The 143,142-nt window shown below is 38.4% G+C and overlaps 8 protein-coding genes, 2 long non-coding RNA genes and 1 pseudogene across 19 annotated transcripts in view; 9 read left to right on the top strand and 2 right to left on the bottom strand.

Annotated features, from left to right (window-relative positions):
* The window catches only part of DRT111 (D111/G-patch domain-containing protein), a 10,483-nt gene extending 8,772 nt beyond the window's left edge, over positions 1-1,711 (bottom strand). Inside the window, exons 1-2 of the mRNA XM_077397674.1 lie at positions 1,672-1,711; positions 276-1,237 (exon numbers count right to left, since the gene is read on the bottom strand). Of these exons, the coding sequence (XP_077253789.1) occupies positions 276-1,148 (873 nt within the window). The 5' untranslated portion in view covers positions 1,149-1,237; positions 1,672-1,711. The remainder of the gene's footprint in view (positions 1-275; positions 1,238-1,671) is intronic.
* Positions 1,712-4,135: 2,424 nt separating this feature from the next.
* Positions 4,136-10,445, top strand: LOC143892806 (ferredoxin--NADP reductase, embryo isozyme, chloroplastic-like; annotated as a pseudogene). Its single transcript, XR_013255626.1, has 4 exons — positions 4,136-4,827; positions 8,417-8,748; positions 9,276-9,495; positions 9,803-10,445. The product of XR_013255626.1 is annotated as a ferredoxin--NADP reductase, embryo isozyme, chloroplastic-like (transcript).
* Positions 10,446-11,625: 1,180 nt separating this feature from the next.
* LOC143892803 (cinnamyl alcohol dehydrogenase 2-like) lies at positions 11,626-19,610 on the bottom strand. Its single transcript, XM_077397673.1, has 5 exons — positions 19,404-19,610; positions 17,540-17,653; positions 15,022-15,535; positions 14,249-14,402; positions 11,626-12,031 (listed from the first exon to the last, which is right to left on the bottom strand). The coding sequence occupies exons 1-5, from the start codon at positions 19,499-19,501 to the stop codon at positions 11,829-11,831; spliced, it is 1,083 nt and encodes a 360-aa protein (XP_077253788.1). The 5' UTR covers positions 19,502-19,610; the 3' UTR covers positions 11,626-11,828.
* A 6,721-nt stretch (positions 19,611-26,331) lies between these two features.
* LOC143892802 (uncharacterized) lies at positions 26,332-32,638 on the top strand. 2 transcript variants are annotated; one of them, XR_013255625.1, is made up of 4 exons: positions 26,332-26,658; positions 26,920-26,962; positions 27,703-28,012; positions 32,005-32,638. It is a non-coding gene; the product is annotated as an uncharacterized LOC143892802 (long non-coding RNA). The 2 variants fall into 2 exon arrangements; XR_013255624.1 differs by lacking the exon at positions 26,920-26,962 and having other exon boundaries at positions 26,335-26,658.
* Positions 32,639-35,692: 3,054 nt separating this feature from the next.
* LOC143892801 (histone-binding protein MSI1-like) lies at positions 35,693-46,812 on the top strand. The gene is made up of 6 exons (XM_077397672.1): positions 35,693-36,245; positions 40,453-40,779; positions 41,528-41,680; positions 42,605-42,729; positions 42,863-42,958; positions 46,271-46,812. The coding sequence occupies exons 1-6, from the start codon at positions 35,901-35,903 to the stop codon at positions 46,497-46,499; spliced, it is 1,275 nt and encodes a 424-aa protein (XP_077253787.1). The 5' UTR covers positions 35,693-35,900; the 3' UTR covers positions 46,500-46,812.
* A 1,110-nt stretch (positions 46,813-47,922) lies between these two features.
* Positions 47,923-60,164, top strand: LOC143892800 (GDP-L-galactose phosphorylase 1-like). Of its 6 annotated transcripts, XM_077397670.1 has the most exons (10): positions 47,993-48,038; positions 48,509-48,597; positions 49,155-49,201; positions 49,342-49,715; positions 52,874-52,992; positions 53,074-53,133; positions 53,211-53,444; positions 53,539-53,721; positions 57,365-57,619; positions 59,782-60,164. In XM_077397670.1, the coding sequence occupies exons 4-10, from the start codon at positions 49,622-49,624 to the stop codon at positions 59,977-59,979; spliced, it is 1,143 nt and encodes a 380-aa protein (XP_077253785.1). In that variant the 5' UTR covers positions 47,993-48,038; positions 48,509-48,597; positions 49,155-49,201; positions 49,342-49,621; the 3' UTR covers positions 59,980-60,164. The 6 variants fall into 6 exon arrangements, with proteins under 6 accessions (XP_077253781.1, XP_077253786.1, XP_077253785.1 ...); XM_077397671.1 differs by lacking the exon at positions 48,509-48,597 and having other exon boundaries at positions 47,967-48,038; XM_077397668.1 differs by having other exon boundaries at positions 49,155-49,715.
* A 2,458-nt stretch (positions 60,165-62,622) lies between these two features.
* LOC143892799 (obg-like ATPase 1) lies at positions 62,623-80,694 on the top strand. Its single transcript, XM_077397665.1, has 12 exons — positions 62,623-62,896; positions 63,567-63,734; positions 65,036-65,159; positions 67,035-67,126; positions 67,867-67,965; positions 69,348-69,461; positions 70,530-70,594; positions 71,426-71,542; positions 74,500-74,575; positions 78,750-78,842; positions 80,125-80,175; positions 80,333-80,694. Exons 1-12 carry the CDS (start codon positions 62,810-62,812, stop codon positions 80,429-80,431), a joined length of 1,185 nt encoding a protein of 394 aa, XP_077253780.1. The 5' UTR covers positions 62,623-62,809; the 3' UTR covers positions 80,432-80,694.
* Positions 80,695-84,077: 3,383 nt separating this feature from the next.
* LOC143846368 (putative pentatricopeptide repeat-containing protein At3g05240) lies at positions 84,078-87,978 on the top strand. Its single transcript, XM_077354799.1, has 2 exons — positions 84,078-85,265; positions 85,506-87,978. Exons 1-2 carry the CDS (start codon positions 84,356-84,358, stop codon positions 86,750-86,752), a joined length of 2,157 nt encoding a protein of 718 aa, XP_077210914.1. The 5' UTR covers positions 84,078-84,355; the 3' UTR covers positions 86,753-87,978.
* A 2,513-nt stretch (positions 87,979-90,491) lies between these two features.
* On the top strand, positions 90,492-105,071 carry LOC143892798 (histidinol dehydrogenase, chloroplastic-like). Of its 3 annotated transcripts, none has more exons than XM_077397663.1 (15): positions 90,492-90,666; positions 91,581-91,707; positions 93,707-93,828; positions 93,982-94,034; positions 94,172-94,244; positions 94,813-94,914; positions 94,995-95,096; positions 95,224-95,295; positions 95,368-95,430; positions 95,532-95,573; positions 98,212-98,271; positions 98,478-98,588; positions 99,089-99,259; positions 99,484-99,574; positions 104,595-105,071. In XM_077397663.1, the coding sequence occupies exons 2-15, from the start codon at positions 91,584-91,586 to the stop codon at positions 104,867-104,869; spliced, it is 1,461 nt and encodes a 486-aa protein (XP_077253778.1). In that variant the 5' UTR covers positions 90,492-90,666; positions 91,581-91,583; the 3' UTR covers positions 104,870-105,071. The 3 variants fall into 3 exon arrangements, with proteins under 3 accessions (XP_077253778.1, XP_077253779.1, XP_077253777.1); XM_077397662.1 differs by having other exon boundaries at positions 90,493-90,666; positions 91,577-91,707; XM_077397664.1 differs by lacking the exon at positions 94,813-94,914 and having other exon boundaries at positions 91,577-91,707.
* A 1,800-nt stretch (positions 105,072-106,871) lies between these two features.
* LOC143846716 (uncharacterized) lies at positions 106,872-107,908 on the top strand. Its single transcript, XR_013234823.1, has 2 exons — positions 106,872-107,022; positions 107,230-107,908. It is a non-coding gene; the product is annotated as an uncharacterized LOC143846716 (long non-coding RNA).
* A 2,466-nt stretch (positions 107,909-110,374) lies between these two features.
* On the top strand, positions 110,375-125,210 carry LOC143892797 (DEAD-box ATP-dependent RNA helicase 53, mitochondrial-like). The gene is made up of 8 exons (XM_077397661.1): positions 110,375-110,962; positions 112,614-112,741; positions 112,929-113,340; positions 114,213-114,311; positions 114,440-114,664; positions 122,584-122,745; positions 123,538-124,054; positions 124,852-125,210. Exons 1-7 carry the CDS (start codon positions 110,543-110,545, stop codon positions 124,039-124,041), a joined length of 1,950 nt encoding a protein of 649 aa, XP_077253776.1. The 5' UTR covers positions 110,375-110,542; the 3' UTR covers positions 124,042-124,054; positions 124,852-125,210.
* The last annotated feature ends 17,932 nt before the right edge of the window (positions 125,211-143,142 follow it).

The following is a 143,142-nucleotide window of genomic DNA, read 5'->3' as shown; positions in this document are numbered from 1 at the left end:
TTTACAGCTCACAACTATTGATCATAAGGCAATGATGAACTTTAGGGCAAACTCATATTGATTAAATGAATTGTTAGAATGAACACCAACGGCTTGTGCGGAAAATATATAAAACAATGGGGCTATCAGTTACCTTAAAGTCTAAACTGTAATCACTTTTGAGTGAAAAAAATATAGTCACCATGTTTCGAAGCCAAAAACATTAAACAGTGAGACTACCAATTACCTTAAGCCTAAACCGTAATCACTTTTGGGTGAAAAAAATGTATAGTTACCATGTTCCGAAGGAGAAGAACACGTGTAGGTGGTCCATTGAGGTTCACACTCTTCGGCTTCTTCTCTGCACTTGCATTCACAATCACTCCAGCACGTCTATCTGTCTTCTTGGCCATCAGAGGAGTAGTAATCCCCTGCTCCTGCTTGCCGAGTCCCTGCCCTTCCTTCCACCCCATCTTTGCCATCATCCTCTGCGCAGCAGTCATCTGCCCACCTGCCCCAACCCCCAGTCCAACCGAACCTGACTTTCCTATAGTAAACCCATCTCCGTTAGGCGGTGGAGAAGGCGACCTCGGCACAGCTCCGCCCAAATTCCCACTCATCGCCGCCCGTCGTTTCCAAGCTTCTTCACCCGAAATATTCAACGATGATGATCTCGGCTCACTGTAATCCTTCTCCTTCTCTCTCTCCGCCGCCTCTCGTTCCCTCTGTTCACGCTCCCTCTCCCTCTCCTCCTCTTCCTGTCGCCTCCTCTCAAGCTCCCTCTTCATCTCAGCCTCGACTGCCCGTCTCTTCCTCTCCCTCCTATACTCTTCGTAATCATTTGGCCTTGCAGGGTCGTATTCCTCGATCACAGTCGATGTGACTCCTACAAGGGCAGGCTGAAATGCTGGGCTCCTAACCCCATCGTCGGGCAGAGCGGATGGAAGGGCAGATGAACTTAGGGGTTTTGTTTGGGAAGTGATTGGGATTTTGGGTTTAGTTTGTGAGCTTTGTGTTTTCAAGACGGATTGAGGGGGAGCGAAGACCGAGGATGATTTACGCAATGTGGGTGGTGCCATTTTTGCGCTGCTCGACCATACTGCAGAATTGGTGCTTCTCTCTTCATCCACAGAAGGTGGGGGAAGATCTCCATACAACCCACCTAGCATTTTCCCCTTTCTGAATAATTATGGTGCAGATAATTTCAATCTATGCAAGCTCATAGATCTGATATATGGACCTACGCAAGTTGTAATTTCTAAAAGAAAAAAGCAAAAAAAACAGAGAGAAGAATCAAAAAACAAAGAAGGGGAGAAAGGAAGGAAGAGACGCAAATAAATGAAGAGTAACCCTAAAAAGGGAATACCATAAAAACAGTTTTCTAGGGTTTAGGTTTCATATAATCTGCTACGAAGATAAAAAGTGCTCGATTTGGATAAATAAAGAAAGAAGAAGAAAAATCGACTAGAATCTCTTCCAAATTAGCATTTGAAGACTGGCAGGAGAGGTCGAATCCAAAAAACAAAGGATGAACACAGAGGAGTTAGGGTTTGAATCGAAAACAGCGAAAAGAGGATGAGGAATTCGCTCGTACTAAAAAACAGTATCGTGAATTTCGTCGAATTCAAATCGGTTTAAAAGGGTGAGAATTTATCGAATAAACGGAGAGCAGGAAGAAATAGGCAAAGGTACCGATTTTATGAGAGGGAGATAGAAACTGTCCAGTTTTTCTTCAAGGCGTGATCAATGGTATGAGCAGACGGGCGAATGTTATTATTTATAGGGTCATTAGTTTACAAAAAGGCACCTGGTATTGAAAAATTATTACAAGAAAGCCACTCTCTCAATAATTACCGGCTGGGAGTAAATTATTTACGGAGATAGCAGGTCGGGTTTATTCTAGGTAGCTAGCTTTGTTTGGATGACGGGGAGATTAGGAGAAAAATAAGTAAAAAAGAATAAGACTTTGAAGGTCTTTCTCCTCGTTCGCCTTGTTGAGTCGTTCGAGTTGCTCGGTCATGTAGATGACCTGCTCCTCGAGGGTGGTGGCATCAACCATCATCGCTTGTCGGATGGAGATTTGAGAACTGCCTTGAGACAGGGAGAACACGAATGTATATCCGGACCTCTATCTGGCGCTGGATCTCGAACTCGAAGAGGATCCAGAGATATCCGACTTGGCCCTCGGGTTGGAGGCAACTTTCTTCATTGGTTGCCCATTGACGTAGTCGACAGGTTCCACAATCTGGGAGAGTCCCGCCATCGTCATAGTGCCAGTTATGGGGCCAGTAGGAGTATTAGTGGAGGAAGATGGGCTAGATTCCTGCCCCCGGTGGTAGGGACCAGTGTTGCGGCTCCATTTCTTGCGGCCATTTGTGATTAGTGTTTGGTTGCGCAAGAAGATTAGCGGAAGATATAAGGTGTCGTTATCAAAATCTAGGGTGGAAGAGAGAGAAAGGGAAGAGAGAGAAAAAAAGACAAGAATCTTCTCTTAATTCCCCATACAAATTTCTCCATTTTATGGTGAAAAAAGAGGAGAAGATTATGGGGTAAACATCTCCGCCATGTGGGCGCCACCTAGGACAAAAAGCAATAATGACGTCTAGAAGTTGTCTAGTGGTCAAAGGTCTAAATGACAACCAAACATGCTTTGGGGAGATCTTTGGAAGATCTCAAGCATTTGAAACTCCTACAATCCCCCCAAAATGAGCAACCAAACAAAGCTAGGGCTGCAACTCAGGTCGGGTTGAGGCCAATCCGACCCAAGGGAACCCTTTTTCCAACCCAACCCAACCCGATCCGACCCAAATTCAACCCATGTTGGCAAAACTCAACCTGAACCCCACCGGGCCGACTTCTTTTTTTTCGGGTTGAACCCGAGTTGCATAATTAGTAGTAATAGTAAGTCATGCATGATACCTCTCTTGAGATAAAACAACGCTGGAAATAATTTATAGGGCTGTTTTATCTCAAGAGAGGTTTCATGCAAGATCTTCATCTTGGGTTACCTTGTATTCCAGGATACGTAGTTTGGATAAGTTATATCTGTACAATTTTTATACCCGAGTGAAAAATACCTCTTCATCTAAAACAAAAATAAGTACAATTCTACCTGTTGCCAACAGCCACATTTATACTCATTTTTTAAAGATTAAATGTTCGTAGCTAATCGGCTGTAACACAAATTAACAAACAAAAGAGATAAATAGAGAGGGGAAAGGTTGATTCGAGGCAACCAGACCTCCTAACAACTCAATTATAGAGAAGCCATGACTCTCCTAAACAAAGTAACATTTGCTATAATTTTTTCTTCCTTTTCCATTTCATTGAAATAAAACTAATTAAATACAAACACAGAGTTAGTTACACATGAGCTACTCATTTCCCTGTTTGAAAAGACACATAAGCAACAACCAGCACCACTACCCAAAAACCCATAAGCCACAACTAAACAAAAACTACAGCCATATCTAAATAAAAAGTAAAAACTACATTCTATCCCACTCCACAATCATCATAAGAAAATGCACATGAGATAAAATGCCTTTTTGGGATAGATCTCATCCCGAGTAAAGCGTGCAAAAAACAATGAGATACATTCTATCCTCGAATAGAGAATTTATATGATGGGTGGCCGTGAAAACACGTGAAGTCTAAAAAAAGGAGGTACAGCCCACTTTTTTTTATGATCCAAACCGTTTATCTGCTTGGGCACAACGTAAATAGCTTGTGCCCAAAAAATCATTTCCATAGGATGATCCTAACCCTCCGATCTATAGAAGATTTCATAAATGATTTTTGAAAATCTCCATATCCAGATCAGTTCAGATCGGAGGGTTAAGATCATCCTATGGAAATGATTTTCTGGGCACAACCTATTTAAGCTGTGCCCAAACAGATGAACGGTTTGGATCATAAAAAAAAGTGGGCCGTACCTACTTTTTTAGACTTCTCGTGTTTTCACGGCCACCCATAAGATAAATTCTCCCTCGAATATACCTTATTTGGGACAATATGTCCCTACAGTGCCAGTCCGCCTCTCCCGTTTTAAATGAAGGCGCTAGTAATTTTTCATAAAGGTGGTGACATTTTTGTAACTTCAAACAAATTAATTTATTCAGAAGTACGTGGACAAAGCCAGTACTAACTACTAGTTGGAAGGGATCACACTCTTCTCCTTCTCCTCTCCTTCTGCATGTGATCTCCAAACCCTATTAAAAAAAACCATAGATTTCTCCATGCTTTCTATCCCTAACATCTCTCTTTATCCCTGGATTCGATAACCCTAATAAATCTCTCGATTCGAATTTCTTGATCTCTTCAACCCGATCATGGCGCATTTGTCTGATTTTTTTTTCCTGAATTTGTAGTCTCTCTCTTTCTGTTTTGTACAGAATTCATCTTTCCAAAATTCGCTTGCTATATTGATTGTAATGCCGATGATGATCATCATGATGCTTTTGCTTTGGATTTCTCTGTTTCGATATTTCATTTTTCCTCTTATCATACGCTAGATTTCAGCTTCTTTTGAAGGAATTCTGTTTTTATCCGTATTTATCATTTTGTTTATTTCTTATATTAAGAGATGAATGGCTTGCAGGTTTTGATGTGTTTTTCCGCTTCAGTTTTTCATGAATAATCTGTTTTTTAGAAGTATTCTTGTTCCTGAAACCCTTTTTTTTTTTTTATAAATATGATGATTTTGGTTGGGATTTCTCCAGGTTTCTGATTTCCTCTTTTGAAGTGATTCTGTCGTGTGTTGATTCTAACGGAGAAGTGAATTGCTTGCAGTCTTCTATATCTGTGCCTACTGTCAATGATACAATTCCAAGGAGATATGGATTAAAGGTATTTGTTTACTCCTAAAGAACTTTGATTATCCTAGCTCCCTTATAGTTCGATGAGATTAGGGTTCTCATTTTTGTTTTTTACTCTTCTACTTTATGTATGCTATATTTGTGATGTGTAAAGATTAGAAAAATGCTTATTGGTGTTCTGCCATGTGTGTATATTGAACGTGCTGATTATATTATGCTTATTTATACTCAACCACTGTTAAGTGTGGTGGTTGTTTTTAGTTTATTAGCAGGCTGCCAAACACATGAAATGCAGGTTAAGAAGAAATGTGAGAATTGGGTAAAATAAAGTGGGGGCAAAAGGCATGGAAATGTGTATCTGGAAAAAAAAAAAGAATTCACCATGTTCTTATTTCTGGACGACTTAAGTTTTCTCTTTTTTATCTTTCAAAGAAAATGTAATTTTCTCTTTTTTTTCATTGTCATTGTTAAAAAAACGAAAAATAAATTAATCCTTTCTCTTTTAGCAAGTTTTTCTTTATTTGGTGATTGGATAAAGAGAGGTGTGTTGAGTTGGTGATACAAAATCACCGGTTCTATTTCATTCTTAAAGTGGGTACCACTTGGCCTTTTTCAGTGGGATGTATTTTCTCTCTCTATATAGGGTTTGTATATGAAAGAGAGGGTTTTGAAGAAGAAGGGAGAATGTAGAGACGAGAGGAGAAAAGGCTAAGGCAACACTAGAGGGTTTTCTCTTGGAGGCCTTGGAGGCTTTTGTGGTGAAGCAAAAGCAAGGTTCTTCTTCTGCTCAAGATTGGAGAGAAAGCTAGGGCAAGAAAAGAGGGGTTTTCTCTTGGGCTCTATCAGGACTTTTTTATGGGGAAGCAAAAAGGGTTTTTCCTCATCTTCTTCTTTATCAATGTGTATTCTTCTTCTTCCATTATTCTTCTTCTCTGTATAGTTTTCCTCTTTGCAAGACAAGCATTGTATTGGAGGGTTTTTCAAAGGGGTTTTCTTCATACTCGGTGTAGATATTTGAGATATTTGAGGGTTGCTTTGTCCTTGCATAGAAGATTGGAGATGAGGGTTTTATCGGTGGATTTTACCGGTGGAGGTAACATTGTACTATTTTGGTTCTAAATAGTGGATTAAGTGTTGCCTTATCCGTGGAGTAGCCCATTGTGGTGAACCACATATATTCTCGTCTTCTTGTGGTTGTTTGTTTTGCTTCCCTTTGATGGTTGTGGTTTGTTGTTATATATTTTCTCCATCTTGTTTGTGCAAGATCTTGGGTAATTCTGTGTGTTCTGTGTGTTCGCTGGTGGTAGATTGGCGGATGTTATTGGCGGTGGGTTCTAGCCACTACAAGGTGGAAGGTATAAAATAGGGAAAGTGATGTGGGATGCAATAAAACTTACATGGTTAGTAATCGTCAAAATTTAATTTTTGTAGGGGTTTGAAATTTTAGTAGGCGTCCATCTAGCCCTTCCCAGACCCCGCAATGGCGGGAGCCACGTGCACTTGTCCGCCTTTTTTTTAGGGGTTTGAGATTTGAATTATCAATTCGAAGAAAGGTGTAAATATAATCGGGAAAGAATCTTTTGGATCGTTTATCTTGCTGGTATTGATCACTGTTTCAAAACTCCTCGAGTCAATCATCGATTCACCTGAGTCGACTAGGTTTTATCTTTGGTAGAGTTCTCGTCTAGGACCAAGTTTTGCCCTACCAAGTCAATCAAAAACTCATTTGACTTACGCAAGCTAATGAGAAGTTAACCAAATCTAATTATGGACTCACTCGAGCCGACTCCTGTTTACCTTGACCAAGTTCTCGTCCGAGGCCAAGCTTTTAAACAATGGTTTCTATAGACTTCTTATGTACAGTTAACCAATACAATTTGAGGTGGCTTGTGGTTATTGTATTTAACTAGAGTATAGCCAAGCATGTGCAGTGCGCTATGAAAAGAAGTGTGAGAGTGAGCAAAAAATCTAAGTTTGAGGTAAAAAGGATACCATCTTAATTTTTTTCAGATTTTTTCTTTTGTTATTTTTATATTCCTTTCAGGTTTCTTTGCAAACTGGCTAGAGAATTTTATTTTTCAGATAAGAGAATGACAGGTAAATAAATTACATAGGTATGTTAAGCGATTGAAATTTAGAATCATTAGAAGTTAATTATGTGAAATTTTGAACCTATTCATCATAAGCAAAGTGGAAAATAAATCTTTTAAGGGATCTCTTGAAACATCAATTTTAGGGGATCTCTTGAAACATCCATTTTAATTAGTATAGATAACCTTTATATTCATCTGGCTGCTTGACTTGAGCTAACCGCAAATCGTTTTGATCTCATTTACCAGCATCACGTTGCAATGAATGAGCCCATCTTGCTTCTTTCTACATAGAAGATGGCATTTAATTAATAGAATTTTACATGGAAGAAAATGATCCATGTGGACGAACCCAACTAGTGTCAGGATTAGACTTATTCAATTTGAGCTGGGTAGATCCTTTCACCTTCTTCATGAAAATTTTCTAAAGGATTCATTAGCCAACCCCAACTAGTTTGGGACAAAGGCTTAGTTGAGTTGAGTTGGGTTGTACAGTCTCAGTCTGCACAGATTTTTACTGCAGCGTCAAACACTCCCAGGTTTTGCTGGCAAAACTTCCATTTTTTTTCTTATTGAATTTTTTATATTGATTTCCAGATTTATTGATATACCTAGAAATTGGTAAAGTGTGCACGGAAACTAATCTTGGATATCTTTGCAATAAATTGAGTGATATGAATCTGTGATCTCAGAAGGCTACTTGTTGAACTCTGGCATGGGCAAGTACACAGTTTTTTTTTTTTTTTTTTTGATGACGCAGGGTGTCCCCACCCCCTTCTAGAGTAGGACTATTCCCATATGGATGCACGCAGTGGCCCACAAACCACGTGCATCAGGGTAAGTCCGGGTGGGATTCGAACACTCGTCTCTGGGGAGCAAACCCTTGACTTTATGCCGAAGAGCCAACACCCATTTGGGCAAGGACACAATTCTTGTCCTTCAAAAACACTACATCTTAAAATGGATGCCATCACATGACCTGATCTCATGTGATGTCATCGTGCATCTTCCATCTTCGAAAAATCGGGCGTTTACATTGAAGCCTTCTGGTGTGTATTAAACTTCAGTCATTACATTGAAGTCGCATTTCATCCTCATGATTTTATGAGCAAGTAATTGCAGTTTGATTGTCATTGGAATGAATAACTGGCATGGAGGCCTTTTGCCTTAGAGCTCTCGAAAGTGTCCCTATGGATTTGATGGTCTTGATCTTATTTTCATCGGATTTTTGCGACTGAACTTTACATTCTTGATTTTTTTATCTACTAATTTAAAATGCAGCTTTCTTATATAGCTTTTATAGATGCTCCCTCTGAGTTACAAGTCACCTTATATCAGTTTCTCTCTGTGAAGTGTATGCTACATTATTAAGCATAGGCTATTGGCTCTCACATTGCAATTTGCTTATACTAATAATGGTTTCCATTTGAAAAAAATGAAACATAATGATTTCCATTTCTTGATTAAAAAAATATACTTTCAGGAGTTCCTATTGTATTCTCAAGTGCATACTTTTCTATCCTAATGCAGACACACAATCTAAGGTTTCAAGATAAATCATGGGCACCAGTCCCATTGGTGGATTGAAAACCAAGAATACACCTTCAAGACATTGTTACAAAGTCTCCATGTCAGTACAACACACCAGCAGAATTAAAGTCACAGTTTCACCTTTAGAACTAGAGAATGCCAATCAGCCTCCTCTCAATTTATACAAGCCCAAGGAACCTTACACTGCAACAATTGTTTCTGTTGAGAGGATTGTTGGCCCGAAAGCTCCCGGCGAGACATGCCATATTGTAATTGACCAAGGTGGGAATGTTCCCTATTGGGAAGGACAGAGTTATGGCGTAATTCCTCCTGTAAGCAATTTTCTTGAGTATCTGTTCTTTTTTGTGAAAATCCTGGTATACCACATAATCAGTGATTATTTAGAAGAGTATGCGTATATTTGTGTGTGTGTGTGTGTGTGTAATATATATGTGTGTTTGTGTCTGTCTGTCTGTGTTATGTGTGTTTGTGTCTGTCTGTGTCGTGTGCGTGTGTGTGTGTGTGCGCGCGCCCGCGCGTGTGTGTGCGTGTGTGGTTGTACCCAAGTTATTGCATATTGCTTATATGTAGATAGTCTCTGTGTGTCACCCAAGTTATTGCATATTGTCAATTGAACTAAGTTATTATGCCAGGATACTAAATGCGCATGTTGGCCATGTTGATACATCACGATGAAGCCTTAGTTTGTCTTTGTGCTTGTCTTTTTGGAATTATCTGTATATTTTCTTCCTGATAAAGATTTCATTCTTCCTAGCTTTTGTTAGCACTGAGTGATGATGATTTCATTAGGGACACTAAGTTTTTCATCTTTGAGCTTTTCTTATTTGACTTCATGCAGGGTGAGAATCCTAAGAAACCAGGAAGTCCTCACAATGTCCGTCTTTACTGAATTGCGTCAACAAGATATGGAGACTCATTTGATGGAAAGACGGCTAGTTTATGTGTCCGCCGTGCTGTCTATTATGACCCAGAGACTGGAAAAGAGGATCCATCCAAGAGCGGTATCTGCAGCAATTTTCTTTGCAATTCAAAGGCCGGAGACAAAGTCCAGATCACAGGTACATGGCTATTCTTTGAAAGGACAAGAAGATAAGAATGCTCATTCTTGGATTCTTAAGAATGATCAAAGGAATGCTGATTTTGTTATTGTTTTTCCCAACGTTCAAAACCCTGCTGATCAGCTGAGAGCTCTGCTGGCTCATTTGGCTTAAAATAAAATACCAATTCCAAGCTCCAAATTTGGTTCTGTCAATGATCGGTAACTTTTGGGTCCTAAATTAGCTTATTTTGCACTTCTAATTCAAATTCCTGTTCCTGAATCCATTCCTTACCACTTCTGGTAAATATGTTTCTACATTGATGCAGGCCCTTCTGGTAAGGTCATGCTATTGCCAGAGGAAAACCCAAATGCCACCCACATTATGATAGCCACCGGAACTGGCGTGGCCCATTTCAAGGCTATCTCCGCCGCATGTTCATGGAATCCGTCCCCACATTCGGGTTTGGACCGTTTGGTGGTCTCGCATGGCTCTTCCTAGTGGTGGCAAACACTGACAGCGTCCTCTATGATGATGAATTCACCAGATACCTTCAGGACTATCCAAATAATTTCCGATATGATCGGGCCCTGAGCAGGGAACAGAAGAACTGGAATGGGGGGAAGATGTACGTTCAGGACAAGATAGAGGAATATAGCGACAAAATCTTCAAGCTCTTGGATGAAGGAGCACACATTTACTTCTGTGGATTGAAGGGGATGATGCCCGGGATTCAAGAGACACTGAAGCGAGTTGCAGAGCAGAGAGGGGAGAGTTGGAAGAGAAACACTCACAGCTTAAAAAGAACAAGCATTGGCATGTTGAGGTCTATTGTAAGTTCAGTTTTTTCCTTCATTTATTATGTCATTTGCTCTATTAATCAGCCATTCATGTAGGGCAGCTTTACAAGCAATTCCTGTTCACCTGTACTCTATATGTTTCCCGGTAATATTAGTGGGGCCCTTACGCTATATTCCCTAGCAAATCCCAAAAAAATATATATACAACTTTGGTTAGCAAGATACAATTTTCTCTGAGTTATATTATATGGTGTAAGCCCGTGTAGTCCAATATTTTTAACAAACTACTGTACGGCCCACACCATAGGATGATCCAAACTGTCCATTTGATGGGCCAGTACATAAATAGCCTGTGCCCAAAAAATCATTTCCGCAAGTAATATTAGCCCTCTGATCTACAGTGGAACTGCATATTGTGGAAACCTCTATAGATCGGAGGGTTAGGATCAGTGCACAACCTATTCATGTCGTGGCCTATCAAATGGACGGCTTGGATCATCCTATGGTGTTGGCCGTACAGTAGTTTTTGAAAAATATTGGAGAATAGTGGATTACCCCCATTTAAATCTCATTTTCTATGGCTAGACAAAACGATTGAATTTTAATTCTATAGAGCCACTTTGGATACCCTCTAAAAATTATTTGAATACGATAATGGATTAAGGACCTAGGATCACCCACCCAATAGCATTTGCTCATATCAACGGAACAGATCACATAAACAAGTTAGAAGTGGGACCCAATAAGTGTCTTTAAGAAGTTACCAAAAAACTGACCTTCTTTTTAGCATTTGACAAAATCCATTCTGCAGGCTTAGAGAGTAACGGGGGTAGTTGGAAAGTCTCTTTCGCTCTGTTCAGAAATGATATTATCACCACCCACCACTTGCTTTGTTACTTTCCCTAAATCTAATCTATAGTGGCAGAAAATATCCATAGACCCGATCATTATACACGAGGCAGTGTACACGTGAGAGTTTCTTTATTTTGGCTTCTTTGTTCTACTTGTACAGTATCCGATGAGATAGGCAAAGGATTGGGCCTATAGTTCAATTGATTGAGGCTTTGCACCCAACATTGAGGTCATTAATTCAATCTCAGCTTACCTAGAAAACAACAGAAAAGGGAAAAACAGGTGAAGCTATATATTTCCAGCCTTGTTTTTTCCTCAAGACAGACCCCTCTGGTGTATTTATGAATTATGAGTTATGACTACTCTATTACACTACAGGAGGCTGCCCCAAGTAGAAAAAAGGGGTGAATATATCATTTCCCAAAATCAAAATTTATGGGAGTGACCTGGGTCTTAGTTACTAAAGCATAAATATGAACCCCTTCTGTAGCACAAGATAGATAAAAACCTGGCATGTTTATTTAGGCTGTCATGACACTCCAAGTACTAATTAGTAGTCCTAAGAAGGGACACAATACAGTAGAAAGGAACATAATAAGCAACCCTAGTCCTTGCATCACTCTACTATAGTAATGCACCCATATGGAAATCCGACGATCAAGATGACTTGCGGCCAGGTGGTGGATGCTGCAACGCCATTGGCTAAGCTGCTTTTAAGGTGTTTCCGATGTCGATGACAAATCGGTATCTAACATCATTTTTGGCAAGGCGCTCAATGGCCTTGTTCACATAGTCCATTGGAACAAGCTCAATATCAGCAGTTATATTGTGTTCCGCTGCAAAATCGATCATCTCTTGTGTCTCTTTCATTCCTCCGATGGCAGTTCCGGCCACAATCTTCCTACCTGCAGGATCAAAATTAAAATGTAGTGAATGCAGGTAAAGAGCTTAAAGAGAATGTCCTATGGCCTAGAGGGTCCTCCCACATTTTATTGAAATGAACATTCATCCACAATCTTAGATACATTCCTAAATGGGGGGCCCCCGCGTGGAGCAGCATAAATCAGTTTAGATATCTGTAGTTTTTAGATTTAGCTCTATAGTTGTTCGGTATAGGTAGGCGTCTTAGAGATAAGAGTCATATAGAATGGCTTGGGTAGGAGTTTTAGAGGAAGTGGTCGTGTGTTTTTTATTTATAAAAAACATGTAAGCAGTCTTTTCAAATTAATGAAGAATTCCAAACTCAAAATTGTGTTTTTGCACATAAAGGAGGAATGACATTTCCCTCGAAGTGGGTCAAGAGGCTGATCTCATCACCTCTAAGAAGATCAATCATGCTGCGAACCAATTCGGATTCGTAACAATCTTCTTCTATTTCTTGGCCGGTCTAGTCTTCTGGTACTGGTAGCTTGGAGATTTCAGAGGAGGGTGGTGGCTCTCCTTGGGCTTTTGAGTTTCTTTTTAGGGTTATTCCCTTGGCTTGTTATTGAGGTTAGGCAATTAATCCGCTTGTTTTTCTCACTTTATCAAGAAAATTTTGAGGTCCTCACCGGACAACTCTTTTTGGGTTGAAAAAAATCCAGTTTGTATGCCTTGCTTTGAATCATGGATGGAGATGTGTTAAAATCAGAATAGGAGGCGCCACGTCAAAGTTCAATGGCAACCGCACAAAATGGCAGTTTCACGAGCAAGAGCTCCAGTCCATGGAAGACTAGAAAAGGTCCGTCAAGTGAAAAAGATGCTCCAGCTTCACCGAAAGAGTTGTGACCATAGCAACTTGAAAATTTTGAAGAACGTGAGTTTAGTGTTTCCAAACCACGGAGATCGACGTGTATTCCAAAGGTGAATCCAAAGAAATTTTACTTGTTTTTGTAAGGTGGAGGATTCGGCATTTTTTGAAGATACAAAACGAGTCAAGGAATGGCGAGTTGATAGATCGAGAAGATTTTCTCAGAAGGAACTTAGCGTGGCTTATGAAGAGTTAACGTTGAAGGGGAGTGCTAGAGTCACTGATGATTTGTGCACGGCGTTGGAGGGGCCGAGCCGACATGGTTGAATCGTAGTTGCTTTGATGAACACGAGTCGGTGTTGAGGGGGAGAATTGTGAACATGTCTATTCACCACCGACTCTTCATAGAGTCCTTTTAGATGTTTGATTTCTAGAAGCTTAGGTATTTACAGTTTGATTTTATCTACTTTATGGTTATCAAATAAAATTAGAGTTTGTCTTTAATGTAACTACTTCAGATATAAAAGAAGAGTGAACTTGGGTATCAATCTGAGATTCCACAATTATCCAAAGTGTGTTTACATTTCACAATTTTTCTCTTGCCTCACCTTTTTGCTAAACAGTTTCTCATCTCTTTTTTTTTTTTAAAGTTTCAGGTTTTGGCCAATGCTGAAACGAAATACACATGAAATCAGATTTTTACAAGATTTTGATGAAATTCCCACCGAAATTGCCGAAATTACCACAAGTTTCTCATCTCTCTTATAATTTCAATATATTTCTTTCTTCCAAATTACCGAAGGAGGTTCACAGTTAGGGCAGCATGATTGACCTAACCTGTAGGTTATAGAAGATCTAAAAGCAAGGCCTATCAAATTGATAGTATTTGAATCAATCAAAGGTGAGATGAGACCCACTATGCAAGATGAGTCCCACTAAGCCGCTCATTGTATTACCAAGAGATGACATTCTATTAGCAATCTAGCAAGAAGCCATTTCGCGGCTCCTCTTTTGCAAGAGAAGAGCCAACTCATAGCAGAATTTGTCTTATTCATTTAATTCATATGAGTAGGCACTTCTTTCTTGAAAAATAGGTTCTAGAAAACTGTTTTCCAAAAGGGGACTGATATCTGCACGACCATGTTTTGATAATGGGACGACTTGCCTTGTGCTATACTTCTTTAATGGGTTGCTGAGAGCTTTTTCGGTGATTGCAGCAATAACTTTTGGCAGTTGGTTAAAAATGCGTAAAATGAGGTGACTCGTGCTGTTATCAAAACATGGCCGTGCAGATAGCGGTCCCCTTGCAAAATTGCTTAGATATATACTGATGCATAATTGTACTAAAAGACCGACTCTTTGTAAATATACCAATCGTTGATTGTATACATACCCATGAGGAGAGGGAAAACAGGCAGCTCAAGTGGCGTTGGGGTGGCACCAATGAGGATCAACTTCCCATGAGACTTCAATAGAGTGAGCAATGGCATCAGAGGATGAACGGCAGCCACAGTATCGATGATACCATCCATCGTGCCCATCGCAGCCTGTATACAACACCAAACCCAAAACATAATAAATATGCCTGTAAGGGAATTCACATCCATTTTGATCAGAAGGTTCTCATACATAGAAAAGACCATCCTTCACCTATGGGTGGTGGTCCCACACTTGATCAAACAGTTGTGAAATGTCTTGCACATTGTTTAAAACTCAAAAACTCGGCGAGGTGGGGTCGACCCAGGTGAGCTAATGATTAACACAATCAATTTTCATTGAGTTGAGGAAGTCAAAGGAGTTCTCCACTGACTTGGTAGAGTAAAACTCAGGCTCGGACCATAACTCAACTAAGGTAAAATAGAGCCAACTCAGACCAAGAGCGCTGTATTTCATCTACATTTTTGCCACCTAATGACTGCTACCCATAGTTTAAAATTTCGGCCAAAACATGCTGTTTGTGCCGAAATATTTCAGTTTTGGCCAATGCTGAAACGAAATACATAGGAAATCGGATTTTACCAACATTTTGATGAAATTTCCACTGAAATTGCCAAAATCACCACAAAAATTTTATACATTTCGATGGAAATTTTAAAAATACTTATAATTTTACCTGATTTCGGCCGAAATTTCCACCGAAACCGAAATTTGAAACCTTTTTGTTACCTGCATTTTCTCGGGGTCGCGGCTGACCAGGAACGCATCTGCACCAAGTCGCTCAATTGCTTCCTTCTCCTTGCTAGGTGAAGTACTTATCACAGTAACCTTAATTCCAAAAGCCTTTGCAAACCTCACCGCCACATGACCGAGCCCGCCGAGCCCGACCACCCCAACATGCGAACCAGGCTTGGTGAGTTCGAAGAATTTCAAAGGGCTATACACCGTAATCCCTGCACATAGAAGAGGCGCCCCTCCATCCATCGCTAGTTTTTCGGGGAATTTCACCACAAAGTGCTCGTCAACTACCACTATATCGGAATATCCACCCTTGGTTATCGTCCCATCGCGGTCAGGCCAGGCGTAGGTTTGTATCATTTTAGGACAGTAGTTCTCGAGGTCTTGGTTGCATTCCTCGCATTGGCGACATGAATTAACAAGACACCCAACGCCGGCCTTATCACCCACTTTGAACTTTTTCACCTTGCTCCCTACTTCAGTCACTATGCCGGTGATCTCATGCCTGCATGGATAGAACTCAAGTGAGTCACTGTAAAAATTATAGTCAGGTCAGGTTTGTGGAAATTGTTCTGTGCTTTGCTCTTATTGGAAAAAACCATATCAAATTTTGATGCTGCCCATAATAATGAATGATCTGGATCTCGTATGCTTGGCACCAAATCAACGTTCTGGATTTTTTGGCTAACGAGAATTGACTTCACAGCAACCACATCCATCATTGATGTAAGGTTGCAGAATTACTCAAATATCTAACTGTCTTCAAAAATGTGTATGAGATCCTAGCCATTCATCTGATATGCTACATCGTGGCTGGGAACACTAATAGGATTTTTAAGAGGAGATTTGAGGATTCTAACCAAAGAAATGGAACAATGTTTGACAAAAAGTTTAACATTTAACAGGAGAAGCTAATACTAAACCTCGACGAATTAACCGAATACTTGTCTGTGTTGACTCAACTCAACTCTTGAGCAAAACAAGTTGACTCGTTTGCAACTCAGTATATTATAAAAAATTAATTGCACATAACCCCTGTGCCTAGCATTAAAGTGTCTTTAGTCTGCCGACTAGAGATCACCAAAAACACATGGGTCCGACCTTATTTGGGTGATGCAAAGCATTCATTTGATGGGCCCTGACATAGAGAGGGTGTCCACAAAAAATCAGCTCCATAGGATCATCCCAGCCTTGCAATCTGGGGAGCTTAAAATGGACGGCTATAAACCGCCACAAATCTGTCCATTTTTAGCTCCACAAATCGAAGGGTTAAGATGATCCTATGAAGCTGATTTTTTGTGGACACCCCATCTATGATGAGGCCTATCAAATGAATGATTTAGATAAAAAATGTGGGACCCATGTGTTTTTGGGCAGCGGACTAGAGAATGATCTCTAGTCGGCAGACTAGAGACACTTTCCTCGTAGTATATATGAGAGAGAGAGAGAGAGAGAGAGAGAGAGAGAGTTTATATGGTATCCAGGTGCAAGTAATTAGGGCGCCACATGTTTATAAGAGCATAACAAAAACATAATAGGATGGTCGTCAGTTCCATTTTGATAGTCAAGGTTCTCTCTATGCCATAATTTTTAATTATGATTGATAAACATTCCTTGATCATAATTGTTTTTTGTTTCACGCCTTTCTGAAGTTTTTTCGTTTAAATTTCCCAATAAAAATGCTAAAAACAGAATTTGCAATACATCAGCAAAACGTGAAGTTTTCAAGTATCTGTTGTCCTTCTAAGAACCTATTAATCTTCAATAATAATATTTTTTGGGTTCCAATTTCACTCCATTAGTTTCTTAAAATAAAATTCATTTAAATGTATTGGCTTTAATGAGGATTGAGGGATTAGATTTTTGTTGCTGGGGATCTTCTTAGCACTTTAGAAGGATGACTCGTCCAGTCTAAAGGAAGAAGTTATTCCTCCACCCTCATGTAGTATGATTGCATACCCTGTGATGAAAACAGATGTACAGCCCCAACCAAAAGTGCTAGTGCTTCTGGGGTTCTGTTTTTGACGCCTAGCGCTCGGTGAGTACGGACTGCTACATATCCCTTGACCATGCAAACTCCATCAACGAACACCTTTAATCTCCCAACCGAGATGACTATAACCTTTGACTTCCTCAAGGTGCCTTTGGATGGAGAACCCAGCAGTTGGTTCTGTCGCAGTGACATATTTACTCCGATGGGCTTGTGACATTAATTGTTTCTCTGTAACATTTTGTTATATAGGAATGCTAAACTCAGGAGCGCCCTTGCAAAAATGGGCTGAGAGGGGGCCTCCATCGGCTACACGTCACCGTTGTGTATTTATAATAGTTGCAAGTCAAAGAGTAGGATTTGAAACCCATTTTTACAAGGGCGCCCTTGAGTTTAGCATACTTCTTTATCATATAATTAAAAAGAGATATATATATATTTTTATGGGCTTTTTAACGAAAGATAACTATGTTAAAATAAAAGCAACGGATAAGAAGAGGGCGTAATAGAATAGGATACCCGGGGACACAAGGGTAAGTGGTCATGCCAAGGTCGTTCTTGATGAAATGAAGATCAGTGTGGCATATCCCGCAATACAATACCTTCAACGTCACGTCACTCTCGCCAGTGGCCCTGCAAAAATCGTTACCAACGTCACTTCATCCCACTAATAATAACTCCAAATAAAGTCACTGTAAAGACAAATTGAGTAGTGCCATTATAAAAATAAGGTAATGCAGACATCAGTCCCCACAATAATTCAGAAAATGTATGGAGGATGGCTCTTTTGCAATTGAATAACTTTTTTGTTTGGGTCACCGTCGAGATAATTTAGATGAGAAGGGGCCCACTAGATTGGAAATTTAATAATTGAATGGCCCACCACTAATACCAACAGTATGGCCAGTAGATTTGGGAAAATAATTTTACCGGCGAGTTTTTAACTTTTTATATGGTGTAAGCCCGTATATAGTCCAGTATTTTTCAAAAAGTATTGTACGGACCACATCGTAGGATGATCCAAACCGTCCATTTGATAAGTCACAACTTAAATAGGTTTGTGTCCTAAAAAAAAACGAATTTCCATAGGATGTGATCCCAACCCTCCATAGGAGTTCCTCTCATCCACAGAGGGAACTCCATCATATTATGGAAACCTCTATAGATGGGAGGGTTGGGAATTGGGATCATCAAATGGATGGTTTAGATCATCTTATGGTGTGGCCCGTACAGTACTTTTTGAAAAATACAGGAGTATACGGGCTCACACCGTATAAAATCTCATTAAGGGCCCGTTTGGATACCTCATATTTTGTATTTGGATTTGGATTTGGAATTGAGTTTTGAATACAAAATGAATACATCTGCCAGCTCATGTGGAGGGGGAAGGGGGTACTTTCTAGTGGAGAGGAGAGGTTGAGCAGCAGAGAGGGTGAAGGAAACTGCCAGATCTGTGGATTTCCAATTTCTTATTTCCACAGCATATTTGGAAATTTGCTTTTTTTCACTGTCAGTTGCTAATTTGGAAATCGAAGGATTTGATCCGGATCCAAATCACAGTGCAAAAAGGGCTGCAAATGTGAGAAATCCAGAGCATCCAAGCATTGCCAACTTACCAGATCTTTGGAACACTCGTTTTTCAGGGGAAAAAAAATTGAAGAAAACTTTTTTCATAAGCTTCGAAGTGTGAAACGCGGCCCAACAAGTGTCAAGTCTCATAAAGTATTCTTTTAATGACCAAAATGCCCTCGCACCAGCACCAAGATGAACACTGAGGTGAAGAGGAACCCGGGCCGGAAGAGATGAGGGGGAGAGAGAGAGAGAGAGAGAGGCCAAACAAGCGCCTTGCCTTGTAAAGTATTTCTCTTGTCTTTGTAAAGTAGTTCGTAAATGACCAAAATACCCTCCCACCAGAACTAAGAGTGAAGGTGAGTAGAGAGAGACAGTGTGTGTGTGTGTGTTAAACGATCACAATCGCGGCCCAACAAGTTTCAAGCCTCATAAAGAATTCCTGTATTTCATTAATGACCAAAATGCCCTCGCACCCTTACCAAGATGAACACCTCAGAGAGAGAGAGAGAGACGATTCGTAACCCCAAAACAAACCGATAGATCTGTCGAAAACACCAGAGAGAGAGAGAGAGAGAGAGAGAGAGGATTCGTAACCACAAAACAAACCGATAGATCCGTCGAAAACACCTCAAAAAACAAACGATCTCAGCAAAAAAGAAACGATCAGGAAGAATTTCGAGCTAAACGTGGTTTCAGAGGGAAATCCGAGGGCTGATCTGAATTTTCACACCAATTTCAAAATCACAAAAAAAAAAAAAAAAAGTTCAATAAAACTTTCGAAAGAAAAAGAAAAGGAAAAAATCAGCAATACCTTCTGGCGAATTTTAAGGGAGACAAGATCCCAGATTCATCACGAGCAGCCCACCCAAAGGCCTTCTGTGGGTATTCATCTTCGGCTGATTTCGACATCTTCGTTCTTCCTCTTTTCCCCTCTTCTTTCTTCTTCAACGAAAGGGACCGAGTTCTGTGTAGTTTGGGTAGAGAGAGATAGGGAATGGGTGACACACGGAGAGTGGGTTTGGTGCCTCTATATAATGCCATTATTTTCATTACCTTATTTTCAATCCGATTACGACTACATTATAAATAGTATATAAAAAATTTATACCCTCTTCTCTTTACTACAAAAAGTTAAAAAACTATGGACCCACTTCTCTTTACTAAAGTTGGCCACGATTACCTATGCCTCTTTGTTTAGCAAAATGGGAACAGTTTCTCTCAAAAAATGTCTATTTTATATGGTGTGGGGCCCACTCCATGTGATGGTCCTAACTCTATGATCTATAGAGCCTCTATAGATGCGAGGGTCAGGATCATCCTAAATGGATTGTTTGGATCATCTCATGGATTGGCTCGTACAGTGTTTTTTTGAAGAATAATGGACTATACCGCCTTACATCGTATAAAAACTTGAAAATATACGGCTTCTTATGTTGTGAGACGGATATAGATAGGAGAAGTTATAGCGTGCGTGTGCACGTGAATCCAATATTTTTCACAAAAGCAGGGCCCACTTCATAGGATGATCCAGACCGTTCATTTGCTTGGCCGCAGATAAATAGGCTGTATCGGCCATAGGTCATTTATATAGGATGATCCTAGCCCTCCAATAAGTAGAAGGACTGTACATTATGGAAACCTCTATAGATTGGAGGGGTACAATCAACATATGGTGATGATTTTTGGGGTACAACCTATTTATGTTGTGGCCCAACAAATTAGGGAATTGGATCATCCTATGAAGAGGGCTTCACTTTATTTAGAAAACATACTGGACTTTATGCCCACATACCACATAAAATCTCATAAAATACACGGGTTTCTATTTTGGGACTCTGTACAAAAATACAAAGAGTGAGGGAAATTTGGGTTCTACTTTTGGAACAAACGCCCCTATTTCTAGGGTAAATAAGCTATTGTCGGTGCCGTTCACTTTTTTTTGTGAAGGTAAAGAGAATTGGAGAGCGATTCTACCTTTGCGACCAAAACACATCTATTTCTAGGCTAAATCGTGCCTTTCACTGTTTTTGTGGATTGATGAGATTAAAAAAATTAAAAAGGGGATTTGCTAGGGACCATAGAAAAAAGCATTTCGTGGAAGAGCTGTTGCACGCATTCCTAATAGCCACTTCGAGGCATGTATTTGATCGGATCCCGATTGGGACATCACATATCCTTCCATATTCTGTTGAGAACACCTTCATTGGATGATTGTATCCCCTTATCCAAGCCTTGTTTAGAGTTTCGCCACAAAAGGCTAAACCATTGACTTCGTGTGGTCCTTTACCGTATGCGTAGGATGAACATTTTGGGTCGCTAGGGTGCCACTTTGGGTCGGTTCGAGTTGAGCTTTTGCTGAATTGGAATCAACCCGAACCTGACCTGATTTTATGTTTAAAGCGTAACCTGAATTCCTAAAAATCGACCCAAGTTGCACCTGTTGATCACCTCGTGATGCACTACAAGCTCAGCAGTCTCGATTGCACACACATGTCCTCGTGTGGCACCTAAAATACCCGCACAATAGTTCTCTTTATTATATTATATTATATATTATAATTTAATGGGGACTGATATATTCCCCAACCATATTTTGATAATGGCACCACTCAAATTGTTTTAAAATATTTTGGTTAGATGTTTATTGCATTTTCAGTATTATAACAGCTGCAAAAAGCTAATTAAATAAAATGTAATGCACGGAGAGTATGCCGACATCAAAATATTGTATCTATGAATTTTTATCATCTTCGTGTGACGTGTGTGACGTATTGAGTGACGAGGGATGATAGCTGCAAGAAAATTTGAAATTTATATATCATCTTCGTCCAGTGTTTGCCTGACCATCCTTAGATCATCATAATTGGATGGTGAAAACATGGAAAGTTTTAGATTTTGGAGATCATAATTAATGTGAGCAACGAAATGAATCACAAACCAAGTCATCCGAGTTCCCATGAATATTTTCCTAACCTAAGATACTTACGATCTGTTTGGTTGCAGGTAGTTACCTCGTAGAGTAGTGGTGTAAGTAGTCAACTTAATGAAGCAAGCAAATTTGAGCATCATTAGTGTCCAAAATTTCTACGCATTTGGTCGCCTTTTGTAAAGAAAGTAATGAAGTGATAAAGGACCACTCAGCTATATACAAATATTGCATGTTTTGTTGCTATATCATCAACTTGTGTCGGCTTGGTTGCCTTTTGTAAAGAAAGTAATGAAGTGATAAGGGACCACTCAGCTATATACAAATATTGCATGTTTTGTTGCTATATCATCAACTTGTGTCTGCTAGAGAACAGCTAAAAAAGTGGTCACTCTCACAGTTCATACCTCTCGGTAGCAAAAATCCACATGCGATGGTCGGCCCAAAGTGGGACCACATGTGCCACGTATTTGTCAAGTGGGCCACACGTGAGGGGGAGTGTTAAAGTATAAAAGATAAATAACTCATTTCTCCAAAAACTTAAGCTATTGGAGAAGTTGGTAAGTTAACAATCCTATGAGACAAATGGGATAACTTTGACACTTATTTTTCAATTAAACATGTATGATTCTAGTGCTTAGGAGATTGAGCATTTCCTTCGGAGCGTGTTTGGAAAGCATGAAAAAATATTCCCTAAAATATTAGTAGACTTGGCAAACGGGTGGGCCGGGCCGGGTTTGACCCGACCCCGTTCAGGTCGTGAAATGGGCTGGGTCAGAAACAGGTCCCTCATCTTGGACCCGCACCTGGCCCGTACGGGCCGGTTCGACCCGTGGGTCACCCGGTTTATTATAATGAACGTTTGTTTTGTTTTTCAAAAACTTCTCCGCCACATGCCGTATGCTAAGACAAGCGTCAGAGATGCGCTGAATATAATCACTTCTCTCAAAAAGGTCGCGGACAATTTTTCTACAAAATGCAGTGGAAAATTTGCAATGACAAAATTGTCCTGACCCACCATGAACGAATTTAATCACTTATCTACAAAAGGAAGGGTGGTTTCGGTACTCAGGGATCACTACTGCCATAATAACGACAACTCAACTTGGGATGTGGGACTTTACTGATTTGACGAAAATACCCTCACATGTTTTTGGCATTTTCGTCACATATCCTCGATTCCTCTCCCAAAAAGTATTTGGTTTTTTTTAACGGGCACCCGCGGGTCCACCCGGCTCGGACCAGTTTTGACCGGCCGGGTTGACCTACGGGTCACAAAATGTTGACCCGGACCTGAAAATTACTAGCGGGCCAGGTCGACCCTCGGGTCCAAATCAATTCTTGCCAGGTCTAAATATTAGTGGAGATCTTGCAAAAGATGGGCGGACAGTGAGAGAATTGAGAGCGTGGGAGTAAAGGGAGCAAACAAAACCCTACGAAAATTAATAGTATTTTTTATTTTTATTTTTTTTTCCGGGTAACATGAGAATTAATAGTTGAAATTATGAAAGGGAAAGGCTACCGATTGGCACTACCATGTTCTGATAAATGTACTAAATCACATTTTCTTTTACTTTTTAACCGGTTGTCAAAAGGTTATCACAATTTCCAAAAAAGCACCCATAAGTAAATTAAGAAAGAAAAGACAAGGTAAGCTAGTGTGATCAGTGCCAATATCAGTAGCCTAAAATAAAAGTGTTAATGTTATTGGCACTACCGTGTTTTGATAATTGCACTGATTCGTCTTGTTTTTATTATTTAAACAGCTGCCAGAGGAAAGCACCCATTTAAAGAATAAAAGACAAGAAGAGTTAGTGCTTAGTGCCAACATCAATAGCCAGTAAAAGTATATATATTTAGAGAGAAATGCTAGATTCAAGGCCGCCCGTGTTGGCTGCACAACAACGTCTAAATTGACTTTTCAGCCATTATTAATGTAGGATGGTGACGCGCAGCCAATGGGACGCCCTTTCATCTCATTTTTGCAAGGGCCTCCTTATGTTTAGCACTCCTCATATTTGGATGCAAGGGAAAACTTTTCTTCGAACGCTGTGATCGGCAGGAGTGATCCGCCACCACTGTCCCCCATGGGTACTTAATATAGGTTACGTCATTTTAGAGGGCACGTGGAAGAGGCTCCACTTATAAATTGACACATATACGTCCGTAGTAAAATGAAAAGACGAAAATGCCCAGAAAATTTTGGGGTATCCACCCAAAGGCCAAAGCAGCGAGAGCCATCAATGAGGTACTGATATTTGTACGTAAGGATATTGTTTGTCGTTTTATCCACGTGGGCAATAACGCTCGATCGCCTATCTATCTTATCTAGATTATCCTACTCCTCTTCCTCTTACGGCCCCTGGCGACCCAAAAAAATAAAATAAAATAGGGCTGGCAATTTCACCCGTGAAACAGGGGGCCCCGCCCCGCCCCGCCCAAAAAAACAAAGAGTGTCGCAAAACTCTTTTTCCAATTTTGCCCCCAGAATTTATATTTTAATCGTCTCATCTCAGTTTTTTAACTTGATAATATAAAAAATTTCTAAAAACCAGTGAAGAGAAAATTCCTATCTATGAGTTTTTATATGATGAAAGGCCTTATAGTCCATTATTATTCAAAAAGTACCGTATGACCCACACCATTGGATGATCCAAACCGTCCATAAGATGGGACACAACCTAAATGACCTATTTAGGTTGTGCCCCAAAATCATTTACATTGGTTGATCCTAACCATCCGATCTAAAGAGGGTTAGATCAACCCTCTAATGTGTGCGTGGTCCCTCTATAGATAGCAGGGTTAGGATCAACCTAAGCAAATGATTTTTAGGGCACGACCTATTTAGGTTGTGGCCCATCTAATGGACTATAATGCCTTTCATCATATAAAAACTCCCTATCTAGAATTTATTTGTTGTTTTCCTTGATTTTATATCACCTTTTCATGCCCCACGTCACTCCCACCCTCTCAACAATCTCCATCTCCTCATCTCTCACTACCAGACCCACAAATATTCCATGGAATAGTTTTTCATGGTTGCCAGACGTGGCCTAAATGAGTGGGGCATGATGTGGGTTTGTTTGAGTGCCTCTGTGGGACAAAGACTACTCTAATTTAATCCGATGGGAACTAGCTGGATGCCAAAATAAAGTTTGTCGAACTGACCTAAATTCAAATATATTTTATGGGATTTGCTAGGGAATTTCGAGGACATGCATTTTAGGGCTGACTTTTGCACGAGAGAAGAGCCACCTGGTATGAATTAAATGAATAAGACAAAATCTGATGAAACGTAAGGGGCCGTTTGGATACGCGGATTTTAGAATCCATGTTTTTAGTTTGAAAACAGTGTAAAAGATGGTTCATGATCCAGCTGCTACATGCTGTCCTCGCATCGTTTCTTAGATTTTAAGCGAGAAAATTCAGGTTTTAAAAATCTCTCCTGCAACCTGAGGTTTTTAAAACCTGGAAATATGGGAGGATCTACTACTCTCCTGCTAACAGAAAGAAGGGCGAGAAGTCAAAAACGACGGTTGGTCCGCTTATTCTCTTGTATCTGGGCAACAATTTTGAAGAAATCCCGAATTCTAAAATCCACGTATCCAAACGGCCCCTAATCCTCTAGGGCTGTTCTCTCATGCAAAATTCCCAACCAAACCCATATTTCATTGTAGCGTAAAAATATCCTTCATATATTTTTACTTGCAGGTTAAACATGAGGAATATTTTTGGTATTTAACATCTAATATCGTGTTCACCGAGGCTTCTCATCTTAGGCCCTGTTTGTTTGGGATTATGACAACCGATGGTGAGCTCCCATCCTGATGATTGGACTCAAATTACATTCATTTTGAGTCCAATAATCAGTTTGAGGGCTCATCATTGGTTGTCATAATCCCAAACGAACAAGGCCTTAATGAGAATCTATGGAAATGATTATGAGTCCCTCCGCAAAATCTCATATTAAAGTCACGCATAAGGGAGAAATAGAGGGAAATGGGTCTGCATGTGGGAGATGCCTAACGAAACGGGTCTCCATGGGATCAGACATGCAAAGATGAAAGGATTTCCGGAAATTTGGGTCGAATCCGGTTCTAACCTCGCGGTTAATGTGATTTCTGATACATGGGATATGATTGCCCTTGGAAAGCTCTACCTATTTTTTCAAAAATACGGGAAGCTGTTCGTAGCTTCAGGAGTTAGCAAATTACATACATATGAAGAGAAGCTAACAATGTGGCTGATTTCCAAACTTGATTGCTGCTGTGAGGGAGAAGATATCAATTTAGAATGTGTTCCTCAAGAACTAAGTGATATCATCCTGCTGGATGCTTTAGGCACCAAATACCCTCGAGTATAATGTTTTGTTTTCTCTTGTATGTCCACTGTTGTGTCTCTGTTGCCCTGCTAGGCCCCTCTTTTGTATTTTGCTATCTTTATTGAATGATGTCTGGTCGGGGTCTGCCTAACCCCAGCTTACGCATAAAATCCTTACTATTCTAAAAGCGTAAACCAACGAAAGTTCGTCAACCAACTTTAGTCAGAATTCCCTCTGTATCCTGCCCTTTCTTTTTATTTAACTTCCAAATAGGTCCCAATTTTTCAGGGCATTCTCGTCATATCAGCCTCCTGATTTGCCCTCCATATCCGTTAAAAAAAAAACCTGCCGCATGTAAGCCACGCGTTTAGCGTTTCCACGTGTTGTCAAAGTCCCACAATGTGTATCACTTGATACCTTCGATTCTCTCACGTTTTTCGAGAAAGTAATCTCCATCGTCCGTTACATCAGCCCATTTTTGTCATTATGTTTTGTAAATGAAGTGTCCAAGAACTCATGGTCATCTCAACCAACCAGTTTTCTTCCCTGCTAATTCTCTCGACCACATCGCCATCTCTTCTCTCTCGACTCTATCGATCACTGCTTCTTCAGGCAATGACGGCACAGAACCGTCATATCACCTTCGTTTCCTATAGAAGATCTCCAGCGAGATTTTGTAGGCATTTTTTCCTCCTCTCCTTATTTTCTTTTACACTTTACCTTTTCTGTTTTCGTTAATGGCGAGTGAGTTCTCTTTCCATACTTATCAATTCGACTTTCAGCTTTACACATTTAGAATGATAAAGGGTCTTCCTCAAGGTACTCTCTCTCTCTTTTGTTTTACTTTTCCAGTTGGGGCCAAAGAGATTAGGAACCGGAAGGATCTGGAATTTCCAACCCTCTCTAATTCTCTGCAATTCCAAACTCTTACGCTTCTTAATCTCTCCGGTCCTTTATAATATGCGTTTTTTCTTCCTTTTATTTTTTCTTTGGAACTTTTCTGTTACCTGATAAGTGGGTCTGCATATGCTTTACCTCAACAGGATATTTTATTTTATTTTTTACTTTTTTATTTTATAGGTTGTGGATATAATTTACTCAGAGCTTTTTTTTTCTATTAATGGTGAGTGGGTTTCTTTATAACCATGGAAAAATAAACGTGGATTTTTTTTCCGGTTCTCTAATATTGAAATTCCATTCCAAAGATTTGTGTTTCTTCTTGTATTTCTTTGATTTTTACCTCTGAAATAGATTTCCTTTTCACAACTCTACTGTCTTGAAGAAGGTGATTGCAGATGGATATTGGTTATTTTAGAAAAGGGGAATAATCCTTTATTGTGAGCTTGCTCTATTAGGGCTCTTTGGGTGCATAATCTTATCTTTCTATGCTGCTTTCTTTGTTCAGTGATGACTTTCCAACCGATTCCTTAATCTTGATTTGCTTACTGAAATGTCTCAATTATGCTGTTTCTTTCTGTATATTTACTCGTTCTTTTTCCTTAGTTTGTTAATGAATCATCCAATTATTTGTAGATAAGCAACAAATTGATGGTACAAAGAGGTCTGCATAGCCACATGTGAAACCTTTTTTTTTTAAGAGCAATGATCAAATCCCCCATTATATGTGAATCATTTTTAACTCTTCTCTAACTTTTGCAATTTTTGCCCTGAAACTAATCTATAGCTAATAATTGGGGGCCTCCTAGGGATATTCTTATTTGTAAACAAACAAGAAACTTATGGTAAATTGAGGTCTACGATAGCCACATGTGAAACTTTTTTTTTTGTTGAAGATGATCAAATCCCCATTCTATCTGCATCATTTTAAACTCTCTAACCTTTTCAATTTTTGCTTTGAAACAGGTCTGTGGCTACTAAATGGGGGCCTCATAGGGATTTTCACTTGGCAAAGAAATGTCTAAATCTAATGTTCCATAAGAAAAATCTGGCATCTCATAGCATTTTCCGTTCTTGGATTCTTCCACTTTAACTTTACCCCTTATAACACTTACCAAATTGAGCAATGGCTTGTTTACTTCTACAGATTCCAAGGAGTTAATAAATGAAGCGTATGGCCGTCAGAAAATCCCAATTAAGGAAATCCCAATTAAGCAGATCTATGCTGCCATGAACAGTCTAAATGCTTTGAACTTCGTTGGCCACCGTGTAGCAGGTGAATATCTATTTCTAACTGCTGCAGTATTACCCTCTATTTCATTCTCAGAGATCAGAATTTCATCAAATTAAAACAAAAAACACACATCTTTCTTCTAAATATTTGGCACCAATCACAGAGGACAAAATACTAAGCACGGGAACCCTGAGAAAAACCAATATGATGAACTGCAAAAAATATGTTGTTTTACTTTTACAAAATCTGGCAATAAAATGCTTTAAAGATAAAATACAATAGAAGTATATGTGAATGTGTAGTCATATATTTAACACAGTGCTGCCGAAGAAGCAATGTAAATGGTCAATTGAATGTTTCTAAACATTTTTTATCAATCACCATGTGTACAAATATGTGTCGTGAACTCGTGATAGGCAACATTTTTTGAAAATGGAGTTGGCTTTCTTGTATCGAAGTTTGAGATACCCCTTTATGTCAATTCTCATGGTGGATATGCATTTTTTATATATCTATATAAACATTCATGCAATTAGATGTCATCCCCTCAGCAAAATAAAATAAAAAAGCTTACGTCTTTGAACATTGGGATCATAATCAGATCCTAGGGTTTAGGTAGATTTCTTAACAGCTTTCTTTCACTGTGACAAGAACAAAATATTTTAACATTTTATATTGGTTCCAGTAGAGTGGAGAAGCTCGGATATTTATGAATGCGAAGTCACGGTTATTGCGAATAATTCATTGTTTTCTTAAACTACATATGACTAAATAATCCTGTCATGACATATTGTAAAAACAATACTCTTGCTTATAATTACAACTTCCCGTAGCTTAATAATTATAATAACAAATATTATAATTGAATAATAAATTCAATTAAACTAATTAATGCTGTTTGGGATAACTCTCCCTACATCTCTCCTCCACACAATGAAGGCTTTCTATCATATAAATGATTTTGAGGTGTGAGATCTCTAGGATTCCAAACTTTCTTTATAGAGAAAACCATACCAACTGGCCATAGAATCAATTGTTTCTTCTTAACGATAGAATGAGTTAATAATACTTACTTGGCGAAAGACTAAAGTATGAAATGAGTGCATATAGTACTTAGGTTTACATTACATAGTGTTTGGACTGAAGACATGGGCTTGGATTGCTACCTTCTTCATTTGTGGTAAGCAGAAGCTATGCAGTTTTTTAAATTGATTTGAATTGATCTTTACCATTGATTTGGAATGTTTGGTTCTTGGTTGTGAGTGTAATCCTTTGTTTAGAAAAGGAGATGCAAAGAGAACGGCTTATTTCAGTCTTTCAATTATTATGGCGAACTTTATGCTTTACATTATGCACCGAACCTTCGTTCTGTCAATAATATTGTGGGCATATCACCGTTTGTCAACCTCTTCTATCTTTCCGTCACCATCGGAGCAAAAGTGGCCTTCTATATGGTGGTTTACATCATATGAAGCATGGATGGGGTTCTGTTTTTGGTTCATTGCCCATAGCTATGAGTATTTAAAATGTGGTCTTCTTTATTGGTACTCCTTTTTACAGACTCTGGCTACCGGGAGGAAACCTTCTTATGTGAGTCTCTCAAGTCCAATGCGTCTTTCTCTGGCAGTGATCTTACAATCCACACATATGATTTAATAATTCAAGATCTTTTAATTCTGGATTATGTTCCAGAACTAATATGATATAAATTAGTTCAAATTAGTTTTAGTTTCCCTTATATAAGGATTATACTCTTTCATAGCATGAAGATCAAGGATGTGGATGAAAATTTTTTCCAACGTAAAAGATATTTTTGTTCCTTCAGCTATGCTTAACCTATTAACTTTCATGTGCTAGGAGGAGTTATAGAAATTGTGGTACTTTTATTCTGATTTGTCTATTTCTTCTAGATGATGTTTTATGTTTTGTTCTTGAAATGTTTCTTCAGCTATGTTTAGCTTACATTTACTTTTTCATTCATTTTTTTGAATGCACATATTTTACATTTAGGCTTTAATAATATTGTCTTAGGTTTGTTTTGTTTGTTCTCTTTAACTATTGTTGTTTTAGGAGAACCTATACTTTTCTACATTAGATTACTTATATTGTTATGATGGTTAATTGGTGAAGCTTGCAATGATCAATTTTTTTGTAGCAGTATATTCTTATTAGTGTGCTCAATCACATCTTTTACCTTCCTACTTCGTGGCTGCCTTATTTGAGTGGGTGACTTTTGTGTAGCAATCTTGTCGGTTTATTTTGTCCGCTCTTTTTGAAGTGATGAGCCTTATTCTGTTTATCTTCTCAACTAAATGCTTCTTGCTTGGATGCCAGTTTTGTACTGCATTTCTGTGGTCCTTTGAACTTATAGCCATTTAAGTAATTTTGTACAATACATCAATTGAAATTTTGGCCATTAGTATCAGCTAATTGAGATTGTCAAGCTAGGGAGTGTGCATAACTGATACGTCTTTTTGAACTATGATTCATACTACACAAATGTTTCAATAACTTTCTCATATCTAATCCAAAAAATGAGCTTACTAATTGGAGATGGGGAAGTTTCAAGCACCTATTACTTTCAAGTTATTCCCCTGTTCAGTGACACAGTCTTAATCCTATTATGTTTCCTCATTGGCTTTTCCATTTTCAATTTTGTTGCGAACCAATTCTGGTTGAGCTCCATGTTTGCTGGCAATGTTGTTGGCCTCTCCAATGGTGTTGTTGCAGGATTGTCTAATATTGGTTTAATCAGAGAATTCAAATTGCTGAACTTGTAGCAGCTAGCTTTGGCTTGGTAAAGTTGATTTCTAGGTAAACGTTCATCTTAGGGGTGATGGTTTGGTATGAGGAGCAGGTTGCATAGCTTGGAGACAGTCCAGGGCATTGCAGGGCTTCTCTATATACTGTTTGGCCAGGTGGATTCACTTGGTGGATCCGTTGTCATGATGTTTGGTTTCTCTTTGTTTGCTCAAGCTGCTCCTGGGCTGACGTTTGAGGTGGTTCTTTTGGTTTCGAAAAGGCAAAACCTTGTTTGTTTTTCTAATCATATTCACAAGGTACTCTGCTTTAGACTTCTTATTCGATGGCTGAAAGTTATAACTGAAAGCAGAGTCAATACAATATCAAATCAACCTCAATTTCAGGTTCTTCGCGTGGTACAAGATTCAATTTCTTCTCAGAATAAGCTTTTAAATTTTGCAATTCCCAATTAGATGAATGTGTATAGATAATCCAGATTGAATGACCAACCTATTGTAGCAATCATAACATCCTAACCACATGTGGCACAGGGCTTGACACCAATTGCTTTCAATTTCTTCTCAGAATAAGGTTTTAAATTTTGCAATTCCCAATTAGATAAATGAGTACAGATAATCCAGATTGAATGAGAAACCTATTGTAGCAATCATAATATCCTAACCGCATGTGGCACAAGGCTTGACACCAATTGCTTCGCATATGTGGTAACCAAATCGGTTGCCAATGCTTTATTCTGGTTACTATTAATGAATTCGATGAAGTGTTTTTTTGAAGAGGAATGAACTCAATGCAGTACGCATAACAAATCGTAGATTCGAACTCGATCAAGACTTTACATGTTAAAATTTGGCTCAGTTTTCTTAAACCAAAAAACTTGATTGAATACTCACAAAAATCTCGATCTTTCCGATACCCCTTATGATTGAAGCTGGAGCGGGTAGACCATTGGGTATCTATCTCTGACATCCCCGATCACCGATCCTTTTGAAATTTGGACTAACACATATTATTTTTAAAATCATATTCATTGTGTACTAACTTGAATTTCAGTCAAATACTCGATCAAATATCAAGACTAAACAAGGCTGAGTTAAGTTACCAGTTTTTATACTTTGAATTTTTTCGGTGAAAGTGAACTGGCGAGCTTAAAATCATATTCATTGTGTACTTACGGTGACAACCCCTCTTGCCATGCTTTAAAATGACCCTTTCTTTATTTTCACTCTTTTTCTTTCTTGTGTAACACTGATGCATCTAAAAACTTGTTGCAGGTCCCTAGGGGTAATTTTCGGAATGACAGAAAGTGGTGAAACAGTGGGTGCGGTTATAACTCAACTTTTATTCTTTTCTGGCCTCAAATAGTCAAAGGAAACAGGCGTCACTCTGATAGGAATCATCATTCTTTTCTGCACCTGATACGCTTGATATGCTTCCCACTGAGGTGGAATGTTATGTGGCCCATCCATTGAAGCTAATGGAAGATCAAGGGGCCCATCCATGGAAGAAGATTACTTCCTGTTTGAATGTGATTCTAAGGAGAAAAAGAAATGTTTACATCAGGAAAGGCTACAATAATTCCCATAAGTGAAGAGGCTCATATATTCACCTCATAATTCTCTTTGATGGTGCACCTATACATGTATAATGTGGCTGTCTAAGTGCAATCTCAACTGCTGAGGATAGGATTAGGGTCATGTTGATCCCACGTTGTAACCTGTAATTAGCTTTTTATTTCTTGATGTGGGTTTAGTACTTCACTTCTTTCTCTGGTTGAGACAGTGAAAGTATGTATATGCATACACATCTACACATTCAAACAAGATGCAATTTAGGGTATTCATCTTTAGTTGCACGTGCATTGCACGTGCATCTCTTACTAGTAAAATAAAAAGGAAATTTATGGGATTCTTGGCTTCTCTTTTTTTCATTCTTGGCACCTAAAATTGCAGGGGAAGCCATTATTATAATAGTGACAGAACGCAGCCTAATATAACAAAAGGGAAATCATATCAGCGCTTCAATGTTTTGATATCCACGCTCTCCTTGCTTGTCTTTCAGTATTTAATGTGCTCGTTTTTTGGGAGCTGTAATAACCCATGTTGACAGCCATCATACTTGAGGAGATTGACATTTGGGGTTTTGTTTGGTAGAACCCTCCAATCGGACGACGCAACTCACTGAGATGAGGATGCGGTGGAATGCTGGGGAGCGAGCTTGAGTCAAGTCACGGATCTGGGCGTTCATTGCAGCCATCTCCTGTCTTATCTCTAAGACAAGCTGCTCGAATGTGCTGGATTGCTGCTCCGACACATTGGATCGTTGGTCAATCCTTTGCATGGATTCACATTGTTGATTGACCATCTTGGCTACATCTCGGACGCGTAGGTTAGAAGGATTGGTTTCAGCCATAGGATCGAGTGGCTCTGACACCAAATTGAAGAGCCGTGATATTTGTTGGGATTAAGAAAGCAAGTCTCTTAAACATTGAGTTTTTCATTTGGAAAAAATATCTGATACTATTCCATTATTTGTTACAGGTATAAATAGATAGCATCCAGAGCCTAGGAAGAGGAACTCTCCAACAAATAGAAAACACAACACAGGTCAAAAGACCACTTGGCCAGCTGACTTATTGAGGAAAAATAGCAACAGAAGCTAAAAAACAGGGAAGGACGTGGCTTGCAGGGTAAGCGGCCCACGTGCACGTATCAGGGTGGGGCAACACAGATCTATGAGTGCAATGTGTATTCTTTATGGACTGTGGTCTCTTGCCATTGAGAAAATAAGAGAGTAACTGAGATAGAGCTTATGGTTATACACTGATCTAGGTAACCAAATGTAAATTTGATTTCAATAATTGGTGTTTTTCTGTCGATTATTTTGTACCATTTTATTGTGCAATTTTTGGCTTAGAATCTTACAATAGGCCGTGTTTGGATTGCAGGATATTTCTATAAAAGTATGGAAAAGAAAAAGGCTTTTCAGACTTTCTTGTTTTTTCTATGGGATTTGTTCAGGACCATCGCAGAAGGCATTCCTTGGAACGGCTGTTGCATGAGTGAGCTGCCAAATGGGCTAAGATCTTGACTTATTAATTTAATTCATCTGTGGTGGCTGCTCTCTCATGCAACAGCCGTTCCGAGAAATGCCTTCTGCCATGGTTCCTAGCAAATCCTTTTTTCTAGTGTAGAATAACATGAAAATAAAAATAAAAAATCATAGACGTTCAACCACCGTAATTACAGGGACATCTAATTTAGAGAAAAGTACGGCCCTCATTCCAATGTTTAGTTAAAATACGGATTGAGGGCACATTTTAAAACAAGAACGAAAAAAGAGCTAAACTTTAAAATCGGGTGGTCAAAAGACTCTGATACCCTTATGAATCGACAGAGTCCTCCTTTTTCATTATTGCCTCCTAAATTGGCATGATTCACGAGGCTTCCTTTGGTTCATTTAAATGTGAATTTGAACCGAGAGAATCTTGGGTTCGTTTCTATCTTAGCCGTCGGAAATAACTAGAGACGGATGGATCTTGACACGTGTTGGAAAACTTTTTTGAACCCTGACATTATTGTACTTTTTGGAACACTGATGTTATCTTTTCTCACTTATATTTTCAACACGTGTCAGGCATCCATCAATCTCTAGGTATTTCCGACGGCCAAGATAGAAATAATGGGTACGCCGATGGAAATAGTGGTTACAGAGAGGGCAATAATGGGTATGCCGGCGGAAATAATGGGTACGTCGATGAAAATAATGGTTACAGAGAGGGGAATATGATTGGTATGCCGATGGAAATAATGGTTATAGAGAGGGGAATAATGGGTACGCCGGCGGAAATAATGGGTACGCCGATGGAAATAATGGTTACAAAGAGGGGTATTATTAGAAGACGCCACCGTTTCATATTGATGTCCACGTGTCATGGATCCGACCGTCTATTCATATTAGCGACGACCAAGACTTAAAGGAACCCAATGACTCTGGGTTCACAGAAAGATTTCAATCCAAACCAAACCGACTATGTATAGAGCCGCTAACATTCCAAAAAGTTTTTCAACACGTGTCAGGCATCCATCCGTCTCTAGGTATTTCCGACGGCTAAGATAGAAACGAACCATGGTTCTGTGACTTCTGTCGGTTCAAATACCAGACGAACCAGATGAACCAAAAGAACCTCGTGAAACACGCCAGTAATGAAAAAGGAGGTTGAATGACATTTATGTTGATGTTAGAAGGGTATCAGGGTATTTTTCCAACCCGATTTTGAAGATTAGCCCGTTTTTTGTTCTTGTTTTAAAAGGAGCCCGCAATCCGTATTTTCACTATACATCGGCCTGCATTCCGTACTTTTCTCTCTAATTTATCATGATAGTCCTCTAAACAAGCCATAAACATATCATTTCAATCAAAATTGTGGAAACAAAAAATTTTTCCTCAGAAAAAGTTTTCTGCAAGAAATATTTATCCTGCAATCCAAACAGGGAAGGGTGGATTTTACTCCATAATTCATATATACCAAAACCTAGGAAATAAATAGTTTCGATCATTGAGCAATTGTATATTTGTAACCATTTCCTTTTTTGCCCTCTCATATTTTTTTTCCTTTCATCCATCTAATAAGAAACCTGATTTTTAGAGTTATCTTAGCTCCTTTCATTTCGGCGTAAAATGTGGGTAAAAAAAATTTACAGCCATTTTAAAGCGGAAACGTGGGGGTAAAGTTTGTGAATGAAAAGTATTTCTGAAGTTTCCTACTTTTATCACACTCAAAAGATAACTTGAACGAACTCTATTCAATTTTTACAGAGAGGGGCCATCTATTTATGAAAATATCCCTCTAAATTTAACCTAATCATATCATTTTCCTCTAAAACACTGAAAGAAAGAATTTTCCCAAGGAAAAATTTTCCGTCAGGAATATTTTTCTTCTTACGACGGTGAAGGTAAATTGCCCTCCACTCAAAACACTCCAAACCCTCAAGTCTCTTCAACCAAAAATCTGCCTTTTTTTGCGAATCCATATCAAAGCCTCTTCCCTCTTCCCTTCTTCTCCCATCTCTCTTCCCTCCAAATTTCAAAACCCTACAACTCAATTCCCCAAACCCTAAAAAGAAAAAAACAATAAGCAAAGAGTGAAGCGCAAGTATAAGCATCAGCCATGGCTAAGGACGAAGAGGAATTCAGGGGCGAGATCGAGGAGCGTTTAATCAACGAAGAATACAAGATTTGGAAGAAGAACACTCCATTTCTATATGATCTGGTCATCACACACGCTCTCGAATGGCCTTCGCTCACCGTACAATGGCTTCCGAATCGCGATGAGCCGCCTGGGAAGGACTACTCTGTGCAAAAGATGATATTGGGGACTCACACCTCAGAGAATGAGCCCAATTATCTGATGCTAGCAGAAGTCCAGCTTCCCCTCGAGGACGCGGAGAATGATGCCAGGCAGTATGATGATGAGCGCGGCGAGATTGGTGGGTTTGGTTGCGCTAATGGGAAGGTATATGTGGTTGATTTTGATTGATTTGTGCATATTATTACGGTGTTTATGGGGTAGTTGTAATGTAGTTAGGGTTTTGCTAACACTCGTTGGAAACTTAATTTTACACATGTTTTGACAAATGTAGTTAGGGTTTTGCTAACACTCATTGGAAACTTAATTTTACACATGTTTTGAGACTTTGTTTTTTTGGTCAAAACATGTGCAAAAGTCTTTAAACATGTGTAAAATAATTGCAAAATTAAGTTTGCGATGCACCTTTACGCAAAATCCATGTTAAGCATCATTTAATTTACCATTGGGATGTTGAATTTGCACATATTTTGATATTTTTACACATGTTTCGAGTTTGTTTCCTCAAATATGTGTAAATTCAACTTAGAAAAACCCGTAGTTATTATGTAGTTGTGGGTATGTGTTTGAGGGCCCCCCACGCTGTTTCTTCACTCGAGTGCATATAACTTATCTGCACAAGAGTGCAGAAACACTTTATATATACATATGAGAAAACGGTTCCTACACATATGTGTAGAGAGTTCTCTACACACTAGCTTAAAATACAGTGGGGGCCCACATTGTTTGAGTGATCCAAGCCATCCATTTTAAAGGGCCTCACATAGATAGGGTGTCTACAAAAAATCAGATCCATAGGATCATCCCAACCCTATGATTTGTGGAGGTAAAATGGATGTCTTTAAACCTTCACAAATTAGTCCATTTTTTGCCTCCACAGTTCGAATGGTTAGGATGATCCTATGGATCTGATTTTTTGCGGACACCCTATCTATGTGAGGGCCTTAAAAATGAATGGTTTGGATCACCCAAATAATGTGGCCCCCACTGTATTTTAAGCTAGTGTGTAGATAACTTATCTACACATATGTGTAGGAACCGTTCTCTCTCTCTCTCTCTCTCTCTCTATATATATATATATATATATATATATATATATATATGAGAAAACTGTTGGTGCGCTTAAGTTGTTATAACGCCTCCCATTCGTTTAAATGTTTGGGTCTTGCTGGGTCCCGCTTAAGCGCACCAATGAGAGGCGTTATAACTTAAGCACACCAAAAAAATGGTGCGCTTAAGCTCACCAATAGTTCTCTCTCTCTCTCTCTATATATATATATATATATATATATATATATATAGAGGAAACTTATGGTGAGCTAGCTTGCCCAATCACATGAGGGCCCACTTTGTTAGGATGATCCAAACCATTCATTTGAAAGTCCCTTACATAGATGGGGGATGTACCTGTGTCTGTCCATTTTTGTCCTCCACAAATGGAGGGGTTAGGATGATCCTATGGAGCTGATTTTTGGTACACACCCTATCTATGATAAGGCCTTGCAAATGAATGGTTTGGATCACTCCCCAAAATGTGGGACCCATGTGATTGGGCAAGCTAGCTCACCAACAGTTTCCTCATATATATATATATATATATATATATATATATATATATATATATATATATATATATATATATATGAGGAAAGTGAAGCTACACCACCGAGGTAGCTAACTTAGCTACACCGCCGGCTTAAAATACAATGGGCCCACATTGTTTTGGTGATCCAAAACATTCATTTGATAGGCCCTCACATTGATAGGGTGTGCCCCAAAAATCAGCTAGGTAGGATCATCCCAACCCTACGATTTGTGGAGGCAAAAATGAACGTGTAAAAACCTTCACAAATCTGTCCATTTTTGCCTCCACAGTTTGAAGGGTTGGGATGATCCTACCTAGCTGATTTTTTGGGCACACCCTATCAATGTAAGGGCCTATCAAATGAATGGTTTGGATCACCAAAACAATGTGGGCCCATTGTATTTTAAGCCGGCGGTGTGGCTAAGTTAACTACACCGGTGGTGTAGCTTCACTTTCCTCTATATATATATATATATATATATAAGCATAAATTTATATCTGAAGCATGCAATCCACAATGCCACATAAATTTATTTTTGTGGGTATGGGATCCTTTTAGATGTGAAATGACACATTTCTATCTGTTCATTTTGGGAGCTTTTATGTTGCTCTTCAAACTTTTTGGTTTGATTTTTTGTGTCTTGATGGGGTTGGATGGATCGAGACGATAAAGGGTTTTGATGTCTTAAATGATTGCTTTAGTTACTTGTTCTAGTTAAATGTAATTTACATGATCTTTTATCAATTGAAGAAAAGTATAGCTATGCATAAATTTATAACTGAGGTATGTGATACACTTCAAAATCAAGAAACAGAGTCAGTGGACCAAGCACTTCACACAACAGAGAGCGTAAGACTTCAGAGAAATATAGGTCAACCAAAGTGGTTGTCTGATTATGTATCCAAGTAATAAGAAGCTGATGCAATTACAAGGTTTAAGACAAGTGATGTTAGTTAGAACCATAGTTAAGGGAAATAATGTTAGTTAGAACTATAGTTAGTAAGTAAGCTGATGTGACTGAAGTAGTTAAAACAGTTGTAACTGTTAGGAGCTAGATATAAGCAGGGTAATTGTAAAAGAGGGGGATATCAAAGAAATTTTCTCAAGCACTTCTTTCTTCCTTTCTTTCTTATTCTTCTTCTATTCTAAGATTTCTTCCATTAAATCAAGGATACTTTCAGCATTCTGAACTGTTAGAAGTATCAGTATGTGATCCCAATTCATGCGAGGGTTACAATCAATGGAAAATTTACTCATTTTCACACAATCAATGGAGAATTTACTCATTCTCACCTTTTCCAAAATGGGTGTTCATGTTGCATCCCATATGGACCGACAGGAGAATTTGATGAGTTTCCTGAGGTTTCAGATATAAATGATGAGGGGAATGCAGTGTCTCCATTTAACTATTTTATGGACTTCAAAGAGTCTGCTTTCATCCGTGTCATCAACTGTAGCTTGCCTCAACATCTTAACTCCCATTAGCTCTGCCTTGAGATCTGTTGTGATTCTTTCTGTGTTCACAAATACTGCAACGAATTGTCACATGGATAAACATGTCTATCAACTTACTCTAGCAGGCTAGAAATTCATTTAAAAGACATCTCAAATGGCAGCCCATACACTCGTTTGCCTAGATTACAAATACGAAAAGCTTAAAATGTTTTCTATGACTCATTGTCTTTTTTAAATTTGTGAAATTTCTTTAGGATCTATGGGAGCTCACAATCGTTTTAGCTTTTCCTGAAGCGAAAGATGAGGATAAATGATGTAGCTTGGATCTCACAGCTTTTGATTTCTGCAGAAATAAACAGAAAAACAAGAAAAACATGAGAAAACTTGCGAAATTAGAGAACTTTAAATTCTTGAAAGAAAAATTGTAAATTCAATATTCATACCAGTTCCAAAAGGGTATCAGCCATATAGATAAAATTCTTTTTCTCCACTTTCTGTTTTAAGCTAGAACTCTTATTTCTAATCTTATTCAACCCCTAAATCAAGACAATTGGTTGATGATATCATTCTAAAAACAGAACTTATAAAACAACTGCAAATAAACTGGACCCCTATTAGAAACTTATTTGAATCCAACTTAAAAATTAAATAAAATCAAAGAAAATTATCCATACATAAAATCGGCAAGTAATGCAAAGTTTGAGTATAAACGCATCGGAAAAGGATATTTGAAACGGATGAATGGAGATGACCAAGATGGAAACAATTGTCAGCACCTTTTAACTCTACGCTGGAATATGCTTACACGAATTCACAGTATCACACTCCATATGTTTAGGGCTATTGCCATTACAGTTTCAGGAATGGATTTTAATTTTTGGTATGAGATGATCCACAAGTTCGGCTGTAGTGGCATCTCTCCATATGATGTTTGTCATGAGGACCCCTATTAGAAACTTATTTGAATCCAACCTAGAAATAAAATAAAATCAAAGAAAATTATCCATACATAAAATCGGCAAGTAATGCAAAGTTTGAGTGTAAACGCATCGCAAAAGGATCTTTGAAACGGGTGAATGGAGATGACCAAGATTGAAACAATTGTCAGCACCTTTTAACTCTACGCTGGAATATTCTTACACGAATTCACAGTATCACACTCCTTATGTGTAGGGCTATTGCCATTACAGTTTCAGGAATGGATTTTAGTTTTTGGTATGGGATGATCCACAAGTTTGGCTGTAGTGGCATCTCTCCATATGATGTTTGTCATGAATCAACTATAATATGCTATTTTGAATTTTCATTTCCAGGTGCAAATAATTCAACAGATAAATCATGATGGGGAGGTTAACCGAGCTCGCTATATGCCTCAAAATCCTTTTATTATTGCGACAAAGACAGTTAGTGCAGAAGTGTATGTTTTCGATTATAGCAAGCATCCATCGAAGCCTCCCCTAGATGGTGCATGCAATCCTGATCTGAGGTTGAGGGGCCACAATACCGAAGGATATGGTTTATCTTGGAGTCTTTTCAAGCAAGGCTATCTACTGAGTGGTTCTGATGATGCTCAGATATGCTTGTGGGACATAAACGCAACTCCTAAAAACAAGGCTCTTGAGGCTCAACAGATTTTCAAGGTAAGCTCTTAATGTAGCTATTCCTCATATAAATTGTTTGCCAATTTTGTGTTGAGTCAGTGATTCCCAATCGAATAATTTGTGATGATTGTATTGGAAAGAAGATTTCTTCTTTTTGGTTTGTAAAGTGTATTCTTTCTTCTTAATTAACTGGAAGGGTTCCCTCCAAACTCAGCTTGAGTGTTTCCCCTATTGATGATAGTTTCAAATGTGTAGCATTAAGTTGCGTAGTGTCTCAACTCCGAGGTCACAGGTTCAATCCTATTAAATGTATCTTCTCTGTTTTTCCCTTTCATAATTGATTCTTTGCTACTGTTACCATCATCCTTCTGATTTACATTATGCTCCATTGGATAATTTGTGATGATTGAATTGGAAAGAAGATTTCTTTTTCTTTTTTGGTTTGTGAAGTATATTCTTCCTTCTTAATAAACTGGAAGGGTTCCCTCCAAACTCAGCTTACTTACCAAAAGATAAAAAAGAAAAAGAAAATAAGGGCCAGGATGTTGAAACTAAAGTGGAGTGCCCATGATTCACTTCTGTTGGGTGTGAAAATTCATGTGCAATCCCAATTATTCATTGATATCTTATCATTGCCATTTCGTTATATTTCAATTGACCTTAAGAACCATATTTCGTCCTATACTTGAAACAAACAGGAAAAATGAAAAAAAATGATACTACCCTGTTGGCATTATGAGACTGTAATTCTCAAATATTCACTGTGCTGCGGACTTCCTGTAAATAGGTCCATGAAGGCGTCGTGGAAGATGTTGCATGGCATTTGAGACATGAATATCTGTTCGGTTCAGTTGGTGATGATCACTACCTGCTTATATGGGATCTACGCACACCATCAACCAACAAACCTGTCCAATCTGTAGTTGCTCATCAAGGTGAGGTGAGTACTATGATTTCCTCCTGAGTAAGGATTTTTTCTCTCTCTTTTTTCCATCGTCTTGCTAGCTTTATTAACAATTTGTAAGTCACACATTAACCTCATTTTCTCTAAGTTGTCCTATTTGGTACGATTCTTGTTGGTATTCATTTATGAGGTCAGTTTTACAAATGAATATCATTGCTTGTTACATTTGTAAGTTGGAAAGCATCTGGACTTATCTTTCTTTCGAGATTCAATAGTTGAAAGCAAAGCAATTTTTTTCAAAAAAAAAAAAAAAAGTTGAAAGCAAAGGAAATAAATGATTCAATAGTTGAAAGCAAAGGAAATAAAATGACTCCTTCAACTACCTAACACCATTCAGATAGTCAGCCTTAAAGGTGAGGGTCAAATCGTCCGTGGCTAGATGAGTTGATTCAGTCGTGGGTTTTACTTGTCTTATTTGTCCAAAACTCCAAATCAAACAAGTCGATTACTTCTTACATTTTTTTTTTCTTTAAATGGTTGTGATTACAATAAAGTAGTTGTTTGTTAAAATTGAACATCTGGTTAGGCTTGCAGCCATAATTAAAATTGGAAAATGGCCAAAACACCCGGTGCAATGGAAAAAAATAGGAATTATAAAATGGGCTGAAATATCCTTGCTAGTGTTGGAAATACCTTATTTGAGTGTATGGACATTTGCTGTGGGTTTTATGATCATTTCCTGTTTCTCCTCAATGTAGGTTCTTACATTTATATTTTTTTATTCTTTTTCGCAAAAATGTTGTCAGGGTTGTCCTTCATACATCTTTAATTATATTTATGAATTTATTTTTTCGAATGGTGTATTTATGAATTTATCTGAGTCCCAAATTAATGAATGAGCTGGTGTATTCCAAATATGCAACTTGATGACAAGCCTTTCCTATAATGGTTTTGTGATAGGTTAATTGCTTAGCATTCAATCCTTTCAATGAGTGGGTTCTAGCAACGGGTTCGACTGATAAAACTGTTAAGCTGTTTGACCTTCGAAAGATTAGCACTGCTCTCCACACCTTTGATTGCCACAAGTAAGTGTTCTCGTTTATGTGATACTGTTAATTGGGTTGCCTTGTTGATTCCGTCATTAATCTGTCCTTGTTTGATTCTCCTCATCTAAATACTTCATGGACTAAATTTCTTTTTTGCGGTGAACAACAATAGGGAGGAGATTTTCCAAGTCGGATGGAGTCCGAAAAATGAGACGATATTAGCATCATGCTGTCTTGGTAGGAGACTTATGGTGTGGGATCTGAGCAGGTATTTGCTGAAATGCCACTCTTTTTTTTTGAATTTGTTAACTTTCTTTTGTAATGTCGAACTGGTGTTTTTCCCTGGCGTGGAAATATATATCTCTGCTTTATCTGCTTGCCTACCCAACTAGACCTTAATGCTTTTACTGACCAGATTAGGGAGCTCAATTTGATGTCTTCTCCACCCCACTCTTTTGCTATACTAATATTTATTGGTAAATGAAAAATACAAAATTGGGCCTATTCCATCTACAAAAGTGGGACATCTTGCTGGCCCAGTTAGCCAAGTTAGCACACTAAGGGGTCGTTTGGATACGCGGATTTTAGAATCTTGGATTTCCTCAAAATCCTGGATGGGAGACGAGAGAAGGAGACCGTCCGTTGTTTTCTGAATATTTTTTTTTGAAAGATAACAAATTTTATTCCAAAATAAAACCGATACAGAGAGGGACAAGCTTTTCCAACTGAACTGTACAAGTCTCTATGAAATACCGCAAAAGGAAGAAAAATTACAGTAAGGCCTTCAGTAAATCAGAGCATATGACATTTGTTTTCTGAATTCTCGCCCTTCTTCCCGTCAAGCGAGAGAGTAGGAGATCGTCACGTGTTTTAAGGTTTTAGAAATCTCAGGATGTGGGAGAGATCTCTAAAACCTGGATTTCTTACTTAAAATCCAGGACAATGGATTGTAAAATCCAGAATTTTGCACTGCTTTCAAACTAAAACCTGGATTCTAAAATTCACGTATCCAAACAGCCCCTAAATGTTGGCCTCTCTGTAAGTGTGAACAGTTCGAAAACCCCCCTCCCCCTCCCAATGTCAAGTTTAGGAACTCTGGAGTCCAGAAAAACCTGGTCATCCTCCACAAAGTGTTCCTTGTTTGGTCAGAGCATGGTACGACATGGTTGGAGTTGCCCGTAATATCCGGAACAACAATCTTGACACTGGCTCATCTAAGCCCCAGTGCCAAAGCTTCACTTTTGGCACACTCAAATCCATCTTGCATGAAGATTTGTGAAGGATAGTATAATTATATTTTAGAGTAGCAAATGACATCAGTAAGTCCAACTGGGACAGTGTTACCTTGAGTGCAACATCAAAGTTCAGTTCATCAAGACAGGGCCAGGGTTACCTTGACTGCAATATTAAAGTTCAGTTATCAAGCCTTTTTGGCTGGCATTGTTTTGTCATGGAAAAAGAACATCATTCCAGTCTCATTTCTAGTCAATTTCCTAAGGCGTTAGATTAATATGCAAACAACTCTAGTATGGTAATGTGTCTGATTTCATGCTAATGTGACTGATTTCTCCAAGTTGCTAAAGAGAATCCATATTATTCATCTATTTGTCCAAGATACCTCTCTTTTGTCCAGAAATTGATGAAAACACCCTTGGTGAATTGATTATCGAAGCGCTGTTGTGGTATTACAAATCTTTCACCTTTCCATGAAACATCTCTGTTCGGTTAAACCATTTGCTGCAGATAGTTGGTGGAATTTGCACTTTTTTCTGTCAAGTAACATTGACTGAGTGGTTGGTGGATTGCCCCTGGGATAGTGAAGAGAAATTGCTTTGGGGACTATGCCTTCATGCAACTCTTTGGACTGTTTGAAAGGAGAGAAAAATGTGGCCTTTCTCTGGTAAGGTGAAGTCTATTGGACGGCTTGGCAAGAGATGGTGTGGACCGCCATTGAGTGGTGTAGTATGTGTAGGCCAATAAGGGATTAATCTGAATTTCAGTGAGTGTAGTATGTGTAGCCTTGGTCACACTGGCCTTGGTAGGATTGTTATGGATCGTGATGGGAAGGTCAGGTTAGCCTTATTGGGCCTGATTGGGGTGAGGGACTCTAATAAAACTGTTATGTTGAGGGATAGTACCCGATAGTGGTCACTTCATCTCGAGCCGTTGATCATGGAAGGATATTCTAGTAAAGTGATCAGGTGTATCTAGTCTAAGGAGGATTTCCCGTGGATGTTTATGGACTATATTGAGATAGTGGATTTTGTTGAGGCCTTGAGGGGCATAGTCTCTTACCCTTTTTTCAGCACATTCGCAGATCTGCTAATGAGTTTCTGAGGGATTGTTTGGTTCTGTTCTTGTTTTCTTTGACTTGTCCCCTCTGGCTGCTGGGCTTTAATCTGAGTTTTGTTGGTTTTCCTTTATTCTTACTTCGCCCATCTCAGCCTTTGAGCTTGTACAGTTTGGTCTTCTTAGCCTTCAACATAACATGTTAGGCCAAGGATCAAAACTGCAGTAGCAAGTGCTGACTTTGGCAACCCATTAACCTATCCGATTCCCAGGTCTTATACATAATGCCAGTCGATGTTTCTCCTCCTAAGGGAAATAATGAATAAAAAAAGAATGCACGAAACTATAAATAATCGTGGACAATAAATGCTAAACCTTGTGTTTTTCATAAATATGAAATATTTATATTGGATGAATGCAATCATGCACAGGAAAAGATAAATAAAGAACAGAAAAAAAAACAGGTAACATTAAGAAATAGCTTGACCGTGCGAATAAGAAGGAAAAAAAATGTAAGAAATAACAAACAAATCTTAAAATCAACCCTATGCAATCGCTACATACACATAAAACATGCACATCTCAGTTAAACATATTTAATTTCATAAATATCCAAAATTAGAGAAGTCAATATAATAGGAAACAGAAGTTACAGAACCCAAATTTACCTTTTTTTCTCAAAAATAATAGGAAACCAAACCCTAAAAGTCAAAATGAACTACATGGCCTGATTAAATGCTTCAGTCGGTTGGAAAGCAGCATATCGTTCTTTTCTTGCTCAATCTAGAATCCTAAAACTGTAAAAAAAAAAAAAGAACATTTCCCAATAACTCGGCCAACACAAAATAATGGAAATAATTAGGAAAGTCGGAATCTTGGTTGTTTTTTTCTATGAAACCCAGTCAGACTGCCCCAAGTGATAGTGTGGCGACCCTTGGGAAATTAGACCTTGTTTCTTGAGAAACCCCATGTCTTGCGCTCTTTTATTTGAGTTTATGCTCCTTTGAAATAGCACCAAGGAAGAGGGAAAACTCCATTAGCCTATATTATTATTTTTTGAGGCAGATCAGCCTTTGTTATTGGATGCCAATCACTTGCATGGTTAACCAATCAGGAACTACCATGTGTGTACTGCATTTTAAGCCATTTTGTAATGAATCTTGACAAGCTTCACAAGGTCCTTCAATAAAACGAAGCTGACCACTCCAAGCTTCGATAATAAAATGAAATTAACTTATTCTCATAGCACACTAGTATCAGGCATAACTGAAAAGGAAAGCCCCTTTTGCAGAATTGATGAAGAACAGACACCAGAGGATGCAGAGGACGGCCCACCAGAGTTGTTGTTCATTCATGGAGGCCACACAAGCAAGATCTCTGATTTCTCATGGAACCCTTGTGAAGATTGGGTTGTTGCCAGCGTAGCCGAAGACAATATCCTTCAAATCTGGCAGATGGCCGAGAACATCTACCATGACGAAGATGATCTACCTGTTGACGGACCCACCAGAGCCGCTTAACTTCACAATCTTGTAATTTCCTGTGCTGCCAAAGTGAAAGGTAAGGAGAAGATGAAGATAAATTGGCTGCATTCCTCTACGTTCTGTTTTGGTTGTTGCAACTAAGGATCTGATCTCTATAGTCTTCCCTGCAACAGAAGTTGATGTTTTCTTTTTAATTATAGTTATATTTAATTTTATGCAGTTTTAATTATAGTATTATCATGTAACTTTAGTCATGTTGTGTTCATAACCCTTTTGATGCATCTACAAACGCTGTAGTTACCAGTAACTTCAGTTGTTGAATATTGTACTAAGTTGGGTTGTGGTTGTATTGGCTGACTTGCGAAGACGCCCCTTTCCCTCTTCCTTTTGGTGCTTGTGTTTTGAAGATTTAGTCTTTTTTACACGGGGGTTCTAATGTTAGTTTAGTTGAGATTGAGGAATGATCAATGTGATTATCATGCCACGCCGTATTGTATATTCTTTTTTCTGTTTCATATATATTTAACTGTTATAGAGTTCTGATGGGATCCACTGCATTTGTGATTTATCTTGACTGTTCATTGACCGTTAGATTGCCTTTTTTAATATTTTATGGCTGTTGGATATGAGTGCCTTCTTGTCCTTTTTTTTCAATCAAGTAATTAGCAAGCTTCTCCTTTAATAGAATAGCGTGAGACAACACATCAAAAAACAATCTCAGATAGATTATGTGTTTTCCTTATATTTTTCTGTTTGGCCCTGGATGTGAACCCGAACTCAACCCAACTCAACCCGAACCCGATTTGGAGGCGGGTTGGGTTAGGGTTGACCATCTTCAACCCGAGGCTCGGGTTGGGTTAGGGTTAGCATCAACCCGACCCAACCTCACCTGAGTTGCACCCCTAATTTTTACACAAGAAGGGGCTGTCCCAAGTAAAAAAAAGGGGGTGAATGTATCATTAGCCTCCTAAATGACACTTACCGGGCCCACTTGTTCCTCGTGTGTACATATCAGACCCGTTGATCTGAACGGCAACCAAAAGCATTATCACATGCAATTGAAAACACCTTAATCAGATGATCCTAGACCCTTCATCTTTCAAGCCTCATCTAGGGTTCTTACACAACCGAGACCATGTGGGTCTTCACTTGATGTTGTACGATATCAATGGATTATGGTGGGAGCTCCCAGAATTAAGCTCTGCGCAATCTCCACCGTCCGACCATTCAAGCGTGGGACCCATCTTGCCTGGAGGAAGTGACTTTTTGCACGGTCTACCTGTTCACCGGGATTCTTTCCCTGGACAGATGCAATGCACGTGCGCTTTTATTGCCCTTTCACGGGGGTGATGATATTTTCACCCCCCCCCCCAGTACGCATTCGCCCTCCTGTTAACGTGATTTGACGTCAAAAAGCGTTGAAGTTGTCCACTGTTCACGTTTAAAGAGGGGGGCGAGCGTTAAAGTTGCCCACTGTTCACGTTTAAAAGGGGGGCGAATGCGTACTGCAGGGGTAGCTCCCTTCATAGAGCTCGTCAACGGGACCTTAGCTCTTGCATTTCGAGAATATCCCGGGTACTTATTTTTCCTCTCAACTTTTTCTTCATATATTCGCTTTCTTGCGTTCGATTTTCCCCTTCCTCTTTAAACGTTTTTGCCAATCTTGCGTCTAATTTTAAGGTATTTCGATAGAATATCTGGGAATTAGGGTTTTAGTTGCACTAGATTTTTTTTTTAATTTATAGTTTTTTTCTGTGTTTATTGATGCAACTAGGGTTGTAAAGGAAGACTCGCTAGTGATTTGAAGAATTCTCTGTATTTCTGCTCTTGATTGAATCTGTTAGGGCTTTTTTGTACAATTTGAGGTATTTAGTCGTTAGATTGAAGCAATTAATTCTTTAACTAATTTTCAGTAGATGTGCCTAGAGTTTTATTTGCTATATAGAGTTAATTTTCATTTTATGGATATTTTACAGTATTTATATGTTAATTGAAGGAATTACTGCCTTTTATTTTTGATAAATCAGGGAATCCTTTTCTATCAGGTATTTGGTTCAGATTCTTCGGATTTAGGGTTTTTTCTTGTGAATGGAATTCGTCGGTTTTGAGACCTTTCAGTTGTTCTCTTCTTCATGTAAGTGAATTGGGTTTTTGAATGTGGAACCATTTATGTTTGAAGAATTTTAATGTACCTTTCTGTTGGATTGAATTAATTAAGGTTTGTTTTCTGAAAATTAGCAAACAGTGGTGGAAATTTCTTGCTTCAGGGAAAAGATTTCTGTTTAATGTACGGATTTATGAGTTATTGAAGATATTATTATATTATTATTAGAATAAAGGAAGGAAACATGTTCTTTATTTTATTTGATTTGGATCCTGGGAAATTAGGGTTTTAGTTGTGGATGGTAATTCTTGAATAATTTTGAGAATTTCATTAAATTATGATTTAAACAATTTTGAATTTTTTTCTTTACTTTATTTTTGCACCTTAGATTGAAGATTTTTTGTCTTCTCCAAAAAAATATTGTGATTACTGAGGAATATTTGAATTTTTTTTTTTTAAATGACTTTCAGTTTTTTGTATCTTTTTTTGGCGTATTTGAGGAATTCTTATCATTTGATGAGACTTCTAAATCATTGCCATTGTTTTGGTATCTATATTTTGATTGAATCAGTTTTTATTATCTGCAGGTATTCATGAGTTGCTGAAGGAAAGAAATCTTGGTGTTTTCTGTCTGGTCTGCGAAGTTTTTCTTAGTATTCATGGCCTGATTTGTGACATATATTGCAGAACCTTCTGTGGAACTCTTGGCATTTGGTTTTTTTTTTTTGAAGGGGTTTGAGGTTTAATAGTCACAAATTGATATCTTCGTGACAGAAGGGTAATTGCTGGTCCGATTGGGGCTGGCTTCAGGAATTTCATCACGGCTCTAAGTAAAGATACTCGCACCAACACTAGAAGGGGAAGAGAATGCTTGAAAGATTGTCCTAAATTCTTGCTTGCGTCCCCTTCTTTTCACGGTGGTCGGGGTGCCCTACCTTCCGCTGGCGGGCATCCGGCAGATCTGACCTTCCTTGCTGGTGGAGGTGCTGAAACCATCTAGGATTTAGAGTTCCAGTCTTTGTGTCGTCGGTTCTTAGAAACTTTGTATGTAAGCATGGTTTCAGTTGAGCAGTTTGAAGATGACTACTGTTTTGTAAAGCAAAATATTGGTTCTGAGCTATCCAAATGCCCTTGTAAGCCTCTGAGAGGTTAGTTTTTTTTTTTTTTTTTTTTCATCTATTTGTTATTTCCCCTTTTATTCTTTCTTTTTTCTTTTGAGTTTGTGTGCTTGGGGGCATGGTTTATTTGCTCTCCCTAGATTTTGATTGTGGATGAATTATGCATTGGATTTTGATTGAACAGTTTTGTTGCTATTTCTTTTGTTTTTTCTTCTTGCTTGAATCTTGTATGTGTAAAATGTTTTTTGGGGGATGAATTGTGGGGTTGGTTTCTTCTTATTGAACTGTTTATTCACTGATATTCTTTGGCAAAAGGTATCATTATTTGCTGAATTGAAGGGGAAAGCCAAAATTCTCATTTTAAGGGTAAATTGTGTTGAGAGATATGGCCAAATTCCTGTATAAATGTTAAATGATGACAAATTTTTAATTGGTAAGTTTCAATAAACATATTGTTATAGGTTTTGTCTCGAGTGTTGGTTTTAAATTATTTGGGGTTTATTCTGTCGCAACTGCTAGGTATATTTGGCTTTTAGTTATATATTTTCTGGATGAATGTCAAATTTTTTATTAAATAAGCAAAAAATTGCAACAGGGTTGGAGCTTGCCCAATACAGAAATTTCTATCTTGTGACAGCCTCTCTTACTAGTGCATCTGCCACCTTTTTGAATTCTGTCTTGTAACAGCCTCTCTTGGTAGTGCATCTACCACCTTGTTACCAAAAAAAAAGATGATTCACCCACCAAAGGTTAACAATTTGAATTCTTGCGTCCATAGAGCAATAATAAGGGCACAAGCCTTGGCTTCTATTGAATCTTTGGTTCCTAACAGACTTGACTGACTCTCATCATGCCTCCATCATCCTTAACTGTACTGGCAGGACCCAGATTTACTGAATGGGTAATTACCTGAGATAAGCTTCAGGAGGCCTGTAGGTGAATCTGTGGAGCCACTTGTCTTTCTAGATTTCTATCCACTCTCGCCCTTCCTTTAATCTCCTTCCATCTCTATTCTATGGTTCACATCAAATTGAGTTCCTGACGTATCATATTAACTTCCAAATCAATTTTACTTTGTTTTTGAATTGCGTATTATTTCTTTCAGTCCAAATTCCTCAAAGCATTGAGTAGGGAGCGATTTCCCAAAATATTTGACCCTTACCGACAAAATGTCACACTTGTCCATTCTCCAAATAGTTAGCCTAAATTTTTTAGCTTGATCAGACATATTTTGTATGGAGAGAGGGAGCGAGGGAGGGCTGAGGTTGCTCCTCATACAAAGCTTCTCGATGGACACCAGATTTAGCCAAGAAATTGTCTAACTCATTTGCCGAATGGAGGATACAAAAAATCCAAAATTTTCCATCTCTATACATTCTCATCAATGGAAAAAGTAAACCTCCATGGACCGGGACTTCTACCCTCCACCCAAGAAAGTATGATGGATGAGTCCCCCTCTATGATGATAATAAGGGCGCTAAATCTTCTTACAAGAAAATGATCCAAATTTCTGCAACTTCCTACAATATCATCAATGCAAATGCAAATCTCCAGGTTCTGGGACTTCTATTATCTGCCCAAGAAAGTGCGTTGTACTAGTCCCCCTCTATGATAAGGGGGTTCTAAATCTTCTGTTAGGCCTGATTTCAGAGCTATTCCTTCCAAGTTTTTTTTTTTGGAAGGGGTGAAATTCTATTGTGCAGGATTCCTAAGAGGAAGTGAGAGGACATGGAAATCTTTGGATGAATTAAATCATTGACACAACAAGAGAAGCTGAAGGAGGAGGAGAAACTCTATATTGTTGGTATTCAAGAAATAAACAAATAAGAGAGGAACCTCCGACGATTTATCCCAACCATCTCTAAAATTACACATAAAGCAACTGACGCCAGCTCTATTGGGGAATGAGATTCTATCTCAAACTCCACCTAACCATAATTGTGTAGCTTCATAGAACCTCAAAAAGTTATAAAATATTCAATCGGCTACCAAAATGCTACCCAAATCACGTCCAAACTCATTTCTCCAAAATTGACTGTTAATTTGTAATCTCTTTTAAAACGCACCCTCCGTTGATATCTCTATGCTAACAATGGCGTCCTCATTCATAAGATACACTACTCAAATGCTAAACCTTAATCATTCCCAGAATCTCATTTCTCCAAATTTGAGCATTACTTTTTAATATCCCTAGAAATCCTCCAGTGTTGCTAACTCTGCTAACAATGGTGTAATTATTCATAAGCTTTTCCAAGTGGCACTCCCATCAATTTCAGTAGCTGAAAGTGTCATTTCCATTGCCTTATACAGTACACGCAATGACCACCTTATCTACTCACATGGCCTTGCAATCACGGCATACCACTGCAGTGCCAATATATTTTTGCATTCCTTTAGTTATTGGCTTATGGTGGGAAAAATGGATCAACGTTGCTCAGCCTTGCTCTATTAAAACTCTATTTCCCATCAGCCAAAATTTTATGAAAAACAATAGGCGGTACAGGATGCTTTGACTTTTGGATGTTTTGGATGCCATTTGGGCAAGATTAGCGTGGGCATATCAGAGAAACAATGTGTTATGGAGGTCACCGGATTTTCCTTGATTCTTCTCCTACTGTATTTTCTGGTGCCTTCTCACTGGATTGTGGATGTTGTGAATTTTGTTGGATATTCATGATATTCTCACAAAATCACAATATCGTAGGAATAAAAATTGAAGATGCAGTGACATTTGCTTGTTTCTATTTTAGGGCTTTTCACAATTTCAGGTTAGTTGCAATAAACGTGTTACTTGTAGGGGCCATGATTCGATATTTCCAATAGGAACCAGATGGTGAAATACTATATAGTTCTTCTGAGTTCTACAATGAATTTCAGAAGATAAAATATTAAATAGTGATGAACTTGAAAAAGAATTTTCTACGTTTTAGCGTACAAGCAACTGCCTTATTATTCAGCATACTTATTCTTTCTTGATTGATATTTTTAAAATAAAGGAAACTTTTCTTATTGGGAAAGATTATGGAGCTGTGCAAATCTTGGGTTTATTGTTGTCACTCTATCATGATAATAATTTAGAATGACACTTTTAAGTAGCTGATCCGATATCCTGGTTGGGTTTTCCAACTTATTCTATCATAATGTGCCTTTTGTTTTAATACATTCCAAATGTTTTGGGAATTTGTCAGGCATTAAAATTCCTCTTTACCGGTTTAGCTGTGGATCTGCCAAATGCAATGGTGCATATGGGGGGCTTTCATGTACTGCCAAGGGGCAAAGCTTACTTGATTCTCTTCTTCTTGCTCAGGTATACACCCATATGAACTTTTGCCTATGAGATTTAGTCTCCCATTTCCCAACTATAAGTTTTAGTGCTGTAACTTTGCAGTGGGAAGATCGTGCATGGAATGGTCTGCTGAGATACGATGTGACAACTTCTGAAACAAAGGTGTTTTTCGGTTATATAAATAACCTTGTTCTAAGTTGCACTAAAAGTAGTAATCTAACTCTCAGATGCATATTCAGGTAATTAATGGAAGGAGAAAATTTGTTGCTCAGTTGAATGAAAAATGGAATTCAAACGATTTTACCGAAATTGAAGGGAGTAAAGTCTTCCAGCCGCTAGACCCATTTGAATTTAACTGCACGAAAACAATCAAGGAGAAGTTACTTTTCTGCATTTCAAATGAGGAAAGGGTTAACTCTGAGCTTATTCCTTCAGCCACAGTGCCTAACTATGCCAGTTTGGTCATTATTAATGTGAGTTTCATGTTAACTTCCCTAATTTTATCTAAGTTTAGGCTTTAATGCTTTTCTGTTTAAGGTGGGTTTGATTTTCTGACTGATTTTCAAGGCAAATCCTATTGAGTATGGTCATGTCTTCCTGGTGCCTTTCACATTTTACCATCAGCCACAGTTTCTGCACGCAAGATTGCTAGAAATGGTCACACAGGTTGCCATTGAAATAGATAACTGTTCTTTCCGAGCCTTCTGTGACTCTCCTGCAGATTCAAGTGTGAATCATGTGTATTTTCAGGTAATCATTGCGGCTCTTGTTTCTTGGTTCTATCTTGGAAATATATGAAGCTCCAAGATAGACACTTATAATTGTGAAATATCTGTCTAGTGCTAGCATCAGAAAAATTTACTAACTTCCAGAGGACTTTATCAATGTTGCATAATGTAGCTCTAAAGTTCTTTTTTTCATCATCTTTATTTTGAATGGCAATGATTTATTTTAAGAGGGGCTTAGTCGTAAGGGATTTTGAATCTCGCATGAACTCTTGTATAGTGTCAATGACTGTTTGGGGACTTGGACTTTGAATGCATGGATAGCAAAAGTCACAGACAATGAAATGGCAACTACCAAGAACTTCAACGACACTTTTAAGAGTCATGGACGATGAAAGGGCAGTCGTTAACAACTACAAGACTTTTAAGTTAATGTTCATTCTTTACTATTATCTTAACGGTTTGTAGGTCCCATACTCTTGGGCCCTCCTAATATATAAATACTAGGGAAAGTGAAATAGTACCCCGTGTTTACTTGGGACAGCCCTCTCAAGTGTAAAAGAGTGGTCATAAATACACTAGAAGGGGCTGTCCCAAAGTAAAAAATGGGGGGCAAATATATCACTTCACAATACTAGTGTGCAGCTGTGGGGCCACTAGTGCCTCCAAGGAAATGACCCTCCTAGAAAGATCATTTTTGCAAGGACAAGAGTAGGCTACTATGATCATCTAAGAATATTGGAGGCACTGTAAGTAAAATACATTGCAAAGTTAAAGAATCTTGGTGGATTTGAACCACCATCTTCTCTAACTCCTCTTTTACAGGAGAGGGGTTTGCCCTGAATAAAAAATTGGGTTGGGGTTGGGGGGGAGGGGGTGTGAGGCGAAGAGGTTGAAGAAAAGCTGAAACACATCCAAGACACAAATTTGCTTAGATATTGAAGGGGAAAACTAGTTGGCTGATAACCAATCAGTTTTGTGGTTTTTTAAAACACAAAAACAAGTCTTGTAGAAAGAGATGAGCTTTAGTCCGTTTTGGTTTTTCAAAATGCTCTAAATTCAAACCCTAATCTCAAACCAAGCAGAAAACTGCGAGGTTTTTGTGGTTTTTAATTCAAGCCCTAAACTTGTTGCAAACGAAGCAGAAAATTCTTTTTTTTACCTTTCAAAACCCTAAACAGAAAACTATGTTCTGGGTATGGTCTTCATCTCGGAGAGAGAGAGAGAGAGAGAGAGAGAGAGAGAGAGAGAGAGAGAGAGAGAGAGAGAGAGACCTTGCAGTCGATCAAACGCTAGAAAGGCAAGGAAGATAACATGTCACCGTCGAAGGCTTTTCTTCTAGAGGTTTTATTTGTGTAGGATGAAGGGAGATGGAAGGGGAAGGAAGATGGAAGGGGAAGGTAGTGGAAGAGGTGAAGAGAGGGTAGAGTTGAGGAGACGAGAGAGGTAAAGGGGATTGCGATGCAAATCCCACCTGTTTTAGCGTGACAACTTATTGCGCATTTTTATTTATATCGTGAACTTGAAGGTCATGGCCGGCCAGAGTCCGCACTTTTCACGAACTTACGACTAACGCATTCTTTTAGAGTTCTTCCAAAGAGGCACGCGCGACTAACGCGTGATTCATCAAATCCGTCAAAAGCTGCATAAATCCCGTCTGACTAGAGAACGAACAAAGCCCAAGGACCAAGATGCTCAGCAGTCACATCGTCATCATCATTATATTAAATATTTTATCTTAGGAAATGTGTTTCTGCAAAAAACAAATGCACGAGTCACAAGTACAAAATGCGTGAGACTGGACTGGATTGGACCCAAAAAAAAACGTGAGACTAGACTGGGCCCAAGTGTTGAAGGCCGGGGTCTAAGTGAAGTCAAAATAGTCAAAGATCTTGATTGAGTTACCGAGTGTATAGTTGCATGGTTTTGTGTCATTGGGGGCTTAGTCGGACGGATTTATGCGGCTTTTGACAGATTTGATGAATCACGCGTTAGTCGCACGTGCCTCTTTGGAAGAACTCTAAAAGAATGCGTTAGTCGTAAGTTGGTGAAAATGTGCGAACTCTGGCCCGCCATGATCTTCGAGTTCACGATATAAATAAAAATGCGCAACAAGTTGTCACGCTAAAACTGGTGGGATTTGCATCATGATCCCCTTTACCTCTCTCGTCTCCTCAACTCTACCGTCTCTTCACCTCTTCCACTACCTCCCCTTCCATCTCCCTTCCCCTTCCATCTCCCTTCATCCTACACAAATAAAACCTCTCGAAGAAAAGCCTTCGACGGTGACATGTTATCTTCCTTGCCTTTCTGGCGTGTAATTGACTGCAAGGTCTCTCCCTTTCTCCGAGATGAAGACCATTCCTAGAACATAGTTTTTCTATTTAGGATTTTGAAAGGCAACAAAAAGCATTATCTGCTTCGTTTGCAACAAGTTTTGGGCTTGAATTAAAAACCACAAAAACCTCGCAGTTTTTTGCTTAGTTTGAGATTAGGGTTTGAATTTAGGGCATTTTGAAAAACCACAAAGGACTAAAGCTCAGCTCTTTTTACACGACTTATTTTGGTGTTTTGAAAAACCACAAAATTGATTGGTTATCAGCCAACTAGTTTCCCCCTTCAATATCTCGGTAAATTTCTGTGCTAGATGTGTTTCGGTTTTTCTTCAACCTCTTCCCCCCCCCCCCCAACCCCAACCCAATTTTTTATTCAGGACAAACCCCTCTCCTATAAAAGAGGAGTTAGAGAAGATGGTTGTTCAAATCCACCAAGATCCTTTAACTTTGCAGTCTATTTTACTAACAGTGCCTCAAATATTCTTAGATAATCATAGTAGCCAACTCTTGTCCTTGCAAAAATGATCTTTCTAGGAGGATAATTTCCTTGGAGGCACTAGTGGCCCCACAGTATTTATATATTAGGAGGGCCCACGAGTATGGGACCTACAAACCGTTAAGATAATAGTAAAGAATGGACATTAATTTAAAAGTCTTGTAGTTGTTAACGACTGCCCTTTCATCGTCCATGACTCTTAAAAGTGTCGTTGAAGTTCTTGGTAGTTGCCATTTCATTGTCCGTGCCTTTTACTATCCATGCAGTCAAAGTCCAAGTCCCCAAACAGTCATTGACACTATACAAGAGTTCATGCGAGATCCAAAATCCCTCACGACTAAGCCCCCCTTATCGGGTACAACAGGATTTGCAGTCCCCAAGTGACTTCTTACTCAATTGAGTTTTTCTGGCTTTTAACAAGTTGGTTACTCTTAAAAGAGCTCTAGTCTGGAATGAGTGGCACGCTTTTTATTGCAAAAATAGAGTGTTCTTAAATGCATAAAAAAATTGTTGAAGTTCCTTTTCCAAAAAGTAAATGCTATCTGTACATTACTTTGGATGATCAAGGGATGGTGCAGTATTCATTCAAAATAACCAAGAATCATGTAGACCGACATGTTTTTATTTGCCACCATGGATTTTATCTAAGGTGTTGTGGTTCAAGTTAATTCATTTCATATGTAATCAAATCAATGGAAAAGCCAGAAATTTCAGAAATGTTTTTCTAATATGAACTTTTCCATAAACTTCCTGCAATTCAAACAGGGCCTAAGTGTAAAATTCCTTCTGTTGGCTACTAGTATGCCTATCGTGATTTCTTTCCTTCAATGGCATAGGCCTGCTATTTTGCAAACCCTTTACCGGTGGAGCTCGTGCCAGTCATGCCGATACTTGGCGATTGGCAGGGAAGAGGGATACATATCTTTGAGCTCGCAGATTACCCTATTAAGGCTGTGTTGTTCAAAGGAAGAGAAAAGTTGAAAGTGTTGGCTGAGGTTGTTTCAGAGATATGTTCCAGTTTACGTGAACAAAATACACCATTTAATCTGTTGATATCTGATTGTGGCGCGAATATGTTCTTGTTCCCACAGGTAAAAGACCCGGTCTCTGTAGTTCAAGCATGATTACTTTTCTTCCACTCTTTCAATTTTTTTGTTCTGTCATTATTGGGACTCTGTCCTTATTGGGACCGTGAAGAGTTAGGTGACTGTATCTGGTTTCTTAAGGAAATAAACCCAAAGAAGATTATATCATACTCATATTGAGCAGTTAGCTGTTAATCTGGCGAGGCTCTCCATGGGTGGGCCATGACCTAAATATCTCGCTCTTTAGACAGCCTCAGTCATTGGATTGGTAATCCAGCATAAACGAAAAGGCATTTTGATCAGAGGATTCTTTCCAGTTGGATTAGGACTCTTGTGGAGGGATACTAAACTGAGGGGCGCCCTTCTAAAAACGGGGTGACAGGGCGCCCCCATTGGATCCATGTCACCATAGTGCATTTATAATCCTTTGACTTTTACTCTGTCATAACTGCACTACGGTGACATGGATCTAATGGGGGGCCCTTTCACCCCGTTTTTGTAAGGGTTCCCCTCGGTTTAGCATTCCTCGGATATATATATATATATATATATATATATATATATATATATATATATATATATATATATATATATATAGCTTATCTGAGAAGGAGCTCACAAACACATGTGGCCCCACATTTTTGGGGGGGTCCAAAGCATTCATTTGGAAAGCCCTTCCATGGATAGGGTGTGTACCAAAAATCAGCCCTATAGGATCATCCTAACCCTGCCGTTTGTGGAGGAAAAAAATTGGCAGAAACATGGATACAATGTCTGTCCATTTTCCCCTCTACCTTTGATTGGATTAGGATGATCCTATTGATCTAATTTTTAGTACACACCCTATCTATGGAAGGGCCTTCCAAATGAATGTTTTGGATCCCCCAAAAAATGGGGCCACATGTGTTTGTGAGCTCCTGCTCAGATAAGCTTATCTGAGCAGCTGCTCACAAACCATTTCCTCTCTCTCTCTCTCTCTCTCTATATATATATATATATATAAAATGAGAAAACAGTTTCTACACACAAATGTAGATAAGTTATCTACACACTAGCTTAAAATACCGTGGAGGGCATATTGTTTGGGTGATCCAAACCATTCATTTGATTGGCCCTCACATAGATAGGGTGTCCACAAAAAATCAGCTTCATAGGATCATCCCAACCCTACGATTTGTGGAGGTAAAATGGACGTGTATAAACCTTCACAAATCTGTCCATTTTTTGTCTCCACAGTTCGAAGGGTTAGGATGATCCTATGAAGCTGATTTTTTGGGCACACCCTATCTATGTGAGGACCCATCAAATGAATGCTTTGGATCACCCAAACAATGTGGGCCCCCATTGTATTTTAAGCTAATGTGTAGATAACTTATCTACACTAGTGTGTAGAAACCGTTTTCTCATATATATATATATATATATATATATATATACAACAATTGTAGATACAAGGGAGCCCTTGCATAAAGAGCTGCAAAAGGGCTCTTCATTGGATCCACATCATTTTCAGTTACATTTAAAATCAGTTGAAAAAGAAAAATCAGTTACATTTGATGACGTGGATCCAATCATAAGCCCTTTTGCGGCTCTTTATTCAAGGGCTCCCTTGTATCTCCTTTTCCTCATATATATATATATATATATATATATATATATATATATATGTGTGTGTGTGTGTGTGTGTGTGTGTGTAAAAAACAAACCAATTGGTTTGTTTGGTCCTAGCGATAGATTTTGGTTTCTAATTCAACCAATATGACCGTTTTGTGGGTAGGTTAGACCCAATTTTATAAAGAAATCAGCCTTCAAGTATCAACTTAGGTTTGATATTTTTTTGGCTATTACTTTATTGGTTCGGCCCATCTCAAACTCAGAAATGGGGAGAGATCGATTCTGAGTTAGAGCCCCTGCTTCTCGAACATTAAAATTTCATACTGAACCAGAGTCAGTTTGTGATGGTGTCTCCATTACATTTTATTAACCGAACTTTCATCATTCTCGAATAAGCACTCCGGATTTGGACAGCTCAAAAACTGTGTATACTTATTTTTTGTTGTTTTAGTTGAGTTGTAAGATAAGGACATAAGCAATTATTTCTGTAGCATCTAAAATGCGAGGTGTCTGCAAAGTGTTTAAATGTTAGTCTTGGTCTGAATGAAATTCAGGTGTGCTCTTCAGCCGCTTCGATCAACCTTTCTGCTTGGGAATGTGGGGGTCACTTTATTTTCAAATCGAAGTGTGATTTTGACCAAGCTACAGAGGAGGGTGTGATGAAGCGTCTGGCTGCCGTCTCGCTCCGTGATGAAGGGTTTCAAGCAGTGAAGCAGCTCTGTTGCAGCATTGCAAAAAAGGTAGTTTCTTGATTTGGGAGCCCCATTAGTTGTATTGAATTGTCTGAGACACAGGCTTTGTTGGTTGTTCTGTTTGTTCTCTTTCTAAGTTTTTCTATGCTTAGTGCTTGTATTGTTGTAAGTAGACTGAACCTCCTATTTGGGACACTGGTTTGTTGATTTTTTCAGTGTGTTGATTTGTTGCCTTCTGCTTGGTACTTGAATGTATGTGCAAGAATATTGAGCTTGTGATGTAGAACATTTGTGGTGAATGGAACACTGGGAGGGTAGGAAGGGTTGGGGAGTGGATTCAAATAGTGAACTAAGGCTCTGTTTGGATTGCGAGGATTCTCTGAAAAAGCTTGGAAAGGACAAATATATCTAGGTGGACTTGGCTCCACACCTCATCTAGGTGACATGTTGGTTTTTATATGGTGTGTGGCCATATAGTCAGGTAATTTTCAAAATGTAGTGTACGGCCCACTCCATAGGATGATCCAAACAGCCATTAGTTGGGCTACAAGGTTAATAGGTTGTTTCCGAAAAATCATTTTCATATGATGATCCTAACCCTCCGATCTATAGATGGGAGGGGTTTGGATCATGTGTAGTCCCTCGATAGATAGGAGGGGGTTGGATCATCCTATGGAATGGGCAGTACAGTACATTTGGAAAAATGCTGGACCATACGACCACAGAACATAGAAAATCTGAACTTATGGAATGGCTGGCATTATCTTACAAGCACAACTTAAAGATTATGTTATCTTCTCATCAAATCAACAGCCAACTAAATGATCGGTTAGGATTATGCTAATGCATGAACACCGCCAACTCCCCCCCCCCCCCCCCCAAGGGGCATGATACATCTCGTATTGGCATTTCAAAACAATAGTCCCATGTTTGTTTTGGATTCTGAGAACCAATTGTGAGTACAAAATTGATTTGATTATTTGACTGAAAACTGAGGCCCTCTTTGATTTTGAGTACACATTGTGAATCAAAAATTCCAACTAGTGTCAGGAGTAGACTTAGTCATCTTGAGCCGGATAGATCCTTTCACCTTCTTCTTGAAAAATTTCTAAAGGATTCATTAGCCAACCTTAACTAGTTTGGGACAAAGGCCTAGTTGAGTTGAGTTTTGTGAATCCAAATTTGATTATTGGACTCCAAATTAAAAATCAGTTTTGAGTCCAATAATCAGTTTTTGGGTCACAAGAACGGTTCTCAAAATCCAAAGCATTTTAGGCCATGTTTATTTTTGGATTTTGAGAATCGATTGTGAGTCCAGAACTAACTATTGGACTCAAAAGTAAAATCGAATCCTTTGAATCCCTCCAAGAAATGGATATCTACATATTAGTTCTCCCCCATCTTGAGGGATAGCAACTCGGGCTTTATTTTATCCTCAGATAGCCTTGTCATCCTCAGTTCATATCAAGAACAACCCCAATAGATAGGGTATAATAGGGTTTAATGGCATACTATACAAGTAGGGGTTGGGCATACAACACAATTGGTTGAGGCTTTGTATCACAACCTTGAGGTCGTGGGTTCAATCCTAACTTACCTACCCAAAAAAATGCATTAAATTACCTAAACTAGGGGGTTGTTCTCGACATGAAGGGAAGATAGCAAGCCTATCCAAGGATAAAATAAACCTTGAATTGCTATACGCCCTGTTAATAGCCCTTTTAACTATCCAATTATCGGCTGGATCCCTTTTGGAGGGCTTTTCAGATCCCAGTCTTCTAGCTTGGGTCATGAATCATGATCCACTCCGGATTAGACTGTCTATCCGAGGGTCCTAGCTTACTCGTGTTGTACATTGTTATCAAAATACCCTTCACGATTGGGATTAGACCTAAATGAATGAAAATATTAATAGATATTTAGGACATGATATATTCGCCCCTTTTTTACTTGGGACAGCCCTTCTAATGCAAAAGAATGCTTTTGTATGAAAATGCAAAGATTTTAGATGGTGTAAGCCCTTTTAGTCCCTTATTTTTAAAAAAAGGATTGTACAGTATGCATCATAGGATGATCCAAACCGTCCATGTGGTGGAATGCAACGTAAATAGGCTGTGCCCCAAAAATCATTTCTACAGGATGATCCTTCTCCTCCGATCTATAGAGGAACTGCATATTATGAAAAACTCTATAGATCGGAGGGCTAGGATCATCCTATGGAAATGATTTTTGGGCCACAATCTATTTACACTGTTTTCCACCACATGGACGGTTTGGATTATCCTATGAAGTGGACCGTACAGTAAAAATAAGGGACTATAAGGACTAAAACAGTTACACCATATAAAATAGGAGATGATTTTTTCACCCCCTGTAGGATTATGCGCCTCACTTTTAACATGGTTCGACGTCAAAAAGCGTTAAAGTCTGCCCATAATTCCATTACAAGGGGGCGCATAATCCTACATGCGGGGGTGAAAAAATCAGCTTCCTAAAAATGCATTATGTCTTAATCCAAATTATAATTTCGGACATTATGTGATACACATCCACTGAGCAACGTGAGATCTAACTGCTAAGCCCAAATCCTGTCCACTAACGTTCTGATACTCTCAAAGAATCCATCGGACCCTGTCAGGGTCCATTGGCACCTTTAGTTCGCAAATGCGAGATTAGACTAGGCTGCGTCTTTCCGACGCGGGAATGGTATATATAATCTAGGGTTACATATATTTAGGTCATTTTCGTCACTCTCCTCATTTTCTTCACTCTCCGTTCCTCACCTGGTTTTTAAAACCAGGCCAGAAAAAAAAGAAAGTAGAAGAGCAGAAATCAAAACCCTAGAAATTTCTACACCTCATTCTCTCGATCCCTTCTCTAGATCCTGAAAATGCCTCCGAAGGCCGCTAAATCGAAGGATGCCCCGGCGGAGAGACCGATCTTGGGACGCTTTTCGTCTCACCTTAAGATCGGAATCGTAAGCTTCGAATCTCCGTTCAGTTTATTTGATAAAATTAAATCTGTTTGCACTGAAATGCATTTGTTAGGTGAATTCAATTAGGTTTTCATATTTGTTTTTTTGTAACTCTGCAACTAGGTATTGTTTTTTCTAGAAATTTCGTTCAGTTAGGTTTTCATTTTTTTTTTTTTTGTGTAAGTCTGCAATTAGGTATTGTTTTTCGATAAATTTATGTTGTATGATTTGGAGTAGTTCATGAGAGCGGGGTTTCCATTTCTTTTCATCGTTTATTTGCTTAAATCTGTAGTTTATAAACTGATTAGCTTGATAATGCAAGATTTGAAAAGATTTTTAGCTTTCTGTATGATAATATGATAGCTTATATATTTGTTTATTTGCTTTGATGTGAATATTCCTTGCTCCTGAATAAATTGAATAGCCCTGATTTTTCCGAATTGACGCAATGGCTGGACTGACTTGCTATTGATGCAATTGCTGGACTGACTTGCTATTGAAATCATATTCTATAAGATGTATTAGAGAAATGCAGGGCATGTTGCCTTTGATCAATTCAAAATTTCTTGTTTTCATTAATTCTTGCCCTATTTTTTACTTAGACATCACAGTCAACTTGACAAGCTTTGAGCCAGGTTACTGAAAGGGAGGTTCACTAGATTTTGATTTGTAGGTGGGATTGCCTAATGTGGGAAAGTCTACCCTTTTCAACACTCTCACAAAGTTATCCATACCTGCGGAGAACTTCCCCTTCTGTACCATAGAGCCTAACGAGGCACGGGTCAACATACCTGACGAGCGATTCGACTGGCTTTGTCAATTGTTCAAGCCAAAGAGCGAGGTCTGTGACACAAATCTTTGAATGCATTTTAAACGGAGTTCTGATTCGTGTATGCTATTTTTGGTGCTCATAGAATTCTCATCTCTTGTCTCTATTTCTTCTCTAGCGATTTGTTATGTAGCTGCCACACATGATTTTGATTATTGGTTGCTTGCACACTCTGTCTTTTCCTTTATGTTGGGCGCATTCTCTTTTCTTGTTTTGCACTTGGTCTTGTGGATGCAAATATACACGCTGGTTCTTTAGTAGTTGAACAGTGGCGGCAATACTAGTGGACATGAAAGAGGGAGGTTTTCACCTAAGCCTCTTACAAGTGTCAAGTTAATCCACAAGAAGCAAGCTATTCGGCTCTGTTGTGTGAATCTGTGCGGCAAAGGTTATGCATGCCAATGCGTGTTCATTGCTCTTAAATCGTTATGGATGACTGTCTTCCTTATGTGACGATTTCTAAGTGTGTATTTGTGTCTATTCTAGCATTTCTTGAAGTTTCATCTTTAAGTTGTATCATTTGCATATGTTTCCATATCTTTATTCAATTTTACAACATTTCCACCGAAATTTCCTGCCGAAACTGTAACGTTTCTGTTTCCATGGCAACTGAAACTGAAATTTAAAACCTTTGTTGTATACATTTGTAGTTTATAATGGGTTTTGGACATGCGCGCCAACGGATGTCATTAGTTGTAATCTTGTTAAGCCATTATGGATGGTTTCTAAGTGTGTATTTGTTCTTATTCTAGCATTTCTTGAGGTTTCATCTTAAATTTGCGTCATTTGCATACATTTCCATGAGCATCTGCAATTTTACAGAATTTTTACCTAAATCTATGACCAAAACTGTCACATATCTATTTCCGTGGTGACCGACATGCATACCAAAAATTGGCATATTAAAATCTTGATTGGGAGGGTCTTATTGTTTTTCAATCTATTTCATACCATCCTGTTCGTCCTTTTTTTTTTCTTTAGTAGATGGCTATTTGTCTTTGATTGCCTGATTTCTGTTCGAGAAACTCAATTTTTATAGCATATTTTTAACTTTCACATGCCTATTACCCTAGGAAGGCATTGGTACGATTCATGCATCTACCACAATCCATAGATAAAAAATGCCTTTTTGTATGTCCTGTGTGTATTACTGATTGTTAGGTGTGAGGATGTTACTCATTTTGAACTTTAAGGTATCCTTATATGGTCAGTGGGGCATATGCGTATCTCTGCAAACACGTACGGTTTTAGTTTATGTGTACTTCTCTTATTATCCTCCAATCTTGATTATATTTGGCTGATATTATACACAGGTATCAGCTTTCTTAGAGATTCATGATATTGCTGGACTTGTACGAGGGGCTCATGAAGGACAGGGGTTGGGGAACAGCTTCTTATCTCATATTCGTGCAGTTGATGGAATTTTTCATGTTTTAAGTGAGCTGTTCTTTTGAACTTTTTAGTTGGGTATAAATTGTTATTTCATCTTATTTATTGTTTATTGGCCCTTGCGTTCTCACACCTCAAATCACAGAATAGGCTGCAGTGCCAATTCTCTAGGAAAGGCCTATAGCATAGAGATTTCTCCTTTTCTAGGTGGTGATTTTCTGCTACAAGTTGCATCCTTTTCCATGTTATTTCTGTTCTCTTTCTTTTCTTGCCAATACTTTACCTATATACCCACACAGGGTATTTTTGTCAATGTCATTGTACCTCATCTTACCCAGTGTATAGTTTCACACTTACGATCTATTATCTGTGGACAATGGACATGAGTGTCGCGTGTTGACACAGATATGGAAACCCCGCAAAATATAGAATGGTGACATGGCTAGAAAAGGGGGCATCCACCTGTAGCCCATCAACTGCAATTAGAAGAAAAAAATTAATTATTTATATTGCAATCATTTGAAAGACAAAAAAATACGTAATGCAGTCCTATAGAGACAAAGAAGGGAAAAACATAATTAAAGGAGATATATAAATGATATAATCTATGCATTCATATGCAAAAGGGAAACTGCATATATTAGGAAAAAGGGAAAAATATATATAGAAACAGTCTACGAGAGAAGAAGAACTAGCAAGAGAGAAGAAGGGGAAATACAAAGAAGAAAAGACGAAAATAAAAAGAAAGAAGAAGGGAGGGGAAAATAGAACTCCCTTAGAGAAGATATAGAAGAAGAAGAAAAAAGAAAGAAAGAGAGAGCGCACCAAAAAAAAAAAAAAGAATGGGTGAAAAAAATTAAAAAGTAGTCCGTTAGAGAAATTTTTTTTTTTTTTTTTGTGGGGGAGGGGTACAGAAAACATACTTGTAAAGCTTCAAGCGCAGCAAGGTTCGTCCCCTTCAAAGGCTTCAAGTAGCAGCAGTAACATGATACAAAACAAAACCAATTCGCATGCTGGGCAAAGCTCTAAAGGCTAAAGGGCAAAGCAAAGTAAAATTAAATATTCAAAAGGGTAACTGGTCAAATAATTAAGTTATTGAGCTATCTTTTTTTTTTTTTGGGAATAATTGCCAATTTCATAAAAAAAGAGCGAGATGGTCAAAATACAAGGGAGAAGAAAAATGCAAAGGATGCGAAAGACAAACAGAAAATATAAGACATAAAAAACACCGACATAATGGGGGAAGAGAGTCAAATAAAGCCAAAGACTCCTTAGACATCACCAACCTAGCCAAGCTATCGGCAATTTGGTGTCTGTGTCAACATGCATTCGTGTTGTGAATATGACTGTGTTTGTGTCAACATGTGTCCTTGTTGTGCTATATCTACTCACATATCCACAACTATGTCCGTGTCAACATGTGTTCACACGGTTCCAAGCTTGGTGCAGTGAGTATTGTATCCACATCATTGCTTATGATTTTGTGGAATATGACCATTTTTTGAAATGGTAAAAATATGACCTAATTTTTTATTATTTCTTGCCAAATGGCGGCCTTGTCTCCAACTCCTCATGTTTCAGGGATTTTGTATATTTCCTATTTTTTTATTTAGATGTGCCTTCCATTAGAGGAGCTTTAGAGAAAATTAAGAAGCTGCATCATAACTTAATATAAATGCATTTAAGTAATTATCAGTACATTTGGTATTTATCACTATTGAACTTTTGTGACAGAAAAAAGGGGGCTAGAAATTTTATCCTACTGACAATTTTTAGAGATATTTTGCTCACCTTAGCTTTAATGTGGTTCATTTTATTTAAATACTTTTCATGGGTTAGCTTTAATGTGGTTGATTTTATTTTCAGTGTTTTTTTTAATCAATTGTAGCTTGAGCGGGAACACACTTTTAACATATTTTGCAGGAGCATTTGAAGATCCAGATATCATTCATGTTGATGACACTGTAGATCCTGTGAGGGATTTGGAGATTATAAGTGAAGAACTACGGCTGAAGGTATTCCTGTATTAAGTTTAGAAGTGTGACATTGTCTAATCTTACAGAACATGTTGTATATAGTTTACGGCTGAAGGTATTCCTGTCTTAATTTTATAGCTCCAGCTCTTGACAAACACGTCAGAATGTTTTCTCTGGCATGTCAGGAAACGTCACTCTGAATCTTTTAGATCATTGGAACTCACTGTTTTTTTCCTTTCTAATCTATAATCAATGCAATTAGTTAACACTGGTGGGTGGAATATGTTGTTTACAAAGCTAATTTTTATTTCCCTATGAATAAAAGGTTAGATTTGTCTTCCAATTGGACAGGGCTTTGTGCTATTTTGCAAGTTTGATCCCAGCCCACCTACCGAAAATAAATAAATAAATAAATAAATGAAGATACAACAATGCTGTATCGTTGAGACTGCAGCAACAGAATACAGTTTCACAATGCAAATACAAATGAAGAGAAAGGAACTAATGTCTTGCAAAAGCTTAGGTTCTATTATACATCTGTGCAAAGAAGACAAATGGCAAAGGAAAGAAACATGTTTGGTATATATTATAGATAGATACATTTATATAGGGATGTATACATTCATATATGTATACATGTTGAGAAAGTGAAGATGCAATTCATGCTGTGGCTAGTGTCTTTGTGCATGATGGTATTGGCCTATGGATTTATTTCATGGAAATCTTGGTTTGTGGTTTGATCAGCTGACAGAAGGTGCATGTTTTCTTTATCTTTGTAGGATATAGAATTTATGGACAGGAAGGTAGAGGATCTTGAAAAGAGCATGAAAAGGAGTAACGACAAGCAGTTGAAAATAGAACATGAGTGCTGCGAGAAGGTTTGCATCTGTTTGGTTCTGGTTGATTTTGTTTTACCATATGCACACAGCCCTTTTATGAACATTTTTGAATCCACTCCCTAATGGGTGTACTATTGATTATCTATTGGTGTTAACCTTTTCTCTTCTGAAGTATTTAATGTTATTGATCATAAACTTATGATAGTTGCATAATTACCCTAAACAGAGTTAGTGTAAAGTAAATTAAGGTGTCATCATGGAATGAGGTTCATGGATCACTCGTCTGGAGCAAATCATAACTCCATTATTCATTATAACCATTTTTTCTTGCATCATTTGTTGACATTAAATCAGGACAAATAAGAAACACAAATAAAATACGAAAAAACTGATACCTTAGCACAATCACGTATTATTTGGTTTATTTTAAATATTTTCTTATTATCTATTATGCTCTTCTAAATTTTATTTTTGAAGAATCTGTAAAAATAGTCTCAAATCTCATGAGAATTTTTAATTTTTTTTTTAATTTATAAAAAAGCTATATCTTGCAAGATTTGGCTTTTACGTTTCATCAAAAAAGGGCGGCCCAGTGCACGAGGCTCCCGCCATAGTGGGGAAAATCTCATGAAATTTTCCAACATTTTCAAAATATTAGCCTTGAAGAAGATGAAAATTTTAACCGGCTGTTTAGGATGTCTATGATTAGGATGTCTATTTTTGGAGGAAGATGATCACGTATGCTTAGCTTGGCCTTGGATGCGTTGTTGCTGTAGATGCAGGAATCTTCCCTCGGGGGTGCGCTCCTTACGAAGGAGCTTCCAGGGAGCACGATTCCGAAGAGATGGAAACCACTCCGATGACGCTCCCAACCCGCTCCTATTACTCCATTAGTAACCCCCTCACCAACTTACTTGCATCAAACTCCTTTAACTATTCATAGTACTTCATTGGAGTAAGCACGAAGACAAATCTTTAGAAGACATGAGGAAAGAGGGCATGAGAATGAAGACGGTTAGAAATTACTACTTTTGATGTACTTAAATTTTGAAAGATTTTCTGTGAAGATAGTTAAAATTTACTATTTTTTATGTACTTGAATTTTGAAAGACATGATGAAAATATTACATTAACACTCCCACGGCGCTCCCAACCTTAGATTCTTCTAGACTCCCATGTTTCCCTGCCCCCACCCCCGCACCCGCACCCGCTTCATGCTCCTATGATTGTTGCGTGTTGATTATGAAAAACATTGAAATTGTTTCTGCTGGTTTCTGATTTTTGCAATCCTACCATTCATGCTATAGATATTTTATACGTAGTATATACAATGTCTAGATGTCAATAGTTTTTGTCCATGACATCGACTATTTAGAACATCGGCAACCAATTATTTAATGTAGCTATGTGTCTTGGTGCAGCTCAAATCTTGGCTTCAGGAAGGGAAAGATGTCCGCTTAGGGGAATGGAAAGCTGCTGAAGTTGAGATTTTGAATACTTTGCAGTTACTCACTGCCAAACCTGTTGTGTATTTGGTAAGTAATGTTTTCAGTATAGTAGTGGAAGACGATGAATCTTCATTTTGTAGATATCCTGTGGTTTCGTTACTTATGGCTTCTATTTGTACCCTGGAGCTGTGAACGAAACTGGAGGTGGCAAGTCATTTAATTGGTTTTCTGGCATCAACTTTCTTCTCTCGATTCTCATCCACATAACTTACCAAAAAACGGAAGAAAATGAAGACTGGTGGCGAAGTTAAGACTGTCATGAGTCCACGACTCACGACTCTGTTTGTCATCTTGCTCTACAACATTTCTTTTATTGCGGGGTTTGGGGAGGGCTAGATGTACGCAGCCTTATCCATGCTTTGCAGAGAGGCTGTTTCCGTGACTCGAACCCATGACCACCAGGTCACAATGGAGCAACCTTACCGCTGCGCCAATGGAGCAACATTTCTTTTAGCATGTAAATAATAAATACTTTTATTGAACACGAAAAACAAGGGAGAGTATATAATGATACAAACCATGGATCGGTGTATAGTGTCAAGCAAATTCCTCTGCCAACTAGGATAGAAGGATCACTGTAGTGTCAAGGACCTCCTGTCTGGGGAAGTTTCACGATCCATGTGGAATATGGTGTCTTTAATTCCTGCATGTGCGGTGAAAGTTACACCGAACTCGTGATGGAGCACCCAACCTGCCCAGTTAAACAGAGTCTAAAGCGACGTTCTTGTGAAAATTGAAACTCCACTGGAAGGAGTGCGAGCATTATCAATTATGTGGATGTTCATACTTCACCAGCCACTAGCTGGTCTTGTAGGAGGCTCTCTATTTAATTCCATAATTTGGATAAGTCGAGCCTACTTCGTGGAGTTCAAAATAATCCTCTAATCATAGACAAAGCTAGGTTGTTGTATCCCTTGAGATACCTTTTCGCTCAAACACCATAGCATTGTGAAGTAGGATAGGAATTATGGTCTGAACTGATGCTTAGACGAAATATTACCATTTCCCTTGTGCCTTCTTATATTCAATCTGTATTGTTGTGCAGCCTCAAGAATGCAATATTAGATTCTTGATCGTATTTATATTTGGTTGCAGGTGAACATGAACGAGAAAGACTATCAACGAAAGAAGAACAAGTTTCTGCCCAAGATACATGCTTGGTATAACCACTGTTTTAAATGTCTTTTGGATTGCCATTGTTGAAGCATATCATGACTGTAGATATATTTACGTCTTCCTCTCAATTTTCCTTTTTTCTTGTTCTCCTTCCTTTTTCTGCTTTATTGTTTTCTTTCCATTTTTTAAAAATTTATTGATCTCAAGCTGTGGGTTCAAACCAGAGACATAATGAGCAAGACATAGTGTTATTACCATAGTTAGCAAAACGTGAAATGGCAAAAAAAGGGGACGCGAAAAAATCGAGTTTAATACGGTATAGGTTAAAAAAACGTAGTTGAAAAATTGGGAACACGAAAAAAATGCGTTTAAAATTTTGTCATTAACAAAATATAGTGGGGGTAAAGTTGGAAAGTTGGCCAAAAAAACACGTTTACAAATTGTTTTCTCAAAAATAAAAATAAAAATGGAGTTGTTATTGCACTGTAAAAGTTTTAAACGGAGTATTAAACGGCAAACCAATAAAACGTGTTTTTTTTTTTAAAATAACACCGTTTAAAACGAAGTTTTTCTAACTATGGTTATTAGCAATGTGCCTCCTTTAAACGGTAGTATCTTTACCGTTAATTTGTTATCAAATGCAACCATGATTATAAGCTTTTCGTTTATTTGCTTCTCTATTACATGCTAGAGTCAACTTGAGAAGCTATTATGTTTTCTCTTCGGGTGATGATATTTTCACCCCCTGCAGTAAGCATTCGCCCCCCTTTTAACTTGATTTGACTTCAAAAAACGTTAAAGTTGCCCACTGTTCACGTTATAAAGGGGGCGAATGTCAAGTTGCTTATCTATTTTTAATTTGGTTCATTTTCTAGGGTGCAAGAGCATGGAGGTGAGCAAATTATCCCTTTCAGCTGTGTTTTAGAGAAGAATCTTGCAGATATGCCTGAGGATGAAGCTTCCAAGTATTGCGAGGAAAACAAGTTACAAAGGTAAGTTTAAATCTTTAGTTTATTTATTTCGGGCTCTTTTTGCTGTTATGGAATATTTGATTACTTGAAACACTGTATTTAGTTGATAAAATGTTGTGAAACTCAGTACAGGATCTATAGTTATGAGTTCTTAGAAGGAATACTTGCACCTCGCAGAGATTAACATTTTTTTTTTTTTTTGCACTTTTAAGGTTTCACTTTCAGCTATTAGATGACTGTCCTAATCTTCGTTTGAGAACATGAATATTCGTTTGCTTTTTTTTTTGGGTTGGAATATGCAGGAACTGTAATTATGAGTTCTTAGAAATTAGAAGGAATAGTTGCAGCTCACATAGTTTAACAATGTGAACTGAAGCTTGAAGGTTTCATGTATTAGATGGCTGTCCTAATCTTTGTATGAGAGAATGAATGTTTGGTTGCTTTTTTGTGGGACTTCGATCTCTATTTTCCCTTGGAAGGCTTAGTTTTTTTTGCTTCTTGTGCGAAGCAGTTAGGATAAGACAAATTTATGGGGGATTTTTTGGTCTTTTTTGTTGGATTTCGATCTCTATTTTCCCCTGGAAGGATTAGTTATTTTTGCTTCTTGTGCAAAGCAGTTAGGATAAGACACATTTATGGGGGGATTTTTTGGTTAACTGATTCCCCATCTCAATCTTATTTTATCGTTATGAAGATAAGGGTTCTTAGGATCAGACGGAAGTCCAAAGGTATACATCAAGAAAAAGTGCCTGATCATGGTCAACGCTACTCTACTACTTTGTTGTCCTGATACATCTCTCTATAATGCAGTGTATGAAAACTGAAAGTAGGTAACCATCGGTCAAATATGGGCTTAATTTCCAAAGTGGTGGGGAGTTTTGCTTGTGTTGTGGCTGACCGATGGAGCTATCCCAAATCACGATCTGATGTTATCATTCAAAGAAAGTCATAATCTGATGTTTTGACAATATTTATGGAGAAAACTGAAAGTAGGTAACCATCGGTCAAATATGGGCTTAATTTCCAAAGTGGTGGGGAGTTTGGCTTGCGTTGTGGCTGCCTGATGGAGCTATCCCAAATCACGATCTGATGTTATCATTCAAAGAAGTCACAATATGATGTTTAATTCGATCTAACCTTGTGTGGCCGCACATCCATCTAAGCATTCACATCTCTGCTACACTCATCTTATGCACATGCTGCTTCTTGGTGGCCCAACATTCTGAGCCGTACAGCATGGCTGGCCTCACAACTGTCTTATAAAACTTTCCCTTCAACTTGGTAGGTATTTTACGGTCGCACAGAACTCCTGAACCATGCTTTCACTTCAACCAACCTGCTCCTATTATGTGGTTAATATAATCTTCAATCTCTCCTTCCTTATGTAGGTGATTGAACCATGATAGGGAAAGATATCCCTCTTAGGTACCTCCTGTCCAATCATATTTACTAGCCTCCCCACATTACTAAAGTTGCACTCCATATACTTTGTCTTAGTCATGCTCAGTCTAAAACCTTTGGATTCCAAAGTAGTTCTCCATAACACTAACTTAGCATTAACTCCTGCTTTTGTTTCGTCAATTAATACTATGTTATCTACAAATAACATACACCATGACACCTCGTCCAGGATACCCTCCCTAAGTTCATCCATAACTCGAGTAAAAAGATAAGGGCTTAGAGCCGATCCTTGGTGCAATCCTATTGTAATTGAAAACTCACTAGACGTGCCATCCGTAGTTCTGACTCTAGTTACTGCTCCATCGTACATATCCTTAATCATATCATTCCAAAAAAAAAAAAAAAACTACTTTCTCCATTGTAATTTCAGATTTCCTCTAGATTGTTCTGCAAGATGAACCTTTACCTTCCTGCTGTAAACCCCATGAGGGTTTGCACTTTGTTTCAAAGGTTCTGGTCGCGTATCATCTCCACTTTTCATAAACAGAATCAAGCACCTTCATAACATGAATAAAACCTCTAAAATTCGTCCATTCTAACAGACCTCGATATTGAGGTGTCAAAACCATGAGAGGTGTCCCTTACCCAAACCATTTGATAAAGAAAGTGACATTTGAAGTATGCCCATAGGATAAAACTACGAACTTCAAAGTTTGAAAGTATATGAACTATTCATGAACAACTTTGAATACTTGCTGTAACTTTCCTCAGAAGTCATTTTCTTTGACTCGAGGATTACTTCCACTCCAAATGTCTCTTGCAAAATCTTGGCGTCATTCAGCAAACAAATGATCAGTATGAAGGGTGAGGCTCTTTCTCCTCAGTCCACTCATCATCTGATTTTATATCCTGTAAATACATTGTCTAGTTTTCCATTCTCTCGTCCCATTGTTTGCTCCCACTGATTGCAAATTCTTCTTCATAAAGACAGGCGTTTAATGTTTTTTTAAACCTCGTTCCTTTTTCTTCTCCGCACCTGTAAGATAGGCAATTTGTAAGATTAAAATATTGAAAAAGCAACCAAACCGGATTGATCTTGTCAGCAATGTCTTCATATTCCTCTCACTCCAAGCTACCATAAGGCCTACCACCCTCTGATTTAACACCTTGTGAAACTATTTCTTGTATATACTTTATATGCCCTTTTGTCTTGTTAATCTATTCGCTTGTTTCGTGTTTTTGTAGTTTGTTTTTCTCAATCTAATAACCTAATTGTTTAGAAGACGCTCTATAGTACATAACCGATTTTTTCAATGGACAGAGATGCTTTTATTTTTATCTTTTTCTTTTATTTTTAACAAATGAATTAGGTTGTGTATCTGCATCCGAAGCATCTGTATATCATTTCTTTTTGCTGAACCACATGCAATGTAACTAGTTAATCTTAATGGCAACAATCTACAGATTCGTGTGCCCATAAGACATGAATGTGTATATGTCTGATATTTTATGGTAGGTTTTACATGTAATTGTGTAAAACATCAAGGGCTGAAATGGTTGGGTCCATGTTGCAACAGTGCTATCCCCAAGATTATAAAGACTGGATTTTCCGCCATTAATCTCATATACTTCTTCACTGCTGGTCCAGATGAGGTATTACTTTTACTCAATGATCATATCACCAATGATGTCCTTTTTAACCAATTTTTTGTACATTCTTTGCTTGATGTTTATGTATATTATTGTCTTGTGCAATCATGCCGTATGTTCTTGTCTCCATGTTCGATCTTATAGTTCTATACGTGAATATGATCTCGACACGGACACGTGTGTTGCGAGTCGACACGGACACGGAAAACCCCCAAAATCTAGAAACAGGGACATAGCTAAAATAGAAAGTATATATAACCATGATTTGTGGACACAGATTCATGTATTGAACCATGAGATGTCTGACATGGCAACTCCTAAAAATCTAGAAATGGTGACATGCCCACACACGTACGCACATATAAAATTATTGATTGCTTTAATAATTTGCAACGATTTAAATACGGTATTTATTTCACTAACTAATAAATCTTAGGATTAATCAACTATAATCTAAAACAAACATGAGAAAATCAAATAACAATGCATTAATCAATTTAATCTATCTATTCTCTTTTTGTCTCCAATATGTAGCGACAAAGGGAGGCCAATAGAATACACTGAATATAATATTAGAATAAGAGTTTGCTTAGGGTTTTAAGTTTAGGGAAGGGGATATAACAACAAATATTAGTTAAAAAAGACCTAAAAGAAGAGCTAATATAAAAGAAGAGTAAAAGTGGTAAACACGATATTGAATAATAAAACAGAATGTCACACTTGGCACGATACAAAAATGTGTTGACATGAACACTTGTAGTACTACATTTAGAAGTGTCGAAAGGAGTGTCGATAAGTGTGGACACGCGTGTTGTGTCTGACACAGCATGACACATGCGTCAGCAATAAAGTCTAAGTGTCGGCTAAATCATAGGTGTATATAAAGCGGCAGTTGAAGAAGGCACCTCGTAAAGGCTTGTTCTTAAAGCGACATGACTGAATCTTGAAGGGTTCACTGATGCAACTAGACATGGTCTCGTGCAGATAGACGATAACTACAGGATATTGCACCTTTTGTTGGGGGAAACTTGGTGTCATGGAAAAGCGAGAAGCAGGATGTTGTGGCCAAATCCAGTGCAAAGGCTTAGTATCGGGCTATGGCCCATACCTGTGAGGAGTTGACTTGGTTAAGGTCGTTTATGTTTGAGATTGTTATTCCCTCTTCGTCTATAGCCTTGCTTTATTGTGATATTAAAGCTGCTGTTCACATTGCCTCGAATCCGATTTTTCATGAGAGGACTAAGCATATTGAGGTGGAAAATCTACATTCTTTACTAGATCAGGGGATCAGGTAGGTGATGTGTTCACTAAATCCCTTAGTAAGGCAAAGCTGTCTGATATTTGTAACAAGCTGGGGTTGTATGACATATATACACTCCAGCTTGAGGGGAGTGTTAGAAGGGTATTTTGGACATTGTACATGCAACCCTATTTTTCACACACACACACACACACACACATATAGTTCATATTACATGGGAGCTCCCTTAAGGGACTCTTCTTCTCCCTCACTCCTCCTTCTCCTTCTCTTGCGGCCATGTAAGATGTAACAGTGTGGACTGCTTCTTTTCGCAGGTGTTGATGGACTCTAGAGTATGGGTCCCCGATCATACGGATGTGTTCTTGGTTAGGTCCTTAGACATCTCACTCCTAGGCTGACTTCTTTCCCTTGGAGGAAGGCGTTGTTGAATTCTCTGACTAAACTTACAAGTGTTTTGTTGGATTATTATGCTAAAAAAGATCAACAGATAGGTTGAAGAGACCAAGTCCCTGATGGAAAATAAATGCATTTTGTGTTTGAGAGAGGAACAATCAGTGGTCACTTGTTCCCACACTGTTGGCATATGATTTTCGGCTGTTTTGGCGTGTTGGTTTCTCCCGGCTTCCGTTGCTGGGCCTATTAGAGGGTTTAGAGGGATGGTGCATTAAATAATTTGAATCACTTGGTGGGGGTTATTTGAGGGATGATTTCCTTTGTCGAGATATCGGAATTATGACAAGAAAGAAATGCTTATACCTTAGAGGATAGACACTTTTGCATGAGTTCAATAGCTTGGGAGATTAATTTTTTTTGTGGCTAATTGAAACCATTTTTGGGGGTATTCGATTGATCACATCGTTAGGAATTGCAAGATGTTTGATGGGAATAGTGCCTAAGATGACATATCCAAGGGAAAGTGGAGTCCTCTCCCATGCAGCTCCATTAAGTTGAACGTCGGCAACCTTGGCCAGAGTCGCCAGACTCGTGTTGGCAGTTTTTTTAGAGATGATGATAGCCACATTCTTCGATCCTTTCCGGGTCAGATTGCCATGTTGACTCGTTGAAGGCTGAGGCTAGAGCCCGTCACTTTGGATTGTACGTGTTTGGAGCATATGGAGAGGAGATGAGGTGGAAGGAACTTAATAATCGTGATTTATTGGACAGCGGAAGGCACCTTCATAATCGTGATTTATTGGACCCATGGGAGCTGCTCCCATCCATGGAGATTTGATAGGTATATCTATGGGATTGGGGATGGTAAGATTTGATAGATATATCTATGCGAGCCTTGGCGCAACGGTAAGGTTGCTCCATTGTGACCTAGTGGTCGGGTTCGAGTCACGGAAACAGCCTCTCTGCAAAGCAGGGGGAGGGCTAGGGCTGCGTACATCTAGCCCACCCCAGACCCCGCGATGGCGAGAGCCTCGTGCACTGCGCCGCCCTTTCTTTCTTATCTATGGGATTGGGGATATGGTTAGGGGTTAGGAGATAGCTTTCACTCATATTCTAAGGAGTGCTTATGATTTAACTTAAAAACTGACTAAATCAGGTGTGATCGGCAAGGCCTTTGCTGCCCAATGATGTGTACCTGTAATCTGTATTTTGTCCTTGATTAAATTATTGTTATCTTCGTCAAGAAAAATTCAGGTTTATATTTAGAATATGAGATAAAGTCATTTAGTGATTGTTAGTGTAATGTGGAATATCTTAAGTAACATAATACACAATTGATTGGGTTAAAGCCTTAAAGGTAACCTTGATGGAGACACGTTAATGTAATCAGTGTTAGCGGTAGGAGTAGGAGGTTGCCGACTGTTCACGTTATAAGGGGGGCGAATGCGTACTGCAGAGGGGGTGAAAATATCATCTCCCTAAAAGTTATTGTGCAATTTTTTGGGTTTTGAACTACAGCTCCTGTTTCTGGAAATCTGCTTTGGAACTTCGGAAGTGTTTATAAAATCACAAGTAAATAGATCACTGTGTGGTCACTTAATAAAATTCTGTGTGTCTTTGACAGTAACTTTGCCGATCGTCCTGCTTTCATTTATCTTTCGTGCTGATTCCAATTGAATCGAAGATGTACCCACTTGTGCCAATATGAGTATTGTATGTGTAGCCAAGTTCTTTGTAATCTTTGGCCCTGTTCGTTTTGGATTTTTGCTCCAAGACTGATTATTGGAGTCAAAATTAAATTTTGAGTCCAATAATCAGTTTTGGACTCAACATCAATTCTCAAAATAGAAAATGAGCAGGACCTTTGCATTTTTTTAATTTTATTTTTATACTTGTGTAAGTTATGTACTTGATGCTTCAGTTTGATTATATTTCTCTTCATCTATGATTTGTGGACACGGACACAAGTGTCGTGTGTTGACACTAACACGAAGTGTCGGACACAACAAACCCCCAAAATTTAGAAATGGGGCCACGGCTAAAATAGAAAGTATATATAATCATAATTTGTCGATATGGATTCGTGTGTTGAGTTTCGACACGGATATGAGTTGCCTGACATGGCAACATCTAAAAATCTAGAAATGGTGACACGTATGTACACAAAATTATTGATTATTACAAATATGTGGTCACACGCCCACATTAACTCTTACACTCCTAGCCATACATATAAAAATGTCAAAGGAGTGTTGACACGTGTGGACACACGTGTCGTGTCGGACACGGCAGGACACGTGTCGTGTCGGACACGGCAGGACACACGTGTCGGCAATAAATTCAAAGTGTCGGCTAAATCATAGCTCTTCATTAAATGAACCAAGTCTTTTGTTCTTGGTACTTATTTTTCCTAAATAGCTTCTACAATTGCTATATACAGCATGCACAACTCTTCAACTGTACATTTTAATGCTATGGTTTGATTGAAGGCTTAATGGCGGAACAAACATCTGGCTTTTGCAGGTGAAATGCTGGCAGATCAGAAGACAAACAAAGGCTCCTCAAGCCGCAGGTGCCATCCACACTGATTTTGAGAGAGGTTTCATCTGTGCTGAGGTTATTCCCTTACTATTTTTTGTTCTCATTTGTTGCCTATTTTCACTTTTCTTTTTCTTTTTTTATGAATAGAAATTTTCAGAAACTGCATTGCTGTTGAAAATTTTGGATTTCTCGTGTTTGTCAGTTCATTGCTTTTTGAGATTCACAAGTCTTTTATCAGCTAATTAGAAAAGTCTAACTAAAGAGAGGAATGGCATTGTTAAAACAAGGATACCATTTCCTTTATGGAAAGTTGTATACCATCTCTTTCATTGCACTTGTTGCATCCCATCATTGTAGTTGCAAATTGTTGTTCAAGGTCAGCTGCTTTTTATGTTACAATCAGCATTTTCATTTTCATTTTGCAGTTCCCTTTCTGCTATAATGATTTATATATTCATTGAGTGTTCTTTCTTGCTTGAACTGAATTTGTGGGCCTATTAAATCGAGATTACAGTGATTACAGTACAGGCATGCTAATAATCTATATAGTTGTGCCATGCACTTCCGGACCTATTTCGTCTAGCGACCGATAGAGGGGTGAGAGTCTGTGACTACATGGAGAGGAAGGGAAATGGGGAGGTGGTTTGGTCTGTTAGGCTGAGGAGAAACCTCAAGGATGGTGAAAGAGTCAATTTAACCAATTACTTAGCCTCCTGTCATCCGAGTATTGTTTGCCCTAATTCCTATGACCATATAGTGTTTTTTTAAGTAGCAAGTATGACAAATTAAGGTTACTTCGATGAAGCAATACAAATTCACTATGAAAAAAACATTTTCAAGAAAATAAACATTTGTTTTTTCATAGTAAACATGACTGTAAAGATCCATGGTTTACTCAAAATTGAACTTATCCTTTTCTTTTTTAAAAAAAATTAAAAATTGAACTTATCTTAACCGCATTTACGTTCCAACATTTATAAAGATGGATGATGTTTTCTTTTTGATGGTGGGAGTGCTGACTTGTGGCTTTGTTGTTTTCGGGGTGAATTGTCACTTGGTTCTTGGCAGTATCATATCTGTATTTTTTTGCACTTGTATTTGATCTGTTTCTTCTGACGAGCAAATGCAGTCCCATGGGCTTGTACACACAGTGTTAACAGGTATATGGCATTCACTCACCTGGACAATTGCAGTGATAGTTTACAAAATATGATTTCCATTTTACAGTTGGAAAATGCATGGTGAAAGTTCTTTAGGCTTGAAAGTTTCACTTCTGACATATAATGGTATTAGTCATGTACTTGTAACTGCATCAACACAAGAGATTATAACTGGGCTAATGCATGGCCGTGTCCAGGTTATGAAATTTGAAGATCTAAAAGAGTTGGGCACGGAGTCGGCAGTTAAGGTATGCTCTTATAGTTATCCTCGTTAACACTTGTCCTGATCAATCATAATTAGGCCCGGCTGTTTCTCTTCATTTGCATATGTTCCCATTTTTGGCATCCTTCGATTGCTTCAAACATTAAGAAGTGTAATAAGCTTCATCTGCCTTCTTATCACAGGCTGGTGGGAAGTACAGGCAGGAAGGGAAGACATATGTAGTGCAAGATGGAGACATAATATTTTTCAAGTTCAATGTCTCCGGGGGCGGTAAAAAGTAAACATACCCCCATTGAAGGTCAGTTTATGTCACTGTGGTGCTGCGTAGTTTAACCACTTTGATTTGTAATCTCTATGAAATTTTTTTGATCTCTCGTCTTCCCCGCCATTGTTTTTCTCAATTTAGTTGTACAGACTCTTTGTTTCTTTTCCTTTTTAAATTATAAGGGGCTGTATTGGAAGTGCACTTCCGAAACTACCATGCTTTAACCCTTGAACCACATCATGTTGCCAGCGAAAATAATCTCTATATGCCTATTATAGATGGACACTGGCTGGGATTGAAAGACCTTTTGTAATTCAGATAAAATTAGGGAAAATCACATTTTCTGAAAGTACTGCAAAAATATTAGGGGTTTTCAGAAAAAGCACATAAGTCGCCATGCATATAACTTGAGCATTCTCTTGATCTTGTCACGTCACGGGGCCATGTATGTTCAATCAAGACCGTTGGTCCTGTTGATCATCATGAGAAGACCCACTTGGTCTTGAGCTCATGCTGAATGGGCCATCCCATGCTCAAGATAAGGGGCCACAGAAATCAACGGTTTACCTTTTCTTGCACTTATTAGCAACATCAATAAAGATTCTTACTATTTTCTATTTTCCTATTTCCTGCTTTGGCATAAGCTTTCAGTGACTGAGCTATGCCGTCAATTTAGAGAAATAATGCTATCTTATGACCTGAATCATCTGACTTCCAAGTTTCAAAATTGAGTGACATTTGTCTTTCCAGTCTTTTCCGTCCCTCGGCTGTTCTGTCAATACAAGGCCCTGTTCGTTTTAGATTTTGAGAACTGATTCAGAGTGCAAAAATGATTTTCCGACTCAAAATTGTATACCCATTCATCAAAGATGGGATTCTTCGGATATCATCAGGTTGAAACGAGGAGACAAACTTGAGACTACTTCGATATTCAGTGGGTGAGCCAAAGAATAGAATATGTTCCAGATTGTTTAAGATAGTTGGTAAGAAGATTCACTCTTTAGTCTAACATGCCTTACAACTGACACTTTGGGATGATCATTTCTGTTGATCTAGTGGGCCAATGTTTGGCTCATTATCTTTGGTCCCATCTGATCAATTGCTTATAACCATGAACATATGGTGCAACCAAAGGCAATGGCTTGTAGTGGTGGCCAACTAGATCAATGGATCCTTTCGTATGAAATACCACATTTAAGATAGACTAGACTATTTATTTAAAAAAAAATTAATTATATTGCTACTTTGTAAAATAGTTTTTTTTTTTTTTTTAGTCTTTATTTGTTTCTATATTTGGGGCCTTCCGTATTGGCCGGGATTGGGTAAAATAGGAAGAATTGATTTTTAAAGTTGCTAATGATAGCTGATGTTTGTACTTATCCAAAATTTAGGGATTTCTTGTTAATAAACTTATTTTCATCTATTGAATTGAACGTTCATCTCTGTTACAAATTATTGGAGAATGAACCCTAAAATTTAGCGCAATGTATATAATGTAAGATCTTATGTGAGCAGTCATTGATCTAAGATCGATTGTCTAGATTAAATAATAAGATTAAGAGTAAAATTATTTTAATTACCTGATTGACCAAAGTAATTAGTAAAGAGTATAAAGGGTAATTAGAGCATCTCATCCCTATTAAGACATGAATGATTATTGTAGCCCAATTCAATTACATTAGATTAGAAGGTACTTTTCTATTAATATGGGGTCGGTCTCTATTGCCATCTAAACAAACCAAAGGAGATCTTGTCCCCTAGAGCGGCAGTAGAAGGTTCAGTCCAATCGATCACTGCCATGGCTGATCAAGATAAATTCTTAGTTTTCTTCCGTGTTATAGTTTATTTGCTTGGTTAGATCCGTCTAGAAAAATAGATTTGTACTATCATTTTGATTAGATCCATTGTGTTTGTGATCGTGGCGTATTGATTGAAGAGCACTGCTAGGAAAACGGGATCCCGTTGGGTGAAAAAAAAAAAAAGTCATCAATCATTAGAGCCACGTCCTAAAATACAAAGTAATGGACTCAAACCCCCATAAAATCCTGTTTTCAAAGTGTTTTCTTGATTGAATATCATGATCATACTTTAAAATTTTATGTAAAAGTGTATAATTGCTCGATAAAGTTTAAATTTAGACAAAGGGCGATGATATTTTCACCACCCTGCATTATGCATGCGCCCCCTTTTTAAAGTGATTTGACGTCAAAAAGCCACTGTTCACGTCAAATCAGGCTACAAGGGGAGCGTATGCTTAATGCAAGGGGTGAAAATACCATCTCCCTTAGACAAAATGTGGCGCCTATAAATTTTTTGAGAAATGATATATCTGTCCCTTTTGATCACCAGGAACACCCCCTGTCAGTGTATCAGTGACTAAGTAAAGAGGATTGAACTTATGTAAGAAGAATTCAATGCCCCTGATTGCTACAAACACTGACAGGGGTGTTCCGTGATCAAAAGGGGCGGATATGTCACTTCCCAATTTTTTTTGGGAAATGATATTTACGCCCCTTTCATCACCAGCGACACCCATTTGCTAGTGTACTTTGCAATCAAAGCCACTAGATTTTTTTGACATAAACTACATCATCTCCCTTTTTGCCATTGATACACTGACGTTGGGTGTCCCTGGTGATCAAAAGGGGTGTAAATATCACTTCCCTTTTTTTTTTATGGACTTGCTTCTTAATTCGTCATAAGGCTACTTCACGGTTCGCTTTTTCAAGAGAGAACATCTACCTCAAATGAATTTAATGAATGACAAAATCACCTATGATGTGGTGGTTCTCTATTGAAAAATAGCGGCAAAATGGCTTACGCCTAGAAAGTCCCTTTTGATAATATGCCTGTCCAGATTAGTGGACCCACCTTATCATGATTAGACAATACTAGCCCTTGGATCTGAAAGACACGAGATGTTTCTTCAAAAAATTATGACCATTATTATTGTTTTTGGGCCTTTGATCGACGACATGGCAGAAAGTCATTTTTAAGATCAATGCTAAAAGGCAAATTTTGGGGTCCTCCAGGGTGCTTGTAAATGAAATCAAGACCGCTGATCTTGCAGAGCATCATGAGGCACCCATATAATTTTGATAATTTGATCCCATCCTAAACGCACATCACGTGAGTAAGATAAAGAACTACAAAAATCGATAAAGGGTCAAGATCATCCAATACGTGATCCGATTAAGTGGGTGAAAAATGGGGCCCCAAAAGTGTCCATCATGGAAGAGGATAAAAGCTACTCTTAGTTTTCGACATTTTCAATCCCAACCATTGCAGTGACTCTAGTTGGGTTGAAGCCGATACGAAACTATAAACCTTCAACCGACTCGACCCGATGAACCCGATGAAGGCTAACCTGATCCAACCCGAAAAATTAATATCTCAACTTGACCTCGATTTCCTAATTCGGGTCCGGCTGGGTCGGATTGGCCCGTTATATCTTCTACCTTTAGGTTTTTATGTTCTAAAAAAACAAAACAGAAAAATGGTAAAAACAGAAAACTTTTATAATGGTTTTTGATGGTTAACCCTCCAACTCAACCCGAACCCAACCCAACCCGACTCGGGTTCAACTTCCTCGACCCAAACCCAAATCCGGTCGACTTAAAGTGACTCAGGGTAGAGTGTTAGACTCACAACTTACTCTCCAACTTGCTTCGTCTCCTACCATCCGCAGGGGTGCGCTGTGCGCACCCTACAACTCCTCTCTCTTTCTCCATGGCAAAACTCACAACTTCAGACCTCTCCAAGCTCCAAACTTCACTCCCAAAACTGTGCGCACCCCTACAACTCCTCTCTCTTTCTCCATGGCAAAACTCACAACTTCAGACCTCTCCAAGCTCCAAACTTCACTCCCAAAACCCTACATTCAAAACCCTCCTCAAAAACCCCTCGCAATATCCTCGCCCTTCTCGAATGCTGTTATTCCATGACCCAACTCAAACAACTCCAAGCCTTCCTTATCCGTCACCACCTCCACCAACCCCCCTTCTCCCTAAACCACCTCTTGCTATTCTGCGCCACCTCCAACCTCTGCAACTTAACCTACGCCACCCTCCTCTTTTCTCATATCCCCAACCCCAACCTCTTTCACTATAACACCATGGTTCGCGGCTTCTCGTATCGGGAACCCGAAAAATCGGTCCTTTTCTATAACGACATGCTCCGAAACGGGATTCTTCCCGATAAGTTCACGTTCCCATTTTTGCTCAAAGCATCAGGGTTTTTGGCCTTAAAAGAGAAGGGCAAAGAAGCTCATGCGTCTGCGGTGAAGCTCGGGGTGTCGTCGGATTTTTATGTACAGAAGGGTTTGGTGGATTTTTATGCTGGGATTGGTGAATTCCAAAATGTGGGGAAGGTGATTGGGGAAATGCCCGTGTTAAAGTGCGAATTGGGTTTGAATTTGGGTAAAAATGATGATGCAGGGAAGGTGTTTGATGAAATGTCGCAAAGGGATTCGTCGGGTTTGGGATGTTTGGTGGATGGAGAAATAGTGCCTGAGGAGGTGTTTAGGTTTCAGAGAACCATTTATGTGGAATTGCGGAAGAGGATGGTTGAACATGTGATTTCGCTGCTGGAGAGGTGTTCACGAATGAGGGAGTTGAAAGAGATTCACGCGTTTGTGATTAGAAATGGGCTATATGAGAATGGCTTTGTGATGAGTAGGGTTTTTGTTTTCTGCGTGAATTCGGACTCCGGGAGCTTGGATCATGCTCATTCTTTGTTTGAAACTATTGAAGAGCCATCACTGTTTTTATACAATATTATGATTAGGGGATACGCTGATAAGGGCTTTCCAATCTTTGCTGTTGATTTTTATAATCGGATCTTTCGGAAAGGTATGATTCCTGATATGTATACTTTTCCTTCTGTTTTGAAATCATGTTCGTCTTTGAATTGCCTCTCAAAAGGGGAAGAAATCCATGGAACTGTTGTTAAGTTAGGGCTCGAATTGGATGCTTTTACACACAACAGCTTGATAACCATGTATTGTAAGTTTGGGTCTGTGACCGATGCATGTAGGGTGTTTGCCGGATTGGCAGACCTTGACTTAGTCTCGTGGAATTCATTGATCGCAGGGTTGAATTTGAACTGTCTTTGGGATGACGCAATTTCTGTTTTTAGACTGATGGAAACAATGGGTGTCAAGCCAAACCATTCAACTATTGTTAATGCACTCACGGCTTGTGTGGGCTCAGGAGATTTAGATATGGGAAGATCAATTCATGAGAAATTAGATGGGGATTTGGTGAAACACGATGTCATTATCGGAACTGTTTTAGTTGACTTGTATGCAAAATGTGGGAGGATCAAGTTTGCACATGAATTGTTTAATGACATGTTTGAGAGGAATGTAGTATCTTGGAATGTCTTAGTTGCTGGTTATTCAAGGGTGGGGAGACTAGAAGAGGCAATGCGTCTTTTTCTTAAGATGGAAAATGCCGGTGTTAAGCCAAACCAGATGACAATGTCAATTCTATTGTCCGTATGTACACAATTGAAGGATGTTGCTATAGGGAAATGGATTCACTACTTGGTGGAGAAAAACAAATTGGAGCTCACATTGGAGTTGGGGAATGCACTGATTGAGTTCCATACAAGATTGGGAAATCTTACTGTTGCCAAAGGAGTGTTTAAGAGGATGCCTGAGAGAGATTTATTCTCATGGAATTCCATAATTGCTGGTTACGCTAATAGTAAGTATGCTAGAGAGGCATTGAATCTCTTTAGTGAGATGAAAGTGTTGGGTGTTCAACCTAGCAAGGAGATATTGTTGAATGTTCTTTCTGCATGTGGAAGCTTTGGAGCCATTGGTGTAGGCCGTGAGATTAATAATTTCATAGAAAGGCATGAGATTGAGTTGGATGTTTTGTTAGGAACTGCTCTTCTCAACATGTATGCAATGTGTGGGTGCATTGATGATGCGAGGAGAGTATTTTCTAAGTTGCCCGAAAAGAGTAACTTCTCGTGGACTGCCATGATCATAGGACTTGCCATGCATGGGAATTCCAAGGAAGCGCTTGATTTGTTCTTGGAGATGCAAAGAACGGATTTAGCCCCTGATGAGATCACGTTCATTGGTGTCTTAATGTCATGCAATTATTCAGGTTTGGTCGATGAAGGGTATAGATATCTGGATTACATGAAAAAAGAGTGCAAAATTGAACCTAATGTAGAACACTACAGACATATGGTGGAACTTCTCGGACGATTGGGGCTTTTAGAGCAAGCTCTTTCTGTTGTTATAGAAATGCATGTGAATCCCAATGGAGCTATATGGCGGGCATTATTAGACGGTTGTAGACTTCATGGGAATTTTGCATAAGGTGAACAGATAGGGAGACTTGCGAGTTCAACACATTTAAAGCATGATAGTGTTGGTTGTTTTGTTCATTTGTGTGACATATATGTGTCCTTGGGTAATTGGGCTGATATTACAAAGCTGAGGGACTTGGTGAAAGCCACAGAGCTGACAACTACACTGGGTTCAAGTTCAATTGAATAACACGGGCTTGTTCATGAGTTCCTTGGACATGACAGATCACATCTCTTATGGAAAGAGATATCTTCTTTGTTGGGTGGATTGCATGAACAACTGGGCTTGTTAGGCCACATGCCTAATATGTCCCAAGTGTTTCTGGCTGTAGATGATGAAAGGTAAAGAGAGTCGCTGAAAGTCGCGTTGTATTCCCTTTGTTACTACTGATAGGGGTGCAACTCGGGTCAATTTTTGAGAATTCGATTTGAGCTTTTATTGCTATAAAATTGGGTCGGGATCAGGTTGGATCCAATTCATTTTTAAGCAAAAGCTCAACCCGACCCGTCCCAAATTGCACCCCCACAGTTAGTGAGTGATCTAACTGCTTTGAGCATGAGATTTTAGGTGCTTGGTTTCATCTTTCCACCCACTCAACATTTAGGCCATGCATCAGGGCTTTCAGGGGCCTTTTTTAGACTCCAACAAAAAGTAATACCTGACCAGACCCAACATTAAAGGGTCTAAAAGTTGATGGCTTCTTCAGATAAGAGTTTATTGAGGAAAGTACAGACAAGATTAACAAAAGTGTACGCCTGAATTTTCTTTTGGAATTTAGTCTGCAATTGGGATTCAGTGTATTATCTGAGCAACTTCCCCTGCGAGGACATAGAGGGTTTTTGTTACGGACAGATTTTTCTTAAGGTCCTCTTCAAAGAAAATAGGGAAGTGCTCAATTGACAATTGGTTTCCACTCGGTGTGGCTTGCTCAGCAGTGACTTGCGCAAGGTTCCTCGAAGGTAAACCTCTGATTTCATTTATGGACTCAAGGCACTAAAGCAATGACCTATCTTTCTGAATAGATTCTTCAGATTTCCCGGGTAAATTATATAATCATTATCTGACCATTGCCTGGCAGAACATTATGCTCCTGAGGTAGAATTTGACCTTGGGAGGCATCGGTTTCCCACATTCTTTGCTCAACCATGGGCAGTTTTGTATGATGATGTCAAATAAATGCAGTTATAAACCAAGACGACAGTTTCTTTTTGTATTATAGTTCTACTTTGTTTGCACCGAGCAGTGAACACCTATAGAGGTATTTTCTTTATCTTTTTATAACACCTATAAGTATAAAGATACAGCCTTCCAAAAGTGAAATTGCTTGCTTCATGCTTGGTTCCAAAAGTGAATTCGATGTCCCATTTTGTGGTTCTGGTATCCATATGATGCTATGTAGTGTTCCTTTGATGCTAAATCTGCAAATTTTTATCGATACCTTCAATTTTTTATTTAAAAAAAAAAAATGAAGATCGATCTTTTGGCAGTTCTGCACTACAAGCAAGCATCATTCACTTAGCCCATTTACACCTCTTAATACCATATAAAGAATCTACCAGATTCTTGGTTGTATTAGAATACCGAGAGATCATTGGACATTGGAGATAAAATTTATTCGAGGAGGAGACAGTTAAAAAAACAGACATGAAATTGGACTATATTTCCTATTCTCATTATCTGTAAAAGTACAAGTGGATCACTGAATATCGTACCAATTCCAATCCTCTTGAGCACTGAGTGTTAAAACCTTTTGTGCCAACGCAAAATGGATAGAAAGATGGTCTCGCAATTCCTCCACTTGTCTACGAATTGCACATGTTAGCCAAATGAAATCTTGTTTCGTATGTTTGCACTGCAGTTACCTACTTGCCTTATGTTCTCTTGAACTTCATTACTCACTTTGTATTGCAGGTTCCTACTCGCCTTATGTTTTCTGTAACTCCCATTACTCACTTTGTACCGAGTCGGCTAGCATTTTCTTTGACCGTGTTTTGGCCGTCAAACAGTGGTCATCAGTTGTCACGACATTTGCTTCCACTGAATAAAAGACTTGGCCTCAGTCCCCCACCTCATATTTTGTGTATCTACAACCGCAGGGCCAAGGCAACAGCCATCTTCATATTCTTCTTTTCCATCTTCCTCGTGAATCTCGACTTGTACAATGGTTGTCCATGGGGCCATGACAACCATCTCTCCTGGTCCTGGGCATCTCATCAGAGAGCGGTGAGCCCTTTAAACCTCCAAATTTTGTCTAGTCGAATTCCAGACAATCAAATTTGAATTCTTCATATCTTATACCAGAATGAAGCCATTTTCGCCAGTTCTAGGTCCCCCGACTAGTTACCTTCAGCAACCACAACATAGTTATATGTACATGGATCGATCTTGTAACGAAAATCGGCATACCACCTGAACACATCAGTTGAGATAGGAAGACCTGTACAGATGAACAAGTGCTTTTTTTTTTTGCACAGATATCAGCTCCTAATCCAAGTTTACTCCATGACAATGAATTTGCTTATCCTCTATTTGAATGCACATGCCTTGAGAAGGGTAAGGTGTGGTTGGTGGGTTGTTCCCCATGGTCGAGCATTTGCAAGAAACTGATCAGGGTAGTGTTTCAAAATACAGATGCAGGCCAAAACGCTGAATTAGAAATATAGTTAACATTTGTAATAGCAGTGAAGTAGTATCCTCGTAGAGTAGTGGTAAGTAATGTTTGGTTGTCAACTGAAAAATATTTTTCTGATGTGGGGTGTCATTACCAAAATAAGGGGCAGTTGGGTGTCATTACCAATATAGAGAGAGGAGAGAAATAGAGAAAAGTGCTAAATCCCAAGACTACAAGCAAAAAACCACTTTTTTTCAAGTAGTTTGGCAGGGGACAAATGCCACATGGGAAAGACAAGGCTAGTAGTTTCCAAGTAACTTGAATCAAAACATGCAACCAAACACTACTAGTAGATGACATGGCACCCTAAAACCGGTCAAAACACCCAGTAAATGCCATAAATTGTGTATCCAAACGGGCTACAGTCGATTATGCATGCCAAACCCCAGTCGACTCTGCATGCCAAACCCCATGAAATTATCACTGCCTTCACTATATAATGCATATTTATATAAGAGGAGAGTGTTCATGTGCAGGGAGCTCCCTGCCCTGCGCTGAAGTGGTTTATAAAGCCTCCCATGGGTCACTTTTTGTGGACTCCGCAAAGGTGGACCCGCCATACGAACCAATGGGAGGCTTTTTAAGCCACTTAAGCACAGGGAAGCTCCCTGTGCAGCTGCGCAGGCACGCTTCTCTCATTTTTATAATTCATAAGAAAATTCATCGCTTCTGTCATTTTTATAATTCATAAGAAAATTCATTGTGATCCTTATACCAATATCCAAACAGTTAATATTGGTAGGCTGATAGGAGGGTTTGGATCATCCTATGAAGTTGATTTTATGTGCAATGCCTATTTACGATGGGCCCAACAAATAAACGGTTTGGATCTTCGAATCAGGTGGGCCCGAGTGATTGTTTTGAAAAAAAATATACACTTTTATGATATCTACCTTGTTCAAAGATCTTCACCATTCATTGTTGGCCTCACCCTCTCAAAGTGAGGAGAAAGAGAGTACTACTTAGAATAAGGACAGGTGGGACGAACAGGTAGAGCCTACGTGGTTCAAAGATCTAAACAATTCACTTGTTAAGCCTCCACATACCAGGTTGAAAGATCTAAACATTTCACTTGTTAGGCTTGTTGGCGTGGGGTAAGGGTTGTGTATTTATCCTAGAAGGGGTGTATTTTTTCACTGATCAAAATTTAAGGGTATTATTGTACATATTTTTTCACGGATCTAGGGCTAGGGCAAATACCGTTTTCTTACAAAGGAAGCAGAGAGAGAGAGAGAGAGAGAGCTTCAAATACGTAAGTTCGAAAAATCCCACTTTCCTCATTCATGTTTCTTATTCCTAATTTCTAATATCGTTTTCTATACTTTCAATATTTCGCTTGATTCTTAGAATGCTGTGTTTAATCCTTAATTTTTTCAGTGGGAAAGCTATAAAAACGCCTATATTTTTCTCGCAATGCTCCAATTTCTGTTGATTTTACTGTGCCTAGATTCTTCGGAGAAGATCTATTCTACTCTGATTCCTCTAATCTTTCCGTAGATCACCTAGAAGATTTTATTAATTCAGTTTAAGTTGAAAATCTGGAAAATGGAATATTTTTCTGAAATTTTATTTTTTTGTCTTTTCCTACTGTTTTTTTTAGGAAAGTCCAAGAATGTTTATCAGAATTATTGAGTTTATGTTCGTTTTGTCCTTGTTTTTCTTCTTGATTTGTTTCTAGTTTTCCATATATTATCGAGTTCCTGTTATATTCGTTTATAATTCATTTTATTTAGATGATTGCTTTTTAAAAAAATAATATTTCCAGGGGTTTTGCTGAACATTGTTAAATACTTAAATCATTGTATTTTCTTTTGAAATTTTAAAAATTGATGAATTTTGGACATTTATGCCTTTCAGTTTAGAATTACTATTTGACCTAGGTTTTTTTTAAAATGATTTGGTCTATTTTTATGAAAATCTAATGAATACCCAAAAAAGTTTTGCATTCTGTAGTGTAAATGCTGCTTTCATTTGTTGAAGAAGCAATGAAGGTTCTTTAACATTTCTTAGTAAAATATTTGAGTTGTTTTGGTACTTTTGCAGTTTTGCAAGGATATTTGGTTATTCGAAAATGTGCGGCTTTGGTTTTTTGGCTTTCCATAAATTCAATTATTTGCATATTTCTTTTTGGTATTTATCTAATCAAATATGCAATATTGAAGGTAGAGAATGGACATCCCATTTGTGTCTTTCACTGGGAGAAATCTTGTAGCAGATGCACGCGTGTCTCAGCAGTTTCAAGTAATTGGCACCCCGAAAAATATAAAGCACTGCTTTTATCGTTTCTCGGCAGGTAAACTCTTCTCAATGCCTTATTCCTATTTTTTAGGAAATGGCCTCTTTCCTTGTAGCTAAATAAAAATGGTTCCATCTATGAATAACTATTTTCTAGAACTTTTGCATTTTTTTTAGGATAAAGTTGTGAGTGTCCATGTTGGTGATATGTAATTTTTCATTCTTTTCCTCATATTAAATGTTGTTTCTGGTGGAACTTCTATGCATTCTGCATTCTATGATATTCTATGAGCTCTGTTGTTTGAAACAATTCAGAAGTATTGAAATAAAAAGTAAAAGTGAGTGCATTTTTATATTTATAATTTGCTAATCCCCCCTCCCTTTTTTTATAATTTTAGTGAGGAAGCAAGGGTTTTTTTTTTTGTTTTTTTCGTCGTAGGTTTTATTTATGAATAACGATATGGTAACCGAGTTGGGAACCAATAATGGAACTGAACAAATAGCCTCTTCACATGTTAACAACAACATCCTGATTTTTTGCTTTTTTTTTATTCAAATGGTGAAACTACCACTCCTTGTGACGTGTGACATGTAGGGATTTGTGTATCTAACAAGACGGGGTTGGGTTTAAGGGGTGGGCCATAAGGAGTGGCCAATGGATATAGGGGGTTATAAGGAGTGGCCTAAAGGGTTTTAGTACTGGGCCGTAGGGGTAGCCAATAGGATATAAGAAATGAATTAGGGATTTTAAGTGGTGAGCCAATGAGTTTTTTTTTTTAAGTGGTGGGCCATGGTAGAGAGCCAATAGGATTAAAATATCTTTTAAAAGGATTTGGGCTTGGATCTCGGGTGGTTGGCTATGGATAATAAGTAAATAAAGTAGGCTCTAGGTTGATGTTGACACCCCCCACATTTAGGACTGAGAAAATAAGAATTAAAATGCTAAATAAATCTCTAAATGATAAAAAAAAAAGAAGGTCCGCATAACTACTCTAAAGTCTAAACCTAAGGCTAATAAGAGGTGGGGTGGGGGTTATAAAAGAGAGGACTGGGTTTAAGCAGTGGGACCATAAGAGGTGGCTAATGGGATAAATGAAGGGGATATAAGAAGGGGTTTAAGGAGTTCAGTGGTGGGTGGTGGGCCATAAATGGGTTAGGGATTTTTAAGTGGTGGGACATCCTAGAGGGCCAATAGGATTAAAAGGTCTTTTAAAAGGATTTGAGTTTGGATCTATGGTAGTGGTAATAAGTAAATAAAGTTGATCATAGGTTGATGTGGGCATCCCCCACATCTAGGACTACTAAGATAGGAATTAAAACACTAAATAAAGCTCTAAATAAAAAAAATAAAAATAAAACGTGTCCACATAGCTACTAAAAAAAAAACTAAATCATATCAATTCCCTAAGCTAGAAGCATCAATAAGCTTCATGGGCAAGTGGTGGTGGTGTGCGTGTGGGGGTAAAGGGGTGGCGCATTTGGGAGTCGGCCGATCGACATAGAACTTATTCATGTGAATCACACCCTAGGAAAAGTGGATCGGGGACCATGGGATACCTCTGAAATCAGGAAGTACTGCTGCCCAACAGTCAACTGAGGATAGAATCTGCTACTGACTGTTGCATCCCCTCTTTGGGATCCCTTTGGAAGAGTATACAGTTTCTCCCCTTCCATAGATGCAATTGATAGGTTCTATATTTCCTAATTGCATTACTGATAATAATAAATGAACCACTTTTCTATCTTATTTTTCTCTGTATCAGTCTGTTTATGGCTTCTTCTGGCAAAAAGGCAAATTCATTGAAAATATGTTTAGGTTGTATTAACGTATTTCTTCAATGTTTTTTAACACAGCTCTGTGTTGAATATAACCGTCGATTATTATTCTTGACTGCATATTTGCCTCGATTATGCTGTTCTAATTAATGACAATATGTCCGAAGACAAGAAACCTTCCTAAGAATCTTCGTGGAAGCATGAAAGTGACTAACCTTTTTTCAAGAATTGAAAGCTAATTGTTTGGTGATATCAATGCTACCTATTGATCCTTCTTACAGGATTGAAGGCTAATCATGTCAGGTATACGATGAAGTCTTATAGGCTGTCAGAACTGAGTCAGATCGAGGTTGATGGCCTCAAGGCTCGTCCTCGTATTGATTTCTCTTCAATTTTTAGAGTGGTGAATTTTTCTCTTCTTTCCCTTTTCTTCCTCCAGAAAATGTGATTCTTGTCAACCCCTTGTAAACTTATGCCTTATTTTATTGGTACCATGAAACTAAACCAAGTACAATTCTGATGGATATGGGCAACATCTTTTGTACTTATGTATCAGGTAAACCCAATTATCGATGATGTCCGCAGCAGAGGCGATGCTGCAGTTATAGAGTTGGTGCTTCTTTGATATGCTTTCCTATATTTTGTTTTCTGTCTTCCTTCAATGGTTATAAATTCTCCGTGTCATGATCTGACTTTATAGTTATGTTATCAAAGAGTATGATCTGAGATCATGATGTTTTCTGTAGTTATACTGCACGCTATGACAAAGTTGTACTGGATAAAATAGTTGAACTTGTTGCAGATCTTCCGGATCCAAAGGTAGGCCACTTTGCACTGACTAGTTAGTTCAGCATCAAAATATGGTTCAGATATATATTAACTTCAGGTTTATTAGAATGTCAAAAGCATTTATCCAGTGGATATAATGCATTGCATGTTGTGATCCTTTGGTTGAACCATATCCTTGTAGCTTTGCATGTAATTAGATGATTGGCACTTTCTGCTTTGGTTGGGGTTATGCCTGTCAACTAAGCTTTCTATATTTCTCATGTTTGGATTAACTTATTTCTTTCCAAATCCTACTTTGAAGTTATTGTTTGGAAGAACCGAAGAAGTAAATTTAAGACAACTTTGGTTAACAAGTTCTTGAAAATACATTGGTTGTTATGCAAATGGTTTCATGGCCATCTTTTCTGTTTGATTTAGGCTCTGTTTTCTTAATGCCTGTTTTTTTCACAACATCAAGTAGTACATTCTATGAGTTACTTGAAACTTTTCTGTGATGAAACAACATGCCTATGTAACCCAGAAACATACAAGTTGTGCACATTTTCATGGTCGTATTTATGCAGTAGCTTGTACATTATCTTCTATTGTCACGGTGTAGCTTGATCCAGCGGTAAGAGAAGCATTTGATGTGGCATATGACAATATATATGCATTTCATGTTGCACAAAGAGCCCCCGTGAGAGATGTTGAGAACATGAAAGTAAGTAGTTTAATTTAAACATGTTCTTACAGAGTTCTTATGTTCTACCTCATGGATTTTGTGTGCTCTTATCTGGATAGGGTGTTAGATGCAAAAGGATAGCAAGGTGCATTGGTTCTGTGGGTTTGTATGTTCCCGGGGGAACTGCAGTTTTGCCTTCAACTGCTCTGATGCTAGCAGTGGTATGTGGGTCCACCTTAATAAGCACCTCAATTTTTGCAGGTTCAGCATGCTGTAATATTTTCTTTTGCCTGTTGATGGTTCTAGGTGATCAGATCTGGTTGACATTTGGTTTCTTCTGTGCACCAGCCTGCACAGATTGCTGGATGCAAAACTGTTGTTCTCGCAACTCCCCCAAGCCGCGATGGTACTATCTGCAAGGTATTTATGTTCTATGAGAAACCTTATTATCATTAGTCTTTCTACATCTAAACTTATTATTCTTTTTCGCAGGAAGTACTTTATTGCGCTAAGAAGGCTGGTGTAACACATATCCTAAGAGCAGGGGGGGCTCAGGTCTGAAAGCCTTTAAATCTTTATTTGTTGAAAATGTTGTTAAGTACTGGGGTTTTCTATGGTCTTTGCTTTTTTTGATCAAATGATTTTATGCTTTCCAGGCCATTTCAGCCATGGCTTGGGGAACGGCTGCTTGTCCTAAGGTACTAGTTGCCTGTCAATGTATTTAGGAATTGATTAAATCTTACACTGTGCACGCGCGACACTGAGCATGCTCAATTGTGCTTCTATATTTGCTGTAGTAGAATCATTGTTTATTAATTATTATGATAAGTCTTACAAAATCATTGTTTATTACTTGTTTATAATTATGTATGGAAGTTTTGTGATTTGATTGCTCTGACTATCCGATAAGATGGCTGTTGAAATAAAAGTCTCATGTGTATCTATTACTCCACTCAATTTTAAGGAGAGAGTACAGAAGAGCTATTAGCGAGGATCCACATTTTTTTTAATGGTAATTAGCAAGGATTAACTTAACCACCAAGTTTGGTTATTTTTATTTTTAGTCCTGTATATTTGTGAATATTTACTGTTTTGATTATCCTGGGGATATTTCTGTATCATCATTTAAAAGTTTTGCATGGATCTCATGTGTGGTTGGAGGTTTAGAACCTAGCTTATAAATAGTGTTTCTTCAAATGCATTTGTAGGGGTACACATGTTGATTGTTTCTTGATTTTCAAAAATATAAAGGGTGCTGGAAAGATTGAATTCCACCAATATTTCTTCAACTCCTGATATCTTGTCCCGTTTATTGCAATTTTCTGCCCTCAAAACACCCACACAAAAAAAATCAGTAAAATGATCTACACGAAATCATAGAAGTTCAATATAATAGTAAAACTTGAAAACTTTAAAAAGCTTCGCATGCATCTCATGAAAGTTCATTCTCCTATAAAATCTTGTGAAGAAAGAAAGAACAGTATCAAATGTAGAGACCTAGTGACTTTAACAAGTATGTCCCCATAGTAATGCAAAGTAGTATCAAAGATGAATAAAAGACGGCAAACAATCAATCAAAAAAGTCGATCAATTTGAAGAGGGGCTGAAACAGAGTAAACTCCAATAGAAAAGTCCCTCCCCTTCCATATAAATCATTTTGCAAATAAATAAACTAAAATTTCTAACTCCCACCCAGAACCCTCGGTGGATCCAAAATAAGTTATTCGGAGAAAATAACAAATTTGCCCTTATTTGCAGTAATTAACAGTATTCTTTTAGCAGCCACCATCATAGCAGACATTACCTGCTTCGAACCAGATTTGAACCATGGGTATTTGACTTGATGATGATTCTCCACGCCAAGTTTCAACCCATATGCTCCAACTTGAAACCTGCAGTTTAATTTAATCTGAAGTTGAGCTAGATTTCAGGATTGCCCATACATATCAGCCCCTTGTTTCTTGTTGCCTTGATGTTTATTCTTTTTCTTTGTTTTTTTAGACACATAGGAGATTACATTTGCATCAAATAGGGGCCATAAAAAACCACTCACAACTTATTTGAAACTTTTTTTATAATGCCTAAAACACCCCACTTTTATAAAAAAACTCAAACACTGGGGTTTTTACTCCCATTTCTTCTTCATATGACTCTAAGCATCCCCAAATAGCTAACTATTCAAAAAAAAAGATGACTCCTGAAAATGTGATGGAAACATGTGAGACCCATCAAACTTCTTCAATTCTTCTTTTTCATTTCGTATTTGAGTTGGTGGTCATGGGTTCGAGTCACAGAAACAGCCTCTCAGCAAAGCAGGGGTAAGGCTGCGTACATTTAGCCCTCCCCAGACCCCGCAATGGCGGGAGCCTCGTGCACTTCCATTTGAATTTTGAGCTTGAATAATTTTGCCGTATCAGTATATTGATATCTCGGGAAATCTTTTTCATTTATTCCTTCCATTATGACATTTTTTTCAAACTTCTTTAATTCTTCTTTTCCATTTCGTATTTGAATTTTGAGCATGAATAATTTTGCCGTATCAGTATATTGATATCTCGGGAAATCTTTTTCATTTATTCCTGCCATTATGACATTTTTTTCAAACTTTTTTAATTCTTCTTTTTCATTTCGTATTTGAATTTTGAGCTTGAATAATGTTTCCGCCTCAGTATATTGATATCTCGGGAAATCTTTTTCATTTATTCCTTCCATTATGACATTTTTTTTCAATGATTCCATTATGACATATTTTTATGTGTGGTTGGTCATTCATCAACATTACCTTGTTATAATGCTTTTCTATTTTATGTATAAACTGTTTAAATTTTAAAAGGCTTGCATGCATCTCGTACATGCTTGGAGGTTTGGAACCTGGGCTAGACATAGTAATTTCCTCATTTGCATTCATAGGAATACACATGTTGGTTGTTTCTTGATTTGCTAAAAAATATTCATTGCTGGAAAAATTAATTTCCAGCAGTTTATATTCAACTCCCAATCAACATTTCCTGTTTTCCCAATGTTCTGCACCTTTCGTTCATTACAAACCTTCATGCTTTTTTATTTTAGCTATATACTGTTATTATATTCTCCTTTTAAAAAAAAAAAATATTAATCAGTTGGAGCATGGAAGCCAGTTATCTCATGTATCCTTGTCTTGTATTAAGTATAATGTTGCATATATCTTTACACATTCTGGTACTTGGAGCTATTTTCTCTATCATATCTAGCTTTCTATATACTCTTGCTGCTATATGCTGTAATATCTTAGATTTCATACCTGACTTTCATCCAAATATTTAGTTAACATTTATCTATTTTTTTTATAACTTGCAGGTGGAAAAGGTTTTTGGTCCGGGAAATCAATACGTTACTGCTGCCAAAATGATTCTCCAGGTACACTTACTGTTCCTTCTATGTATGCTCGAATCATTTAGCTAGCAATGATATAAATTGCTCTCTCCTTTTGCAGTCCCTATTGAGGGTACTTTGGATTACTTGATGATTTGTTAAACCTTAACATTATATATAATGCAATTTGTTCATTGCTTGATGTTGAAGGTTAAGATGCTCCTATCCTTTATCTTATGTCCTTGTTGCAGAATAGTGAAGCCATGGTTTCCATAGACATGCCAGCCGGTCCATCAGAAGTTCTGGTCATTGCTGACAAACATGCCAACCCAGTTCATATAGCTGCAGATTTACTCTCGCAGGTGTCAATTATTACCTCTTTTATTACTCTTTTCTACAGTTCAGTGATCACTGACCTGTTGGTTCTGGCACTGCATTCCCTTTCACCATAGTCACAAAATATCTGTCTTGGGAATTTCTCGGCTAAGGAAAATCTTGGGAGATTTTCAATTTGTTATTTTGTAGGGTATTGGGAAATAAACTGGAAAATAGGGACCATTTGAAAATATATTCATTTGAGCTTCTGTTCTTATCTTTTTATTTAATCTTAAAACCTTAATCAAAGAAAAGATTTGAAAATATTGTGGAAATTTTGTGGTACATTCGTGACAGTAACAAAAAAGTAAAAATTTTGTGATATTTGTTTATCATAGCGATGTCTTGGAATTTTTCAGTTTTTATCAAAATACCGTGTTTTTGCAATATTTTGAAAAACACAAGATACTTGTGACTGGGTTTCGCGAGGCATATGTCTCTTTTTTTAGTGCTACAAGGCCTATGTGACCCTGTACCATGTTTTCAGGCAGAACATGGTCCAGACAGTCAGGTTGTTCTTGTACTTGCAGGGGATGGTGTAGATCTGGATACAATTGAGGCAGAAATCAGCAAGCAATGTGAAGCCCTTCCACGGGGAGAGTTTGCCTCTAAAGCACTAAGCCACAGTTTCATTGTATTTGCCAGAGATATGGTCGAGGTTTGTCTTTTACTTATTTTTTGTTTTTCTTTCATTAATTTGCAAGGTGACTTGATGGTAAACTTTGATGTTTAAGTCTGATAAATTTATTTAGTATTTCAGTTTCTGGTTTTTTTTTCTAATAATGGAATTTGCTGGTTATAACATTTAGGCATGCATTTTGGCCAGTTTAGAAATATCTAATTTTTTTTAATCTTGAAGATTGACTATTTTGAGACTTTCAGGCCATCTCCTTTTCAAATTTATATGCGCCTGAGCATCTGATCATCAACGTCACAGATGCAGAGAAGTGGGAGGGGTTCATTGAGAATGCAGGTACCATATTTGGTTTACTTCTTTAAATTTCATCTCAACTACCTGTCAATGCTATTCTCTTCATCATCACAAAACCATCGCCATCATCATTGTCTATTGTTTGCCTTGATTATATTTCTATCGTAACTTTAGTACAAATTGAAGAAAAGAGAAAAGGATCAAATATGAATTTGCAAAGGTGAATGACCCAGTATGAATCATGCATAACAAGATGTCTCCATGGATGAGTCATAACAGGCTGGTCGTTATTGGAAGTTAATGATGTGGGCCATTTTGATCACATCTCTTACAATGTCAACGAAAGCTATGCCTACTTTATTGATCGGCTGGTCATTTGATTCACTGGTAGCTAAATATCTGTATAGGTGTTTCACCTATGTCACACGGACTCTTCCAAATGGAGTACCTGTGTTGGTGACAATACTTCAGGATTCTCTGGGCACTTCTAGATCTCTTTTATATTTACTTTCTAAATTTATTGCCACAACTTTACAACTACCGCACATTTTGAGTTTGTCCACGTCATTAGTAAGTTTTTCGAATTAAAATATTATATATTTTTTCTTTAAATTTTCATTAATTTTCAATATATGATCCACTTTATTTTCAATAAATTTTCAATTTTCAATATATTCGTTACTCGATTCTTCCAAATCGAGTACCTGTGTTGGTGACATTTCATATTCCGATACTTCGGGATTCTCTGCCACACTTCTAGATCTCTTTTATAAATACTCTCTCTCTCTCTCTAATATATATATATATATATATATATATATATATATATATATATATATATATATATATATGAGGAATAAGATTGTGCGGTCGACCGCTCCTAAGCTTAGGTGCGGTCGAGGGCCCAAACACATGGGTCCCACATTTTTTGTGCTGATCAAAACCATTCATTTGCAAGGCCCCATCATAAATAGGGTGTGTACAAAAAAAAAAGGTCCATTGGATCATCCTAACCCCTCCAAAAGTTGAGGGCAAAAATGGGCAGATTTGTGGCAAACGGTGTCTGTCCATTTTGACCTCCACAAATGGGTGGGTTAGGATGATCCTATGGAGCTGATTTTTTGTACATTCCCCATCTATGTAAGGGCCTTTCAAATGAATGCTTTGGATCATCCTAACAAAGTGGGCCCACATGAGTTTGGGGCCCTCGACCGCACAATCATTTCTCTCTCTCTCTCTCTCTCTCTCTCTCTCTATATATATATATATATATATATATATATATATATATATATATTTATATATATATACACACACACACACACACACACTAGTAAAAAACCCCGTGCGATGCACGGGCCGACAAAGAATTGTACGGACCACATCATAGGTTGATCCAAACCGTCCATGTGATGGAACACAACATAAATACCCCAAAAATCATTTACATAGGCTGATCCTAGCCCTCCAATCTATAGAGGTTTCCATAATATGTTGTTCATCTTAAATCGGATGGTTAAGATCACCCTATAGATTTTTTATTAAAAAAGCATAAAGGAGGGGGGTAAGATTGAAATTATGTGGCTTTATAGGTTGATCCAAACCATCCATGTGATGGAACACAACATCAATCAGTTGTGCCCGTAAAATCATTTCCATAGGTTGATCCTAGCTCTCCAATCGATATAGGCTGATCCTAGCCTTCCAATCGATAGAGATTTGCATAATTGTTGTTGCTCTTCAGGTGCCTGAAATCCGTCAATATTTTGCAAGTGTCCTGCATGAGTAATATAAAGTAGTTCTTTCGTCATTGTCATATGTCTTTACCTCTTCTTGGTAGTTTTTTTCCGTAATTGTCATAGACAGGTACCCTGTGTCGGTACTTTGCGGATGTAGATTACGATTTTACCCTCGCATAGATAGCATGTACAGATATGTGGGGAGGGGCAAAAACGTCAAAATCATCCACATTGACGTGTTAAATGGACAATAATTCTCCCTTTTCTCTTCTGCTATATATATATACTAGTAAAAACCCCGTGCGATGCACGGGCCGACAAAGAACGGTACGGACCACGTGATAGGTTGATCCAAACCGTCCATGTGATGGAACACAACATAAATAGGTTGTCCCCCAAAAATCATTTCCATAGGCCGATCCTAGCCCTCCAATCTATAGATGTTTCCATAATTCCTCTTATCTTAAATCGGATGGTCAAGATCACCCTATAGTTTTTTAATTAAAAAACCATAAAGGAGGGGGGTAAGATCGAAATTATTCGGCTTTAATGGGTGCCTTTTTTAAAAGCATAAAGGGGGGGAGGATTGAAATTATATGATTCAATGGGTGCCTTTGTTAAAAGCATAAAGGAGGGGGGGGGGGGGGGGGGGGGGTGTAGGATTGAAATTATATGAGTTGAATGGGGGCATTTGTTCAAAAAATGTGACGTGTAATTCTCACGTGATTTTCAAAAAAATCGAAAAAACCCTCCTCTTTTCATCCCAGCTTATTATATATATATATATATATATATATATATATATATATATATATATATGAGAAAATGGTTCCTACACATATGTGTAGATAAGTTATCTACACACTAGCTTAAAATACAGTGGGGGCCACATTGTTTGGGTGATCCAAGCCATCCATTTTAAAGGCCCTCACATAGATAGGGTGTCTACAAAAAATCAGATCCATAGGATCATCCCAACCCTACGATTTGTGGAGGTAAAATGGATGTCTTTAAACCTTCACAAATTAGTCCATTTTTTGCCTCCACAGTTCGAATGGTTAGGACTGATTTTTTGTGGACACCCTATCTATGTGAGGGCCTTAAAAATGAATGGTTTGGATCACCCAAATAATGTGGCCCCCACTGTATTTTAAGCTAGTGTAGATAACTTATCTACACATATGTGTAGGAACCGTTTTCTCTCTCTCTCTCTCTCTCTCTCTCTCTCTATATATATATATATATATATATATATATATATATATGAGAATTTATTTGATGGGTGGCCGTGAAAATACGTGAAGTCTAAAAAAGTAGGTACAACCCACTTTTTTTTATGATCCAAACCGTTCATCTGTTGGGGCACAACGTAAATAGGTTGTGCCCCCAAAATTTATTTCCATAGGATGATCCTAACCCTCCGATCTGAACTGATCTGAACTGATCTGAATATGGAGATTTCCAAAATTCATTTATGGAATCTTCTACCGATTGGAGGGAAAAAATGGACAGATTTGTGGACAAACAGAGTCTGTCCATTTTGACCTCCACAAATGGATGGGTTAGGATGATCCTATGGAGCTAATTTTTAGTACATATCTATGTAAGGGCCTTTTAAATGAATGCTTTGGATCATCCTAACAAAGTGGGCCCACATGAGTTTGGGGCACTCGAGCGCACTCCTTTTCCTATATATAAATATATATATATATATATATATATATATATATATATATATATATATATGAGGAATGATAGATGCAAGGGCCCTCTTTATGCGAGAGCTAAAGAAGGGCCCTTGAATAGATCCATGTCATTTTTAAGTCGGTTGAGAAACTGAATTCGGTTGCACTTAATGATGTGGATCTATTCAAGGGCTAGGGCCCTTCTTTAGCCCTTGCATAAAGAGGGCCCCGTCATGTATGGGGTGTGTAGCAAAAATCAGCTCCATTGGATCAACCTAACCCTTCCATTTGTGGGGTGAAAAAATGGGCAGATTTGTGGACAAACAGTACCTGTCCATTTTCTCACCCACAAATGGATATCCTAAGATGATTCAATAGAGCTGAGTTTTGGTACACACCCCATACATGATGGGGCCTTTCAAATGAATGCTTAGGATCACCCAAAATGTGGGCCCACCTTTGTTTCCTGCGCTCGAGCGCAGATAAGCTATATGAGCTCGAGCGCAGGAACTGTTTACTCTATGTGTGTGAGGAAACAGGTCCTACGCTCGAGCGCAGATAAGCTTATGTGCGCTTGAGTGCAGGAAACATGGTGGGCCTACATTTTTTGGGTGATCCTAAGCATTCATTTGAAAGGCCCCATCATGTATGGGGTGTGTAACAAAAATCAGCTCCATTGGATCAACCTAACCCTTCCCTTCCATTTGTGGGGCGAAAAAATGGGCAGATTTGTGGACAAACAGTATCTGTCCATTTTCTCACCCACAAATGGACACCCTAAGATGATCCAATGGAGCTGAGTTTTGGTACACACCGCATCCATGATGGGGCCTTTCAAATGAATGCTTAGGATCACCCAAAAATGTGGGCCCACCTTTGTTTCCTGCACTCGAGCGCAGATAAGCTATATGAGCTCGAGTGCAGGAACTGTTTACTATATTCATTCACGAGGTGGCTGCTGTCAGATGCAACATACCATCTGCGAAATGCCTTAGTGCCACAACTTTAAAACTATTCCACATTTTAATTTTTTATCAAACTGCACATTTTTTAGTTTATCCATGTCAACAATAGTAAGTTTATCGAAGTAAAATATTATATTTATTTTATTTAAATTTTCAATATATTATCCACTTTATTTTCAAAAAAATTTCAATATATTCGTTAAAATATTTTATGTTTGCCAAATCTGACACTCGATATCCATGTTAGATTCTGAGATTTCAACATTCATACCCGTAGTGATGCAACGTTGTGTTTTACACGTTACCTTTTAATTTCCTAGTCAACGGCTTTCTGATTATCGTTGTCATAAGCACCACCAGCGTCCTCATCGTTATTCATTAATACTGCCATTGTCGTCGACATCTGTGATTGACTTTTGAGCTTGTTATTTTACCTTTTAGGTATGGAGATGATATTGACACTCCCTTTTTTCTTATAAAAGCAATCTTCACCTTAATAAACACAGTTCTTACTTAACTTCCAGTAGTTTTTGGGCATGGTAACAACACTTACACTTATAATAGAAGTGTAAATAGAAAAAGGACTGCCACTATCACAAGGAATTTTCCTTTAGGTTCTGTATTTATAACATGGATTTTTCTTGACTGACAAATTGGGAATCTGCCATTGTAGGTTCTGTGTTTTTCGGACAATGGACACCGGAGAGCGTAGGGGATTATGCGAGTGGGACGAACCACGTGCTTCCGACGTATGGATATGCAAGGATGTATGGTGGGGTGTCTCTAGATTCCTTCCTCAAATACATGACAGTACAGTCTCTCACAGAGGAAGGGCTCAGAAATCTCGGTCCCTATGTTGCCAAGATGGCTGAGGTTGAAGGTCTTGAAGCCCACAAGAGGGCTGTCACCCTTAGGCTACAAGACATTGAAGCAACCCTAAACATATGAACACTGTTTATTTAGTTTTCATTTTAGGAATGATCTCTTCAAGTTGAGTGTATGTGCTTTATTGAAGGCTGTGTAACTCATACCTAAAGGTTTTTGTGCTGACCGGGCATGTGTGTGAATTCCAAACCCGTTGATCTTGTATGTGAATTCAAGACTGTTGATCTTGTATGTGAAATGAAGACCGTTGATTTATTATGCGAAATCAAGAGTGTCAATGCTATTGATTCTTCCTATTACTTAAGTCTCAATATTTATCTTTTTTTATTGCTACAAGTCTTTCTATAACATTTTTTAATTGAGTCTTTCTCTCTGACATTTTTTAATTGAGTCTTTGTTTTGTTTTTTTGCCAAATAGGCTAGATGCTACAATGTCTCATTGCTTGGACATATTATACAAGTACTCATGGAGAAGAATCCGGTAGTTGGAGGACTCATGGATTCTTATTAAGGCTGCATTTGGCAACCATTAATTTTCTTTTTTTCAGGGAATATTAGCTTGCAATTGGTGTGTGTGTGTGTGTTTGAGAGAGAGAGAGAGTCTACAAATTGGGGACTTAGTGGTAAAAACACCATAGAAGCGTGTGGAAAGAATTTCCACACGTACAGTAAACGTGAAAGAAGGTCCGTGCAATTGGTCCTCTAACACGAAACTTCTACTCCAGTCTCAAAATCTCAATTGACAAAAATACCTTCATGGGTAATGCAATGGAAATTTTTTGCAAAGATCTTTTCTTTTCCATTTTTTCCAACAAGGGAAATGGTATTGTGAGAGACACTTCGTCTGAGACAGATACGAGAAGCATTCATATTAGCCATTCCGAGGAAGAGTTCATGCATAAGGGTAGTTTCGTCATTTCGTCATCAAACGTTCTTCTCGCGACCTTCTCAATATTCAACGCGAACACATCTTTGCTTACGTCACCACACTGCACAAAAACTCATGCAAGCTAGCGAAAGTGTCCAAATCTTAGTGAAAAATGACAAACATATCCTAGAGCTTCTTCATGTGAGAAAATGATTTTGAAGCGTGAATTGAGTCCTCATTAATGACGACCGAGATAGCCCAAATTCCACCCATGAACGATATAATCTGGGCCGCTTAAAATTGTGGGGCATACCTAATCGATCTAACCTTACAGATGATCCTAAACCCTTTCTCCAAATAATAGGACTTTTCCTTAGTTCCCAATTTGATTGGTATTTTGGCAGTAGATGATTTAGCAAATGTGTCATCTGTTTATATGCAGCTGGGTGTAGACAATTAGACCATGTCCCATGTTTATGTGGGCCATCTCGGCCTTAATTAATTAAAAAAAGGGTTCTCCTTTGGATTTTAAATTTATAATCATCTAACCCAAGTGATGTCAGAGTGTTGTGCATCAGTGCATGGTTCATCACCGTTCATCTAGCAGATCCCGTGAGATGATCGTGGCCATTTTGATCTTGAAATGCTCAATTTACACTCTGTCGACTGTCATATATTCACAGCCACCGATCTAGAGGGTAAGATCATCTTATTGGTTGAATTTTGAGCTCTAGCGTCGTCCGTCCCTATGGTGAGCCCCACCTAAATTATTCATCTCAAGGAAACTAGTGGATCCCAAATATCATTTCCGGCTGCATTTTTTCCACTTTTCAGAGTGGGCAAAAAGGGTGGAATAGAATTAAAATGAGTGAGTCCGCTCCATTCTGAAAATTTCAATTTGTTAGCCACTTTTGGTTACAAGGGCTAGGGGCTAATGGTTGCAACCTTAGGGCTAAGGGCTAAAGAATGCAACCCTTATTTCCTTTACTTTTGGGATACAAAATGATAAGGATATAATTCACATTATACACAAAGGGAGGGGCATTTCAGTAAAATAACTTGTATTACACAGTGGTTCTTTGAACCTTTCATAAGGTCCAATCACAAGACTAGAATCCGGGCGGCTACTCGACTGACTACAACTCTCTCTCTCTCTCTCTCTCTCTCGGCAACATCGTAGAAATTTACTTCTCTCTCTCTCTCTCCCTCTCTCTCAGTATTTAAATCATGGAAGTATCGATAAATTTCATGACTCAATGGTCAATAGTCCAAGTCGCAAAAAATAGAAATATCAGGAGATGTATGGTGGAACTGGAGAAAAAGGCCATAGCTGAAGAAAACAAATATGGTGAGAACAAACACCTATTTACAGTTGTTTTCTTTCCCTACTTCTCTCTTTGTATTCGTTATTACCTATTTTCTTAGAGAATTATTTGTTGGTTTTCATTATCAAGGGTTCTATATAAATCTCCTCCTCAACCATGTAAATATAGTGGGTTTTTTTAAAAGTAGCATAAACTCATATTCCTTTTATTCTTACTTTCTCTTCATTTAGATTTCAGTTTTTCTTAGCATGACATAGGTGTGATGGAAAACAAGAAGATGGAATGGAAAGCAGATATAGGGACGGAATCAAGCACGTTGTCGCCGGAGATTCGAGCTTTTTCTGATCTGGTGGAAAGAGAAGCCCATAGGCTCCATTTGCTCAAAGAAACGAATCATAACTCTAAGAAGCCATTAGTGAGTAATTGCGACATATGGCAACCTTCATTTGAAATTGAAGACTTTGATTCGCCTTCGAGCAGAAAATTGAACGCGGGGAGTACTCCAAAGAATCCCGATTGGCGATCCGTCGAAGGTGGGAAAGGAGGATTTGTAGAAGGGAAGAAGGAGATGAAAATGAAGAATGGTATAAAAAGGCCATATGATTTGGCTCCTATTGTTCCTGAAGAGAAGATTAAGAAGACTTGTAGCAATGGGGTTGCATGGGATCTTAATAAAGAAGATGAGTCCTTGGATGGTACTACTTTGTGGAGTCTTTGGCACAAACACTGACATTTGAAATAGAAAAAGATAATAGCTTTTTCATGAATAACTCTTATTAGGGTTTGTATCTTCCTACAAAAAAACATGAAGTTTACGATTCTTAGTTTTTTTTTTCCTCAAATGTTGTTCTAGCTAAATTTGGTTTTTATTACATTTCTATCACATATTCCCTTGTTTTGATGATGACACTCCTCTCTTTGTTATACAATGTTATAAATGTGAATGAATATGCAGAAAGTCGCTTTTACGGTAGAAGGTAAAAAACAATTTTTGGGTCCCATGGGGACATAAGGGGGATGTATGTGAAATTAAGACAGTTGATTTGAAGAACTCACCAAGGCGACTCGCATGGTCTTGGTCTCATACCAAACGGACATCCCTTGCATAAGATATGGCCTTGTTTGGATTGCAGGAAGGACTAAAGCCTTTGCCCATGATTTTTTTATTTCCACGATTTGAAGGGGAATGATAAATTTTATGGATATATATCACCTTAAATTAAATAAGTGCAGTGGTTCCAGTTGCTTGCTTTTCATGTGTGATCAAACAAAGGGGAACATGCAATTCTGAAAAAAGTTTTTCTTTCTAAACTTTTCGAAAAAAAATTCCCATGATCCAAACAGGTCCTAAAGGACTGCAAAAACCAAACGGTTTAGCTATTCTCCATGAGGGTCTATTTGGTTGCACAAAAGCCAATGCTAGCTAGGGGGGGTTTGCTTGGTTTTATGAGTGTCAAGTCATCAAAACCCCTTTGTTTGGTTGCCAATGTATAGCATTGAAACCCGGGATGACTACTAGGGATTCTTATGGTTATCTCGTACTTATCTAGTGATAATGATCTGACATACTAGGAAAATCTCAACAAAATCCAAGCCGAAACGATCTCTTTTTATACATATATTTTCTGGTATTTTAGGGCATGCTTGGCAAACGATAATTTTTTTTCTTGGAATATTAGCTTATCGGGAAGGGTGGACGGACTGAGTAAGGAGAGTGTAAGAAATGGCTGAAAAATGAGAAACAAAAAAAGTCGATCCAAAATATGATCAATTTTTTCGTTGTTTTTTATTTTTTTTAGCCACTTCTCACCCTCTACTCATCGTGCCATCTCAAGTCTCTCCTATCCCTCTCTCACCACCTGTGAAACAAACTTATCATGAAAAGAAATTCATGGTTTCCAAACATGGCCTTATAGTGTTAATATTCACGGTAGAGGTATGCTAAATGAAGGGTGCCCTTGCAAAAACCAGCCACAAGGGCACCCACATTGGATCCATGTTGTCAATATGTACGTGGGTTTAGGGCAGATATATTAAATAGAAGGAAAGATACAACATGAAGAAAATCAGCACCCATGCAGTCATGATACACCATAGGTGATTGTCCCAAGTAAAGAAAAAGGGGCGGATGTGTCAGTTCCCTATTATAAATGGTAAGATTATGGCCTATCTATGGTGGGACCCATCAAATGAAGAGTTCCACGTAGGGGTGTAAGAGTCGAGTCGAGCCGAGCCAGGCTCGGCTCGGCTCGGTCAGGCTCGTGAGCGGCTCGCGAGCCTTATCGAGCTCGAATTATATTAATTTCACACCCCTCATCTTCCCTGGACAGCCCTATCTAGTGTTTTTTTACTACTCTTTTTACACTATGGGGGTGGTCCAAGTAACAAATGGGATTCCAAAAAAGAAGTGACATATTTTGCCTACCCCTTTCACTCCCTGGACAACCCTTTTAGTGTATATATTAATATATAATATATATATTTAAATATTAAATTCTTAATGAGCCGAGCCTGGCTTAACTCGGGCTCGACTCGTTAAGCTTAACGAGCCTGGCCAGCCGGCTCGGCTCGGCTCGGCTCGTCTCGTTAAGGATTCGAGCCGAGCTTTTTTCCAATTGAGCTCGAGCGAGCTTCCGAGCCCGAGCCAAAATTGACACCCTTAGTTCCACGGGACATAAAAGGGGTAGTTTTGTTATTTTAAGAAAAAAAGAAAGAAACCAAGGCAAAGGTAACTAGTTGTGATTCTTGTGAACATCACTCTCATGTTCGGAGAGCATTTTAACGACTGAAATGTGCCTATGTTCTATTTAATAAAATGACCAAAATACTCAATTGGGTATACATGGCAGCATTGAAATGGCTGTTCTGGACAGCCCTGACACAAGCGTGTTTTTGTCTTGGGATGGTTTGCCCCTCACGCAAGACACACGGTTTAGGAAACCCGCCAAAAAAGGATGTGTTTTAGTACACGCGGCGGATTCTAACTGGTGGTTACTTTGTTGGACTTATTCTCGATCACCGTATCATTTTCCTCTGTACAAGTATCTTCTCTTCGTGCCCCTCAAGACCATTCCAAAATGTGGCTCGCCCCAAGGTCCCCAATCTAGTAAGAACCAAGCAAACATTGGGCCCCACATATCGGACACAATCCAATAAAATCACAATTCATCCATGGTGGGCCCATCTTGATCATGGACAGCAATGGTATATGGTGGACCATCCCATTTTGAACATGGATTATGATAGTATATGGTGGACCCATCGTGACCTCAGTGACCATAAAACTCTACACTCGTGAGCACCTTTTTAAGTGATCCAGCGAGTCACCGGAATCTCTCCATGGTAAAAAACCCTAAAACCCTAAATAAGTATCTTCTTTCTTTTCTCCAAAACCCTTGCGAGGTTTCTTTCCCCTCTCTGCTCCTCCTCTCGCTCCTTTTCTTCGACCTTCTGAAAAAAAACCCTAGTTTTTCTAGGCTTTAAACCCTGATTCTTCTAGGGTTTCTACTCACACCAGAAGGTTGCAGATCAAATCAAAGAAAGATGAATTTCTTATTCAGGAAATCGGCGTCCATGGCGTCAAAACAGACTCTCACTGCCTTGATTTCTTCCCAAACTTTTCATATTTCTCCATCTCTAACAACATTTGAAACCATTCTTTCTAAAAATGGCGTTTCTGGTGGAGAAATGAAATGTTTGTCTGGTTTTAATCGGTGTGAAAAGCTAGGGTTTCGTTTAGGATGCAGGGATATTCATTTCTCAGCCGGTCCGTTAGGGTTTAGGGCTTCATCTGATGCTCAGGCTGAGTATGCGATCGACGATTTCTCAGAGGATGAGAAAATGCCGGGGAAGAAGGTCGGTGTTGACGGAGAGGAGGGGCTGGAGATATCAAAACTTGGGATTTCTGAAGAAATTGTATCTGCTTTGGCTAAGAAAGGAATCACCAAGCTTTTCCCCATTCAGGTATTCATTTATTTTCTCATTAAGGCCCTGTTTGGATTGCAAGAAAAATGTTTCTGATGGAAAATTTTCTTGGAAAAATGATATAATTATGGTTAATTTGGATATTATCATAAATTGAAGGTCCCTCTAAGTAAAAATTGCATAGGGTTGGATCATGTTATTCTTTTTAATGTGTAAAAAGTAGGTGATTTTAGAAATATTTTCCCTTTCCAAACTTTTCCAAAATTTCTTGCAATCCAAACAGGGCCTAACTTCTTCTTTTTTTAACTGGTTTTGATTTCTAGGTTTGATTGATTGAAGTGACTGCGTTTTTTTGGTTTCTTAGATGTCAGTCTGAGAGCTTTTTTATGCAGTTCAGAAACATTTTGACTGAGAAATTAGGGCAGAATGATTTTGCTTGTTGTCTATTTCACTTTATTATTGATAATATGTGTCTTCTACCTCCTCTCATTTGGTGTTGCTTTGAGTTAGTAAACTGACAGTTTTATTGCAGTTTTATTGTTTAGTGTCAAGTTATCCCGAACAAGGGTTCTTGGCGGAAAGAGGAAATTAGGGTTTGATGAGTTTCTCATATGTTTAGCTTGTAGGTTGGTGGTCACAGTAACCTTCTAGCAAGGTGAATTGTTAGTTAGAAAACAGGGATTTATTTATACATTAGAAAATCAAAATATCATGGGTTTCTAGAAAGTCACACATATCGTTTTACTGCTTTTTGTGTGTCAGCTTTTGTTACAAACACCACAACTTGTGCTGTCTCTAGCATGAGTGATTTGAATCCAATGACCTTGTTGCATCACAGCAATGCTATTACTGTTTTTCCTATGACTGAAATGGACAAACCGTCGAGGTTTTAAATTTCAGTTTTGGTGTTGGTTTCGGCCACTACCGAAACCGAAATGTTTCTGTTACGGGCCGAAATTTCGGCCTAAATCATGTGAAAATATGATTATGCTTCTTTTTTTTAAAAATTTCGGCCGAAATGTCTAAAATTTCGTTGTCAATTTCGGTTGAAATTTTGACTATTTTGGTGGAAATTATAACATTTCGGTGTACATTTTAAAAACTTCGGTGGAAATTTTGTGAAATAGTCTAAAAATGAAATTTCGGTGACATTCTGGCGAAATTTCGGTGAAATTTCGGTGAAATTTCGGTGAAATTTCGGTAAAATTTCGGTGAAATTTCGGTAAAATTTCGGTGAAATTTTGGTAAAATTTCGGCAAAGTCTTGTAAAGAAACAACTTCATGTGAATTTCGTTTTGGTTTGTACCGAAACCGAAATATCGACGTTTCGGCCGAAATTTAAAACCATACGAACCGTTCCATATTCGGGGGCTGAGAGTTGTATGACTGCTACCATAAAAAAAATGTTTTCTGTCTATTTAGTGGTTCCCACGCTTACGTTTTTGTGTTTCACAACTTAATTATGTTGTAGATATCACAAACCTTATTGTCTCAAAACCATTTAATGTTCATAAAAACTCTCCTGTTGAAAGTTTGTTTTTCCATATTGGTCTTGTTTATGAATTTGATGCCATATTGTGATTTAAAACGCTATTTTCTCAAATACGATCACCATGGTCCACTGGTAGAAAAACAAAACACCTAGTTATGAGGTATCCTGAATACTTCTTGTTTCTGTTCTTCTGTGCAGAGAGCTGTTCTGGAACCAGCAATGAAGGGGCGTGACATGATTGGCCGGGCCCGAACAGGAACGGGGAAAACTCTAGCGTTTGGAATTCCAATCTTAGATAAAATTATTCAGTTCAACGCTAAGCATGGGTTTGTCCCCTTCCCTTCTTCCCTTGTGAACGAAGTTTGTTCCCTTCCATCAAACTGATCATGTTCCCTTGTTGCTCCCAGCATTTTGATTAGACCTGTTGCTTAATATTGAAAATTGATATCAGCTGCAATATGGGTTTTATTTATGATTGACGAGGAACATATCTTTCTGCTGAAATCTCTGCAGGCGTGGACGAAATCCGTTGGCTTTGGTTTTGGCACCAACTAGAGAGCTTGCTCGCCAAGTTGAGAGAGAATTCAAAGAATCTGCCCCCAACTTAGATACAATCTGTGTTTATGGGGGAGTTCCCATATCATCTCAGATGAGCACACTTGATTATGGTGTTGATATAGTTGTTGGCACACCTGGTCGCATTATTGACCTGCTCAAGAGAGGTGCCCTCAATTTATCAGAGGTTCAGTTTGTTGTTCTCGATGAGGCTGATCAGATGCTTGCTGTTGGATTCGATGAAGATGTGGAAATAATTTTAGAAAAATTACCTCAGAAGCGTCAGGGCATGATGTTCTCGGCTACAATGCCCACTTGGATAAGGAAGCTAACGCAAAAATACCTTAAAGATCCCCTGACTATTGATCTGGTGTGTGTGCAAATTCATTTTATATACCTCCATTATCTTCTATGCTGAAAGATGAATCCTCATTGTTTCTGTCCTTGTGTAAACTTCCATAGCCAATTGAAGAATATCTAATATATATCGGTTCAGTTGGTTCCATTTCAGTACGGAACTACGGACATGGTTCTGGGAATCCTGATGTCATCATATCATAGAAAGATGAACTGTTCGCTTCTTCAGGGTGGCATCATAGTCATATGCACATTGACCTGATGTCTGTAAATTATTAAAATATCCCATCAGTCGGAAACTGAAGTTTTATATTCTCTGGAATGGTTACTCACATCATTAATGGACTGGATCTACCGGGATCCGAAAATTTCTATGTATTTGGATCGGATCCGGATTTGGGCTGTTCATTTTTTTCCTAAATCTGTGACTGAGGTACAGACTGTTATAATATTGCACGATGAACCCCTGGCCAGCTTCTGAATTTTGTCAAGCTCTTGTTGAACAATACAAATAAATAGGACTGTGGTGACTTATCGGTGATCCATATCTGGAATGCACTAAGAACTGGAATGGGTACCTAGTGTACAGTTCTGGGTTTCAGTAATTTTGCTTCTGCATTCTTCATGCACTGCAGCCATTCAAAAAAAAGAAAGAAGTCTTCATGCGTTGCTGTATAAATTTTGCTGAAAGTTTAGGCTCTATAAAATTGCTTCTGCTTTGTGAATGCTGTTTACGTTCTTTGTTACTTATTCTGATCTTTTACACTTTAAAGTATTACAAATTTGCCTTCCTGATTTGAATTGGAATGCCTTATTCTTTCTTAATTTTGACTTTTTTTGTATAGTGTTCAACCTGAACTAACTCAGGTTTACATTGCAATTTAGGTTGGTGATTCTGACCAGAAGCTTGCAGATGGAATTAGTCTGTTCTCTATTGTATCAGACATGTCTGGGAAACCATCAATTCTTGAACCTCTAATTACAGTACGTATCCAACTTCCCTAGCGATTGCCATAAATTTTCTTCCACAAGTGTTACATCAAGTAATAACAGTGATTGCTTTCATTATGATGTTTCCCTCTCTTACTTGGCATCATATGGGTGATTGTTAGGAACATGCTAAAGGAGGAAAATGCATTGTTTTTACTCAAACAAAACGTGATGCGGATCGGCTGGCGTACTCTATGGGGCGCAGTCTTAAGTGCGAGGCTTTGCATGGGGACATTGCACAGAACCAGAGGGAAAGGACGCTTGCTGGCTTTAGAGATGGTCGTTTCAATATATTAGTTGCTACTGATGTTGCTGCTCGTGGGCTCGATGTACCAAATGTTGATTTGGTAAGGTTTATTTGTTTAATTTATTTTTTATAGCAGACTTTAGATGAAGGATGATGATTTTTTATTATATTTACTCCTTTGTTTAGTTACTATTATAGAGCAATTATTACTCTGTATCTGACCTGCTTTTGCTATTTGCTATTATTCTGTTCTTGAATTGAAAGTTGTAAATGTGCTTGTTCGGAAACTATTTAAAGATAGGGCGATGATTTTTTGCCCCTCTTTTAACGTGATTAAAATGTTAAAGTTGTCCACTGTTCACGTTAAAAGGGGGGTGAATGCATGCTGCCGGGGGGGGGGGGGTGAAAAAATCATCTCCTGACATAATGTGACTTGTATGCTATTTTTCTTTTCTTTTTTTAATTCTGAATTTTTTTTAACATTGGTGCGGCTCCAAAATTGAAGCATGAAAGGTAATAATTTCTCTCCCCATAGCATAATGTTAGGCCATTCCAGCTTTCCCATCAAGCTGTAAGTCTTCTAATGGGAGCCATGTCCTGTGCGATGCTTGGCTGTGGTTAAGGAGTTCTCAATGATGCACACACTTTCACATGCTAATAAGCGCCTCCTGTCCTTATCATTAAAATTCGTTACTGCGTGCTCTCATTGAGTTTAGCCAACGAGTCATCTTTCCTTCTGCTAAAAAATAAAAGGACATGGGATAGGTGGCCTTCATATGGACAGTTAAAAAAATAAAATTTTGGGGGGTATATGTTGTAGTAGACTAGTAGTACAACCTTATGCTTTGAAGATGAGGTATATCAACATGTTCAAATGATGGATCATCCAAAGATTGTTAAAATCTATGCAACGAAAACCAAGACTTTTCGTGAGACAAGGTGTGAGGCAGATGAGGATCATCTTTAGTACCAAAATGACTTTTTTATTTTAGTTATAAGGTTTTAAATGAGAATTCTATACAGTTTTAAGTCAAAGTGCTATAATAGACGTTTTCTTTACGTTTCACTTAAGTCACTTAAAGGCCTGTCTGATTTCATGATAGAGAACCTTGAATAAGACTTTGCCCGTAATTGCCTGTTGTGTTGGGTAGCACATCCCAAATTATTTTTACCTTAAGTTTTTTTTTTTTTGAAATGGTGAGATTTATTATAAAGAGCATCCACAACCAAGGCAGTCATGGAGACAAGTTAGAGCATACAAAGAGACAAAAAAAGGCGGCCCAGTGCACGAGATTTATTATAAAGAGCATCCACAACCAAGGCAGTCACGGAGACAAGTTAGAGCGTACAAAGAGACAAAAAAAGGAGGCCCAGTGCACGAGGCTTCCGCCATTGCGGGGTCTGGGGAGGGCTAGATGTGCACAGCCTTACCCTTGCTTTGCAAAGAGGCTGTTTCCGTGACTTGAACCCGTGACCACCAGGTCACAATGGATCAACCTTACAAAGAGACAAACAAATACAAAAACTCCTCAAGGGGGAAGAAAGTCAAATATCTCTAGCGACCATCAACACCTTCACGTGCAAGACGATCTGCCTCCCATTCGCCGACCTCCTAATGTGATTAAATTGAACCAAATGTCCCTCTACCTAGTCTATAATCTCATCAATGAGCTCTAAAAATCTCCACCGGTGAGGAGATCGGCCTTCCAACCCTCTAGGAACGTCGAGAGAGTCGCCCTCCACTATAAGATTTTCCATCTCTCTATTTGACACCATTTTGATACCTTGGTGAATTGCTCACTTCCGCTTTGTTCTAGTCCTTGAAACAAATTTGACCTGAGAAGGCCCATTTTGTGATGTTTTTCTCTTCTCTTAGTACACCTCCTATTCCCGTGGGCCTTGGGTTCCCCAAGCTTGAGCCATCAAAATTTAACTTTAGCCATCCAGGTTTAGGAGAAGACCACATAGGGCCTAGAATCTCCTCACATTCCTTGCTATTGCAAATCTCCTCCCAACACCTTATATCTGATGCCGAGTTCAAGGAAAACTCAGGGAGGACTTTTGCCTAAGAAATGACTAAAGAGATGATCCTAGAGAAGGAAAATGAGGCACTTTTAACTGCATTCTTAAAGTGTAAGCATCTCTCTCTTTCCAACCCAAATGGATGCCAACAAAGTCAGATTCCATAAGGTCTTCCCCTTATAGGGCCATGGAACAAAAGTCCAACAATGAGAGATCTGATATGTGATCCGGAAATACCCAAGAAATTCTGAACATGCCCATAATTTTACTCCAAATCTGTCGAGCTCACCTGCAATGGATATGCATGTGGTTCACTGTCTCGCCCGCTCCACACAAAAGGCACAATGATCGTCAATCAGCATGTGACAGCGACAAAGGCGATCTATGGCTGATAATCTGCTCTGAAACACTGTCCAACTGAATGCTAGAATGCTCCATACCTTGGAAAGCAACGAGGGAGGGGAAGGAGCCAGATGGAAGTAGAATAATTTGGCTGTAAACGGATCAGAGGAATTCTAGATCCAAACCCTTTTTTCTTTTCCATGTTTACCAATATAGTGAGATTCCAATAAATGGATTAAAGTAGCCACCCTATCCACTTCCCAATCAAAGAAATTCAGTCTGAAGTCGAGTTTCCATGATATTTTATCTCTTTCTCAAAGCATTCCTTCACAAAGGATCCAACATTCGAGGCCGCTCTAAAGAGATCGGGGAAGAGATTCATAAGCGGATCTTGAGAACACCATTTATCCTGCCAAAACTTAATGTTGTCTAAGTCTCATTCCTTTTTGAAACTTAAAATTCTGCCTTAAGTATCCCTCCAAAATAAAAAAAAAGATATCCCTCCAAATAGGTAAGGCATTGGGACCATACTTGTTATAAGAAATCCAATTACTTGGGGTGGATCCATACTTCATTTCATTTACCTTTGTCAAGAGACTAGACCTGTCTTCTTCAAATCTCCATAGCCACTTTCCAAACAACACTTTATTGACTTCTCTCGACTTACGAATCCCGATCCCCCCTGCTTTGATAGGTTTTGCAAACTTCCTTCCAATTGACCAAGTGCATCTTATTCTTGTCATCATCCCCTACGCATAAGAAATTTCTTTGAATCTTACTCAATCCTTTCAATTGTGCTCATTAGGCATTTGAAGAAGGAGAGGTCATGGATTGGAATGTTAGCCATAATTGCTTTTATGATGGTGATTCGCCTTCCAAGAGAAACAAGATTCCTCTTCTAGGTAGAGTCTTCTGTCTATCCTTTCCACTATTGGATCCCACGCTCTCTCCTTAGGGCGACTAATTCCAAGAGGAAGCCTCAGGTAAGTACTTGGGAATTCTTCAGAGCATCCCAGTAGGCTAGCCATGCTAATTTTTTCTTCTTCCTCTTGGTGAATTCCAAATATCTTGGATTTGCTAAAGTTGGATCTTTGACCTGTCACCCCTACATAGCACCACAGAACATACTTGAGTTTTAGAATTTGGTCATCATCTATCTTGCTAAAAATTAATGTGTCATCGGTGAATTGCAGGTGAGAGACTTCTCCAAGCCAAGTTCCCAACCTTAAAGCCTTCAATTAACCCTGTACTTCTTCCTTTCTCTAGCATTCTGCTTAGGGCTTCTGCCACCACCATGGATAAAATGGGAGAAAGGGGGACTCCTTGGGTCAAGCGCCCGAGAAGACTTGAAGTATCATTTTAGGGAGTCATTAATCAAAATGGAGAACCAAGCTAAAGAAATACATCTCAAAATCCAAAATCACCTTCTTGACCCAAATCTCATTCAATGAAGCAAGTAGTCCAAGCAATCCCAGCCCACTATATCATATGCCTTTTTCATAACCAACTTGCACACCACCATTTTCCTTCGAGTTTTGGCATAGAGATATACCACCTCATTTGCTCCAAAGAGCATTGTCATGGATTTAACGACCAAGAACAAAAGCTGATTGATTTGAACTGTTTCAAAGACCCAACATGCATTTTTTCATCTTGGGCAATATTCACCTGCAAACCCTTCCTTATTGGATTGCAAAATTTTGGGTGATACCATTCAGTAAAGGAAGGCTGTGATTTAGTTTTTGATGCAGCAAGTAGGGGAAAACATTTCTTAATAGTTGGTTCCAAAAATAAAGCAGCTGCAGGAACTGCCATTCTAACCCTTCGGGGATTCTATCCACAAACGCAAAGTTTATGGTTGACCGATATTGCTCATCATCATTTAGCTATTGCATTTCTTTTTGTAAATTGGCCTTTCTTTTTTCTTTGGAATTGGTTTGGCGATTCATAATCGGGATTGGGTATGGTGGAGATCCTTTGGGGAGGTCACTCTCTTCAATCTATCTGCCAAGACTGTTGCCAATACTCTGTAAAGATATCCGACCAGGCTTATCGGCCTAAAGTCCGTTATTTTATCAGCTCCTTTAATCTTGGGGATAAGAGCTATGCAAGTCGCTCTTGTACTCTTATCCAACTCCAAACCTTAGAAAAATTCCTCAAAAAATGAACAAATATTCTCTTTTACAACACCCTAGCATTCTTGGAAGAAAGCTAAACAAAACCCTTCTAGATCCGGTGTGTGGTCTCTGCTTAAATAAAACAAGCCCGCCTTGATTTCTTCTTTCTCAAATGTTTTTTTCTAGCATAGCAATTAATCTGTCAGAGACTCTTCAATGGAGCTAAAAGAAATCCCTTCCGGCCATGGGTGGTCTCCTCTTTCAGACTCATAAAGGATTTGATAGAACTTTAAAAATTCTCTTATGATTTCTTCCTTTTTCTCAAGTCTCTAACCACCATCATGAATAGCACTGATTTGATTTCCTCTTTTCCTGGCACTAGCAATCCCATGGAAATATTGTGTTCTTATCACCCTTCTGGAGCCATTTAGTTCTAGAACTTTGCCTCGGAGGAGATCAATGAATCTCCTCTCGAGTTAACAATCTCTGATATTATTCCTTAATCGATTACAGTCTTTCCTATCATGTCATGGTTCAACGTACCCTCTTCCAAACGCTAAAATCCTGCAATTGATCCAGGAGACCGCATTTCTTGGAAGATGCCTCTCGGATGTTTTACTTATTCCATTTCTTCAGCTTCTGTTTTACATACCGGAGCTTCTTATGGATACAGGATAACTATATCTGCTGCTCTTGAAGCCGAAGCTTCAGTCCACCATTTCTCTAGCCTTTCCTGCATCTCCGGGGTTTGTAACCAAGCTATTTTGAAACGAAACCCCAACCCCCCCATCTTCGGAAGTGCAAACTGATAAACAACTGGACTTCTGCTTATCCAACCTGGGCAAATCAAGGTGTCAATTCTACTCGTACTTCGGTTTCTGGCCCATGCGAATTTCGCTCCACTAAGAGGGAGATCAATTAATTCATGCATGTTGATGAAATTTCAGAAAGCTTCCATATCAGAGGAGCTCCTGCTACTGCCTAACCCCTTTCTTCCATGATCACATTGAAGTCCCCTCCATTGCACCTAAACCTTTTATTTGCAGACATTGTTTTTTTAATTTTATCTCAGACAATCTTAGCCCCATGTAAGTGAAATCCCCCCTTTCATCCAGAATTTTATTCACTCTCATATCTAGGTTAAATACATAAAAGCTAAGATCGTTCCTGTCTTGGATTGTCATTCAACAAACGATGAATTGATGCAAATTCTGAATAGGTTCTGAGCAATGTTACATGGAACGCGGTTCGTTCCGGTACGTGGTACGGGAACGGGTACGGGGTACGATGGTAGCCCGGTACGCGGTACGATGAGGGTACCATTTTTATTAGAATATCATTCCATAGTACACACTACATACATTTAATACACAAAATATAAAAGCCTCATTTATGTCATACATATTTTTTCAAAAAGAAAGTTCCCGTTGGAATACATGAATATCCTTCCATAGTCCATACTAAATCCATTTAATAAACAAAATAAAAAAACCTCATGTATTCCTACTTTTTTTTTCAAAAAGAAAGCTCTAGTTCCAATCCAACCCAAAATATATAAAATTTGTAGCTCTCTCTCCATCTCTCCCTTAGTCTATATGCATCTCCCACGAGTCGCCTCGGGTCGTCATTTTTGGCGATCCGGGTTGCTAGCGAACCACGTTTGGGATCGTGCGACCCCGGATCGTGGGTCGGAGGGCGGATGGCGAATCCGGTAACTATGGTTCTGAGTCTTCTGACCTCAAAAATTATCCTTCAGTTAAATATGCCCTAAGAGGATTAGAATAAAAGAGGGCACACTGCACTTCCACTACGTTGTTCACGTCACTGTTTACTACACTATTCACGTCGCTGTTCATAGAGTCGGAGTTTGGGACTAAAGTTGATCTATTTCTATTTAAATTCAACAGTTAGAAGGTTTAAATGTTAGGACAATTAGTGTTTTTTTTTTTTAAAGTTATTTGTTTAGTAAGTTTAGTAAGTCTTTTATATTTGTTTTATAGTTGTATTAGAAGTGCTATCCGCTTATTTTATTTTATTTTGCGGGGGGGGGGTTGGTTTGTGATGGCATGTCTAATGCCGGTGATCTCCTATGGGAAGGAGAGTGTATGGCTCAGAGAATGCTAGAGTACGGAGTGGGGAGGGTTAAAAAAATCAGAATACCAAGATGGCATATCTAGAGTTTCGCGAGTAGTTTGAGTAGGAGTAGATATGCTGGTTTCATTTTCCATATTGAGTCTATTGAGCTATTGTTAGGGCAACCCAAGTTCACATGGACTAATAACCTATCAAACCTTGTTTTGTTCATGCCTTTACCAATTGATTGGGCTTAAGAGACAGGAAGCACTTTTTTGCTATCAAGGCCTTGTCAAAATCCCATTAAAAAAAGGCCTTTTCAAGAACATTATCCTATCGACTGGCCAATAGTGAGGCGGATCATTTTGGTCTTATTTGGGGTTGAGAAATAGACTTTCCATCTGTTTGATTCAAAGAAGCAGGATTCTTCTCTAGGAGTGGGGAACCTCGATGCCCGGGTTCTCGAATCCGAAACAGGAATCTTCTCGAATCCCCAAAAACTGAGAATCCCAATTCGGATTCGCTGGAAATTCGATTCCCAATTTTGGGAATCGCGGTTTATGATTTCTCGGAAACCCGATTCTTACTTTTGGGAACCGCGGTTTAATGTTATGTGAAACGCGATTTCCTGGCAATTCCCCAGAGATTCCCTGGCGGTGCCCAACTTCCCAGCGATTCCCCGACAATTCCCCGGCGACTCTCCGACGACTTTACGATTTCCGCTTCTGACGATCCCGGGAGCCTTCTATTCCCGCTCTGGCAACCTTGGTTTGATTACTTGCCTCCTTGATTTTTGGGGTCATGGGGGCTTTCTTCCTTTAATATAATTCTTCTTGATTAAAAAAAGCTGAAACATTTCTTTAAAGTCACTTTTGATGATATCAAGTATGAGAAAGATGCAACTTTGGCATCATTGTTTCTTTTCATCTTCTATTGTTGTTTTTTTTATTTTGTATTCTTTACTTCAACTTTTGAGTTTCATATCTTGTATTGCCCCTTCTCCTTACTTCCATCTTTTACTTCTTTTGGCATACTTGCAATTTTTGTACGAGTTTAGTAGTCAGAAAATCCATGAATTTTACCCACAAAACACTTAGAATTGTGAAATTTATGATTTCATATTGTTAGCCTTCGCTATCGTCAATAGCTAGTTGATCGTTTGATGTGTTATTCTTCTATGTTTATACTTTTTTTTTTTTTTTTGAATGCTTCTCTGTTTATGCTTGTATTTATTAAATGTTTTCACATGTTTAGGATGATATTACAGAAAGTTTTAACCTGGATGCTTCTTTATCCCCAGTAGCAGATTATCCGTTGCTTAACTAATATTAAGTGGCTGCTTAATATTAACTTTGTAAGAGTCGTGTAATTGTTCACAATGACTTGGAAGTTGTTTTAACATCGCACAGTGGCAACTGTACTTCCAATTGTTTTGTTCTGATTTGCATCTCATCCGTTTTCTCAGGTGATACATTATGAGCTTCCAAGCACATCTGAGATCTTCGTTCATAGATCTGGGCGAACGGGACGTGCTGGCAAAAAAGGAAGTGCAATTCTCATTTGCACAGAACAGCAGACAAGGGCAGTCAGGGTCATTGAGCAGGACGTCGGATGCAAGTTTAAAGAGGTATATTTATACCAGACTTACCACCCTAATTTAGTGGTACATTGAATACCAATTCTCTCTAACCATTTTGACTTGTAGGTCAACGAATGTACCGTTCTCTGAATCTTCTTTCATGCATATTTGGAAGTTGGCATTGGTTACTGCACTGAAAGCTGCTCAGATTAATTTTTCTTTTTGTAATCAACTTATTTGTTTTATACGGCCTTCAAGTTGTTACTTTATATCACGATTCATCCTTACCCTATTCTCATTTTGCTATGGTAATAGTTTTTTTTTCAAAAATACATTACTATATTTACGGTATGCCTCTAGAATTAATCAAATCCCCATATCCCATCAGTAGTTTAAATGTACTTGACGATGTGAGCTGATAATTTTGAAAATTGGGTCTATTTTTCTTTACCCCTCCTGGTATAGGAAGTGATTGTTGCAAGTGCAATATGTAGAATAAAATACTGATTGTTATTTCTTTTTTCTTATTCCCGTGTTTTAAAAGTTAGTAGATTTAATCATAAATCCAAATAAATAGTGCTTTACTAGCCTGACAATGAAAAATAAGAGAAGCCCACACACTTCTCTTATTTTCATTGTAAGGCTGGTAAAGCAGTACTTAAGAAACAATCTTGAAGGTCAAATAAGATGCACTTGATTTTCGCCCCATTGACTCTATATGATATGCTGGTGGCTCTGCCAATGAATTAAGTTAGTGAATTTTCTTGAGATAGTTGTTTTTGCAGCTTTGGGGGACTATGGCGGGCTGATTCCTTCATTTATTTTCTTCTCTTTCTTCAGCTCCCTAGAATTGCTGTTGAGGGTGGGAGTCGAGACATGTTTGCTGACATGGGAGGCAGTCGCTTTGGAGGAGGTCGTATGAGAGACTCAGGTTTTGGTGGTTCCGGCGGTGGCTATGGTAGTTCTGGTCGCTTTGGTGGTTCATCAGGGCGTAGTGGTGGATATGGTGAATCTAGGTCTGGCAGTTTTGGTTCGTTTGGTGGTTCAAGTTCTGGTCGGTCTGGCGGGTTTGGTGATTCTGGCCGTTCCAGTGGCTTTAGTGGCTCTGGGTTCAGCCGTTCTGGTGGTTTTGGCAGTTCCGGTTCAGGCCGTTCTGGTGGTTTTGGCGACTCTGGTTCAGGCCGCTCCGGTGGCTTTGGTTTTGGTTCGGGACGTTCTAGTGATTTCGGCAGTTCCAGTTCAAATGGTTCTGGTGGATCGGGTTCAAATCGATATGGTAGCTTTGGTGACTTTGGTGGAGATGGTTCCAATGATGATAGCTGGCTGGGGAAGAAATCCTTTTGAACATGTTATTGAGGTATGTCCATCACTTCAAATATCTGAAAGCCTATCGATGTTCTTTTATTTACCTTTTTTATTTTGTTTCATGGTCTCCCTATTTATTTCATCCCTTACGCGTTTCCTACCAAAATATTCTCATAAAGGCACGTTTGGCTAACGTGAATTTTCTTTCATGATAAATCGGTGTCTCCGAGTGGAGATGAGCGTGAAGTGGCTAAAAGTCAGGGAACAAAATGCAGGAAACTAGTGTCTCCAAGTGATGAGAAGTGGCTAAAACAACAACAACAACAAAAACCTAAAAGTAGGATTGTCATTTTCCTCATTTTTATCCACTTTTCAGGCTCATCTCAATCGCACTCTCTCAAATCTCTCTCCTTATCCCACTGCCCTACTCCTCTCTCACCACTTTGAGAACGATTTATCATGGAAAACTATTCCTGGCTGCCAGACATGGCCTAAAGGTAGGTAAATTACTTGATCTGGATTCCATCAGTCAATCCCTTAAACTTTCGGTCCACCTGCACCTCACATCGATCTTCCAAATTTCCCTAACAAACACGTAACAAATTATCTGCTGACCATCTCTCATGACTTTGTCCATGCATCGATTGTGTTTACTCTGCATCGATCTTATTTCACAATAATACATGCCCGCAGATCTGCTGAGTTCGTTTCATGGCTATCTTTAGTAGTTCTGACGACCATTTACTCTTTTAATTTTGATGAACGGGAGAGCAGAATTGAGTTTATATGCTTTTCTGTTATTATTTTTCTTTTTCGTGATTATTGATGACCTTCATTTTTTGGAAATAGATTGGCGGATGGCCTCGTCTTTGAGAAGGGATCCCCATGAATTGGCCGTCGCACTGTAAATTTGCGGAGGAAGCGGGTCTGATTTTCTTTTTCAACCAAGGAACTGTAAGGGCTCTTTGAGTTTATGGTTAAAGCTAAAGCTTTTAGGTGTTTTATTAGAAGAATTGCATATGAGAAAAGAAAATAAGGCCCTGTTTTTTTGTTCTCTTGATATTTTTGGTGGATCTCTGTAATACTTTTGCAGTATTTATGATTTTCTTTTCCATTGTTTGGTATTTTCGTTTAATTATTATTTTGTTTAACTGAAAGAGAGAACTGTTACACTTAATTTGAACTTGAACCATCTCTTTATATCTTTATTTTGGTGGGGTCATCTCTTTATATCTTGGAAGACTTTGAAAACTGGAATGCATTTCCATAGTTGCAAAATTCTAGGCAAAATCTGTTTGCAATGATAACACTTTTTGTGAGTTTCTATTTTGATTTCCTTTATCCTTAAACCAACATGATCCTTAGTTGGGCTTATTTGGATCTCCAAGACGAAGTGCATTGCCTACGGCTCTCTCAAAAGACGCAAAGCTCGGTTATTTGCAAAAGGTTATGCCCAAAGGCCGCCTTCGAAACATTTCTAGAACTATTTTCGCTTTTGGGCAAAACCCTTTCTATGAGGATAAGCCTTTTGTTATGGCATGATTTTAAATTTTGGTTTTGAAAACCGAATCCGAGGCACAATTAAAAACAATATATTATTTGATATGAAATTTCGGCCGGAATTACTGAAGTTCTGGCCGAAATTTCAGGAGAATAAAAACTAAGTTAAAAACTGACATTTTTGGGTTGAATGTTGTAACATTTCAGACGAAATCTTAAAAAAAATGAAATATCAGACTGAAATTTCAAATTTTCGGTTGAAATCGGGTATTGTTGATTTCGGTTTCGCTGTTGACCAAAATCCGAAATTTTAACCGTGGTTATAGGTCCTAAATTAATATGGAATTTTTAGGCAATACAAGGACAGAGGTGTTTATTTTGAGAAAAATTGCTAATATGCAGTTATTTTCTATTTTTGTAACTTCAGTCACGTGCATGTAGTGCAACCATAGGGGGAGGGCAACCAATGAAAGAAAGTAGAATTTTTAATTTGGAGTTTCACTTTGGCTGTCAAATGAAAGAATGTAAAATTTTCATTTCCATGGAGAAGAATTGTAATGAGAGGAGAGATTTTGAGGAAGTGGTTGAGTGGGTTTTTTTTTTAATAGATAACATGTAAGTAATCTTTTTCAAAGGAATGAAGAAATTTGTCCTAGAAATTGTGTTTTTGCACACAAAGGAGGACTGACTCCTCACTCGAAGTGGGTCAAGAGATTGAACTTCCCTGTAAGAAGATAAATCACGTTGTGAATTGATTCGGATGTATAACAATTTGCTATGCTCTTTTGCGTGTAAGTCAAGACCGCACTGCCAAGGAGGTGGAAGGGACCTTAAGAGAGGCCCTAGAGAGACCTGGGATTTCCGCTTGATTAGGCAGAAAATTCTATCATTCATTTTGAGTGTCATGTAACATGGGAAGGACAAGGGTTTTTATGAAACTTGAAATTTAACTTTCCTGCTGAACCAAATGCCTCTTCAACTGAGTTTCATCGGAAAAGTTGCAAGAAGCAAAATTCGAGATTGGTATTTTGGGGGTTCATGACTACGTGATAACACTAATTGGATACAGTTAATGGAGACTAATGGGGGTTAATGTAGGTAAGGGTGTTGAGGAGGCCAGTACTACTGGTTATTAAAGAGAGATAAAGGGGGTTCATGTAGGTAAGAAGGGTGTTGAGGAGGCCTTGTTTGGATTTGCACTAAAAAAATTTGTCTGATTTTTTTTTCCACGATTTAGAGGGAAAGATTATATTATGGTTAATTTCAAGGGATTTCATCATAAATTGAAGATTCCTCTCCATGAAAATTGAATGTGTAAAATTAAAGTAAGAAATTTTAGAATATTTTTCTTTTTCAAACTTTTTGCAAGAAAATCTTGCAATCCAAACAGAGCCTAGTGATGAAGGGAAGATAATTTCTTTTGTTTTTAAATATTTGTGAGTGGGCCCCTTCATCTTCGGCCAAAAAACTAAAGAGGTCCCCAGTAGGGTTACAGAGGGACCATAATTAATGTCTAGAAGTTGGGCATAAGATGAAAGGCCCAATGTCCCGTAACCAATTGCGCCCATATATAGTAACAAGTAACATACTAGTGGGGCCCACGTAGAAGATATAATAGACCCCACTAACATAGCCAGAGGTTAGTTTCTCGGACCTTTCCTGTAGATTTTAGGTGATTCATTTGTCTCTCTTAATTTTTACACAAGGGAATAATGCTACGAGATGCAATTGTATTGAGACATTTGTTAGACATTACCTATGTTGAAAATGTTCTCTAACTTAGATGCCATTTTTACTATTACATTTCTTTGATATATCATTGTAATTGTCTTCTTTTGTAATAAAATTACTCACCTAATTTACTAAAATTTGTTGGGAAGGGCAAACTTGTCATTTGATAGAAGACTAATTAAGAAGTATATACAAATTATACGGTGCAAAAGTTGTTGGATCAAATATCAAGAGAGGCAACTTGATTACACAAAATGGGCGTAAAACAAAGGAAGTCATGGGCTAGAGATACAATGCATTAAGAACTACGGAACAACAAAAGAGACTCTTCGAGGAGGAAGAAAATAAAAAAAAAAGTCCGCTTTAGACACTCCTACTTGAGAAAGGCAATCCGCATCTTCATTTACCGACCTTCTAATGTGGCGAAATCAAACCTAATGACTCTCAATCCGATTCAAGATCTCATCAAAAAACTCTGAAAATCTCCAAGGGCGAGGGATCGGCCTTCCAACCATCAAATGACAAGTAGGGAATCGCCCTCCACTATAAGATTATCCATATCTCTATCCGATAAAAACCTGATTCACTGGAAATAGCCCTCACTTCTGCTTTGTTAGAGTCTGTAAATCCTATCGGGCAAGAGAAAGCCCACCTGGTGGTACTTGCCTCGTCTATAAGAAACCCTCGAATACCCAAGGGCCCCGGATTATCCAAACTCGAGCCATCGAAATTTCTTATTTAGAGGAATATCGGTATAAATTGAATGTGGGTCCAAAGAAAACTTAAAGTGCGTTGGTTCAACTTGTTTTTTACTCATATCCAATCCAACAAGGCTTAAAATGACTTTTTTTTCCCTACTAATGGCCATTGTCATAAGTGCGATTACACCTTTATTAAAGAAACAAACAGCCCACTTGAAATTGCTTTAAATTTTGAAACACTACTTAAAAGTCACTTCCCTAAAAGCATTTTTGTCATTGTCTCGACCGACCGACCGACCTCTTATATGAAATAAAATAGTATTATATAAATAATTAAATATATTAATTACAAAAGTTTCAAACATCTCAATGCCTTTTCCCTTTGAAAAAGATTCGAAATCTTTGAGTATGAAATGCAATTTGTCTAGTATTGTATCTCCTCTTTTAACCCTTTTTGACCAGGTCGGCTCTTGTGGTGTTCCCCTTTCTTTCCCTTTAATAATATTCCTCATCATTCTGCTCTTTCAACCACATGCACAAGCACAAGGATATTCATGTCTGTGTGTCTCTCGCTCTAGCACCCTAGCCACTTGGATTTCGGGATTGAGGGCCGAGCTCCCGAGCACCCTAGCCACTTGGATTTCGGGATTGAGGGGCGTAACATTAAGGGCATATCCCTTATTTTTTATGGGTAAGCTGGGGTTTGGCTGACTCCTACCAGGGCATTAAGTAATGAAAAACTTACAAACGTTGATACATTGTATTTGAAGCATCAAATAGTGATTGGGTTAAGGGCATATATCGCTTATGAGACTAATTAGAGTGGGGCGCATTATCCAACCGGGGGGGTGAAGAAATCATCTCAAATGATGGCAATCTCGTTAATTTTTACAAAACGTTGACCAAAAGTTAGTTGAAGGAGTACTTTAGTCTTTCAGCCTGCAAAGTGCAAACATTCGGCAATCAAATCACAGCGGACTTGATAGGAAACAAGGTCTGCTGACTATTAGACTCAATGCACGACACGCGCAAGTTAGCATTCCGTACCTAGATTTTCACGAAGACGATTATAGCCCTGGGTTTTGTGGAAAAAGAGAATGACCAGGGTGGGTCATGGATTTTAGGTCCACAGGGCTGCACGTTTGTCAAATCCAGACCGTTGATCCATAGTGGGGTCTTGTGACTGACATTATCATGGTCTCATCTCGGTCATCTCATGACTCAGATAAAGGACCAGGTTTGCCTTTTCCATGGCATGACATGAAAAAAAGGAGTTAACTGACTATTTTGCCTCTCATGGCATAACTCCAAAAGGGCAGCGGGGGTCAAGGTCCTAGAGTCATCCTATGGAGGTCTTCTCGATGGCATTTAGTAGGACTTACTGGACTAGAAGTGGGCCCAAAAAAATGTCTGTTAGGAAGGAGGGATGCAATTTACGGGTGCAACTTGGGTCAGACCCAACCCAAACCCGCCCCATGGGTTTAATCCGATTTTCATCTCAGATTGGGTTGCCTTCCCTTGGGGGGTTGGATTGTGTTATGATTGGAAAAAGTAAACCCGATTTAATTCTTTGTTGGATTATGCTCGGGACCTTCGACAAATAGACCAGACCCGGACCCAGACCCAGTCACATCCCCCCTAATATTTTTGTCATGACCACGCCCTGAACCCAAAATCTATGTTTTTTTTTGTGTTTCTTCTCTTTTTGCCCCGGTCCAACCTGAACACCTAACCTGACCCTAATTGAAAACTCCGGTTAGACTGGTTGGGTTGGGTTAGGTTTGAGAGATTTAAAGGGGGGGGGGGGGGGTCATGGGTTTGGGTTGAACTCCATCTAGAGGTTGGGGTTGGGTCAGGTTAGGGCTAAGGTAATGCTACCTTGAACTACGTTAGGGTTGGACTCAACCTGACCCAATCCCACATGAGTTGCACCCCTAATCTAACTTGCGTCCCCCAAGCGCAGATGCTTAATCAAAACCTTTGATCATGTAGACAACGGTAGATGCCGGTTAGATCAATAGACCCATTCATATACACATGGCACATATGGGCCCAAAAAGTACATCCCTTTTTAGCATTTTTCATAGTATATACCATATAGTACATACCATGATGAAGAATTGGTAATGTACACCCCAAGGTTCTCATATGAGTGTCCATCTAGATCCCACATATATTGAGGATAATGTTTGAAGCCCTAAGATTGAGCCCACAGTAATGAGATCCAAGAGCCTGAAAATCATGCATACACTAAAAATCTCTCAACGCTAAACCCAACCCAACCCGTCTAACCTGATTTTTCAATTAGATGAAAGGAAAGTAGATCAGTAGTCCACTAGCGAGCTTGGGGCTAGTTGGCCTCCACCTGATCTGGTAGCTCCTAATGGCTCTGGTTGGAACATGAACAGGATGTATTCCAAATTTGAGCCAAGGCAATCAATTGCTAGCTAAGCCCCACCATATTCTCTTTCTTTGTCTCCCGCTCATACCCGTGTCCTACGTTTTCACTTCTCCCTCCGCTCTAGGCTCCCATCCATGTTTTCACTTAATCTCCCTCAGCTCTAGGCTCCCAACATTTGCAGCTGCCGATAATCTCTAAACCGCAGAAGCACGCGGGGGTGGGCCAAACCCAACCTCGTGAGTGAGCCAACACTTATAAAGACGCAAGTAGAGACAGTGATCCCTCATCTCCCAGCTCATCTTCTGTTGTTCCCGTTACCATCAAAACCACGGATAAGATGGTTCAATGTGGATCATGGCTCAATTTCTCCTAAACTGTGCATTTGCAAACCATCGAATGTTCAAAATTCAAATGGTTTAGATTGTCTGACGAGTGATTTTTTCATATAAGATCCTCAATGACAGGTCCACCAACGGTCTAGATGATGTTGACATCATGTGGGATTTTAAACTAATTGTCCTAATCTAATTAGTTACCTAAACTAAGTAGGTTGCCTAATCTACGACCAAGATCAAAGATCTGATCTACAATATCATCTGTTATCTTAACAGACATTATTAGAAGGTAAAGGAATGTCAAGAATGTCAAGAAAAATAAATGTAAAGGTCATAGTGAGAAAAGAGCAGCGGCATTTTGCGAATAAATTAACAAAAAAGAAGGATGCTTTCATTGCTTTCCATATAACAAAGCTTGAAGGCCAGTAGGGCATCAAGCTGTGTAGCTTTATGTATATGAGCCCTTAAGAATCGATGAGTGAGGGAGTGGCATTCTCAGCCTTATATAAGCCCTTTAAGGATTGTTTTGTTAGAATTAGTGTTGAAAATTCTTTTAAAGGACGAATGAATTGATCGACACTCATTAGACCAAATAAACAAAATAAATAATTCAAAAGCAATATGATACAGAGATATTATGCTAGAGGGGGCAAAAGCCAATATGACAGAGAGGGTAGACCCAGAAACAATATGATGCCGTTTTAAAGGAAACACAAATAAGAAGAGTAGAGAGGGTAGATAAGGAAGCAAAAAGATTAAAAATGAGATAGAGCAAATGAATCTCCCAAAGAATCAAGTTCTATTTGTTAAAAATATAGAAGGCAAAGATACTAAAACTGAGATAGAGCATTTCTAGGTATATATTAAAAATACATAGAGCATATGAATCTTCCAAAAAATCAAGTTCAAACTCCATGTGACTCCATAACAAAAATCAACTTTGTTCCCAACAACTCAAAACATTTTGGTCCACAATTGGCCCGTACTCGGTACCCCCAATGCTTCACAATATGATGGAAGTATAGTCTAGCTGCCTCTTCTGCACTGCAGTGTATGGATGCTGAGACGAAGGTCGTGTGCGAAAACTGTCCACAACTACTAAGATGAAGCCAAACTCCTCACCTTGGGTAAATTTGCAATAAAGTCAAGGGAGACACTCTACCAGGTCGCTTCAGCACTTGCAATGAATCTAAGAATCCAAAGAGTTATGATATGCTAACCTCCATGGAAGTAATATAAGGAATTTCACCATTGCGATATTAGGGTTACAAAATCCTTTTTCTACCTTCCTTTTCTCTACTCTACAAATAAACTACTACACATGAAATGTTTGTTTTGACATAACTCAATATTTAGATATCAGGCATTCTCGATATAGCCCTTGAAAATCAAAATATTTAACATATCTGCACAAGATGTTTATCGCTCTGGGATTGTTTCAGTGTGTGGATGTTCCATAAATCTTACAAAGGTTTGAACTTGGGACTTGTAAATAAGTAGTTATTAAATAGACAAAGAAGTGTCCATTCATCAATCAAACATACCTTTGCACCAACAAATACACCTTTGCGAGACTGGCTAATTCACTACAACAATTTAACATATTTGCACGTACAAGATGTATATTTCTTTCACCGAATCACAACTTACCATTCAAGTAATTTATAAAGCCATAAAAAAAATAAGTGTTGTATATGTGGAAGTGAGTGAAGAATATGGGTTAGAAAGTAAATCTCGGATGTAAATGTCTCTTTTTTACAAAACTAAAATGATTTATATTTTTGGTTAAAGCATAATTGTGTATTGAGAAAGCTATATTTTCCAAAACTACCATTTCTATATGATTTTAGTCTTGTATTCTGAAAAGATCGATTGTTTAGTAAGCAAAGGGTTGGATAGGGACTTGGCTAAAAAAAACCATTATAGTTTAGTAAGCAAAGGAATGGAGAGAGACTTGGCAGAAAAAAACATTATTTAATTTGTATACATGCATGCCTTTGCACAAACCAGTTTGGACTTTCATTTTTAGTTAAAACATGATTAACTAATGAGAGAAAAATACAGCGCTATATTTGGCCATAAAGACCATATCATTCCTGGGTTGTATACTGAAAAAAAAAATTATCATTTGAGAGAGAGAGAGAGAGAGAGAGAGAGAGAGGACATTATATTGATTAAAAAAAAAAAAACCTCAATTCTTAGACAGTATTCTAAGAAAGATACAATATTATGAATAACAAAAATGGTTTTAGGGTTTTCCAGTGAAAAACACTACTAACACGACTGCATCGAAGAGGGAGGGAGGGGAGTGATGAAAACCCTCTATAATTCTTAGGTTGTATTCATAACAAAATGAGAATATTATTATTGAGAAAGCTGATTTCAGCTTTTACTGAGAGAGAGAGAGAGAGAGAGAGAGAGGACATTATATTGATTAAAAAAAAAAAACCTCAAATTCTTAGACTTTATTCTAAGAAAGATACAATATTATGAATAAGAAATATGGTTTTAGGGTTTTCCAGTGAAAAACGCTACTAACACGACTGCATCGAAAAGGGAGGGAGGGGAGTGATGAAAACGCTCTATAATTCTTAGTTCATAACAAAATGAGAATATTATTATTGAGGAAGCTGATTTCAGGTTTTACTGAGAGAGAGAGAGAGAGAGAGAGAGAGAGAGAGAGAGAGAGAGAGAGAGAGAGAGGACATTATTTTGATTTAAAAAAAAAAAAAAAACCTCAAATTCTTAGACTTTATTCTAAGAAAGATACAATATTATGAATAAGAAATATGGTTTTAGGGTTTTCCAGTGAAAAACACTACTAACACGACTGCATCGAAGAGGGAGGGAGGGGAGTGATGAAAACCCTCTATAATTCTTAGGTTGTATTCATAACAAAATGAGAATATTATTATTGAGAAAGCTGATTTCAGCTTTTACTGAGAGAGAGAGAGAGAGAGAGAGAGAGAGAGAGAGAGGGAGGGAGAGAGACATTATATTGATTAAAAAAAAAAAACCCTCAAATTCTTAGACAGTATTCTAAGAAAGATACAATATTATGAATAAGAAATATGGTTTTAGGATTTTCCAGTGAAAAACACTACTAACACGACTGCATCAAAGAGGGAGGGAGGGGAGTGATGAAAACCCTCTATAATTCTTAGGTTGTATTCATAACAAGATGAGAATATTATTATTGAGAAAGCTGATTTCAGGCTTTACTGAGAGAGGGAGAGAGAGAGAGGGAGAGAGAGAGAGAGAGAGAGAGAGAGAGAGAGAGAGAGAGATTAAAAACCTGGGATTCTTAGGTTGTATTCTAAGAAAGATACAATATTATGAATAAGTAAAGATGTTTTTAGGGTTGTCTACTAAATAACACATGACTGCCTTAGAGAGAGAGAGAGAGAGAGAGAGAGAGAGAGAGTGCCTCCATTTCTATCTCTCTCTTGGATTGCATATCAAAAAGACAATTGATTAATTCATAGATATGCAAAAGTAGTAAAAATCCAGTCTCCATTTTAATTTGTCTACAAAGAAACATACTAACATAGGAAGGTATGCATATAGAATCATTCTATTCTTCTATGGGCTATTCTACCAAGAAACATGAGAAATATAGAAAGAGAGCCATTTCTATTTGGTCATGGTTTTTCAATTTGGAAACCAGAGAGAGAGAGAGAGAGAGAGAGAGAGAGAGAGAGAGAGAGAGAGGTATGCTTGGCTCCTCGCACGCCACCCACAATAGCCGATCAATTTAGAGATTGGTCTTTGAGTGTGGCATACAGGGAGCCAGGCACAAACCCTTTTCACCTTTTATTTTCCTCCATCTTTTACTCCAAAAAAAAAATCAGAACCACCTTCACAAATTGTTTCTTCTCTCTCATTTCACACACAGAGAGAGAGAGAGAGAGAGAGAGAGAGAGAGAGAGCATAAACTGACCTGATGGTGGTAGATTTATAGGCCTGAGGAAGCAAGATTTTTTTGTATCATTATAAAATAGAAACCCCAACATCTCCCATACATACTAATAAAAAATTCCAAAAAGCACATAAAAAAACGTGACTCCCACTACCTACCATCTTCCCTAAATCCTCTAATATTAGCAAAACCCTAATCAACTTTTGGCTAGCATGCGTTTGTCATGTGGGTCTGTCGAATTTCTCCTCTAAATTTAGAAGAAAATGATATAGAGTTGATCTTGGGGAAAGAACCCCATTTTCCAAGCTTGCAGGTTTGGAAGCTTTCCTTTTCCCGTCTTGTAAAAGAGGTTGCTTTTCTATTTGCTGAGCATTTTTGTCTGAATGCGCTTGGAAGAATTCGGATTCTTTCGCCAACCAAAGCAACCAATCAGAATTAAGATATTATAAAAAAGTATTCTATCTTTCTTTTCTTATTTGTTAGGCCTTTATTGTCTTTTCCTTTTTATCGAAATATATCTTTTCTTGCTTTCATCTTTGTTAATTAAATTTTAACAATATTTTGAAGGGAAGGGATATGTTCTCTTCTCCCCCTCAAATCCTTTTCAGCATATTTATTTTCTTGATTTTGTTCTAATGCAAGATGTTTTATATGTTGTGCGCACATTAAGACTAGTGTTTTTCGATAAGTGCCATGGGCCCACTTCATAGGATGATCCAAATCGTTCATTTGTTTGGCCACAACATATTAAATAGGATGCATATATTGTTGGAAAAAATTGAGAGTACCGTTGTTGATAGAAAACAGAAACTTGTTGCTTCAAGGCGTGATATCACTTTCCTTAAGACAAGATTCGCCGCCACTAGTAGTGTGCAAAGGGGATCCGCGAATTGCCTCCAAGATACAATGAAGCCTAGTAGGGAAGCCCTACTAATGTTTGATGATGCGTAGCACTAGCGGAATCAAACCCTAAATGCCCTTCCGAAATTTCAAGCCTTAGAGAAATTTCTAGATACTGTTTCTGCAGAAAAACAGTAAACAAAAGAAAAACAGTATGTAGAAATACTTGGGGATTTTGTAGGAGTGTAAAAGAGAGTGTAAAGTCTGTCAGAATTGCCAATTCATTTTCCTGTTATGAAATGACTGGATTCTGCACATTTTGTAAGCCACCTTTCCAGAATGTTTGAAATCTGACCGTTAGATCGCACCCATTGATATTGAACGGTCTTGATCGATCCTAGAGGTGACTGTTGGTTTGAGTAAAACCTCTCTCCAACCCAGTCATCGTTAGATCAACCATCTATGGTGTGGATCACACCCCCCTAGCACTTGGCCGTTGGGGGAAGGGACACAACCCATTTGATCACACTCTTTGACCGTTGGAGTTATGGGCCCGTTGGGCTGACCATTAAGCTCGAACGGAAGCCCAACCCAACCACCCAACCCAACCGAACCATTCGGCTTGACGGGCCTACGAACCATTTGACCCATCCATCCGACCGGTCCACCTTCATCTTGATTAAACGGTGCAGATCAAATCTGGAAAAATTAAAGGCTCAAATCGCTCCTCGCGACGTTGTGTACGTGCAAAGTGCGCCTAAAAAAGCGTCACTATGCGCCCTATAGCCCATTGCCTACGCCGCGCGCGCGTTTGCGTGTGCGAACGGTGCGTTGCACCGTCCCGCGGGTCCAACCATGAGTTCAACCCAATGTGCAATCAACAAGTATTAGAGAAGTGTAGTGCTTTATAAGCCCTTCTCTTTCCTTTCTCTCATCCGGTACGGGACTATTTTTTCAACTACACTTCTACATCCTTTTGTAAAAGCAAATCTTTCCAAGAAAACATTTTCTTTTTCCCAAACGCTTTTGATAAAACATTTTCCAAAATACTAAAACATGCAAAATACATGATTTTGAAAACCCAAAATCACTAATATATATCTGGTAATTATTTCTTTAGGATGATCCTAACCCTCCAATCTATAGGGGTATTACATTTTTTTACACTAAAGATAAAGAAGGTGGTTGGGAGAAGAAAAAGGGTTGAATATAACATTGTTAAATCTTATTTGGGTATAAGAGTGTCAATGGATCCACCTACATCTTGTTCAAGATTCGTTTGGATCCCTTATTGATGGGATCCTTTTGGAGTACTTTCCAGATGCTAGAGTCTGAGTGTGGGTCACGATCCATCTTGAATTCCTTAGTCCTACTTAATTCATACACAATTAAAGCTTAAGGTTAAGAAAGGGAAAGATATAGAGACAAAAAGAAAAGGAGAGGAGAATTGGGATCTACATGCAAATAGGAAACTAATATGTTGTTTATCGTTTTGAGTAGGTTTTTCAATATTATGAAAGTAAACCTCATTAATAGATAAAAATGAAAGCAAATATGAAGAGTACTTTTACATATTGGCATAATCTATTCAGATCTAGGATGTTCTATAGGATTTTGCGGACACGCCTCACTGTCTATCCTAAATAATTTCGGAAGTTTGGATATGTACCCCAATGAACAAAGGGGTCCAACTATTGTGCCCAAATGTTGTTCAAAATTCGTATATGTGCCCAAAATTTGGATCCTTGGGAGCCATCAGACTTTTTGGGTCCACTAACACTGCTATGTGCATATAATGTCATATTCAAACTGTTTTGAAGTCAAATATTGCAGGTGAAAATCAACAAGATTATTTGGTTTGTCAACAACTACAAAATGCGGAATAGGTCGCTTGTTCTTCAACTTTTCTTTCAACATTTTTATTTGTAGGTTAATCTTCATGCACCAAATCTTGTTCATTTGGCTTGATTTTTGTATTGTTAGAAAGATTTTTCGTTTACTTGTCTAACAAGCCCAAGATCACACTATTTGAACGTGATTTGAAGAAGTAATAGGCGGCGTCTCCAAGTGGAGATGAAAATCAGGAAACAAAATCCGGAAAACTAGTGTCTCCAATGATGAGAAGCTGCTAAAACTCTTGATTTTTAGCAACTTTTAATCACCTAAGACACTAGTTTCCGGGATTTTATCTTTTGATTTTTAGGGACTTCACCCTCATCTCCACTTCGATACGCCGATTTATCATATAAAAAAGTTCTTGGCAGCCAAATATGCCCTTAGGGTTTTTTCTTATAAATATATGTTATCAAATAGACTTGTTTAAATTATTGAGTGAGAATTGGCCTTTAAACTTTTGATAACTTTTGGGTTACTAGGATTAGCCCCTGTAAGAGTATTTTCTAGTTTCACTCTAAAACCTCGACTGCTATGGGATCAAAGCATTCTATTCCCTAAGTTAGTGATCGAAGTATTCTGTTTCTACCTTGGTGTTCTAGTGATCCATATTTTCTTTATTTCATCTATTTTACCTCCGCTCCGCTGCTAAGAAAGCAGAACCTTAGGGTTTTTCAACTGCATCACTAAATGTATTTGTAAATAATGTTCGCAATAATTTAAAAAAAATTCTATTGTAAATGGCTTCCAAAGAGGCATTAATGTCCCACTTTCTAATAAGATTAATTAAAATAAATTTATTAAAAATATGAAATTATTTTGGTAAGCATACAAAGAGGCACACTACATTGATTTCAGAATATTTAACTTCTACAATATTTTTGGTTGTCTGAAAAATGTCTGATCAGTCCTATTTCTTCAGTTCAAAATGTTCAAAATTGGGTTTATAACACCACGTAAGGTGTTGAAAATCATTTTTCTCAATCAATAATGCCTCAGCGGGATAAATTCACTTATTTCACACAATTCTTCTGATCATATCAACATTTTTAAGTGAGAGCTATATTAAAGCTCATCAAGGAGACTAAAATAAAACAATAGGGTGTGCATTTCATAAACAAGGGGCAGAGATAGCAGGCTCCCCTTCTCATTTATCGCTGGTATTTATCGACTTATTTTATCAGGCTAAATATCTGCACATATATTATCTTCGCATCTAAAATAGATTTGTGTGTGGATAACTGGATACTGTAGATTTCTTCGGAATTTCTGAAACGTATAAAGAACCTTATGGGGCCCACAGAGGATTCGCATGGTCTAACAATCCCACATAATGGCATGATCATAGCCGTTAGATTGGTAGAACAAAATTCCATGCAGATCAGGTCACTTCGTAATATTTGAATCGTGGCCTATCCAAGGTGGGCCCATTGAGACAAGTTCCAATCAATGAATGTATGCCACATGTATGGTGGATATGGGTGCAGGACACCGACTTTAGTGGCAGAGAATTACCAGCCTTTGCCAATAAAGAAGGGAACTAAGCTCCCAACAAAAGCATATAGACAATTATTAGGGTTAGGGTTCAAGTCCCTAGCTTGCCGTACTAGAGAAAGAAGGGCTAGTGCATGTTTATACGTGCCTATATTTCTACGTATATGTATGTAATATGTGATGCATATGTATAAATATTTATGTATATATTTAAGGGATTGATATTAGCACAACCATGTTTTGATAGTTACAATAACTCATCTTGTCTTTTAGTATTTAAAGAGCTGTCAAAAGGTTATTACATAGTTCCCAAAAGGCTCTAAAAAATGCAATTAAAACAGAAAATTAAGACAAGCTGGGTCTGTGCAATTATTAAGATGGCTGTGTTGATATCATTATCCGATATGTATGCGTATATGGTGATTTTGTATGGTCTTTGCACGCTGGATCAAATAGAAAGGACAGTGCCCTTATGCAGCAATGGATGTACACAGTATAAAAGCTCATGTATTTGTATGTTAAGAATGATACATGCACTCCCACAATTTTACTATTTCAAAAATATTAGATTCCTTATGGAATAATCATAATTTTTGTATCTTAAACTAATTAATACAGATCAAAACATATTTATCCTCTAATTGCATGTAAGTTACATGGGTTATATTTATTAAAAATACTAACTCCCAAAAACTTTGCCAAAATGTTATTCAATTACATTGCTTAATTTGTTGTCATTGATAAGACGAGGGCTTGAATCCTGAGCAGATGACAATGAGAGAAATAACATGCAAATAAATCAACATTGTTCTTTGGCGATCAAAAGGAAAACACATGAATTATCAATAATATGACAAATTAACAATTAATTGTAATATCTAATGAAAGGTCAATCTACGCAGACATTTATAGATTTCTCAGTGCCTAAAAAAATGGATACAATTTGCCGTGATAGGATCCGTCTAGCTAAGTTTGCTATGACTATTTGTCCCTTAAGGCTCCGTTCACTTGTTTTCCAGGGAAAGGAAAAGAAAGGTTTCTTAGGAATCTAACGTGGCATTAGGAAAATAAATCCAAGGAAACTGTGTAGGAAAAGGTTTCTAGCGCCTGTTCACATGCGTAGAAACTGTGCAAGGAAAGGTTTCCCAAGAAATTGCTTGCCCACCTATTATCACTAGTTTTTCCAGGAAAGCAAATCCGACCAAAATAGTGGGATTTGGTTTCCCACACTTGTGAGAAAAGAGACATTTCCACATCATTTTTGGCAATTTCCATGTCATTATTTGACATTTTCCACCTAGGCTTGTTACTTTCTCAGGAAAGCAAGTGAACACCAAAATTCTGTCTTGTCAAGGTCTAGTAGAGGCTGTTTTCCAGAGATTTGCTTTCCCGGGAACGCAAGTGAACAGAGCCTAAAGAAAAAAAATCCAAGAGGGACAAACATGCCAATTGTTTTCATGGCAAAACCTTGCTCGATTTGTAGCTTAAAGGCCAAAAGAATCCATGGGTACCTAGAATTAGCTAGCATTACCTGATGTGTTTGTCATGGTATATAAATACAAATGTACCTGAGGTAGTACATGCGGGGTCCACCTATTTGCTTAGTTGTCGACTTTGAAACCCTAGTTTCATACAAATATAGGTTTACCAGATGCTTGTCATGTTCATGGACATAAATACAAATGTACTGGAGGGAGTGCATCCAAGGTCCACCTTGTTGCTTAGTTGTCGACCTGGAAACCCTAGTTTCAGAAAAAGATTGTGGTATATGGTTTATGGTTTAGGGTTTAACAGATGGCATTGATTAGTCTAAACACCTTTAGGGGTCGTTTGGATACAACTATTTTATAACCATGGATTATAAAATCATGGATTTTATGAGATAAAACCTAGCTTTTATAAATAGTTGATATGCTATGATTACTAGTTTGAAGCTAACTAGTAGTTACACTCTCTAAATAGTTGATATGATATGATAATATGCTAATTACGAATTCTAATAGGAGGTTTTTTAAGGTGGTTAATATAGAAAGTACAAAGCTAATGAGAAGCTAATAAAATTTAAGCAATGAGGAGTGGTGTAGCGTGGTTGGTTTTGGTAGGATCATGTGGACCGACACAATCAAGACTAAAGAGCATTTCTTTGACTTGGGGTCTTTTCAAGTTTTCAAAAGAGAAGGGCGGTGGGATCTCTTACTCTTCTAAATGGTAAAGATAAGCTTTCAGCATCTCATGCATTCCCACGAACTAAAGGGTAAAGGATACCTATCTATTTTTATAATAATTTTAAAGGCTTCTTGCACAGTTGCACTACAATGATTTAGTAATTGCACAAACTCACCCTGTCTCTTCTTTTTTAATTGGCTTTGGGAATTTTTTTGAAACTGTTACCAAGGTTTAAAATTTCGATTTCGGTACCGGTTTCGGTCTTCCCTGAAACCGAAATTTCGACCGAAATTCCGAAATTTTGTAACACTTTTTTTTTTAAGAATAAAAATGTCACTTTCTCAAAATTTCGGACCGAAATTACCGAAATTCGGCGAAATTTCTAATTTCGCCAAATACCGGTTTCGGTCCCCACCGAAAACCGAAATTTTGGATTTCAGTCGAAATTTTAAACCATGACTGTAACTACCTTACAACAACTGTTTAAAGAATAAAAAACAAGATGGGTTAGTTTAATTATCAATAATGGTAGAACCGACGTTAGTAGCCCAATTTTAATATGGCAATATCACGAAAAGCCATTTCGCGGCTCAGTTTTGCAAGAGATATAGAACACAACCACCCTCTTGGATCAAGGCTGAGGTGGTTGTTCTCTCCTGCAAACCTTAGCCGCGAAATGACTTTCGACAAAATTGCCTTACAAATCTTGTAAGTAATATGGGATTTGCTAGCGTCCATCGCAGAAGGCATTTCGCAGCTGGTGTGTGACAGACCAGTCACCTCATGAATGGAGATTATGATAGCAATTCCCAAGTAATATGATGGGGATTTGCTAGCGGCCATCGCAGAAGGCATTTCGCGGATGGTCTGTTGCATATGACAACAGCCACACAGGCTCACTTTTCAGCAGATTTTGTCTCCATTCACGAGGTGGCCCTGCATGTTCTCAATATAATATATGCTACTAATATATCCATGACCAAATTTTGATGATGGGGGCGAACGTACTTTGTTATCGGTTGAGATCTTTTTGGCTTTGTTTCAAAACGTGAATGCCCATCAAATTGTGGCGAGCAGAGGCTAGTGAGATGGGCCTTCTCAGGTCCCACAGGGGTTGAATCGGAAGTAGAGGTTCGAGCAGTTGAATAGGATATCAAGCTATTGGAAATGGACTCAAAGTGAATGTAGTCCGGTGGCTTAGAGTTTCTTCCATTATACTCCTTATCTTCCTATATTATTTTCGGTTCCTGTATAGACCTTGGTTTTGTTTTTATTTAAGATATTCCCACCATTCAAAAGAAATCAAAATTGGGTCGTGCGGATATAAGCTGCGTTATCTAAGCAAATATCGTAAATATTAAATTAGTATTTTTATATTTGTTTTATTCAAAGTGAAAGAGTATGGTGAAGTGTAAGGTGTTTGAACGTTTGGCAGAGCATTGTCAGAAGGGGGGGGGGGAAGTCCCAGGGGGAGATTAATGATGAGATTCCGTGGGGCTCAGATAATGCCACGTCTGAAACTGTCCCCCCTGCTTTTCCCCATAGAAATGCGGGCCCCAGTTGCCTTTGTTTGGCGCCATTTTGCCTCACAAAAGATTCGTTCCCCCTTGCACGTGTCAGGATGCTTGTGGACCCCCCCACCTGAAAATGCCCCATCGTAATGTCCTCACGTGGACTTCATCACGTGCCGCATGTGGGACCACATACAACCTGGAGGTTATTTTGTTATCTGATCCTTGAATCATGGGCAATTTGGTAAACGCCGTACCAGTACTAAGTTTGCATTTAATTATTCTTAAACATTCGTTACAAAGCTAATCCCTATTATTACACCCACAGCTACTTTCACACTTATCGAGGTTAACCATGGTTAATTCTAAAGAACACCTAGTGTCTAACTAGTAATAATTACCTGCCCGCTTTAGAAAGAAAATGGAAAGCATACAATTTCCATTTTAGTTTACGACGCGCATGCGGAGGAGAGGAGGGGGCTTGGAATTCTAATGAAATTTCCGATATTCTCTTCTTCTTTTTTAATTTCCTTCCTATTTTTTTATTCTTTTTCTTTTGGGAGGCATGATTTTAGAGGTGAGAGAAATTCCAAGTTTGACTCTCGGGTCTTACAAATTTAATCATTTGTGGTTTTGATTCCTGAAAGAG

The sequence above is a fragment of the Tasmannia lanceolata genome, unplaced genomic scaffold (genome assembly GCF_043159265.1).
Source record: "Tasmannia lanceolata isolate RefF3 unplaced genomic scaffold, GAP_Taslan_0.1 ptg000015l, whole genome shotgun sequence".
Taxonomy (NCBI): Eukaryota; Viridiplantae; Streptophyta; class Magnoliopsida; order Canellales; family Winteraceae; genus Tasmannia; species Tasmannia lanceolata.
The sequence above is the reverse complement of the archived record's forward strand: the minus strand, read 5'-3'. Positions and strand labels throughout refer to the sequence as shown.

Excerpts from the sequence above, each read along its gene's own strand:
- LOC143892803 (XM_077397673.1), bottom strand. The coding sequence starts at position 19,501 with ATGTCGAAATCAGCCGAAGATGAATACCCACAGAAGGCCTTTGGGTGG. Across the intron at positions 17,654-19,403 it reads CCCTTAAAATTCGCCAGAAG|GGCCACTGGCGAGAGTGACG; the intron begins GTATTGCTGATT and ends CGATTTTTGCAG. Across the intron at positions 12,032-14,248 it reads TGTTTTCCCTCTCCTCATGG|GTAGGAAGATTGTGGCCGGA; the intron begins GTATGTATACAA and ends TTGATCCTGCAG.
- LOC143892801 (XM_077397672.1), top strand. The coding sequence starts at position 35,901 with ATGGCTAAGGACGAAGAGGAATTCAGGGGCGAGATCGAGGAGCGTTTA. Across the intron at positions 36,246-40,452 it reads TTGGTTGCGCTAATGGGAAG|GTGCAAATAATTCAACAGAT; the intron begins GTATATGTGGTT and ends TTTCATTTCCAG. Across the intron at positions 40,780-41,527 it reads AGGCTCAACAGATTTTCAAG|GTCCATGAAGGCGTCGTGGA; the intron begins GTAAGCTCTTAA and ends TCCTGTAAATAG.
- LOC143892800 (XM_077397666.1), top strand. The coding sequence starts at position 49,622 with ATGGTTTCAGTTGAGCAGTTTGAAGATGACTACTGTTTTGTAAAGCAA. Across the intron at positions 53,722-57,364 it reads TGAATCATGTGTATTTTCAG|GCCTGCTATTTTGCAAACCC; the intron begins GTAATCATTGCG and ends TCAATGGCATAG. Across the intron at positions 57,620-59,781 it reads ATATGTTCTTGTTCCCACAG|GTGTGCTCTTCAGCCGCTTC; the intron begins GTAAAAGACCCG and ends AATGAAATTCAG.
- LOC143892799 (XM_077397665.1), top strand. The coding sequence starts at position 62,810 with ATGCCTCCGAAGGCCGCTAAATCGAAGGATGCCCCGGCGGAGAGACCG. Across the intron at positions 67,127-67,866 it reads GTGAAGAACTACGGCTGAAG|GATATAGAATTTATGGACAG; the intron begins GTATTCCTGTAT and ends TTATCTTTGTAG. Across the intron at positions 69,462-70,529 it reads CCAAACCTGTTGTGTATTTG|GTGAACATGAACGAGAAAGA; the intron begins GTAAGTAATGTT and ends ATTTGGTTGCAG.
- LOC143846368 (XM_077354799.1), top strand. The coding sequence starts at position 84,356 with ATGACCCAACTCAAACAACTCCAAGCCTTCCTTATCCGTCACCACCTC. Across the intron at positions 85,266-85,505 it reads TAATCGGATCTTTCGGAAAG|GGTTGAATTTGAACTGTCTT; the intron begins GTATGATTCCTG and ends CATTGATCGCAG.
- LOC143892798 (XM_077397663.1), top strand. The coding sequence starts at position 91,584 with ATGGACATCCCATTTGTGTCTTTCACTGGGAGAAATCTTGTAGCAGAT. Across the intron at positions 94,035-94,171 it reads GGCGATGCTGCAGTTATAGA|TTATACTGCACGCTATGACA; the intron begins GTTGGTGCTTCT and ends TGTTTTCTGTAG. Across the intron at positions 99,260-99,483 it reads TTGCCAGAGATATGGTCGAG|GCCATCTCCTTTTCAAATTT; the intron begins GTTTGTCTTTTA and ends TGAGACTTTCAG.
- LOC143892797 (XM_077397661.1), top strand. The coding sequence starts at position 110,543 with ATGAATTTCTTATTCAGGAAATCGGCGTCCATGGCGTCAAAACAGACT. Across the intron at positions 113,341-114,212 it reads ATCCCCTGACTATTGATCTG|GTTGGTGATTCTGACCAGAA; the intron begins GTGTGTGTGCAA and ends ATTGCAATTTAG. Across the intron at positions 114,312-114,439 it reads TTCTTGAACCTCTAATTACA|GAACATGCTAAAGGAGGAAA; the intron begins GTACGTATCCAA and ends GGTGATTGTTAG.